The following is a 144,179-nucleotide window of genomic DNA, read 5'->3' on the forward strand; positions in this document are numbered from 1 at the left end:
AAACCTTCAGCATCCTTTTCAAAGGATGTACATAGTACAGTACATACAAAGATTACATTACCCCTCTTAGCCACTGCATTGCACTGGGAGCTTTCAGATTGTTATCCACTGTGACCCCCCACTAAGTTCTCTCCAGAGTCACCACTTGCCAGGAAAGAGGTGGCCACTAACAATGGATGGTTTCAGCCCCTTGATGTCTGGGTTATGGGCCCAGCACGCTCCTGTTGTGCCAATCTGCTGACAGAATCATAGCCCTTGCTAAGCTGACACAAAGGACCTTTAAATTATCCCTAAAAGTCTAATGGGGTTCCTCATTATGAAGGAATCATGAGGTGACATAAAGACAACTTTGCACCTTCCTCTCCTTGTCTTCCCTGATGCAGGGACTTGTCAGGGCTGGCTTAGGGAAGGAAGAGTGAAGCCAGAGTGTGAGTCATCCTACCAATCCTTGGAAGAAGCAATAGTCCCTAGGAGGTGTGAGATGTGTTCTACATGGTATGTTCCAACTTGTGCCAGGGCCCAGTTTGGCCCCTGACTGCTTCTGGAATTAGGGGAGCCATAAGGTTGCTTAGCAACACCTTTGCTTCCCCCTTCTTCAGCAACACCAAGCATAAGATCAGTGCAGTTTGAGGATTGCATCCTTAAGGGGTGTGGCTGGTGCAAGAGGCAGCCCCCACGGGCATAGTTCCTTTACACAGGAGGAATTATTTACTGGTCATCTGCATCTGCTTAAGTCCACTTTGTCCCATGTACGTGGACTTCACAGATTGGAGAATGCTGTGTAATATTTACACAATGAGTACAGTTGTCTTGGTGAGACACAGATGGAGAGGTTGCTTCCTTCCACTGTGAGCCTTAAGGCAGAACTTTAAATTGGACCTGGAAGTGAAGGGGGAATTAATGGACGTTGTAGACCTCTGCTGTAAAGTGCTCTGAAAGGCAAGCTCTGCTCCAGAGATAGGCTGCTGTGTGTTGTACGAGCTTGAATTTTTAGTTGTCCTTGACCAAAATGCCTAGGTATAGAGATATAGTACTCAAGTGCTGAGGTGATGAATTTGTGAATCACTGTTGAAAAGTTGTCATCTGAGAAGAACAAGAACAACCTTCTAGCAATCGGGAGACAATAGAAAATGTTTCTTGCTATTGTCGCTCATAAGAACAAATGAATGTGAATATTATAACTATTCAATGAGAGAGAGAGAGAGAGAGAGAGCATACTACAGCATACTTACATGTAAAGGAATCCAAAGTTTCCTATAGGGTCATAGTTAGTCTGAGATGTGGTTAATGTACTAAATTGCAATAAATAAATAAATAAATAAAGTAAGACCTGTGAAAAGAACTCATTACTGACTTTGTCTCTTGTATTCTCTTATCAGTCCTATGAGCAAAGTTAATTTAACAGTTGGTAGCCTACAGATAGTAAGTCAAAGTGAACTCCTGCATAATAGGCCATCTGTTTTTAAAAAAGATAAAAATAGGAAATGTGGTTTTTCTGATATATCTTATGGGGACATGTGCTGTGAGTTCAGTGCACTAGATACACAAATACAAGCTACAGTATTATTCTACCATTAAACAATACATCTTAGTGTACCCAATCTATCTAATTAGATCAAGTTCTTCACTGTGGTATATGAGGGCTAGAGAGGACATAGATTCAGCATTTTAACACCTAACTTCTGGGTGCTCTGCTGCCTAGTGGACTCCAAAGTATTCTGGGGTGGGGCTCTCTCAGGGTATATTTTTGATATTAAAATACTCTCTGGGAGCCCTTTTCATAAGCCCCCATCAGAATTAATATATTTTCAAAAATGAAAACACACTAAGCAGCAGCCCACAGCAGCAAGCCTCAGGCTACGTCTACACTGCACGATTATTTCGAAGTAGTTTAAACCGATATTACGAAACCGATGTTATAAAATCGGTTTTGCGCGTCCACAATGCGATCACAAATCGATTGCTTGTTCCATGTCCAAGGTACCATCGATTCAGGACCGTGTGCACTGTGGTAGCTGTTCCTCAGCTATCCATTAGTTCCCACTTCGTGTTGAAGCACAGTGCCTGATGGGCCAGAAAACATTGCCCCGGGTGGTGCTGGTACAGCTCACCCCTCCTTTGTGAGGCAGCAGACAACCCTTCTGGCGCGTTTTTCGCGGAGTGCATGAGCAAACGCCATAGCACAGCATCATGGACCCTGAGATCACAACGTATCCTGACCGTTGTCAAACCCTCGCGTACTCTCCGTGCTGACTATACTGAAACAATTGACGCAAAGGCAGGAGAGGAGGAGGCAGCTATTGACTGAGCGGCTCGAGGACAGCGATGACGAGAATGGAGGCAGAATCTCCGTAACCGCTGGCCCCAGCGCTTTTGGAGCTACTGCCTATTAACGGGCATCTACTACCCAATTGACGCCCGAATTTGGGCACGGGAACAAGCACAGACTGGTGGGCACCGGCATGTTTTGACGGTGTGGGACGATTCGCAGTGGTGCAAAACTTTCGCATGCGTAAGAGCACTTTCTAGAACTTTGTGACATGCTTTCCCCTTGCCCTGAAACGCCGTAATCAAACATGAGAGCAGGCCCTCACATTGGAGAAGCGAGTGGCAATAGCCCTCTGGAAGCTTGCAACGCCAGACAGCTACCGGTCAGTCGGAATCAATTTGGAGTGGGCAAAATCTACTGTGGGGGCTGCAGTGATGCAAGTAGCCAAAGCAATCGTTAGCTGCTGTACGAAAGGTGTGCTACTGGGAAACGTGCAGGTGATAGTGGATGGCTTTGCTGACATGGGTTTTCCGAACTGTGGTGGGGCATAGATGGAACCCATATCCCACTATCTTGGCCCAGAACACCAGGGGCACCCAGTACGTGAACTGCAAGGGGACTTTCAATGGTGCTGCAAGCACTGGTGACACAAGGGACGTTCACTCACTCCACGTGGATGCCAGAAGGGTTCATGACGCTCGCGTCTCAGGAGCACTAGTCTGTTTAAACGCTGCAGCAAGGGAATTACTTCCCAGACCAGAAAATAACGTTTGGAATGTTCAAATGCCTATATTATCTGGGGGACCCAGCCTACCCTTAGATGCCATGGCTCATGAAGCCATACACTGGCAGCCTGGACAGTGTCTACGACTGTTCAACTTACAGGCTGAGCAAGTGCCGGATGGTGGAGAATGTGCATTTTGGCCGTTTAAAGGGTCGCGTGCGATCATTACTTACTCGCTCAGACCTCAGCCAAACCAAATGTCCGCCTTGCTATTGCTGCTTTGCTGTGTGCTCCACAATCTCTGTGAGACTAAGGGGGAGACATTTATGCGATGGGTGGAGCTGAGGCAAATCACCTGGCCACTAGAACTACGAGCAAGCCAGAGACCAGGGCGATTAGAAGAGCACACCTGCGAGGCGCTGCCATCAGAGAAGCCTTGAAAACAAGTTTCAGCACGGCCCAGGTACGGTGTGACTGTTTGCTTCCCCTGATGAACCTCCCACTTGATGGACTTATTCAGTGTAAGCAACCACCCTCCCCCTTTTCATTACAGGTTGGCGAAGGAATAATTCGTATCGTTAAAAATCATTTATTATTCATTAAAGTAATTATGCATCTGTTAAAATCATGAGTTTTTTCCTTATCTAGATTCTCCTGTAAGCAACCCACCCTCCCCCTTTCGTGTATTCTGTATTACAAAGGAACTATAAAAAAGGCAGGAATTGGAAGGTGTCCTGACTGCTGTGCTTTTGGAAGAGGGGAAGGGAAAGGCTACTAAGCACATTGTAGCGTAATACAGCCTTTTCCTTAACTCTGCAGGGTGTGTGAGGAGAAGGCGGTGCAGAAAGCCTTCCACCACGTTCTTACACGTCTGGGTGAGGAGATATGGGAGTGGGCTTGAGGGAGGTTTATACAGGGGCTGCAGTGGCACTCTGCTACTGTGCTGCTCTTCTGAAGCTCCACCAGCGTTGGAGATTTCAGTTGAGACGCAGCAGATCAGCGTTTCTTCTCTCCAACGCTGTCTTCCTCTAGCCCTCTCAGATACGTTCACTGGCATCTTTCCTGTACTTTGCTACCAACATCCTTCCAATCATTCTGTTATCCCTCTCATTGCGTGTTACTTCAATATTTCTGTGAACATTTCATCTCGCGGTCTTCTTTTCCTCCGCCGTATCACAGCACACCCTCGTAGATGGCACTCAGGGACTTCTTGAGAAATGTGCAGTGACATGGCGGATAGGCAACAGGGGTTGATTAAGTATGTGGAAGATACCTTTTTACAGAGCAATGATAGTACTCTTTCACATAGAACACTTCCACCTTACAGGCAATGTGATCCATATACAAGTCGTCATTTCTGTGCGTAAAACTATTCAAGTGTCTGTGTGACTGGTGGGCACAACACACAGACCAGGTACGGCCAAACGTACGTTCCACGCGGCGATGCGTAAGTGAGGCTTTAAAATTTACTTTCTCCGCCGTTTCATATAACGGTGATCTATATGATGCCTTGCTCCTGTTAAGAGGCAGCCTGCAAAGCCCAAACCCCTCTTTCCATCCACGAACAGGCATGGCTCGCTATTAGTATACGATTCACTGCTAGTGATCACCTACACATCACCCCACGCATCGCGTATTGCTGGAATTAGGGAAGAATCCTGCTTGGCCAGACGGCTGAAAATCTTGTCGCTATCCCATCCTCCCATCCCCCGCTCTGGCCAGTTAGCAAAATCGCCATGTCTGCCCCCTCAGTTTACACATCTCTGATGTCTACAGGTTAAAATGGATGATAATCTCTCGTGGGACAACTAGCACCGCAGGAGGAGATCTGATAAGTTTGTTTATGCAATGCTTCAGTGCAATGCCTTCCAATGCCTGCAGTACAACATGTTTGCAAAAGTCAGCGTGGAAAAACGTTACCTACTATGGGGAACGGAGAAGGCCTGTTCTTTGGCCAGAGCAATGTTCTCATTATAGCATAGAGGTTTTTGAGTTCCTCCACGATCGATTCATGGACATTAATTTCGGCAGGATTTTCATCTCCATCCCCAACATTGTTAACACGAATATTTCCTGTAACATAAATGGCTGTAGATCTGCAGCAAAAGCCCTGTGTCAAATAGCATCTACAAAAAACCGTCTTGTTTTAATCTGTGTTTTGTACAGCAATGAAGGACACTTACCGGCGGTCGCTTCCATGGGTTCACTGTCTGGCTTTCTCGCTGTGGAGCGCAGGGACTGTCGATTCTTGGTCTCAAAAAGATCCTTGGTGTGAGGTTCTCGATCTGCTGTGATCGCTATCACCTACGGTCATCTTCATCCTTCAAATCGTCTCATCTTCCCCCTCGGCTACACCTCATAACAAACACTCTGATATTTCAATCCCAAAGGTCTGAATCCACGGCAGGGTGGTGGCACTTGGTAGACTGAACCCCAATAATTGCATGTAGTTCAGCATAAAGCTGACATGTTTCGGCTCAGAGTCCTGACCTCGTTTGCTTCTCTGGCTTTCTGGTATTACCCTGTCTAAGTTCCTCAGTTTCACTCGGCCCTGACGGGAGTCTCTGCTGTGACTTTATACAGCATAGACATTTGAAATTCTTCAAAAACTTTTTCATTTCGGTCTTTTTGGAACGCAGTGTTGTTAGCACTGAGTCCTCACCCCAGATGCGATCAGGATCCGACACCTCCTGTGGGGTCCAAGCTTGAGCGCTCTTTTCGAATATCAGTGGACTGCATTGTGACGAGTGCAAATAGCTCTGTGTGGTATCCACCTGGTGTGTGTGCATGACCCTCTACAGTGGAAATCAGGGAATTGGAATTCAAAAGAGTTCGCGGGGATTCAGGCTTTTTCCTGGGTTTACCATGCCAGTTTCATACACTAGTGGTAGTGTCCGATGTCTATCATGACGTGCCCCTTGTGACAATGGTTCTGAACCCAAATTGGGAGTGGCTCACTTGGGCAGAGTCAATCGCTCCCTTCTGGTTTCTGAAATATTGCAGTAATGTCCTGTCACTGGACTGGTCATAGCCACGACTGCCTGCCTCCAAGTGACCCCCCCCGTTTATGTCACAAATAGTCTATGTTTCTTATTCTGTATTCCTCACGACGCATGACAAGAAATGGTGGGCCCTGCACGGTAGCTGCAGAGGGTTGGGAGAGAAGTGAAGCAATGAGTGCCGGTTCTTGCATGAGAACCCCCTGTTATACAGCCATGGAGAGCTGCCGCTCTTTCTAATACACTTGACTCTTCCATTCAGAGGAGTAGCGTGTTAGGCTGATCTGTAAAAGCAGCAGAGAATCCTGTGGCACCTTATAGGACAAAAAAAAATAACAGACGTCTGTTAGTCTGTAAGGTTTGCCACAGGATTCTCTGTGCTTTGACTCTTCTTGTAGTCAGGACTGACTCTATTTTTAGACAGCATTAAGGGAGGATGACTCAGTGCCAGTGAGTCAATCCAAGTTTGCTTTTGCGTTGCGCCCCCTGCTGATTTTAGCCAGGGCACTTCAGATGCAGTGGACAGTTTAGAGAAGGGAATAACCGTTCTGTCATTGCCAGTTTTCTCTGGCAGTAGACGGTACAGAACGACTGGTAACACTCTGCTATCATTGCAAAAGCAATTGAATGCTGGTGTGTATGCGTCGGTGTCGCCTCTGTCTCCACGGCATCTAGTACACAAATGGTGACGGAAAAACAAAAAAGCGCGGTCCTCTCAGTGCTGCCGTGCTATTGTTTCTGCAAGGCAATCCAGGAAGAAAAATGTGCGAAAGGACCTGTCTGCTGATGTTTTCCCGGAGCAACGGAATGACTGACAACGTTTACCCAGAACCCCCGTGACCATTAACATTTGCATCCAGCCGGTGGATCATGGAGACAGAACGGGGGTGCTGAGGACTCCTCTATCCACAGTCCCAGCAGCTCTTAAACATTTGCATCTCTGGCTTAGCGCCCAGTGTCGTAGCTTACAACACGGTGTCTTATGGTTTCACGGACAGCTATTCAGTTTCCTTCCCCTTACCCCAGCACGAGAAATGGAAGTTAAATAAGCAATCCTTGAAGTACTTACAATGTCACCCTCTTTTTTACTGAATGCTACTGACAGAGGCGAATCTGCACGCATGAGGAAGGCATATCTTTGCACAGTGGGCAGTATCAAACCAATGAAGTGAATCTGAGGTGTGATTATTGCTACGTTGAAAATCTGCTACCTTTCCGGTGGTAGATGTACAGTACTACTGAAACAGTAGAAACTGTACTATCTCCCCTCTTGTTACACTCACCAGTAATGGGACAGAACGGATAATATAACCCTGTGTAATTTTTGAAAGGAAAATGGGGATAACTCACTTTTGGGACGGTTCCCCTGCCTTTACGGTTAAATAAAAATAGAGTCAGTCCAGACAGAATAGATACAGTGTATTAAATCAGTGTAGCACAGCGCAGCTCTCGCATCAGTATTCACAAGAGTGGAGCCGCTCAAGTAACGCAATCTGTTGCTTCCCACCTACTCTGGGCTACCACAGCAGTGCCCCCCCACCATTGTTGGCATGATGTTATTTGAAGAATGCATGAATAAAATACAGGTAGTTACTGAGATCAGATGAGGGGGAGGAGCCACCATGGGCTATGACAGCCATGCAGTTCAGAATCTTTTCTTTACGCAGAGAGAAGGGGTCTTGATGAAGCTCAGCCCCCAGGTGATAAGATGAAGCAAACCAGGCGTTCTGTACCATTCACTGTCAGAAAAAGGGAAGTCATTCCCATTTTCACCCCGAGCAACCGGCCCCACCAGACAATCACGGGCAGCCACCTGGGAGGGTAGAGGAGCATCGCCTTCACCGCAGCAGCAACGCGTCTGCCAGCAGCATTCCATACAAGGTGGTACATTTACAGTACTTCAAGGAATTATTTTATTTCACTTTTTTTTACCGATGCTGGAGGGGGGGAAACAAAACTGACAGCTGTTCGTGAACCACGCAAACACACCGTGTATTACGCTGCAGACATTGGCGCGCAGCCAAAAATGCAATATTTGTTTCAGAGGACCGCTGTGGAGACTGGTAGCTGTAAGTCCTCATTACCCCCTCCCTCCCTCTGACCATCCGTGAGTGTCTGGCTTCCCGTTACTGTTGTTCACGCAACCACTGTGTATCCTGTAAGTTTATTTTTCAAAGGCTTTGGCATTCCTGTTCTTTAAACGGAGCTCTGATACTGAATAGAAGATATTGTTTTTCATCACCAGCATACAGCGATAACATCTGCTATCCTCCCGTAAGGTTCAACTGCAGGAGATACTTTTTGCATTTGAACTGCATCGCCACCCGTGGTGATCAGAGCTGGACACGTGAAAGCAGAAATGTACTGTAAAGCTCCATCGGTGTATTTCCCTGTTTACGGCACTTTACGCATCCGAGTTCGGATTGCGGACCACAGAGCGGTCAGTGGTGCACTGTCCATGCCTGAATAGGGCAAGTGTAACAGAGATCCACGTTGTATCAGAGACAAATGCTGCCGTGTCAGTATTCACAGGGTTGCCCCTGCACAGAAGCGCACTCCGTTGCTTTGCCTCCTCCTCCCTCAACCTTCCTGGGCTACCGTGTCATTTCCCCTCCCCCGTTTGTGAACAGTATTAAGAAATACCAGAATAAGAAACAGAGACTTGTTAGTGAAGAAAAATGATGTCGGGGGAGGCACTTGGAGCAGCCTCCGGGTTTTTTTTCTATGACAGTGCCAGGCAGAATGGACTCCTATTTGTTAAGCATACCATAAGGGAGGAAATTGATCTCATTGCCCAAGCGATCGTCAATCCAAATGTGAATTTGCAAAAATTTTGAAGCCCCAAGTTTCATGATTAAGCTGTTATTAGCCGTTCTGGTCCTATCTACTGCTAGCCGTAGCAATGTGGGCCTCGATGTTAAGCAGTTAGGCGGTTCTCCTGGATGTGGGCAGGTCTGCAGAACTGTCTACCACCAGAGGGAGGGCAGATACCTTAGCTCTTCAGTGCTGTAGCGGAGTCCGTCTACCAGCAGCATTCAGTACACATAGGGTTGACAATAAAAGTAGTCAAAGGAATGATTCTTTACCCTTTTTTTCACGTTGTGGAGGGGGGAAATAAACTGAGGAGCTGTTCCCTGAACACGCCAGACACTGTGTTTGACCCCTACAGACATTGGGAGCTCTGCAAAATGCAAATATGTTTTCATAGACGGCTGTGGACTGTGGATACGCTGGAGTCCTTTCAGTACCCCACTCCCTCCTTCATGAGCGTCCGAGTCTCTGGCTTCCCATTACGCTTGTCACGCAGCGCTGTGTATCCCTGCAGTTTTTTTATTCAACACGCTTTGCGTTTCGTGTTCTGTAGACGGAGCTGGATACAACAGATTTGTTCTCCCCATACAGCGATCAGACACTAGATCTCCCGTACGGGTACCATGCTGAAGCTCTTTTTGATTTTGAGACTGCATCGCCAGCCGTGCTGATAGCTCAGAGCTCCACGCTGGGCAAGCAGGAAAATGCAATTCAAAAAGTTCGCGGGCTTTTTCCTGTTTACCTGCCCCGCTGCCATCCGAGTTCAGACTGCTGTCCACGAGCGGTCCCTGCAGCACTCTGGGCATGCCGCCCGGAGCCAATAACGGCGATTTCCTAACACACGAATCCCGAATCCAAGTGATCACTATCGATTTTAGCGCTACTACCTCTCGTTTGGAGGACTTCCGAAATCGATTTAAGGAGGCGCTAAAATCGATATTAATGACGACGTCATGTGCACGCGATACACGTTTAAATCGGTATATCTGGCCATTAAACCGATTAAAGTTCGCAGTGTAGACCTGGCCTCAGACCCATAGGTCAACAGAACTCCAAATCACAAGGCTTGTGCTCATGGCAACTTGAAAATAGTTTGTTTAGATTGTTCGTAGGGGGAGGTGACCCAGAACACAAATGTGAAAAATTGGATGGAGGGGGGGTACATTAGGAACCTATATAAGAAACAGACCAAAAATATTCGGGGACAGATCCCTATGTCCCTATAAAATCAGGACATCTGGTCACCCTAGGTGCTCGAGCACTGAAGTATAGGGAGGTAGGTGGGCTTCAGCCCCTATGCTCCAGCCTCAACTGCAATGTCTACACAGCTGTTTTTATTGCCATAGCATGAACCACGTGAGCCCAAGTCTGTCAGATTGGGCTCTGAGTCCCACAGCAGCAAGCTGTGTAGACATACTTCAGTCTTTCCTGTTGAAGCTGTTTATTTTTGTATAAAATACTGAAATACTCACTGTGCTACAGTAAGTGTCCAAATAACCTCAGAGCCCTAGGGTTAGTGCATTCATCTTGGAGGGGAAGATGTGGCTTCAAGGTTCTGCTCCACATCAGCTAGAGAGAGAGGATTTGAACCTGGGTCTCCAACACCTGGAGGGAGTGCTATACCCCCTGAGCTTTTACATATGTGGGGAATGGGACTCTACCACCTCCTGCTGTGTTTTGTGGTGGGTGGGCCTGATCTGTTAAGCATACTATAAGCATGAATCAGATAAGTGGTGAAATGCCTAGTTTGAGGATCTTGACAGGAGCAAGGTGGCAGGACTGACACAGTTTTGCACATGCCTAGTGGCAGAAATGTAGGTGCATAGGGAACTCTGCCACTGGAAACCTAGGTGCTTGCAGGGTCATACAACAGCTAAGTGAAGGTTCTGAGGATCTAAATTTTGGATTTAGGTGATTTAAAATGGCAGTTAGGTGCCTAAATCCCCTGGTGGATCTAGCCCTGAATCTCTAGGCAGAGTTTAGGCACCTGAAAGATAAATATCGGATCTAGGACAAGGAAAACACCAACAAATGAAGACATGTTCATGGCCTATGCTTCTATTGGTGTTATATCTACTTATTTATTCTGTAGGCAGAAGCTGCCTTAGGGTGTGATCCTGTACCCACTTAACTTTACATACATACATGAATAGGTGCATTGAATTTATGAACAGAAAGTTAAGCACAGTTTTGAATAATGAAAATAATACTTTGCACTTGCCTAATGAACTCAAAGCATTTTACAGATGAATTAATTAAGCCTCACAACATCCTTGTAAAGTAAAGAAGTACTTTTAGACACATTGTACAAAGTGGGAAACTGAGGCATAAACGTTAAGGGACTTGTCCCACTGTAGTGGCAAAGCTAGAAATAGAACTCTTAGTTCACACTCCTGTGCTCTAACCAACAGCTACACTAACCCCTGCAACACCCTATGTAAAGGAAAATTCATAAGCCTCAGACAGATTACACTAACTCATGCAATGTATAAGGGTTGGAAAGTAGGATCTGGCAAATGGCAGGAGATCAGCTGGCTTGTCCTCAGGCAACAGAGCTGTGGACAGCTGGTAGGGGAGTGTACTTTTCATTGTTTGGCCATAAAGAGCTGAGAATCCAAATTTAATGGGGGAACCATATTTATATCTGGGAAGGGATGCACAGTAGGTACCCGCAAAACAGGCCACACACCTGACATATGCCTACATCAGCCCTGTTAGGGATCATTTGGCCTTCAGTACTTATACCCAATTCATATTAATGAATGATACATATGCATGATGGGCCAAATTCTAGTCTCAGTGAAGTTAATGGCACAACTCCCATTGACTTAACTGAGGATAGGATTTGAACTCAATACAGAATGTGTTTGTGAAGAATTACCAACTTGCTGTGCCATATTTCCCATATGATGTCCTTACTGATACTACTCCTTAAAGCAGTGGATCTCAACTGTTTGGGGCTCAGGATTCATTTGAAAACCTTGAAGGCCTGTTGCAATCCAGTAAATAGTTCTAGTGCAAAAAACATTTGGCTTATTAAATATTTTTCACCCATGATGTATACACATTAACATAAAAAGTATTAAATAAATATACAGTGTGTACCATAAGCACTGGCTCCTGTGGCTCCTGTCCTGAGGGGCTAGCTGGGCTCAGCTCTCCACTCTGGGCATTGCAGATTCCAGGGTGTTGTGCTGCTTGGCTTTGACCTGGCTTCCCTGACCTGGGGGCCAGCTGGAACAAATTTGTGTGAGTGGTGTTGTGACCCAGTGCATGGGGCTGCAGTGCCACTCACTCCAGTTGAGCCTGGCTGGTCCCCATCCTCAAGATGGAGGGACAGCTGAGCCAAACTGGAGAGGTGCCAGGTTGCAATGCCCGGAGCAGGGAGCTGAGCAGAGCTGCCGCTGCAGGATGAATACAGGATTTGCTCAAGCCACATGTCAGCTGTCATATTAATGTGTCTGTTGAGATGCAGTCACTTCTATAAAATGTTGATTCGTTCAGTATTGGATAGTTCTAAATTATACTTTACCTATATTGAAATATCTTCTTAATATTTGTATTAATGAATAAATGTTCTTTATTTTTATGATCTTGGACAACCTCTTTCTGTGTAACTTCACCTTTGCACTGAACTGGCCATTTTGACCTTAAGACACACAGGAATGCTAAAAAGCTGCACGGGGGAGAGACATGGGAGAGACATAGTTTGTAAACAGGAATTTGTGGAATGTACTCATATTTTGGTTGTAGTTGTAGTGTCCAGAATTCCACAAAAAAACCCAAATAAATATTGCTATATGGTATATTTGCTAAAATAAATAATAATAATGTTGCATCATCACTAAGCATTGTCTAATGTAGAGCAGTTACTCTAGTTTACTTTGGCAAAAAAGCAAATATTTTGAAAATTATAATGTAAAATAGATCCAAAGCTTGATATATTGCATAAGTCCCTTAATTATTGGAATATGATTAATTTTGCCTTTTGTAGTAGAGGGAAAGTCCCCTAACTACAAAATAATTTGGTGATCAATTTGTCAAGTTGTTTGATGAAACAGGATTTATAGTACATGCATACTTGTTCCACTTGCGAAGACTAGCTTATGTTCCTGTGTCAACACTGTTATGGATGAGGTATTGAAAATAAGGAATTTATAAGATAACAGAAAAGTTAATGTTTATATTTACTGTTCACCAAACACTTCCTTCGCATTATTTCAGTGGCCAAAGATATGGGGGTATCACACCTCCAAGTATTCAAAACAGATTCATAGTCAGAAGTTGGCAGATTCATGACGGGTACTCAAGGAAGAGAACAGCTGTCTAGCAGCAAAACAATTTTAGCTGATATTTTCAGCCACTTGCTGTACCATTGCTCTGTGTGTGTGTGTGTACACACACACACCATGGCAGGTGTTTTTCTGTGTGTGTAAAGGGATAGAGTGGGCAAGAATAAAAAAAAGTTATAAGGGGCTATGGAAGCATTTATTACCTGGTTTAGTAAAAAAACATCATTTTTATAATAGAACAAATAAACTTTTTTGTTACAGACAAATGGCCTGATTAAGACTCCTGGAAAGTTTTGTAATCTTTCTTTGCTCAGCAATAAAGGGGAAATATCTCCTTTTATAACATCTGTGGAATGGCATATAAGGCATTCTGCCGCCATTTTGTTCTCTAGCAGAAATCCTGGCCCTAGTGACATCTGTGGGAGTTTTGCCATTGACTCCAATGGGGCCAGGATGTCATCCTATGATTTTTGTCAGCCAGACTTACATATATGACAATGTGCAATAGAAAATGACATTGCAGGAGTCACTGAGAAAGAATTAATAGGAAACAAAAAAATCATCAAAAGAAGAATATGTCTGTAAAACTGACAAAGCAGAACTAGTCATATAATTTATGCCAAGAATTACTATGTTAAGGGGTACTTATTGAACGGATTCTGAAAAAACACATTCACACAACAAGTCCCTACTCAAGTGAGTAATAGTCTTGGCTGCAATAGGTCTACTCACATTTATAAAATATACCCATGTACATACAGGTTTGCAAGAATAGGCTCATTGTCCTGAACTCATAACACTGGGTAAAGAAGAAAGCGACATGAGATGTTAGGGTTTATATTTGAAATTTTTATGGACCTTTTTCATCTAAGAGCCATTAGAGTCTATTATGAAAATCAAGTTGTTCTGCACTTTTTATATGCTAAAGATCTGCATAAGTTTTCAATGGGGGGAAATACATGCAGAAACAGTACACTTGTAAAGTATACATTTAATAGTTACATTTACTTGTTTTAAATAAAAATACCTACAGATATTATTTACACTGTAGGCTGAAAGGACCAAGTTCTGTTGTCTTTGCTCAACATCTGCTCCTGCTTCCACTGAAGTCAATGTGAATCTTGCCTGGGTAAAAACAGGTATTTGACTGCCAAAAAATATTTTACATTTTTTTCCTGTTAAGATTTGGCAGGAAAATTTCACTGCAAAGAATAAATCTTTGAGTTAAAAATGCAGAAGGAATTAACCCAGACCCAAAACACTTTTCTTTTATCCTTTTTTCTTGAGACATAGGTGTGTTTTTCAAATTTGCTTTTGGGTGTATGGTAGAAAAATTATTTATATCAAGATGTAAAGACCTTGAACACAGTGATCACAGTGGTTTACAATGCAGTGACAAAATCCTATATCTGCAGTGGCATGAATGGCAATGCTAATGATAAAAATGCACTTACTGCTTAAACAATATTAGGGCCTGATCCATCTCCCAATGACTTAAATATGTGCAGGTTTGCTTTCAAATATGTCCATATAAAGTCCCATTAAACCATTTACAAAGATAAAAAACAAAAGAAACTCTGAAACATGTTCTATTTATTATATATGTGCAAATAACTTTTGTGTTTTGACAACATTTTTTAAGGTTTGTTTTTGCAAAGCTGACCATATTTGTTTGAAAATTATGATTTAGAAAGTAAGAAGTTGGCAAGTTCTAGGAATCAGCATAGGCATACAAAACTTTTCTGCTGAGTCACCTTGGCATCAAGAGCCCAGAATTCTAGAGATAAAATTTTTTTGTCAGATCAGCTGAAGCATGCCAGTATACTATGGCCCTTATCCTGTGAAGAGATCAATGGGTATGGACTCCCATGGGCTGCAGGAAGACCCATTGAAATCAGCTGGGCTCCATGCAACTGTAGGGCACACAGCTCTCTTTCCAGGATCAGAGCATATGTTGGCAGTTCTGCACTGCTCTTATCTCTTTACATATGATTTAACAAATGATTGGTGTGATCACTACCCAACATTTTAATACTACCATTGACTCCAAGGGGAGGTTTGACTAAGTAAGGATCGGGATGTAAGTTTATTTAATAATTAACCAGGAAATACTAGTTAGTATATATAACAAATATCATAACATATATGTTTCCTATTTGATCTCAGTTTGCTCTTTTCCAAAGCAATTACTTTTAGAACGTAGTCTTATGATGCATCAGAATTACAGTACTATGATACATTACAGGTTAACTCTAAGTGGATGCCCAAAAAGTATCTAGTTTTTTTATACTTGCATACTATCAAAAAGATGTTTTAGAAACCCAAGACTTTTTCCATCTATCCATTGCAAACATAAAAATGCAATTCCTTTCTTAATAGTTAACCTCTTCTAGCATGCTTTTCTCAGAGCTTGCCCTTTAAACTTGGGAGAGACAAACAGCAGCAGCCCTGGAGTTGTCATTTTGTGTCTGACTGTTGTAGCCATACCTTCTTTTCTGCTAGTGGGTAAGTATTTTTTGTTCTTATTAGGTTTTCAATTTTTCTTATTTCTTAGGACATGGGATATCCTTACAATTAATGCTTTAATATTAGAAATCTGTATAAAATGTATTATTTTCAAATGGTAAAATGAACCCCATAAATTCAAGTTAAAATGCACCATATGGGTTTAATTGTGAGGCAATAGTTCTTTTTATGATATTAAAATACCAAAGTATTTGAACTAACTATTCTTATCGGGGAGGGGAAGAAAGTACTTTCCCTATAAAAAAGACTTTTGAAAATAATGATTGTAGTAATTACATATGTTGTAACAGCCAAGGGCCTAATATCTGATAGTTCAATAATTTGGCCATCCAAATCATCTTGGTGTTTTGGTTAGGATTTGCCAACAATACTACAGTCAAATGAGGATTTCAAGTATCTATGCTTAGTTAGATCATCTGCATGCATTGCAGCCTTACAGTGTTTGTAATCATCTTGAATGGGGTCTAAATATTTTCTACCACCTCTCCTAAGGCATATTTAGCATCTTTTTATTTTATACAGAGAAATCCTCAATTATAGCTTTAAAACATTAGGCAAATAAAATCCACCCATTTCCTAGACTGTTGTGTCCCTGAGGCATCAGAAGCTGCAATATACTGGTACTATCCAATTATCTAACAGAAAGAGCTAAAGGAACCATCTTATCCCCAACCCTCCTTCCTCCCCAAAAAGAGCAATGTGCCACTAAACAGAAATGCTTGAGTTGTCTGAAAGCAAAGAGGGAGGAATGGTAACAGCAAACCACCTTCATACTCCTGTCCCCAGGAGTCTTCTTTGGTATCTGCCTCTCACAGCCCTCTTCTTGTTCACCTGTGATAAGTGTAATCTCTCACCAGCAGCTGCCAAAGCTTCACTCATTGATTTCTTCACTAAGCATGCAGGCAACAGAAAAAGCGTGTTTGTTCACAAAGATCCTTCCTCCATCTCCTGCACCAGACTGGTACCTGTATTGAAATAATTCATAATTATTAAGAAGTCTATGGGAATGGGTATCCAAATCAGTACAGGCTACAACAATTGGGTGTGTTGGCTGAGAAGGATGCTAAGGCAGTGACTACCCTGAGCCTCCGACAGGGGGTGCAGCGTGTGTGTGGTAGGGTAGGAGAGTACCACTGATGCATTGCATTCCATTGTACTGTACTCAAGAGTTCTCTGATGCTGGATTACAGGAGTCAGGGCCTTGGAGTTGAAGCTAAAATTGTTTATTATATAGTAAACTAATTGGCTAGCCTACTCTTTCCTTACTTACACACACAATTGAAAATTTACCTCTTGTAGAGGGCTTAAAACACGATGAATGTTTAGCTTCCATTGGCATATTGCAAAGTGCTAAACTTTCCCTGTAAAATCTCTAAATCAAAAACATGCAAGATCTCTCACTAAACCTTTGGTTAATTTTGCCAAATAAAATGAAGAACAGATATTATGTGAAGTGAACCTCTGGTGATGTTTTAAGTGTCTGGTATGGTGCAATTTTTAAAAAAATCTATTTCTAAAGCAAGAGCAGATGACCTTTGAGGGAGTCTAGCTTTTCAGACAATATTTGTAATTGTTTTGCATTGTAGTTTTTCAAATTTTCTTCTATTTTTTTTATTTTGAACTCCTAGGTATGTATTTAATCTCTCAGACTTATTAGTCTTTTCTTTAGAAGAATTTGGTTTCTGCATTTTATTTTGTTCTTTGGATTCTCCCTATGTTGTCTTGTCTTTTCACACAAAAGGAAGTATGCAACCTTCTTTAGGAATGATGAAATTCATCTATGGTAGCAGAGGCTATGAAAAGCTCTCCGAGTAGTGAAACCAGAACAGTTCTGGGTCTCACTGGCCAGCAATAATAAGAAATACATAATATTTACATACCATTTTAAATCTTCAAAGTGCTCTACAAATTTAAATAATTAATCCTCTCAACAACCCAGTTAGGTAGGCAGATAAGTATAATATCATTTTATAGAGGGGAAACTGAGACAGAGAGTGTAAGTGACCTACCTAAGTAGGACTAGAATAAAGGTCTGTGAACCTCCAGTCTTGTGTTCTAACCATTAGGCTATTTTGACACCACATTTTCTGTGTGCAGTGGAGCTGGGCTCCATATTGCCCATTAATGGTGGGGATTTAGGGTGGGGGGAATAAGGGAAAGGATGATGGCAGGACAACTGCATTCAGGGTTACATGGATCCAGCAGCCAGTTCATAGGATGCATACAGGGGTTGTAGCCACTATTTCAGCCCAGGAGAATACCGAAAGGAACTTTCCTCCCATTGCATGCTCATGAAAAGCAAGGTTATATGGAGTTCCTATCCTAAGGACCTCCCAAGAACTGCTTCTTCTGTACACCCCTGGGGAGAATACATTTCCCTAATGGTGCATGCAAAGATGGGTCTATGGTTTCTTCTCATTGGCCCACAGAGTTATCTGGGAGTATAAGGGACAACATGCTTCACTATTTTGAAATGTGGGAACACACAGTTAGGGAAGGGAGGGATTTATACTCACCTAACAGAGGCACAACAATCCCTGTCAGTAGTCTCCCCCCAGGCAATGCTGTGCCAAAAGTTTCTCCTAAAGCAAGGGCTTTAGCTGAATAAACATAGAGCATTTCCTGAATACTGATAGGGAAAGAGTGATGATTCTGTCACTCACTGTTGGCAAAACCAGAGTGAAGCAATGGGATGATAAAGTAAATCACTTAGTGATTACACTTAAAACAAGGATCTTGTCATGGAAATCATTAATGAAAATGAAGAGATTTGTAAATATTGTAGTATATGAACAATCCATATAAAAATAGTTTGACCTACTCAAAATTTTTACTGACACTCCAGCTTTTTACAAACTATCAACCCTACTCCACAAAAAGCCAGTAAAGGATATACAAATTATCATATATTCAAGAAGCCTACAATCTCCAAGCAATTTTTAATTAATCCAATGACTGTTTATGGACACACACATCAATGTTTACATAACAGAGCATTTCTTGTGTTATTTTACTGGTCCTCTTTGCTTAATAATTCTTATCACATGGGACAGTTCATTTCTGATATAATAATAAGATTGAGAAAACACCACAGTTATTTTACAAGTATTTTCACACACACAAATAAGGCATTTAAAACCACAAGCAAAGGGTTCTCTTCCAATTCAGTGAACTTGTACATTTGATCAGCATCAAGGATGACAACAGACACTAACCAGTTACTCTACACTAGGTCAATAGTAAGCAGACTGTATAAAGGGACAAAAACCAGATAAATACTAACACTTGGAAAGTGAGAATACTGCTTTTCAGTTAATTTGTTGCTTGCTCTTTAGCTACTAATTTCTCTCCAAAACAATTTATTCCTGCAAATCTAAACATTGAAGTATGGTAACCTAATGGTTTATTAAATGGCACTTTTTGTTTACATACAACATGTCAAGAATTCTTAGGAAAGACGCATCATAGTAAAAGTGTGCTTGATTTTGCATAACCTGGCTTCTGAGCAATGATTTACACTAGTTATGAAATTCCTTTGGGAATGGCAAATCATGCAAATACCTCAAACATGCAGGTGAATGTAATAGCATATTTAAGAAATGATAATTCAAGCCATATGCAAGCAAAATGGGGATATGGGGAATACCTGCCCTGGGACTGGAAAGGTATTTTATGTTTTATAAGTAGGAAACCAATAGGTTTTTGAGGGTGGGGAATTCCTCTGTCTTTCCACTACAGTTAAATCCTTGGTTGTGAGTCTATGTGCTGTGGTGAGCCTATTAAGTAATTAAAAATATCTAACTGATTCCCATCAGTAATTTAAATAACATTTCTGTAATATATAAATGCAAATGTATAAATACTTTGTGCTTCCAGGTTAACTTGTTTTCCCTTACAAAAATACTACATAGTATGCTACAATAGTTAATCAAACCAATCAGTAACAATGTTGTAAGCATTTTGTGTTATATAATACAGTATTTTATAACCAAGAAACAAAATGCTTACATTATTGAAAGAAAGCACTGATAGAAAAGTAAAGGTAATTAAGAAAATATTATGCCAGTGGAAGGAGTGTTTATGTTGCTTGTCTGGTCTATGATTTGTGAGTCACCAAGCAAGACTGCATTTCTAACCTTCCAGAAGTGTTGGGGGAGAGGGGATGGGTAAAGACATGAATTGCCTTCTCTTCTCCTCCTGCTGCCCGTGAAGGAACAGTGTGTGCATGAGAGAGAGAGAGGTGGCAATGAGTTGTTGCTTCCCCTTCAGGTCATGTTGCCTTAGCAAGAGATAGAACTAGCCTATGAGTTACAGAGCTTTCATGGAATGCTAGGCACCCAAGAGTGAGGTACTTGAGGTATTGTGGTGTTTCCAAGGGGGATTTGTGTCGCAAAGAAGGCACAAAGGATAATTAGCAATAAACAACATATTTAGCATCACTGTAATAGACTGTGACCTCTAAGTTTACAGATTCATTAAAAGTCCTTGCTATTGGGCTTGTAATGTCATCTGCCAGTTCCTTTAATATTCTTGGATGGAGATTATCCAGGCCCCTTGATTTGGCCCCATTAAACTGTTTGAGTTTGACTTCCACTTCAGATGAGGTAATTTCTACTTCCATGTTCTCATTTCCCATTAGCCTCCCTTCTACTACTCCTTAGCTCATTACCTTTATTTAAAAACTGAGGCAAAATATTCATTTAGGAGTTGGGCCATGCCAAGATTATCTTTAATCTCTTCCCCAGAGTTAGTGTTTAGTGGTCCCACTTCTTTCATTTTTTTCTTTTTATTTCTATGGCTATAGAACTTTTTACTATTGGTTTTAATTCCTTTTACAAGGTCTAGCTCTACTTGGCTTTTGGCAGTTCTCACTTTTCCCGTACACCTTTTGATTCCAAGAGGTAGCTTTCTTTGCAGATCGTTCACATCTTCCATTCCTTGTAGGTTTTCTGCTTTCTCTTAATAACCTATTTGAGATAGCATGAAGTCAGAAGAGGAAGAATGAGCATTCCCCCCGACTCTACCCACTCCTGCAAAGAGACGTTACAATCTCTGCCCCTTTCTCTAGTGGAGCATTGTTGGTGGGACTGAAAGAGAGGGAACAAGGAAATGGTGCTGCAGAGGCAGTTAACTCACTCTGCTTTCATCCACGAGTGAGGAGATTCCCCAAAGACCTGAAGCGGAAGGGACAATCCTACTCAAGTTCTGAAAGAGTGCAGCTTCTAATGATGATTTTGTATGCTCCTAATTCAGGCAGCCTGCCTCATCTTCATACTCTTAAGCTTTGGGCTTGCTGGACAAGTTATCCTGATATTTCCTGGTCCCATTTAGTACAATTGTTTATATAAAAATATAAGCCTACTCAGAGTGTGTTAATTTTACTCCTTGAATGACTTTAACATTCAGATTGCAGGCAAAATGGGCGGTTCATATGTGAGTTGTCTTATACACAAGTATATGAGATAAAACATTTTTTTAATTCATTACTTTAAAATGTTCAGGTAATCAATATTTCAATGCTTTTAGAAAGTGATACAAATTACAATTTTCTTAAGATATGAGGCAAAAACTTTCAGATAGAATTTAAACTGTAACTTGATATGCAGTAATGTAAAATATAATTACTATGCTCTAAGTTGTATACTTTAAACAAAACAGACAAAAAAATGCCCCAAGTACTTGAAGGTCAGGCAATTTAGGGTTAAGATTAAAAATTCAAAAGTTGGAAAAGTAGGATGTTGTAGTGCTGAGTTTAAAAAACCCTAAATTAGTTCAGGCTTCTTGTGTGGACACTTTATTTCAGTTTTAAAGTGGATCATATTGATTTAACTTAAACCAGCGAGGAATTGATTTAAACTAAATTGATATGGGTATTCTTATACTGAAAGTGTTCACACAAGTAGTTTTTACCAGTTTACAAAATTGGTTTCTAAACCAATGATGTTAAATTGGTGTAACTTTCTCATGTAGACAAGATCTCAGAGGTGGTCTTTAGAAGGGATTAGAAGATTGTTGAACTAGCCATCTAATTTCCTGTTTTCTTTCTAGATTTTTATAATATGTATATATAATTATGCACAAAAGAACATTATTAAGTCTGCCAAGTTAAGGACTCAAAAGTTAAGAAATGCTAGAATTAGGGAATGCCTGATTTTGCAGGCTTAATTTTTGGTGGTTTTTATTTTTGTTAATTCCTATGATTTTTAAAAAGCAAATTGAAAAAACCCAAACAAATTTAATTTTTGACATTGTATGGACACCCATGTGGATCATCAACAGGGCTGGAACCTTTACACCCCACATATACACTTCTGCTGCTTGAGCTAATAGAGTGATTGACAGAAGTAGAAGGGTGGTTCTTTATGCAGACCCGCATTAAAAGGGGATGATACATTTTGTTACTGGGTTTCAAAGAAGTTTGCTGGCAGCAGAAGTATGGTGAGACTCAGGAATTCTCGATTCCATTGCAGGATCTAAAGGGACTGGCTCTTCTTCTGTTCCCTCCCAAGCTTAACCCCTTCTGCTTCACCCCCTCCCACCTCTCTGAGTAATATGTGGCAGGTGGGCACCCTCCAATCTGCTCTCTGTGCCATCTGGTGGGGTACAGATCTGCTACTCTATCTGGGCATCTACCTTTCTGCCACTGATTCCTTTTCCCTGGAGAATTGGGTCAATAACAAGGCCAGGTTGGTCACCAGTTGCAGAGATGGACAGGGCTGCTCCAGTGCCTTTCTCTTTTGGAGTAGGGCCTGGTGCTCAACCAGATGCTGTCCATGCTCTGGAACTGGTTTACTACATTGAACCTGCCCCTGGGAGCCCTAGAAGAAAATTCTGGAGTTTTTCTGGCCAAGGCTTCACTGGGTCTTTGCGGGTGTGCTGAGCCTCCCCCTAGGGTAGAGAGGATGTGCTTGGTCTGCAACTGCAGCCAGGTCCCTGCCTTCCATCTCCAGGTCCTGCAGAGTCTGCTTTACAGTGCAGGTAGTATAGCATGGAGCACACTGGTGCATACTTTCCTCCACCGCCTCTTGAGGGCTCCAGTATGACTGGCAGCTCTTTTGGCTCCACCCGAGAGATGTCCCCTAAGACCTCTCTGAGCTGCCAGTCTCATTCGCCTGGACCTGGAAGCTAGTCTCTGCAACCAGGAAAGTGGCAGCAACCTAGCGGCAGGTCTCCTCTCAGAACCCCTGCTACACAACCCCCATCTATGTGTGCAGGTGGTGGAATCTCCCTTGGTGCACTGCAGGTTGGTCCTGGCTGGTACCATCAGATTGAGACCTCCAGGACTATAATTGGAGGGTCTGAGAGGACCCCATTGTGTTTAACCAGTGCATGAGGCTGTCTACCCTCTCTGTCCAGAACCCATCAATGGGCCCCTGTCCTGTGAGCCTCCCTGGCTGACCCCAACATGCAACCTGAGCTGAATGCACAATATTCAGCTGGTTTGCCTCTGAACTGCACCCAGGAAACATCTGTATTACTTGTGCTTCACACCATCCACTTCCTTGCCTTTGTGTCTTGCCCCGACACCGAGAGGTGGGACTTGTTGCCAATGAAGGAGGGAGAGGAGCCCTGGTGGGGCAGTCTGCACTCCATTCTGGTCCCACAGCCCGCCAGGGATATTAGTTGATGGCATAGACAATTTATGCCTCCTGATGCTAGGGGGGCACAATCTAAAGGGGACATGTAATCACCCCATATCTCCTCTGCCCAGTGACCCCCCTACTGTGCTCCCAGTCCAGGCCTGCCATGCTTTCGCTGCCCCACCAGAATTACCTGCAGGGGAAAGGGGGGCTCTGTCCTTATCCCACTGCTCCCTGGCACATTTGACCATTCTCCCTGGCAGCCGGGCCCAGGAGGGAGCCGCTTCTCATGCCATCTGAAGCTGGCTGCTATGGGTCACTGCTCTGTGCAGCACAATGGTTGCCTACAACCAAACGGCAGTGGCAGTGGGTTGCCCACTGCCCAGACCTGGCTGCCAGGGACAGAGGTTGAGGGATCTGGAAATGTGTCTTCCTATGCTAGCTCTTGCAGGCAGCCACTGGGCTGCACAGACTAGCAACCAGGAGCAGTGGATGTGAGAAGTGACTGGTCCTCAACCAAGCCCGGTTGCCAGTGACGGGGCTGAGTGTGACAGAGGGCAGGTGCAGTGAGACAAGGATAGACCCCTTCTCCCTCCTTCTGGCAGGCCAAGCAGAAATCGGGGGGGCGGGGGCGCAAGGTGTACTTGAGCCTGCATGCCCCCCCCGAATCCCCATGCATTGCTTATGGTTGACAGTTCCTTCATATAACCCTGAGCACAGCTGTGTACCTGGTGTTGGAGGAGTTTGTGTTTATGAACCACAACTGTCCCTTTTGTGTACCTGGTGCACATCTACACAGAATGCGTCAGGTTGCATCCCTTCTTCCAGCTCCTCCAGAACCTCCTACTGAATGTTGGGAGGACTGAGACTGCTGCCCGCCTGGAATGGCAGAACCGGGGAGCCGGCTGCCCCAGCACCACATCTCCTAATTCATTTACACCCCATCTGTGGCTTCAGAAAGTTGCAAGACTTCCTTGTCAACCTGCTTCTGGTGCTGGCTAAGACAGCCATCCATCACAGCAGGAGAAGGAAAGCGGAGAACAGGGCAGGGAGGAGAATGTTTTACAACTGTTCTACATTGGTGGGTCCTTTTCTGTCCTTGTCCGATCATGCCTCTGGGCACAGTTCCTCTTGGCAGTGTGTCCACTGACTCCTTAGGTGACTTTGAGGAGCAGTGGGTGTTAGCTGGAATTCTCAGCCCAAACAGTTATAGTTTGGCAAAGTTATAAGTACTCGAAAACAGTCTCAGAATGGGAAGTGTTAAGCAAATTTCATAGGCTGTAATATTGATTGTTGTGCCCTCACACTTTTAATTCTTGCTTTTTTTCCTTTGGGAATTAAATTTCCCAAACTATGTTATTAGGTAGGCAAGCATCACTGCCCCACTTTATAGAGTGGAGTAGGAGTGTGCAAAGGTTACATTCCCCCTGTTTTCAAAGGCCATCTTCATCTGCCCAATGTTTTGGACAGCTGCTTTCAAAACGCTTGGCTTAAGTGTCTCTTGTCCAGGGCCGCACACGTAGCCCTTAATCACTGCCTGAGGTGGGATTAGAACCGGAGTCTCACCCTCTGCCAGTTCCTTGGACTAGCCATTTAGCCAAGAGGGAATAAATCAGCCTCGTTAGCTCGCGCCTGTACGGATACGCGCACTGGGAGTGTGGGAAGCCGCGCGTCCGCCCAGCTTCCCAGCGAAGTCGCGGGAGCAGCAGAGGTTCTTCCCGCGCACGCGCAGCCGGCCAGGCCTCGGGAGCGCGGAGTCGCGCGGCGGCGGGAGGGAAGCTGCTGAGGTAAAGTTAGGGGGAGAGACAGACTCCGTCAGCTAAGCGAGAGCCGGGGAGGCTCAGCGGCCGCCATTACTGAGCTGAGAGCGCCGGGGAGGCGGGACGGGGCTGCGGCGGCCAAGAGCGCGGAGGGCCGGCGAGTCTGGGAAGCCCGGCGGAGAGGAGAAGCCGCTGGCGAGGAGAGACCGTCCCGGGAATGCTGCTACCCCCGCGCCGCGGAGGAGCCGGATCCCGACCCCGACCGCGCGAGGTAGGGGAAAGAATCCTTTCCCCTGGGATCTCACCCGGCTCCCCACCCTGGGCGGCCGGGGCCGGGGCCGGCCGGCGGAGAAGGGGGAGCTGCTGCCGCTGTCGCTGGGTGTAACCAGTTGGGAGGGCTGGGACTGCTGCCCGCCCGGAGCGGCGGAACCGGGGAGCCGGCTGCCCCAGCACCGCCCGGCACCTACGCGCGGGGGGGTGGGGGCGAGAGAGGAGTGTGCTGCCTGGTCCCAGACAGGTGAAGGGCAAGGCCTGAGCAATGGGAGGGTCTGAGCTTGGCGTACGAGGCTGCCAGCTGGTCACGGTTGTGGGGGGAGCTTTCCTAGTCCTCTCGCCTTTCTCCTAATTCTTCCTTTCTCTCCTCTTCCCTTCTCTAATGGATTTCAACTGTTCTCAGTTCTCCCACCCTAGCCCCCTTCCCCTACGCCTCAAAAATTTCTTGAAATTAAATCTCAGCAAACTTTGCTCCCTTAATGATCTGTGTGCGTTTCTATTTTTCCACCAGGTGGGTTTTGAAATAGGGGATCCAGGATGAGATGTTGCAATTTACAGCATTTTATATCCTTTCAACCGGTGTAACCTTTAGACTTTCTCCACCCAAGGAATGCTCTAGGAATACATATAGAAATAACAATATGGTGTTGCAGATGCATGATATAGGGAGGGTGAAACAGTGGATCTGTTTTAAAAATTTAAGATCAATAGCAGAGAAAATGGGAAGCCATCCCCCTTTTTTGCCCCCTCTGTATATGAGGCTTTTGGTAGCTTCAGTGCTGAGGATTTGCCTAGTAAGTGGGAGTCAAACATTTTAAATCTAAAACAAAATAGTGTAGAGGTGTGTGTGTATTCTTAAATTGAGATTCACACAGATGATTAATTTTTTTTTGCTTAGGTAGTAGAGATTGACAGAATTTTTTTTAAAAGTGTGTACTGCAGAATAAAACTGAAATGGATCACTGCATTTGCTGATCAATCGCACGTCCATTTTAACTGTGTGTCTTTGGAAGGCTTTCACTACTATTGAAATGAATTACAGCACTGATACTGGTATACCCATTTCATATATGAATGAGGAGTTAATAGGTGGTATTTTTCTATTGTGTTGATGTCACTGTGTCCTACCTTATAAGGTTCTGTGGTATGAAAACTGTTTTCAGCTGTGACAACAGTTACTGTACTCCCAGAATTATGCTTTAAAAAAAAAAAAAGAATTAACAGTGCATATTTAAAACTGGCAGGTTTATAAATGGGGATCCACGTACATTTTTGACATGGGGGGCTTATTTTTTTTTCCTTGTGACTATTGTTTTTTGTTTATGGTAATATGCTACAACTTAAATATACTAATTTTACTATACTGTAGTAAATGTGCAGTTAATATAGTGGTGATATTTTTAGAGACCATACAGTGTGAGAACATTACTTTACTTTAAGAGTTTGTTACATTATCACTAGCTTGTTGCCTTTAATCTGGGAAAATAACATTTTAAATGCTGAATATACAAATTACTAAAACATATCTTTTATAAGCTTGATTGGAATGTAAATAGGTTTAATGGTGCAATTGTGAACAACTCAATAAAATGAAAGACTTACAGCCAAATTTCTTATTTTGGTGGTAGGAGGTTTTATTTTTGCTAAGGTGCATCATGGGTAACATAGTCCAATTAAATATTTTATGCTCAGAACAAATTGTCTTTAAAATCCTATTGTTAACACAGATATAAACAGAGTTAGTTCTTTGAGGTTAAAGATAAAAAGTTTTCTTTGTCCCTTAGTTCTTATTTTCACGGAAAATTTCTCTGATGTTTACATAACCATATTAATCAAGTTTTCTGAGCATCTTTATTAAAGAATAATGCTACTAAAAATAATTCCATTCCATTTAATAAAGGTATTAAAGGATGCTGGCAATCTTATCAAACCCCCAAAGGTACTTTCTTAACTAAGGGTAAATTGAGGTAAAACTAAAAGTAAATATAGTGTCACTCCTGGAGGATGCCTTACATATAGTTTTAAAACATTTATTATTTTTTAATAGACTAATATATGGAATATTTTTAAAATTTTCTATAAAGCAGCCTCCAGAGTTGATTCTATATGTGAATTTACGTTTATTGAAGGAATAAAAGTTGTGTCTAAGTGAATGTCTGGAGTGAATGAGTAATTTGTGACTTCAAAATTTAGTCACTGTGCACAGAGATGTTCTACTGTAAATGAGCAGTTACTAGAAAAAACATTGTGTTATATCCCAGATAATTTGATACCACTACTGCGGTGAGCAATTATTTTAGCGCTGGAAGATGATATTTGTTACTGATAATACACTTTTAGAAATCCCAGGCACTGCAAAATGTTTTCAAAGGTACAACTTGGCCTAAAGTATCAGAGTATCTCTTTATAATAGTTAATAATATTTGCTACTTGGAGAGTGCTTTTTATGCATAGATCTCTAAGCACTTTGTAAAATGAAAATAATGCTTACTCACATTTGTAGAGAGGGAAACAGAGACAAAGATGTGTGATTTGCCCAAGGCCATACAAGTCAGTGGCAGAACTAGAAATAGAACTAGATCTTGACTTTTAGTACTGTGGCCTAAGCCATATATCACAATTCCTCCTTAAAAAAGACACTTGATTTACATGGCACAACACATATGGGTTGCTGAGTTCTGCTCCACTGTTTTCTCTATCCTTTTAGTGACTGGTTTTATCATCTTTTCTTCCACATGCCAAACAGGTTTTAGTTCAGTTTCACAGTTTCTTCCTCTAATTTATGACTTTTCTTTTTTTAAGTCTTCATCACTTCCTTTATCCCATTATCTTGCAGGTTCTGTCTTGAATTCCCCATAATTCCCCATGGTAATCTTCCTTCCAGCAACACTGTTGTGGTCTTTGAGTAACTATAATGTTATCTGTAAATGGAGGGCCTGATCCTGCAGTCTTTGTACTGAGAAAGTTTTGTTGAACAGCATGAATATCTTTAGTGGGAGTTGCTCCTGCATAATGACTACAAGATCAGGCCTAGTATGATTTTGTTACAGTTTTACTTTTTGCTTCTGTTTAAATAATGGTATTATATCTAAATTTAACAGTTGTCTTTCAGATATTTGAAAATCTTCTGTAGAAGACTAATAGCCTAATCTAGAGAAAAAAGTTCAGACTTGAATAATGATGGTAATTTGAATCATTCCTATTTGCCAACATGTGTGTCTTCATAAAACAGTTGTTTGAGATTTCAAGACAACACATGTTGTGGGTGCTTCCTGATTTTAATACCCACTTGTAGTTAACTTTTTATCTGAATACAGTAATGTAATAGTCATAAAAATGCTTCCTAGGATTTTAGAGAGAAATTTCAAAATAGCAAATGGTAAAAGTAGTTGGTGAGTATCATGTGAAATTACTAATAGTCAAAATATAGTTACTTTTGGAACAATTAGAATACAAGATCCCATCCTGAGAGCTCTGTGGGGTGTTTTGTTTTTAAAAGTGGAAATAATTTTTAGATTATGTTAAATCTTAAGAGAATTAGGAGGATTTTCAAGCTGAATGTAATATTAGTCAGTCAGAGATAAAATGGAAAATCTAGTGGATTGAATCATAGAATATCAGGGTTGGAAGTGACCTCAGGAGATCTAGTCCAACCCCCTGCTTAAGGCAGGATCAATCCCCAGACAGATTTTTGCCCCAGATCCCTAAATGGCTCTCTTAAGGATTGAGCTCTCAACTCTAGGTTTAGCAGGCCAATGCTCAAACCACTGAGCTCTCTCTCCTTCCTAAAGGGACTGAGAACTTGGAACATCTGCTTTTAACCCAAGTTTTGCCATTGTGTATACATATATATATTTTGGTTCCACTTTGGGCAAAGCATGTAATTTTTCTGTCCGTCCAGTTTGTAAAATGAGAATAGCAGTTTCTTTATAGCTTTGGAGTAAGGATTAAAGATAGAGGATTGCTCTTTAAAAATGTAGTGTGATATATTTAGAATTCATATAATAAAGAAAAACAAATGAAAATTTGGATCACCCAGTCTCATCCTCCATCTGTTTCGCATTATTACTTGCTGTTCCATTCAAACTAATTTCTTCTCTGATCTTGAAATACCTGCAATGTTAGTGCTCAAGCCACCTCTCTTGGTAGTTTGTTCCCATATTTATTTTTGTTAGTTATTCCTGTATTGAACTTATTTCCCGACATGTAGCCTCAGTGTTTTCTTCCTTGGTTTAGTGTTTGTGGGTTTTTAACCCGTTAAAATAATTTATGAAAGTTATTTACACATTTTTCAATCCCTTTTTATAAATTCAGTTTGGTTATAGTCACTCTTACTAAAATTAATGCTAATGAAAGGTGTTCAGTTGACATTCTTCGATACTTAAGAGTAAAATATGGTCAGAGGCAGTGCAAGCATTCCTAAACAGCTTTGTTTAATGTGCATGGATGTTGATTTGAAGTGAGGTGCGTCCACTCTTGTCCACTAGGCGATGGACTGAGACTACCAACTCACTTTACAAAGGCTCTCACAAGTAACATCTAAGGGTAACTCTTGGTAACTAACATCCCGGAACATCTTGAGATGTCTAAAAGTATTGAAATGAATACTGGTGGTTCAATGGCTCTGGTGTACACATCATCAGTATAGTTCATACCCAGCCTTGAACACTAAAACCTAGTGAATGTTTCCCAGGGCTCAAAGTTTCATTGTACATCTTCCTCTGCCCCCAAAATAAAGTAAAACCAATCTAATATTTAATTAGGAACTGAACCACTACTAGAGATAGGAAAAAATGAACCTTTGTTGATGTCCTTTTTCAAAGGACAGCACCGTAAAAGTGTAACTCCCTTTCCTCTCTTATTACTTTATTGCAGCATTCCTTGGTATAAACTCAATTTTTGGGGAGGGCTAAAATAAAAAAACTTGTATCCAAAAGCTGAGGATTTATCATCTTGCGCCATAGTGATGCTTTTATTTTTCTGCTCCAATTGTTGTAACCCACTGTAACTTCCTAATTACAAACCTATCCAGTAGCTTGTAATGTAATATATAACTGTATTTTAAAAAAATATTTCTTGTAAGTATTTTTAAGATATGTATATGCGGAAACAAATGTAATTCACCTGTGTTATATTTTAATATTAAGGAGTCAGACATACAACCAAAATCACTAAGATGAATTTATATTTGTATCAGTTTTTGGATGTCCAAAATGAGGTGCCATTAAGGGACCTGATCTTCAGAAAAGATTGGGCACATCCACCATCTAAAAATCAAGACTCAGTGTCAAGTTGGGTTCTCAAAATCACAAGTGATTTAGAAAATCTTGGCCTAAATTTCTATCTTAGATGTATATGGTGGTGGTGAGGATTTTTGCACAACAGCATAAGTTAAGGATGGAGTTCTGACTTGGATTTTGCCTCTGAAATTACATGTATTTGTAGATTTAAACTAAAGTAAATCTTTCTGATGAACAAAGTAAAATGTTTTGTTCCTTATCCCAATGTTGGTTTTCTTATGCCTGTATAACTTTGAAAGTATTAATGGATTATGTGTTCATTTTCAGATCCCTCAAGGAAGGACCCCTTGAAGGAGATAGTTTAAATGTGTGACATCACTGCAGGGAAATCCCTGCAAGTTAACCATCTTCTTGCTTGGTACCTTGCTTCTATCAGGGTAAGTTTAAGCTTTTGATCTTCATAATGTTCTAAAAAATTAATAGAAGTGAATAGATACTGATCGCTACATATTGGTTTTTTGTTTTTTTTATAACAACTACATTCTGAAATTTAAAAACCCGTCCAGACAAAGTCATATGGCAAGACATAGGCAGTTCAAAGCAACTTTTTGCAGTGATGTCTTACATTTTTTCAATATACATTAATTCACAAAGCCCTTCTTTTAGGGACCCAAAGATAGAAACTGTGTGATCCTTTAGTAACCCCAAAATCTTGGCAGGTAGGAGATTTTAGAAATGAAACAAAACAAAGCTCTGAACTCGCAACAATCAAAAACACTAGGGAGAGTTTGTAGAAATTCATCTTTTAATCAGATCTTTAATGATACTTCTGTGTAATTATTTTACGTTGAATAGAACAAGACTTTAAAGCTCATGTCTTATCATGAATTTCTAGAAGATACACATTTGTAAGTTTACAAGACTCTGTAAACATGGAGCATTTAGAGGTAGGGTTATACAGGTATATTTAAAAGAAAATATTGCTTCTCTTTAGGGAACAATATAGTAGTAATGGTCTGTTTAAATGCCTACTCATAATGTATAGTCAGCTTATTTCTTTAACAGGTTTATTACTTTCTCATGTATTTATTTAAAAGGCATTTCATTGTCTATTCGTGTATTATTTTCTAGTTTGATATCTGTGTATCTATGTATAGCTATATATACATATGAATGAGATGGAAGAAGAACTGCTGGGTCATGTAGTTCATGTTCCTGCTAATGCCAACCTTCCTTACAATTTTTTTCCTTTGTCCGTCTTGTTAATGCTCCAACTGATGAAGATCTTTCATGGAAAGGTGTAGATGTTGCATCAGTCTAATACCCCTGTCAGGAACTTTTCACTGCAACTCAGCAAAACTGTTTTTCTTTCCTTAATTTCATTCTGTTATTCCTAGCTGAAATTGCTCTTAATTCCTCTTGTTCTTAAGTGTTTATTCTTTTAGAATAACTTCCTTACTGTCTTCTCAGTTGTACAGCTTGAAAGTTGATATTGATTTCTGAACCCAGATTCCTTAAAAGCAGAGGAGATGATTAGGAAAGAATTGGTGTACAGTTTATATATTAAAGTGGATACATCAAATGAAAAATCATTTATGTCTGAAAACATTTATGTGCTAGAGTTATGAGTAATTCTAAGTTTGTTATAACCAAAAACATAGAAGATTGTTTTTTCTATTGTGTTTGTTTCTCTCATTTGACAGTATTCTGTCTGCAGCTGATATCAGTCTTTGGTGTTATTCATTTTGTCTTGTTTATGCCATCTTACAGCCACAAGGGAAATATTTTTAAAAATCAAAAAGGAGAATGTGAAAGTAAAACCTTAAATTTGTAGTTATAGTACCCAAAATTACTGTTTACTATTTTTTTTTCAACTAACTGGATTTCAAATTGATGGTGTATTTTGAAACAAATCAGTGAATCAGACCTTCTTGGCCAAGACTTTACATTCCAACTTTCAGTTCACAGCAAATTTTTACTGGACTGTGATGAACAGAAAATAGTTTATAATGAAAATGTTGACTCACCGTCTAATTTTCATCTTGTGAATGATGCCACTATAATGTGTTTTACTTTAAAAAACAAACAAATAAACTTTGTTTATATTACTATAGATAATACTATGTTCCCAAAGGATTTATTTTTGCTAAAATGTCTTTGCTGAGAGAGCCATTTTGTTTTAGCCCTGCATTCTCTGGGTTGTAAGAGCAGGGAAAAACCTAGGAAGAAGGAACTTACAATATCTTACATTGTTTTACTCTCTTTGAACATGTTTCTGACTGAGACTGTTGGCAAATAATATCTAGCATAATAAAATACATAATAGTAGTTTTGCCTCTTGTGACCAAAAAAACTCACTGTGATGTAGAAATCAAGCTGAGTTTAAATTCTTTGTTTTTAATGAAATGTATTTGGTTTTAAAATTACCCATTTTAGTAATAGCAGCATAGCTGAGAAAACATTGTAGGTGAAAGCTGTTAAATTTTAAGTGAGTATCATGACAATGGATGGTACATGTAAGTATTTTGCTTCTCATCAATTTGAAGCTCAGTTTTAGTTCTTTCTACTGTGGATGTCAAATGAAAAGCTGTGTTTGTGTTACGTTTGTTTTACAAAATAAAGCCATGAAAAATAATTTCTTGAACATATGACATCAGTTTAATCTGTTTACAATAAATTCTTATTTGCCTTATCTTAATTTAGGATTTCAAATGTAGATAAATTTTAATATTTGCCTATCAGTTTTAAAAGTCTTGACCTAAACTTTGACAGGTTTTGGAAATGTATTATGCCAACTTTTTTTTTTTAAACTAAGAGCTTGTCTGTATGAGACATTACTGTGTGGCAAGCCATGGTGCAAATCTACAGCACATTAGTTTGCAGTGTATTAACATCCTGTGTACACAAGCCCTAAAGAAGCTTTCTGGGAATCACATCATTCATATCCACTATTGTTGATGGATTTCTTCGGATAATATAAAGAAAGACCAAATTATAATTAAGTCTGATTGCAAAATTCAGATAAAAATTTAGGTGGGTTAAAATTCCAATTTTGTTTCTTTGCATTTGGTTGCTTATAGATGCACAATTGGATGTTTATTTAATGAGTCATTACATCTGTACAAATGTATGGGTGGTACTCTAATCGAGCAGTAGTCCTACCAAGTCTTCAATGTCATCTGATACCTCTTGTTTTCCCAGAAGTCTGTCAAAACAGATCATAACTAGAATAGACTACCTATTCTAATGTACTCCCCTCTTTCCTCTTTCCCCATAACGTCATAGTTTCTAAATTAAATAGATGATCTGTTAAGAAAGCTAAAAGTTAGTGGTAGTCTTTGTGCCATATTATTGTTTCAGGGACACCATTGTGAACCTGGAGTAACTCTTATTATATTTGATGTTCGTTTAAAAAAAATTTTTTTTTGTTTACAACAAATTCTAAACCTTTATTTTTCTTGGAAGCAATGTGAGTGGTACCAAGTAAAAAATTTGAGATTGTGTGTATTTCAGTATTAAGGTTATTTTGTAATTGCCCATTCTGGATGTTAACATTTTGTTTTCTTCTATGCTTTGTTAGTGACTTGTTCTGCTTAAGGGGGTTGCTGTCAACTATGAAATCTAGTCCATTTAAAAAAAAATAGCAAACATTAGTTTTTGGTATGTGTATGTACTCCTGAGTTACTCTACCAAGTTTTTGTTTTTATATTCTATTTTTAAGCATTTCTTTACTGAAATAAGTATTCAAGGAATATCATGCAGATTCCTGCTACTTTTAGTAGGACTTGAATTTTACAAACATAAGACCCAAACCCATCCATGTAACTTTATTCATATGAATAGTCCTATTAACTTCAGTTGAACTACTCACATGATTAGAGAGATTCATAAGTGTGTACAGCATCAGTTCTATAGAAATATATTTTGTATTGTTTTTATCTAGGTGAGAATTCAGTGTTTGTTTTTTGCCTTTCACATACCACAAGGCAACTAAACAAAAAAAAATGAACAAGGGAAAAAATGGAACTGATTATGTGTAAAGTGCTGCCAAATGTACAGAGCCAACAACCTGAAAAAACCCTACAGAATTTATTTTTCTCTCATCTTTTAGAGTAGTTTAAAGTGTTAATTTAACAACAGTAGTTGAAATTTTTTCAGACACAAGTTTACGTTTTGGTGCTTTAAATAATATAAAAGGGTGAAGTCTGAACTACAAATGTTTTTTAATTTAAAGTATTATTTATAAAATTTCCTCCTAACTCGAAAAGGGCATTTGTAATATGATATTTGTTAGTTAAAATTAAAATTGATTTACTTTTGCTTATTTATTTTGTATCTTAAATATTCAATGAAACCATAGTCAACTTTTTTAAAAATGACTTTTTTCTCTTTAGGATGATGATTCACCTAATCCTGAATATGTAAGCTCTCCTGGTGATGGAGGAAACAAGAAAAACTGAAAGTTAATCCTGGAGACGAGGATATACAATTTTAATTTGAAGAGTTTTTTTCAGAATGAAAACCACATTGAGTTATCTTGATGAGTGCAGAAGGACGAGAAGAAAGTTATGATGGCTAAAAACAAAGAGCCTCGTCCTCCATCCTATGCTATTAGTGTGGTTGGACTATCTGGAACTGAAAAAGACAAAGGTAATTGTGGAGTTGGAAAGTCATGTTTGTGCAATAGGTTTGTGCGTTCGAAAGCAGATGAATATTATCCTGAGCATACCTCTGTGCTTAGCACAATTGACTTTGGAGGACGAGTTGTTAATAATGATCACTTTTTGTACTGGGGTGACGTAACACAAAGCAGTGAGGACGGAATAGAATGCAAAATTCATGTAATTGAACAGACTGAGTTCATTGATGATCAGACTTTCTTGCCTCATCGGAGTACGAATTTACAACCATATATAAAACGGGCAGCTGCCTCCAAATTGCAGTCAGCAGAAAAATTAATGTACATTTGCACAGATCAGCTAGGCTTGGAGCAAGACTTTGAGCAAAAACAAATGCCTGAAGGGAAATTGAACATAGATGGCTTTTTATTATGCATTGATGTTAGCCAAGGATGCAATAGGAAATTCGATGATCAACTTAAATTTGTGAATAATCTCTATATCCAGCTCTCAAAATCTAAAAAACCTATAATAATAGCAGCAACTAAATGTGATGAATGTGTGGATCATTATCTACGAGAGGTTCAGGCATTTGCTTCAAATAAAAAGAACCTTGTGGTAGTGGAAACATCAGCAAGATTCAATATCAATGTTGAGACATGTTTTACTGCACTGGTACAAATGATGGATAAAACTCGTGGCAAACCTAAAATAATTCCATATCTGGATGCCTATAAGACACAGAGACAACTTGTTGTTACTGCAACAGATAAATTTGAAAAACTTGTGCAAACTGTGAGAGACTATCATGCAACTTGGAAAATTGTTAGTAATAAACTGAAAAATCATCCTGATTATGAGGAGTACATACATTTGGAAGGAACAAAAAAGGCCAAAAATACGTTTTCAAAACACATAGAGCTGCTTAAACAGGAACATATAAGAAAAAGAAGAGAAGAATATATTAATACACTACCAAGAGCTTTTAACACATTGCTGTCAAACCTTGATGAGATTGAACACCTGAACTGGTCAGAAGCCCTGAAGTTAATGGAGAAAAGACCAGACTTCCAACTTTGTTTTATTGTGTTAGAAAAAACACCGTGGGATGAAACTGACCATATAGACAAAGTGAACGATAGGAGGATACCATTTGACCTTCTCAGTACATTAGAAGCTGAAAAAGTTTATCAAAACCATGTACAGCATCTTATATCTGAGAAGAGGAGGGTTGAAATGAAGGAGAAGTTCAAAAAAACTCTTGAGAAAATACAGTTCATTTCACCTGGGCAGCCATGGGAAGAAGTTATGTGCTTTGTAATGGAGGATGAAGCATTCAAATATATCACTGAAGCGGACAGTAAAGAAGTATATAGCAGGCATCAGAGGGAAATAGTTGAAAAAGCCAAAGAGGAGTTTCAGGAAATGCTTTTTGAACATTCGGAACTGTTCTATGACCTAGATCTTAATGCAACACCCAGTTCAGATAAAATGAGTGAAATTCATGCAGTTCTGAGTGAAGAGCCTAGATACAAAGCTTTACAGAAACTTGCACCTGATAGAGAATCTCTTCTTCTTAAACACATAGGATTTGTTTATCATCCCACTAAAGAAACTTGTCTCAGTGGCCAAAATTGCATGGACATTAAAGTAGAGCAATTACTTGCCAATAGTCTTTTGCAGCTTGACCATGGTCGCTTAAATTTGTACCATGATAGAGCCAATATTGATAAAGTTAATCTTTTCATTTTGGGTAAAGATGGTCTTGCGCAAGAGTTGGCAAATGAGATTCGGACACAATCCACTGATGATGAATATGCCTTAGATGGAAAAATATATGAACTAGATCTTAGGCCAGTTGATGCAAAGTCACCTTACCTTTTAAGTCAGTTATGGACCTCTACCTTTAAACCACATGGATTTTTCTGTGTGTTTAACACTATTGAATCCCTCAATTTTATTGGAGAATGCATTGGAAAAATAAGGGCTGAAGCATCTCAGATAAGGAGAGACAAGTATATGGCTAGTCTTCCATTTACGTTAATATTGGCTAATCAGAGAGATAGCATTAGCAAAAACCTACCTATTCTGAGACACCAAGGTCAGCAATTAGCCAATAAGTTGCAGTGTCCTTTTGTAGATGTGCCTGCTGGTACGTATCCACGTAAATTTAATGAAGCTCAAATAAAGCAAGCTCTAAGGGGAGTGTTGGAAGCAATTAAACACAATTTGGATGTTGTAAGCCCAGTTCCCACCATTAAAGATCTATCGGAAGCTGACTTGAGAATTGTGATGTGTGCCATGTGTGGAGATCCATTTAGTGTGGATCTTATTCTTTCACCCTTCCTTGACTCTCACTACTGTAGTGCTGCTCAGGCTGGCCAGAATAACTCTTTAATGCTTGATAAAATTATAGGTGAAAAAAGGAGGCGAATACAGATAACAATCTTATCATACCATTCTTCAATTGGTGTAAGGAAAGATGAACTAGTTCATGGGTATATACTAGTTTATTCTGCTAAAAGGAAGGCATCCATGGGAATGCTTCGGGCATTTCTTTCAGAAGTACAGGACACTATTCCTGTCCAGTTGGTGGCTGTAACTGATAGCCAGGCAGATTTTTTTGAGAATGAAGCTATCAAAGAATTAATGACTGAAGGAGAACATATAGCAACAGAGATTACTGCTAAATTTACAGCTTTATATTCTTTATCTCAGTATCATCGTCAGACTGAGGTTTTCACATTGTTCTTCAGTGATGTATTAGAGAAGAAAAACATGATTGAAAATTCCTATATGTCTGATAGCACCAGAGAATCAACACATACAAGTGAAGATGTTTTCCTGCAGTCTCCCAGAGGAAATTCTCTTGTGTATAATTACTACCCGGATTCAGAAGATGATACGGAAGCACCACCCCCCTACAGCCCAATTGGAGATGATGTGCAGTTGCTCCCGACACCTAGCGATCGTTCAAAAAATCGATTAGACATGGAAGGAAATGAGTATCCTGTTCATAGCACACCACTCAACTGTCATGACCATGAGCGCAACCACAAAGTACCTCCTCCTATAAAACCCAAGCCACTTGTACCTAAGGCAAATGTGAAAAAACTGGATCCAAACCTTCTGAAAACAATTGAGGCTGGCATTGGTAAAAACCCAAGGAAACAATCCTCTCGAGTGCCTTTGGCACCACCAGAAGATTCAGACCAATCCGATAATTATGCAGAACCTATTGACACTATTTTTAAACACAGAGGTTTCACTGATGATATCTATGCAGTTCCAGATGATAGTCAGAATCGTATTATTAAAATTCGAAACTCGTTTGTTGTAAATGCCCAAGGAGATGAAGAAAATGGATTTTCTGATAGAATATCAAAGAGTCATGGGGAAAGAAGGCCATCAAAATACAAATATAAATCCAAGACACTATTTAGCAAAGCAAAATCTTACTACAGGAGAACACATTCAGATGCAAGTGATGATGAGCCTTTTACCACATCGAAAACAAAAAGAAAAGGAAGACATCGTGGAAGTGAAGAAGATCCACTTCTGTCTCCAGTTGAAACCTGGAAAGGTGGCATTGATAACCCTGCTATCACTTCAGATCAAGAGTTAGATGACAAAAAAATGAAGAAGAAAACTCACAAAGTAAAAGAAGATAAGAAGGTAAGTTAGTTCAGTCCATTTTGTTAAATGGTGTATAGATGAGTTTCGTTAAGCTAAGTTTCCCCCTCCCCCTTCCCTTTTTTAAACTGTTCTTTAAACTAACTTATAAAGTATTAACATTCATTTCTGTGGTTAAAAAGTGGCACTTTATTTATGAATAGATCTGTTCTTTATGTATATTCAGAGTTGTATTTGTTTTCTTTTGTGCTAGTTTTTACATATTTTAATCTTGTTAGCACTGCACAGCCAGTTTAATATGAGGGAATGAGCGTTTTGTTTTGTTTTGTTTTCTCCTTTATGCATCAGTTGTTTACAAAGTTCTAGACAGGTTCACCTTCACAAACACATGGGAGGCAGCTGGGACACATCATTTGGTCTCAGATCCTTTATTTTTAGTGATGATAGAAGAAAAGGGGGGGAAAGCCATCTAGAATTTTGAATCCCAGGTAGAGTTATCAGAGTTAGCATTTAGGAAAAAAATTATTTTTACTTGTAAATTATATACATTTTGCATGGAAACTGGGACTCTAAATACACAATTTTACAATATTATTTTTAGATATATTCTACATAGAACTGCACTTAAATTTTAATATTTATTTGGTATGTTCAGAAACATACACAGTTACTCTGCCCACAAGGCTAAGTAGATTTATGTACAGATATTGCAACTTTTTATTTGTTTTTTTTAAATTGCTCTTACTAGTATACTTCAATGGCGTGATTGTTTCACATATGCAACCACATGAAGGGTTTCTGTTTTCCGGATCCCTTTTTTAATTTTTGTTCTCTGGTAGGGTTTCCTCTTTGTTTAAAATATCTAATTATATAGAAAGAATTAAATTTTGTGGTACGTTTATGCCTTCTATAATTTTAACTTACGGTGTCTAAGGTAGTTGTGCTACACGTTAGTCCCACAAGAATGCTTTGGTCAGTGTACTCCTGGTTTTCACTTAATATGATATCAGAAACATATTTGGTCAATTAGTTGTTGTTTTGGTCACTATATAATGTGTAGAGCTTTTGGATGTTGTATCTCGGAACTTCCCATTAATTTAAGGTTATATTTGCTGTTCTTGAATGGCATTTAAAAAATTTTTTAATGAAAAATTAAAATCCGCATTTTATAAATGGACTACCGTATATACTCGTTCATAAGCTGAAGTTTTTTAGTAAAAAGGGAAGCACCAGAGAAGGGGTTCGGCTTATGAATGGGTAAAGAGAGGGAGAGATGGGACACAGCCCCTCCTCCCCCCCCCAACAGAGTGGGCAAGGAGAGGCAGTATAGCCAGAAGGGAAGAGACGGGGCCAGAGTCTCTCCACTTCTGGTCACGCTGCTTTCCCACAGTCTCCAAAGCAGCTTCAGCTCCAGGGCTGGCAGGCTGTAGCCCTGCTGCTTGGCCCCAACCCCCCGAGCAGGCTGTGGCCACACCACTGGAGCATACTGCGGGTCTGCCACCTGACCCAGCCCGCTGGAACATGCTGTGGTCACATCACTCGGTCTGGTCCGCTGGAGCAGGCTGTGGCCGCACTGCCCAGCTCGCCAGAGCAGCTCCAGCCAGGTCAGAGACATTTTCCCCTGACCCTCCCCAGATAAGGTGGGAAGGGATGAGGAGAGTGTGAGGGTCCCGGGCTAGAGGTGGGGTCATGTGAGGGGTGGTCACAGGTTACTCCCCTGACACCCAGCTTCCTCCCCTTCCCCCCCCCCCCAAAAAAAATTCCCAGCTAGTTGCTGTCCCGACGCGTCAGGGTAAGCAGCTGGTGCGCTGGGACACTTTGTTTACTTAAGTTTACTTCCATGCCTGCGGAAGCTTGAGGTAAACAACCATCTTGGTCCACCAGCGGCTTATCCTGATGGTCCGGGAGCCAGAGTTTGCTGACCCCTGAATTGTAGACTTGGCTTATCGATGGGTTATAAAAAATTTCCTTTTTTACTTATTGATCTTCGGAGGTTGACTTATAAATGAACCAGCTTATGATTGAGTATATACAGTACTTTCTGAAATACAGTATTCAATATGAAGTCACTGCCAATTTCTTGAGACTCCCAAACTAACATGAACAAAGCCTTCATATTCATGAAATATCTTCGACAAAGTGGTGTAGTTACAAAAATACTCACTTTGAAGTTATGCTTTTTAACAAAGTTCAGTAATAAACCTAATTGAGGGGTGCCTATTACTTTGGGTGCAAACAATCTTGCTGTGTCGAGTTGAAAATGTCCTTTGCTGTACTGCATTACTGGCACAAAGTTGCTCTGAAACTGACATATATACCTCCAGCAGGATCATCGAGTCAGGGGTTCTCAAACCGAGGGTAGGGGTCATGAGGTTATTATGTGGATGGTCGTGAGCTGTCAGTCTCGACCCCAAACCCCACTTCACCTCTAGCTTTTATAATAGGGCTAAATATAAAAAAGTTTTGAATTTATTAGGGGGGTTGCTGTGTGAAAGGGGTTACCAATACAAAAGTTTGAGAGCCACTGATCTAAGTGTAAGAGGATTCTCTGGCAGAGTGGAAGTTCAGTTTGGAAGAGCATAGTGCTTTCTTCTTTTCCTACATCTCTTAGATGTTGTTAATCCTGGAGGGATTCTGCATCACTGCACATGTGCAGAATTTGTCCCCTGCAGATTTCTTTGCTTCCCTGCAGAAAAGGGAAGCAAAGGGAAGCCACAAGAGCAGTCATGCAGCCCTCCCCAGCTGTATGTTTTGGGTGACCAGGACAGCCAGCAGAGAGGTAAAATCACTGTGAGGTGGGGGGTGGGTCTGGGGAACACTCGCCTGCTAGTTCTTGCTAGGCTAGGGAGGAATCTTTGCAAACTCTCTGCCCACCCTCCCCCCACTTCTTGCACCCGTGGCTCCTCAGCTGCAGGAGGAGGGATCCTTGTACAGGGAGTTGGTCCTCCATCTCCCTAATCCTGTGTATCCAGATCCCCTCATACCCATTCCCTCCCACTGAGCCTCACCCCCCTGCACTCAGAGCCCCCCCTGATGAGCCCGATTCCCCCTGGACCTGGACCACCACAATGAGCCGCCCATACCTGGATCCCCACCCCAGTGAGCCCCAACCAGCTACGCCTGGATCCCCACTCCAGTGAGCCCCACTCCACCAGTATCTGGATCCACTACTGAGTTCCCACACTCAGGGCCCTGAGCTGAGCTCCAGCCCCCTCACACTGACCCCCCTGCTGATCCCTAATCACCTTCACCTGGACCACCCCTTTGCAGAGTCCCATTACTGTTGCACCCATAACCCCCCCAACAAGCACCTGTGCAGCCAGATGTCCGCTGCACCTGGGTCCCCCACTGAACTGCCCGCACCTAGACTGGATCACACAAACCCTCTCAGTCCACACCTGGATCCCCCCACAGTAAGCCCCTACACACTTGGATCCTACCTTGCTGAGTCTGCCTGCCCACAGCTGGTGCACCTGGAATGGAGGGACAGGGTCCTGGGGTGTTTCTCGGGCAGACCTGGTCCTTGTGCTGTGAGGGTTGGGTGCAGTCTCACCCCTGAGTCTGTGTCCGGGGAGGTGGATGGGGGACTGAACAGTCATCTCCCACCTCTGTGCAGCCAGTGTCCTGTGCTCCCCAATGCCATGCTGGAACTTCCACATTTATTTGACAAATAACATTTTTAGAATTTTTTAAAATATTGTGCACAGTATTTTTAAATATAATAAATATAAAACTGTTGTTGCGTTTTTGTTTAGAGGCTTTTAAACTTTCTTCCCCTTCAACCACGAAAGGACTGCTGTTATATATTTACGGTTAGAAGGGTGTATATACAGGCTTCTTAAATTTGTTAATCAGTCTCAATTGTTCAGCTGTAGGAGGTGTACAGGACAGTTGGCTACCTTTCTCAGCAAGTGACTATTTCATCTATGACCTATGGTACAATGTTATTTTTGTAATAGAAATTACTAGACATACTTTGTGGAATGTTCTGTTATGTTTCAGATAAATTTGTGGCCAGTGTGTTCATAAAACTTTTTGGAAACTTCCTGCTTGCTTGCTGTAAGTATGTAAAGAAAATGAATGTTAAACTAACTAACAAACACAAAAAAACTATGCATGGACTGATGTCCTCTCTTTCTCTGTTGGTGTCACAAACACCTACCATTCTATAGTTAGTTAGAAATTCCAGGTAAGATGCCTTTAGAATCTTCTGACTACTCAGTTTAAATAGTACCTATTGAAACAACACTCTCCTTTTCTGGCTAAGGGAGTGAAAGACTTGGTATTTAATCTGGGTCTCTTGTATACCACTGCAGAGGACTCTTTGCATAGAAGGTTGTGGAAAGGGGTTGTTTTTAGGTTTTTTTAATCTTCTGTCTGCTATGAATCAAAGTAATTATGTATCTGAAGGCAGAATTTTCCACTACAGAAGCCTCCCGACTTACACAGTCGTTCCGTTTCAGAAAGCGTTGCATAACTCGAATTTTGCATAAGTTGGAAACGTATACCCGTATGTTACGCAAATATTTCCTCAACTCGAAAATCATATTTCTGGCTTATTCATAGATTCTAGGACTGGAAGGGACCTCAAGAGGGCATCGAGTCCAGTCCCTTGCTCTCATGGCAGGACCCATATACTGTCTAGACCATCCCTGATAGACATTTATCTAACCTGTTCTTAAATATCTCCAGAGATGGAGATTCCACAACCTCCCTAGGCAATTTATTCCAGTGTTTAACCACCCTGACAGTTAGGAACTTTTTCCTAATGTCCAACCTAAACCTCCCTTTGCTGCAGTTTCAAGTCATTGTTTCTTGTTCTATTCTTAGAGGCTAAGGTGAACAAGTTTTCTCCCTCCTCCTGATGACACCCTGCTATCATGTCCCCTCTGTCTTCTTTTTTCCAAACTAAACACACCCAATTCTTTCAGCCTGCCTTCATAGGTCATGTTCTCAAGACCTTTAATCATTCTTGTTGCTCTTCTCTGGACCCTCTCCAGTTTCTCCACATCTTTCTTGAAATGTGGTGCCAGAACTGGACACAGTACTCCAGTTTGAGGCCTAACAGTGCAGAGTAGAGCGGAAGAATGACTTGTCGTGTCTTACTCACAGCACACGTGTTAATGCATCCCAGAATCATTTTTGCTTTTTTTTGCAACAGCATCACACTGTTGACTCATATTTAGCTTGTGGTCCACTATAACCCCTAGATCCCTTTCTGCCGTACGTCCTTCCTTGACAGTCTCTTCCATTCTGTATGTGTGAAACTGATTTTCCTTCCTAAGTGGAGCACTTTGCATTTGTCTTTGTTAAACTTCATCCTGTTTACCTCAGAACATTTCTTCATTTGTCCAGATCATTTTGAATTATGACCCTGTCCTCCAAAGCAGTTGCAATCCCTCCCCGTTTGGTATCCTCTGCAAACTTAAGTGTTACTTTCTATGTCAATGTATCTAAAGTCATTGATGAAGATATTGAACAGAGCCGTCCCAAAACAGACCCTGCGGAACCCCAGTTCTGTTATACCTTTCCAGCAGGATTAGGAACCATTATAACTACTTCTCTGAGTACGCTTATCCAGCCAGTTATACACCCACTTATTGTAGCCCATCTAAATTGTATTTGCCTAGTTATCGATAAGGATATCATGCAAGACTGTATCAAATGCCTTACTAAAGTCTAGGTATACACATCCACCGCTTTCCCTTATCCATAAGACTTTTTATCCTATCAGAGAAAGCTTATCAGATTTGTTTGACATGATTTGTCCTTTACAAATCCATGCTGGCTATTCCCTATCACCTTACCACTGTGACAAAGTTCCTCCTCTACCTTGGTGGGTCCTGCGCTTTTTGTGGCAGATTTGCTCACCTCAGTGATCTTCCCCACAGTCTGGGTCAACTTCTCCTGTGTCTGATCAGGAGTTGGGAGGTTTGGGGGGAACTCGGGCACACCCTCTACTCCCTGCGGTTCCAGCCCAGGGCCCTGTGGATTGCAGCTGTCTATAGAGCCTCCTGTAACAGTTGCATGACAGCTACACCTCCCTGGGTTACTTCCCCATGACCTCCTCCAACACCTTCTTTATCCTCACCACAGGACCTTCCTCCTGGTGCTCTGATAATGCTTGTATTCCTTAGTCCTCCAGCAGACACCCTCTCACTCTCAGCTCCTTGCGCCTTCTTGCTCCCAGCTCCTCACACGCGCTTTCCTCTCCTCTGGCTCCCCCTCACCTGATTGGAGTGAGCTCTGTTTTAAACCAGATGCCCTGATCAGCCTGCCTTGATTGGCTACAGGTGTTTCTGATCAGCGTGTCTGCCTTAATTGGTTCTAGCAGGTTCCTGATTACTTTAGTTCAGCCCCCGCTCTGGTCACTCAGGGAACAGAAAACTACTCATCCAGTGACCAGTATATTTTGCCCTCTACCAGACTTCTGTACCCTACTGGTTTGGGATCTGTCACACACCTTCGAAGTGTTTGCAGATGATTTCCTTAATTACTTGCTCCATTATCTTCCCTGGCACAGAAGTTTCAAACTAACTGGTCTGTAGTTTCTTGGGTTGTTTATATTCCCTTTTTATAGATGGGCACTATATTTGCCCTTTTCCAGTCTTTTTCTGTAAGTGCGAATTTGCATAGTCAGGTCTTGCCTAACCGGGACAGATGGCATTTCATCCAAGAGTTTTGAAAAACTCAAATGTGAAATGCGCAACTACTAAACTATGGTTTGTAACCTGTCCTTTAAATCAAGCTTCTGTACCCATTGACTGGAAGATAGCTAATATAACACCAATATTTTAAAAGGGTTCTAGAGGTGATCCTGGCAATTACAGACTGGTAAGTCTAACATCAGTACCCGGCAAATTAGTTGAACAATCGTAAAGAATAAAATGTTCAGGTCATGTACATAGAAAGAACATAAATTGTTGGGCAAAAGTCAACACGGTTTCTGTAAAGGGAAATCATGTCTTACTAATCTATTAGAGTTTCAACAAACATGTGGACAAGGGGGATCCAAGGACCATAGTTGTACTTAGATTTCCAGAAAGCTCACCAAGGTCCCTCACCAAAGCTCTTAACATAAATAAGTTGTTATGGGATAAGAGGAAGATCCTTTCATAGATGAGCAACTGGTTAAAAGACAGGGACAAAGGGTAGGAGATAAATGGTAATGTTCAGAATGGAGAGGGGTAACTAGTGGTATTCCCCAAGGATCAGTCCTAGGACCAATCCTATTCAACTTATTTCATAAATGATCTGGAAGAAAGGGGTAAACAGTGCGGTGGGCAAAGTTCTCACAGATGATACTAAACTGCTCAAGATAGTTAAGACCAAAGCAGACTGTGAAGAACTTAAAAAGATCTCAGAAAACGAAGTGATTGGGCAACAAATGGCAAGTGAATTTTCATGTGGATAAATGTAAACTAATGCACATTGGGAAAAAATAACCCCAACTATACATACCAATATGATGGGGCAATTTAGCCACAACTACTCAGGAAAGAGATCTTGGAGTCATCGTGGATAGTTCTCTGAAGACGTTCCACGCAGTGGTGCAGTGGCCAGTCAAAAAAGCAAACAGGATGTTAGGAATCATTAAAAAGGGGATAGAGAATCAAGACGGAGAATATCTTATTGCCCTTATTAAAATCCCCTAATATCCAACTTAGACCTTCCCCACTGCTACTTGAAATCATTGCTCCTTGTTCTGTCATCTGCCACCACTGAAAACAGCCTAGCTCCATCCTCTTTGCAACCCCCCTTCAGGTAGTTGAAGGCTGCTATCAAATCCCCACCTCACTCTTCTTTTCTGCAAACTAAATAAGCGCAGTTCCCTCATCCTCTCTTCATAAGTCATGTGCCTCAGTCCCTTAATCATTTTCATTGCCCTCCACTAAGTTATTTACTTGTTCCCATAATATAAGAACTAGAGGCCACCAAATGAAATTAATAGGCAGCAGGTTTAAAACAAAAAGAACTTCTTCACACAGCGGACAGTCAGCTTGTGGAACTCCTTGCCTGAGGAGATTGTGAAGGCTAGGACTATAAGAGGGTTTAAAAGAGAACTGGATAAATTTATGGAGGTTAAGTCCATTAATGGCTATTAGCCAGGATGGGGAAGTAATGGTGTCCCTACCCTCTGTTTGTCCGAGGGTGGTGGTGAACGACAGGAGAGAGGTCACTTGATCGTTACCTGTTAGGTTCACTCCCTCTGGGGCACCTGGCATTGGCCGCTATCGGTAGACAGGATACTGGGCTGGATGGACCTTTGATTTGACCCAGTTCGGCCATTCTTATGTTCTCAAGCATATATAAGAATTGTCCAAAGGCTAAAAGATTGAAAGAGAGGTTTTTTGTTCGGCTGCCAATGAGTTGCGGATGACCATATTTTTAAACCAGGCTGCTACAGGAGGATATTCATGCATGTCTGACTCCTACCACTCAACAAAATCTATGTAAAACTGCTGTAAGTGATGTTGAAGTTAAAATTATAGTAAGCAGATGGGCAGATCTCTCTTTTGGGCATATGTTTCAGGAAAACATTTACATTCTAATACTTGTTTAAAATGTATGGTTTGTAATTCACTTAAATTTCCCTTTCTTCAATCATGATTAAAACATAATAGCATTATCATTAAATGTTTCTATAAATGTGGCTGAAGATTTTGCCCTTTTTTGAAAATAAATATTAAATGGACCCTGTTGGGATTTAACATGGGGAAACTGAGTCCAGCCAATTTAGGCTTAATGAATTTCTGCTTTTATTTATACAATTTCAGACAGAATTGTCACTTGTACTGTCTGAACATATATGGGTATGAGTCCCAATTTACCACGTTTCAGGGCACCTGGAAGTTTTCCTATACTCTGATGGTGGTCACCTCTTCTGATCTCTCTCTTCGTTCAGTTTCTGGTCTGCTGTTTCTCCAATTTGGGCCTTGTTTACTTCAGTGTTTTTATACATTTCCTCATTACATATTTGTTAACCTTCCTCCAATCAATTTCAAGCACATTAAGCAAGCGTTTTAGGTCATACATGCACAAGCTTCAATTTACACAACTTTTGCTGTTTAATTTCCATGTCATCATGTTTCAGTGTCATCCTTCCCCTGGATTTTCCAATGAAAAGGAGGCTTCTTGTCATTATAGGTTTGTGTATTTTTGCCTCAGAACTTCCAGCACAACATGATACTTTTGTCCTGTCAATAATAACATAATGTTAAGCAAATCTGTATGAGAGGAGGAGAGTTGGCAAAACCACACTCATGCTAGTAAGGCCTTGACTTACGTGTTTACCTTATCTAAATTCATTCACTATTCATAATTATAAATTATTAAAATATAACTCTTAATCTTACCATTTATCTATTCCATATCATAAGTCACAAACAGTATGTGTGTGTCATTGTACTCCTACCCATGAATCTACTTGGTGCGGGGGACCTTTTAATATTGCCACCAGTTTTTTGTCTTCTGCAAACGTATTTGGGGGACTTTTGTCTCCCCAAGTCCAAAACCTTACATTTGTGAATATGTGAAAAATGGATTTGCTTTTCTCTACTACTTCAACTTCCCCTCCCCCTTTCGTGTGTGTGTGTGTGAGAGAGAGAGAGAGAGGAAAAATTAATGGAGCTGGACCCCCCAAGGGTGAAGAACCTCAGGAGGAGCAAAGGTACATTGATGAGCAAGAGGAAGATGCAAGCCTGGGAGGTGCATACATTGATAGGCTGGAGGACAGATAGATATGATGCTGGGGACAGCACAGAAATCATTAAAAATTTGAGATTTGGAAAGAAGTAGGAAGATCCACATCATCAGGCAGCCAGCAAGAGCTCCTGCAACAGGGGCCAAAATCACCTTTCTCTACAAATTGAGAGAGCTGGCCACACTGGTTTGCCACACACGTATTGAGGGTGGCCAGGGGGAGTTCAGAAATGAAAAAATTATCTTGTACTTTTTGGTGTATTAAAAATTTGGTTTTGGGGCCAGTCGTGATTATTTTGCGGTTTGACTCATGATTTTAGAACTTTTGGGGGTTGGCAAAACTGAGGATTTTTCTTGCAATAGCTCCTCCTGGCTACCAAGGGCTGGCTGTGTACCGCTGAACACAAAAACGGGGAGCAGGAAAACTTTCCTGTGTACTGAATGCCCCTCTCTTCCACCTCCTGCCTGGGGAAAAATTTTTTTTACCCAGGCACCATGCGGTAGAGGAGGAAATAGTTTAACTTGCTTGATGAATGCAGCGGGAGGGCAGGGACAAGCTGGAATAGACAGGGACAGGCTAAAAACAGGTGGTAAGAGGGCAGGAGATATGTGCATGTGGATAGGAGCGGGGAAGGGACAGGAGTAGTGTTATGTGGATAAGAGCTTGGAAGGTGGAGGGGGTGGGGCAGGAGTCTGTCAGGGGAAATAGGGCAGATGAAGGCAGGGAGTGTTCATAAAGGGGAAGTGCAGAAGTGTGTCTAACTTCTAGAAAACGTTCTCCTCCAGAACTTTGAATTTAATCCAGGGTCTTGGAGTCTCAGTAGTCCTCTATCTTCCAGATAGCTGTGAAATGCACTGGCAAAATGTCTTTTCCCTTTATGGTTTCTATTCTGCGTAGAGGGTAACGGCTATCAGTTACTCAGTTAACTCAGGTAGTTTGCGTGATCTGTGCTCTGGCTCTTACGGTTCCAACTCGTCTAATGAGCTGTCTGGTAGTCATAATGGTTCCACATATTATTCCTGTGAGGTGTGTTTTTTTTTTTTTTTTTTTTTCCCCCAATAGACTTTTTTTTAAAAATTAGGAAATTGCCTTAAAAATACCTTAAGAGAATATTACAGTTACAAAGTCAAGTACTCAAAAACAAGGACATTTCAGTGTTGGGGTACACACTGCTGTGCCTGCAGCTTTTAATCTTATTGGCAGTGGGTCAGCTTTCATGTGAATGCAGCATGGTCTTTCTCCTGCAGGAGCTTCAGGATCAGGATCACACTGCTAAATCCTCTCAAAGCCAAACATCCCAAGTCCCTTATGCCTGAACTGTAGGTGAAGCATGTACTTACAGGGATCTCTGGGGAAAGGAGTTGATGAGGGTGAGAACTGCCCCTGAGAAAAACTTTTTTTTTTTTTATCCTTCTTAGCTTTTTCTCTTGCCCTATCCCACTGCCAACAGGCCTCTGGAGTGGCTGTGCACAGAATATGGCACTCGTGTGCTGGCACGGCTTTGCGTCAATTTCCTCACCTGTCCTGCTCAAATTGCTGTAATGGTAAGATGCACCAGCACCGCTTCATTTCTTCTCCTTGCCTCCTCAGGAAAACACCAAGAGAAGAACTTAACACATTTATCCATCCTCACTGTAGTGTGTGAGTGCTTCTCCACCGTTAAAGAATCTTATCCCTCACAACACTTGTGAGGTAGGGAGGGTATTATTCTTGTGTACATTGGTCTAATCCAGTCTTGTCAGAAGGAGAAGCCCTGCAGTAGGCAAAGGGGTAATAACTTACAAATACTCAGCTTTGGGGGGAAGCAGTTACTTTTAATAATCTGTTATTTGCAACCCAGTTTAGAAGGTAGACGTTTCTATTAGTCTGTTTTTTTCCATTATTGGGGAGGATGCTGCCGTGTTTTATCCTGTGCAACAGATACGTTTTTAATTACTTTCACACCAAGGAAAATATCCTCCTGTAAACATGAGATTGAAGAAACTGTGAAATTTCAGAAGAAATAACTTCTAAAGAAATTCTGTCTTTAAATATCCTAATAGGTCCTTGTGTCTTGCAAGATGATGATTTAGTAAAGAGTTTTTTCCTAATATAAAATCTTGGATTATATGCTGTACTCTAAATTTCAGGTGGTAATCTTTTGGACATATCAGCAGAACTGTAATTATGGTCAGTAGTTTGAACAACATTTTATTGAAAAGTTGCTTAACATTTAAAAGCTTGCTTTTGTAGTTTTTAGATGGCCTCCAACTCACTACTCTTGTACTATTTTCTAAGTGTTGACTGATGATTGCATCTTTTTGTTGACACATACTTGACTCTGATCTTCGTTCAGGTTGACATTTTTGTATGTATATGCCTTGTAAATGAAATATAATTTATTTCTGGTTGCTAGTTTAATTTCCACATTTAGGTGCTGATTATACAAGTGAAATGTGAAAAATAAGTGGATCTGTAGCTGCAAACAGTCCAGTAGTACTACATTTTTGACAGATAAAGTGTTTGATAGGATTATTTTCCTCAGTTGTTTAGTAGCTGAAACGTGAATTTCATTATAGAAAGCTCCTGCACATGCTAATAGTTGAATTTCATGTCCAAGTCTTTTACTATTTTCTCTTTAGTTTTCACCTAGTGCAAACGTTTTTTAAGACAAAATCTAATGGCAAAACTTTTAATAATAAGCCTCAATGAATGCGTCCTAGATGCCAAGCTGATACTACACTGTACTTTTATTTTATGTTTGTTGTGGGATATTCTCTGTGTGTGGTGTTTTGTGTGTGTGTGTAAGTAAAATAACTAGTGTGCAGAATGTAGTATCCTTAATATAAAACATACTGAAGCAACTTGGTTCTCAGAAGATGCAGAAATATCCTTACCTCTTTTGTTGTCAATGTGAATCTTTTACATCTGTTTTTGTGTATACAGAATCATAACTCGCTTCTGTAGATTTGTTGTGAAAGTACCATCATTATAATTTCACTTTGAATGGTGTTATGTTAATTAGTTTAAATACAGAAGAAAAAGCGTCATTGCAACTCTAGATAAATAGTCTATTATATTCCTGAGGCTGCATATTTGTTGCTCGTGTGTATGTGTTTTTGTTTTTATCATCCTGTATGCTTTCTGGTGCAGATATGAACAATCATTTCCATTATGTCAGACTGCTTTTTACTTAAAGCATACTATTTTAAATAGATTTTTACTTACGTTTTGCCATTAAGGAAAACTCACGTACTGTAGATGTGATCTTAACTGAGGGTTTGTGTTGTGAATGTTCATTTTATTACACTGCTTAATAACGATATTTTTGGAATAACTGTGGTATGTTTTGTTGTAGCAGAAAAAGAAAACTAAGGCATTCAATCCTCCAACCCGTAGAAACTGGGAAAGTAATTACTTTGGGATGCCCCTACAGGATCTGGTTACACCTGAGAAGCCCATACCACTGTTTGTTGAAAAATGTGTGGAATTTATTGAAGATACAGGTAGGATAGACATATTGGTGGAAGAAAGATTTTTACCCTTTTCTTCAGTGAGGGATGTGTGTCTTTTCTTTAGTTGCGAAATTGATTTTATAATTTTACTTTGACATACAAGTACATATTTGTGCAATTTTAAGATTTTGTTTACTGTAAGGTAAAAATACACTTCGGGAAGATTGAATATGTTTAGACCATATGCTTAAAATATTGGTTTTATGGGTATTTATACACACAATTTTTAAATGTAGCCACTACAGCTCTTTAAATAAGCGGCTAGCTTAATTTTTAATGTCAGTAGAATTATTTAGAACTTTAACACAATGACACCATGATTGTCACTAATATATTTTCCATAATCATATATAAAAAAAAACTCAATCCACATTTTTCAAGTGGTGAAAAAAATTTATTGATTTAATGTGAGTGCAATTTGTTCAATAAAATCCTTTCTGCCAACTTAAATTTTCTTTTTAAATTGACATAATAATGCTTTTTAGAGGTTCTCTTATGATAATTAATATTTTTAATGTAGAAACTACTGTTCGTGCAGTACATTGAAAGAAAAATAATTTGATTGTGTAGTCCAGTTTAACTCTTCTGAGGATTCTCTAATAGTGAAAAATATTTGAAAACAGTATATACATGCACACTCTCTAATACAGCATAACACACATTCTTAATCTGTTTTGTATTTTTGTTACATCAGTGAAAGTATCATACTAAGATGTTACTGATTCATGTTGGCCAGCATTCTTACCCCCTGTAGCATCCCAATGATCTCAATGGTCGTAGGGGGACAAAGTATATCTATTGCTAGTAAAATATAACTGGATATTTTTATCAGTAATACAAATGCTGTTTAGTATGTGCTATTGTAACGTTTCCAAGAGAGCTCCTACAGGTGATAATACTAATAGTCATTGCCATGGAGAAGTTCCAGTTGTCGTATGTGGCATTGATATGATGTCCATACATTAGATGAACTGATCAGGCATTGACCTTTTGTACGATCAGAGAATTAAGAAAATGAATTGTCTGTCTCTAACACTTTTTTTTTTTCTTTTATGACTTCCCTGCCTGAAGGCAAGAGCTGGTGTTTGACCTTCCCCTACTCCCCCCAAAAAGAGAGAGAGAGAAGGCACTGTATACAGTAGTCTATTTGATAATGGCTTGCAAATGTTACCAGAGTATGGCAGATGAATATGTTCATTGGTGGTGAATCCATTGCCCAAATCAAAAATATTCTCTTAAAAATGGGAATAAAATGTTCTAAGTTAAAATAACTTTTATCAACACACATTTTGGAAGAATAAATTGACTTTTAGAAAGTCTACAGATAGATAATATGCAATATTATCTAAATAAACTCTTGCATATTCATAGGTCTTTTAGCTGTCAAATGATAAATTGGACATCTAATTTTGTGAGAGCACTTACAATTATCTGAGAAGTTAATTTTGAATCCTATATTAACCGGGGAGTTTTGCAGGTGACTGCTTGTTGAATGCTACAGGGTGTCCATGGAGGCACAGAGCATCCACCAATCACTTGGTATTTCTTGCAGCTGACCTTATATCCTGTCTTGTGCTGTCTTTCTGCATTTTTTCAGAGATACTACTGTCGTATCTTTCAAAGACTTGATTACAGAATTAGCTTTGTCAAATCCTTTTAGGACCCGCATCAAATGCTCAGCAGTCAATTCATCGGAAATGTGGAGTTTGTCTCCAACCATTATTGGTATGATGGCCATGGCATCGCTGATGTACATTGTGGATTTTTTTCTTGTAGGTTTTTAGCTCATGGATTCTTTCAGCTTGAGCTCCTAGTTGATGCCCTAATTCAGTTTTGTTTGACATAATCACACAACAGGACTATGTGCATAAGAACAGTTCCCATTGAAACATCTTTGTCTTGCTAAGGACCGGGCTCTGCGTCACAATTTCTGGACTGATAGCTACTGTGATTCTTCTTCCCTTGCCAGACTTCAAATGTGGTCTTCTTGGCCATGTCAGCAAATGTTTTGATGCTAGTTTTCTTGACTGAGCTGAAGAAGCTAGATGTCTCATCAGAATCAAATGTAGTGCTCACCAATCTCTCCATTTGTTCTTCACCAACATCTGCTATTGTCAGTCAAGTCTCTTGTATATCTGATGTCATATGCAGTCTGGTAGATATGCTGATATTCACCTCTAGATGTGATTGAGGATCAGTGGGTTTGTCAGATTATTAATGACATGGTTTGTAGGAGCTGTGACATGCTTTACATCCCTCTTCAGTTCAGAGGTGAGGTCTTGTTTGTGAACTTTGTCTTCACTACTTTTTGTTGGGCCACTTCTTTCTCTATTACGAATAGCTTTTGCATATTCATACTATGAAGCTGTATATTGTCATGCATAACACTAATACTGACCTGTGTATCAGTGACACAGAATTAAAAGGCTAGTCTCTAGAGTACTTCAAAAGCTAGTAGTGCATGCACAGACTATTACAAATTAAAACCTTCTGCTAAGGCTACGTCTGCACTACTACGGTAAGTCGACCTATACTGTGCAACTCCAGCTACGTGAATAACATAACTGGAATCAGTGTACCTTAGGTCGAGTTATTGCAGAGTCTACACCACAGGGGGTTGACTGGAGAAAATCTCTTGTCGACTTCCCTTACTCTTCTCGTCGGGGGTAGAGTACAGGGGTCAACTGGAGACTGACCTTCAGTCAACTTGGTGGGTCCTTACTAGACCTGCTAAATCAATGGCCAGTGGATCGATCTCAGAGTGTTGATCCCTGCCATAGTGTAGACCTGCCCTAAGAAGCCTAGAGGCTGCGTTTATGAACAAAAGCTTGCAAACAGAAAAGCATTATGTTAGGATTTCACATACATTATATCTACCCGCTGTGCAAGCCATGAGAACACATACTCTTGGTGCATAACCTTTAGCTTGAGACTGATATGGGCAGCAGTGTTCAGCTGAAAATATAGAAAACTGTTATCACTTGTGAAATACTTCAACAATTAATAATATGCAATGTGAAAATATTTCATGTTAGTATGTTGCAAAAGGTTATTTGCTATTTTTGACACATGCTAAAGAGTTTAATCATTTCGGGGGGGCAGGGAGGGAAACCCTTGACCATTCAAAATCACTAAAATCTCTTAATACATTGTCATTTGGTAGCTTTGACCTATAAATACCACATTAAGGTGTTGAGATTAATGTAATCTCTAATAACTATAGTCGGTAGTCATGTTGCAGTTTTTCTGGAACTGTGCAAAAAAAAAAAGACATTTTTTAATTTTGGGTACCATTGTTTTACCTCATCTACAGACTTATGGCACTACTTGGCAGCTCAACATCAGTTCTCATCTAAACATACTAAAATAAACTTTCAAATCCTATATGATGTGGGTGTGTGTAGGGTGGGTATATTAAACTCCAAAAATATGACCCTTTTTGGAGAATTGCCACACTTCTACTGAGGTAAGGAAGGGACTTGGCATGTTAGGGTCCTGCATTTTTCTCTACATACGCTAAAAATTCAAGGACATCCCACTCTCTCGAAGTTCTGGAAAGTGGGCATGTTAGCTTAACTGAAGCTGCATTTAGCAGAAAAGTATAGTCTAGTGTACTATTCTGTAAGGTGGAAACAGATGTAAATTGTATGTATAGTTTTCAACATTTTTATCTCTCACACTGACTATGCAGTGTGCTAAAATTATTCTTTACTTATTAACCTTCCTTTGTCTTTCCCTTATCTGTATTTATCTGAGAATCTCATCAGATCTAATTTATCCTGGGCTAAAACGTTGTATTATAAGAAATGGTAGCTGTCAAAGTGGAGGAGAAGATTCTTAACATCTTCATTGGAGAACTGCAATTTCATAGTTTCTCTACTAGAGTTCGCTGTTACAAATGTTCACGTTGACTTCTAGTTATAATTACAGTTTTCTTAGATGTGAAAGTTTTCAAACTAGTGGCCTCTCCAGGAAAAGGACCTCTTCTTTACTGCCAGTGGTTGACAGGTCTGGTTCTCTCCTCAAATCGGCATGTAGACTGAAGATTAACTGGAAGGATTAGTAGACCTTCCTACTTAAAGGAAGCTTTTACATAAAAATGGATTCCTTTTCGTAACATTTACTGTTGCCAAAAGTTGAGGGTACTATTGCAGGAAAGCTTGGATTAAGTGAGTTTTGCATTTAGCTCTGAATTCTGCTAATGCTGGTCATTCTTATTTCATCTGGCAGTGAGTTCCATTGTCTTTGTTTGGCTCCCATGAAAGTTCTGTTTCTTGCAGTCATAAATTTGCCATATTGATCAACAGTTTCATTGTTCCAGTGTAGCTGTCATGGGAGGTTGTCGTGGACAGAGAAGCATTCTGTCTCAGAGGACTCTGAAAATCTTGACAATAGCCTTGAACTAGTCTGTGTCACTGGGGAGTCAGTGCAAAAAATAGCAAGTTGAAGTAATGTATTCCTGGCAATCTGTTGTTTCTGAGCAGGCAGGGTGCTGTGTTCTGAATCAGTGGGAGCTTTCTCAGGCGTGGGACTTCATTCCTAATACAGAATTACAAGAATTGGTTAGATTTTTCCCCCATATAAATTCTGCAATGCAATTTTATATTGTCACAAAAGTAGGTGGAATATTGAACAATTTAGGAAAAGCATATTAAACTTGATATAACACAATAAAAACAAGTACTATTTGGATTATACTCCTTTGTGTATTCAGTTAAAAATCTTTATTTTAAATTTTATTTGAGACTGATCCAGAATTTTCAATGTACCGCTCCAAATGTGTCACAAAGTAGGTGATTTTTCTTCATGGTACCTTGCGCATTGCTTAAGAGTCCTGCGTGCCACCCCCCGACTGAAAGACTTCCTGCCCCAGATGTTTCAGGATGCACCACTCTTCCTGTGTGGATCATGACAATATTGTATATTCTTTCTATGACAGCAGTGCCTAGCAGCCCTAACTAGCATTGTCACACTAGATGTAATCTCTGGACCAAGAAACTTATTGTTTATATAGACAAGACAAAGAGTGGGAGAAAAGTATGATTACCCCATTTTACAGATTGGGAACTGAGGTGCAGAGAGATTGACGTGTTGAAGGTCACAGGAAATCTGCAGTGGACGTGGAAAATTAACCCAGAATTTTCTGAGTAATAGTCCAGTGCCTTTAATCACAAGGCTGTATCATTTGTCTCATAGTTGAGGAAGGAAAAGATTTGTCTGATTCAGCTGGTGTTATACAATTGTTGGGTTTGATGGCTGTAACAGGTTTTGGAGTTATGGGCATAGCTACCTATGAGGCAGTCTCAGTGGTCCCATGCTGCACGGCTTTCATGTTGCAGTTATGTAATTGAACTAGAATAATATAAATACATTCAACTGAAGGCTAAGATACTAAAAGGCATTTGGCCATATGTGAATTTAATTGGCATTAGTAGGAAAACTGCCTTTCTTTCATTTTCAGAGGTGTGGGAGCATACCTATGATCTCTTCCTTCCCCAACCCCCACTGTTCAGCATACCACTAACAGATATTTGTCAGCTATTATATGTTGTTCTTGTTTAATTCTGTTTTCCTCCTTTGTCTCTTTAGGTTCAGACTTCCAAGTACAGAACATATTTAATATCAGTGTTGAGGAGTCCTAGTTTTTCACTGAGCTTTTGAAATGGCTGAAGGGAGATTGAAAATAGCCAGGGTGGATTTGATTTAAATCACTAGTCAGGAAGACTCGATTTAATCATAGATTTTGACATAAAAGTGCCTTCTTGTTGATTGTTATAACCTTAATACATATTCTTCACAACTCAGAGATAGATGTAGGTTTCATTTTTAGAAGGTACACACTATAAATTTTTAAAGTGATTTATTTTGAAAACTTTTCAGATTAATTTTACAGCAATCATTCATTTTCTGATATAGGTTATTTCATTTACCAAAGGTAATTGAAGCAGGTATTTATGAAGTCATTGGGAGGTGAACTATCTCCAATTCAACAGATTAATAATTAATATTTGGAGGATTTTCTTGTCATGCTGTATTAGGAGGAGAATATCACCAGACAGACATTTAAATTGTTTTATTTAACTAAAACAATATTAAGTATTCTGGATTTTTTTTTCTTCAACAGCAAACATATAATATTTTAACAAAACAAGCATATGAATTTTTGAATTTAGTTAAACGTTCAAGTCTTTTAAAATCAGGTTTGTTTTTGTTAATTGTTTTTAACTAAAATAATTAAATGAAATATTTAAAAAAACAAATTAAATCGACTGTCAGCCAGGTCAACATGAGATACTTAAAATATTGGCTTCTGCAGCTAACTCAGTCATCTTCACCTTCATTTTCCTGTTTGTTCATAATCTGGAAGAGAAAAACAAGCTTTCCTGCTTTTTCAGGTCCTAAACTTTTTTCTCCATTTGGAATGAATTAGTCCAAAGGAAGAAAATATTTTTTCTACGCCAGCGGAAGAAGCTACTGCTGTTAAAAATGAGATTATCACTTCAACAGTCTCTGAATCCAAATACTTAAGTGACTTCCACCAGTTCACTGGAGTGACTTTCTTTAAAACGTCATCAGCAAACATGTATTTCTTGAATGGTTCACCCTTAGCTCTAGAGTTTATTATAGTTGGCATTATGGAGGGATGATTGCTGGATATCCATGTCATAGCCAACTTCACTTCTTCAGCAGCTAAGGTTTCACTGTGGTACCGAGTATTGAGAATATTTGCAAGAAAATGAGCTGGAGATAGTGCTTGTCCCATTTGTTTTTTAATGCTTGTAATTTAACTCGTCATTGCATATATCTCTTTGTATGATCTTACTCAGTTCCTTCCAAATTTCAACAGTCAGCAATAAACAGCTTTCCCTGCATTTTGTTCAAGGCCACAGAAATGGGTTTCTCAGGGTACTCAGCAAGTGTTCAACATTTCTCTTAAGCCCAATGTTGAGAACTTTGGCTATGACAGTGCAATCTATTTTTTCACCATTTTGTTCACAAACTCTCTCAGATTAGGCCAGTTCTTGATGTAGTGCTCAAAACAGTCCACTACTGAGTTCCACTGCAAATCTTGTGGGAACGTTAGCTTGGTTTTTTCAGAGCAGCTGCTGCAAAGTGGTTGTCAAGGAAGTATTTTGCAATTTCAACAACATTAGCTTTTATTTCTGGAACACTGAAGTCTTTTGGCTAGGAGGTGCATCAAATGAGCACTGCAACTGTATGTTACTAGCTTGGGACTCTTCTAAAGAATTTATTTTCATCTTGGATACATTTGCAGCATTGTCTGTGACCAAGCTGCGTACTAGACATCTGAATTTTTTTCACAGTTACAGCTTTAACAGCTGCTACTTGTAAGTATTGTGCTGTATGTTGTGCATTTCCTGATGTATCAATTGTTTCTGTGATGAAAACATTCCCTTCTTCTGTTGTCACACAACCAAATACGACAGGATCATTGCGGACATTGCTCCCCCCATCAAGATTCAGATTAGCAATTTTACCCTCTAGACCTTTTGCACGCTGCCCAGTTTCTCTTTCATACACTTTATCCAGCAATTTGCCTGCAACATCTGCTCTGTTGCGTGGACTGTATCCTGGTCTTAATGACTGAACCATGTTAATGAAGCGTGGGTTCTCAATCATGTGGAAAGGAGAGTTTGTTGCATAAACAAACCGGGCAATTTTTTAATCAATTACCTCTTTTGTAATTTGCTAGTTCTTATCACAAATTTATCTATGGTTGTTTCTGGATGATGGAGGGTTTTTTTTACTTTTGCTACAGGTGATATACTGTGGCTATGTGACACACGTGATGTGACTGAAACACTATCATTGGCAGATAATTCTGAAACTATAGAAGATGATGGTGATCTTGAAGGTGGATTAGTCTTCAGAATCCTGTATGTTGAGGATGGATTCTCCTAAAGAAAATAAGTCAATGCAGTTACTTAATTATTATTACCATACTACTCATTTAGTATTACTCACTGGATTCACTGAGACACAAGTACTACGTTAAAGGTGAAATTATAAAAGGAAGATCAGCTATTTATTTTTTATCACAACTGCATCTAAAATGATAGTATCATAGAGAAACAACTATATTTTTTTGCTCAAACATGAGAATTCAAGAGTAATCCAGAAGGAAGACAGGCAATCCTTAAGAAAGAAGTATGAAATAAAAAAGTTTACCAACCTGAAGATCCTGCATGTTCAGACATGTTCCTTTCATCATCTCCAACACCGCTTCCTCCTGAGACAGAATACTTCTCGTGATGTTGTTTCATTCAGGCCTTCCATTTCTTTGTTGCACTGTTTGCATTTTCCACGCATGCCTGTCTTACCCACAGATAGAGGAACTTCATTAAAATATTCCCAAACTGGGTCTCTTTTATTGCCTGCTGCCATTATAGGTTATACTTGCTATTGAGAGAATGGTATGGTAGATCTCAAATCAATGAAGGCTAAACTCAGAAAAACCTCAAGACTTCTGGAATATGCTGCTCAAACAGTTTCACTTTTGTTTCTACTGCCTATCCCTTCCTTCTCACATTTATCTCCAGATTTATTCTGCCCCTAACAACCTTTTATTCATTGAACTTTTTGAAACTTTGCACTTTCGAAGAGCGGTAAGGAATTGACTCAGTGTACACAAATTTGAAGAGGGACAGTAGGGTTGAGGTCTGTTATTTCTTACCTCTATATATTTATTTATTTATTTAAAACATTTTTGCTGTTAACAAGCATGTTATCTCTGGAGACACACATCGACAGTTTGAGAACTGCAAAACTAAGTATCTGATGGTATCTTCCAGACTGAGCACTAAGTCCCATTGGGTAGATAGAAAGATAAATCTAAATCTATACTGAAGCCCCTGGAACCTCTAAGACTGGGTCTCTAATCCATGAACTATTGGAACTCATTTAGGAAACTTTTCTTAAACATTACATAAATATGTTGTCTCATACTATAGAATTAGAATTTATAATCCCTATTCCATGATGAGATATCTTTGAGCTATAATGTATCTTAATTAAAACTATCTTTAGATAGGTTCCCCCCCCCCAAAAAGCATTTTATCAAAAAAATCAGATTAAAATAAAATCAGATTTAAAAAAAAAAAGATTGATTTTTTACCCACCCTGAAAATAGCCTCACCATCCCCCTTTCCATTTATACTGCCTCCATAAGGTTGTATATTCAGTGAATAATTAATGTAAGAAGAAAGAACCGGAGCTTCTGCAAATATACTGATATTTAAAACATGCTGTAAAACAAGCATTTACTCTATTTACTAAAGCTTCTGTTTTATGACAGATGAAGCAAAATTAAATCTGTTTTCAGAGCAGTGTAGTACCTTAAGTTTTTAAAGAGTAGACCTATTGGATTTTGCCAGTTTCTATTTTAACATAGCCTTCCCTCATCCCTCAAGCAAGATTTTACTCTTGATGATTGGCACCAGCATTACATGAAGCTTTCGGTAGAGTTCCAAACTGCTATTGATTTTTCCAGTGACTTAGTATAGTGGTTCTTAGCATTTCTTCCAGGTCCTTTCCTAATATGTAAGGAACACTTGCTTTCCTGGTATGTCAAGGTCTGGCAATTTTATTTTCTCTTCTGTGGCAGACATTGCCACATTGTACAGAAATCATGTGGAGTGCTCTGAAGTGGTAATTTTGATGGCAGAAATAGAAGGAGAAAATTTCAAAATAGTTCAAGATTATGTAATTATATACATTCAGACTTACTTTGCTTTCAGCGCCAGTTTTCTTACCAGTTGTTTCAAAGAACAAGACAAGTAAGCCTCAGATTTGAGACTTAATCTTTCACCTTTCTCATTCCTCCGTTGTAAGACTCCTATTTTGTTTTATTCAGGGCTGTGCTTTGTGTCTAATCTCCTCCCAGTGTTGATTGAGGGCTAAATACCCCTTGTGCAGTATTTAGTTTTCTCTATTTCTCTGTGAGATGCTCAGATGGGAAAACACTTAGTCCACACACTGATTTATTCTGCTTAATTATCTGACATTATTATTCAGGAATATATGTCTGCACGTGGAGTTAATCAAGAAAAGTTAATCAGGAGCAACTCAACACGTAGCAAGTCCTCCCTTAGTCCGAAGTGATCTTGAAGATTCTTGTTTCAGTATAAGCCTTTTGACGATGAGGCCATTTGGAAAGTGCAATAAAATCATCCTTCCAAGAATGCTGTTTGAAGTTCTGCTTATAGAAAACAACAGCCAAACCACCATTGTTCTCCTCAGTAGGAAAGGAGGCACTAGAAACAAACAAATCCAGAAACTCAGAAATCCTGTCAATGTCTGTAACATCTGGACCTCCATTTTGGACCACTTGCATCTAGAGGAAGCAGCCCATGTGAGGCTGAGAGATCTCTTCACAGAAGTAAAGGAAAATGAGCTAAGATATTCTTGTGCTTCTAGCCCCAAATAGTTCATTCTAAAAGATAACCTTCTTTACAAATTACCTATACAGAAGTTTCATTGTGGAGTCTTGGAAGATGGACACTCTCCTTTTTTTTTTTTTCCCTTCTAGTTGAGGAGTGCTTGACTTGTTGCCTTCTGTTTGTTGGTAAAAGTAGCTTGGAAGTTATAGGGATTATGGCTTTTGCTTCTAACTTTCCATTTTTGGCCTCGCAGACCATGGTTCTCTTATCTACATCAGGCTAATAGCTACTTTTGCTCATGAGATACTTAATTCATCAAGGTCCTTTTCATTATTCAGACCTGCTGAGAGTCCAGTTGTTGTGTCTTATATAGGACAAATACTTTAGACAGCTATTGGATTTCCTCCTTAAATTAATAATGAGAAAAAATAAAAGAACATGCAAGTGGATGGGTTTTTCTAGTGTGCCCAAAGGCAATATATCTCTTGCAGGCCACTATTAAAAAAATTTACTGGGTTCCTTTTGTTACCTGTTTTTCCAAAGGCCTGAGCCTCCATTACATTGAAGGCCAGGTATTTGCTGTACAATCAACCAATTCTTTTCACTTAATCTCAAAACCAGTTCTTCTTCCTTGTTTTTTTGATTTTTTTTGTCTTGGAGACCTTGATTAATCTGCCTGCTCCTATTGAAAGGAAACTCCACAACAACAAGGAGGAAACCAAACTTAACAGTGCAAAGTTCCTGAGCTACTTCCTGGGCAAAGGCAAGAAACAAAATATCATCTCCAGAGGACTCACCTTTTACAACCTTCTGACCACCACATATGTCGTATAAAACTCCACATATGCTGAACAGCTCTGCGGACGTGCTTTGGAAAAACTGAGGAACCCCTCCAGAAGGGACCAGGTCAATCAATTACATAATCCCACACACTGGAAGAAAAAATAATAATGAAACTTACTGGAAATCATACAGGAACCCCAAAACAACTGTCAAAAAAACATGGTGACATCCTGATACCCTGGAATTCAACATTCCTGCACACCAGAACTTGACAGTACCACTGTCAGTTATTTTGTATATTCAGCCATTGCCAGCTGAAAACCAAATGCGGCATCCCAGGAAAGGGGGGGGGAAAAATCATAGGAGTAAAATAAAGCAAAAATTAAAAAAAGCCCAGTGGTCTGTAATGGGATCTTAGGGTGGGATCTGAGTTACTACAGGGAATTCTTTCCTGGGTGCTGGCCACAACCCCAGCAGCACAACACCTCCAGAGCAGTGGTGCTCAAACTTTTTCAGTCATGCCTCCCTTTTCCCAGTAACGGAATCTGTCTGCACTTCCCCTTCATTACTGCATAGCTAAGGCTTCCTCAGCAGTGGAACCTGGGCAGAAGGCAGAGCTGAGGGCAGAACTGGGGATTAGGGGAGGAGCTGGGTATAGAGGCAGAGTTAATCTTGGAATGGAGAGAGAATGAGGGCAGAGCTGAGCTGGGGGTGGAGTAGAGCTACAGCTGGGGTAGCAGCTGGTCTGGGATGGAGAGGAAGTGATAGTGGAGCTGGGCCTGGAGGTGGAACAGGACTGGGGGCCGACTGGGGGGGCTGGCCCCATCCCTCCCAAACATTCCCCCACTCCCTTCTGGTGGGGGATGCGCACCCTACAGTTTGAGAACTACTGCTCTAGAGTAACCATGACAAGGGACTGAACTTCTGCACCACTGCAAAAACTGGTATCATACTAATGTGGTGAACAAAAGTAATTCTTTCACTGACTCTGCCTCAGAGAATTCTTTCACAACAAAGATGATACCACTCAGAACTACCACATCCTGGACAATCATAAGCAAAAGGAATCATCTGACTGGACATCCCCCAGTGGACAAGACCACACGATGAATCACTACATCAATTGCATTAGAAAAAATATTGACTGTGAAATCCTTAACAAACATTACATCCACCTGAGCATTGTGGCTGAGAAGGTAGTTATTCAGTCCCTGACATTCAGCTATGGTAGCAATCAGACCAGCAGACAGAGGGGGTGCCATTGTATTCCTCAACTGTGATGAGTACATCGATGAGACCGAGCGACAATTCAGTGACACAGTGTACTTTATAGAACTCAGAAGACCCCACACACACACTTAACACAGGAATTTAAATATATCTTCACATACGTCTTCCAAACAACTGCAAGAGAAACTCTATAACCTCATCCCCCATGAACCTGCCCAAGGGACTTCTACATGCTTCCCAAGATTAAAAAAAAGAACACAGGCAGATGCATCATATCTGGCTACATCACTCTTACTAAAGGAATATCAGATTTTGTAGAAATTATCCTCAAGTCACTCACTACACATAGGGCCAGTTCCTCCATGACACAGCCAACTTTCTCCAGAAACTCCACAACATTAACATACCTTTCAGAACAACCATCCTTGCCATCGTGGATGTCACTTCCCTATACATCAGCATGCCTCACAATGACAGCATAGCTACCTGCTTCAAATATTTTGAAGAGAATGGACAACGCTTAGAAATCCACCTCAACATCACCGAACTCATCCATTTCATCCTCACACATAACAGCTTCACATTTAACAACAAACACTTTATCCAAACCATGGGAACAATCATGGTTACTAGGATGCCCCCCACAATATGCCAGTTTCTTCATGGGCACCTTCCGGAAAAATTTCTGGACAAATGTACCACAAAATCAGTAATATAATTGAAATACATCAATGATATTTTCATTCTCTGGACAGATGACCTAAACTCCCTCATAGATTTCCACCACAGCCTCAGCAGCCACAACCCATCCATCAAACTCTAAAACAGTCGCACACCAGCATCAACTTCCTGGACACCACAATCTGTTTCAACAATGGAATCCTACGGACAATTATAGACAGAAATCCATGGATCACCACACTTACTTCCACAGATATAGTAGCCAGCCCAAACACACCTAGAAATCTGAGTAGGCACTCAGATACCATGGAATATGCTCTGAGAGGAAAGTCCAGATATACACCTTCACACTTAAAGCCACCTTTACCAAACAAGAACACTCCACAAGAGAAGTAGATCACATCATGGAATAGGCCACCCAAATACCTCAGGAGAACCCGCCTCCCACCCAAAAAAAAACAAACCAGACTGCACATCCTGGTTGTCACCTCCCACTCCACATTGGAATCTATATGGGGTATCATCAAAAATTACAACCCATACTTGATGGAGACTACATCCTGAAGGAAGAAATCTTTCCTACCCTCCCTGACTTTTGGACTTCAGATAACCCTTAACCTTGGTAAGCTCCCCGCAGACCAGGACACACTAACTCAGAACGGCACCAGACCCTGCCAGAATAACAGATGTAAAACCTGAAGACGTATCTCTACTGCTACAATGATCAATGTGCCACACAACACACTTTTCAAAATGTATGGATCCCACACATACTTATCACAACATGTGGTGTACCTCATCTAGCGCATCAAATGCCCCAACACCAACTAAAGTTCTTTGAAGCTTGAAAGCCTGTCTTCTCCACCAGCATAAGTTGGTCTAATAAACAGAGGACCTCACCCACCTTGTTGCTCTCTACTCCTATTGACTCATTTAGTAATGGAAAATTATCGTGTTTGTGACATCACAGTCTATACCATGAAAATGAACTGTAATGTCCCAAACTAAAAATACCGACTTCACTGATGGGACATTACTTGAAACTTGTGTTCAATGCATGTACATTATAGTTTTTTTCCCCACCTGCTGTTTTCTAAAAATCAGAGTAAGGAGTTGCAGAGGGATGCACACTTAAACAGTGTATGCAATATTAGAGACACAAGGTGGGTAAGATATCTTTTATTGGACAAATTGAAGTTGGTGAGAGAGATAAGTGTTTGAGCTACACAGAGGTCTTCTCTTAGCAACAGAAGTTGGTCCAGTAAAAGAGATCACCTTGCCCACCTCATTTCTCTAATATCCTGATATCAACACTTTGAGAGCACAGAAAGATATGCCTGGTCAACACTAAGAAATTAGGTCGGTATGACTATGTTGCTCCGGATGTGAAAAATCTACAGCCCTGAATGATGCAGTTAAACCGACCTAACTCCTGGTGTAGACTGTGCTAGGTTGACCAGAGAATTCTCCCATCAACCTAGCTACTGCCGCTTAGGGAACTGGATTACCAGTGCTGATGGGAGAAGCCCACTTTTTGGTGTATATATAGTGTCATCAGTGGATCATTATAGAGGCACAGCTGCAGTAGTGCAGCTGTGCACTGTAGCATTTTCAGTGTCGACAAGCCCACAGGTTCTCTGCTTTCTGGAGCCTAGACCTGACAGAGCCTATAGCAGCCCAGAGCAGCAATTGCAGGAAGGCCCTGCTGAGCTGTGAGCTGGAGCATACCCAGTGTGGACAGAATCTTGAGAGATTTTAGCTGTTAATACTAATAAGTATCTACTGAGCACATGCAAACTGCATTTCTCCTCCCCCCCGCTTATAACTTAGCTCAATTTAAGTGGCTTTTCACAAGGCTGGCAAAAAACATATCTGTGATACAAAGGACGCTTTCCTGCCAAATTTGAAGTCCCTGCTCCAAAGCATGGGGATGCTAGAATTGTTCAAAGTAAAGGTTACCAAGAGTTAACATAGGCAAAATATGTTTTTTCCCTAGCCTCTCTCTTGGAAGCAGCTGAACTGCTTTGACTGAAATTTTCCAAAAAACTCAGCCTAGGGCAGACACCTGGCATAGAAAATTTCAGCCCAAATGTTTAAAGTTTGGTAAAGTTATAAGCAGCTGAATATAGGGGTGTATAATGAGAAGTATCAGGTAAGGTTTAATACTATGCAGTGCTACCAACCCCACCTACAATGTGCAGTATAGCTAACAGCTAGGGTTCAAAGTGATGAAACTCTCACTTGAGCATAATTTTTCATATCTTCATTTTCTCACTTGCTATACCTACCTTGTTCTATTTCTCATAGAAATAGGGTGACTCTAAATCAGTGGTTCTCAACCCGCCCAATCAGTGCACAGCTGAGCCCATGTGATATCCTCAGGGCTTTACAGGTAGTGTGTATATATAGTGTGTGGATGTGGCCAAGGGTGAAAGTGAGCTGGTACGGGACGGTACTCTGTACCAGTAAGAACCCACACTGGTCACACCCAGCCCTCATTAAAATGCTGCTGCAGCAGTGCTTTAATATCCCTGTCCCTTTTGCCTCCCCTGTCGGCAGCCCTGACGGTAGGGTCCGTACCGGTAGGGCCGCGGATGGGGGAGGGGGAATGGGCAGCGATCTTAAAGCGCCGTGGCAATGCTTTTAAGGACGGTCCTTTGCTGTGGCAGCACTTTAACGTTCCTGCACCACGCTCTTCCCCCCCCCGGTCAGCGGGGGGGTACAGCAACATTAAAGAGCTGCTGCGGCAAAGGACGCTGCAGCGCTTTAATGTTCCTGTCCCATTGTGCGCCGCGAGGGGTGGAGGGGGAAGGGAGCAGTTGCCCTGGGGCCAATGTTTTAAAAGGGCCCAGGGCTCCAGATGCTGCTGCTGCTAGCAATGGTGTCCGGAGCCCTGCACCCTTAAATCAACACCGGAGCCCCGGGTGGCGCGGGCGAGGTGGCCTGAAACGGCAGGTTGGGGGATGCTTCCATCCCTCCCACTCACAGCTACCCCTTCCGCCCAGAGCCCTGCCCCTTCTAGGGGCCAGAGTCGTCCTCCCCCCTCCACTAAGTGGTCTAACTTACTTTCACCCCTGGATGCGACCTACGTAACGTAAGGTGAGCTGCATATGTGGCCCACAATGGTAAATAGGTTGAGAACCACTGCTTTAGATAATATAGCTTGTCAAAAACTGTTAGTATAATTGTCCATCTTGACAGCTACAATTGCAGAAATCTCCTATGCTGCTGTAGAAACAGGGAGATCATCTTTTTTCCCCTCACTGTGCTTAATTTCTCAAAGAAAAAGTAATTGACAGGCTCTCCCACAGGCTGAGGGTTGTTTAGACCCGCCTCGGTCTTGAAGATGGAAAAAACAGGAAAGGAGGGGATTCCAAGTAGGAAGTACAAGCAATTCCCTCTTTTGTTGTTCAAAATTTCATCCGTTTAATGCATTCCCTACTGTTACAGATCTCTCGGGCCTTTGCAGGGTGCCACTTGTGTGACATGGAGCAGGATCAAATTTGGGTTCTCCTGTAATATTTCCTGCCTTCTCCTCCTCACACTTGACTGGAAGAAAGGGACAACTATTTTCAGGGAAGAGGACCTACCCTCAGAGATCCTTTTCCCTATTCCTACCCAGTGGAGTTCCCTACCCATTGTTTCACCCCTCTCCCCCTGATGTTGCATCCCGGGACCATTGCCTAGGTAAACCAACCATACTCTGCTTCTTTCCTTTCCAGTCTGTGGGGGTTAGGTCTTCCTCCTCAGGTAACAAGCTTCTTAAATGACTCCCTCTCATCTTCCTTTCTGACTTTCCTCCTCAGGCCTATCCTTGGACTTGTCTGCCCTGAGGGGTGGAATGGTCCTGTGTATGGCTCTCCAGTTCTCTGGGGATGAAGCATAAGGTTGAACTGAAAGTAGGCTCTTACTCCAAAGATCCAGTTTTGTCTACCTCTCTCAAAACCAGTCTTTTCACTGGGGAATTCCCAGATAATTTTACCAGAGATGTGGGCCTCTCTAATGTCTCATTTGGCATTGACTTTCTGTCTTTGTAGTTGAGCAAAAGATCACCAAGAATGAGATTGAGCTTTTCAGTATTCCTTCAAGGGCTAACTAACGAAAAGTCTTCACTGTGTAACCCTCTATCAGAATGTTAGAGATGGGTTACTCCACTCTGGACAAGGCCTTTTCTTTTCCTATGAATCAGCACAAGGTTTACAAACTCAGTTTCAATGTTTCAGGATCTCTGGCTGCCTCACTCCAATTTGGAGTCAACAGTGGCCCCTTACTTCAGGATTTCTAGTCTTTGACTGGAGGCAATGATTGCCTGAATGAAGGTCTGATCAGACAGATATTCATCCTAGGGCGCAAGCCTATTGCCATAGCTGGGCATGTCCCTTGTACATCTGTAACTGCCATCTGAAGGCTAATGGAGGTCCATTTAGACAGAGTACTCTGTTCCTGGCTTCACAAACTAGATTGCAGAAATCTAACTAGGTGTTTGCTAGCTCTGAAGAGTCTCAACATCAAGGCTCAGATCTATAATTATCTTGAGGTTATTGTTTTTTGAGGAGTCTTTCATCTTAGCAAGCAGAGCCCCAGAAGTTTGGCATGGGGGAAGTTTCTATTTTCAAAGCTCAGATATTCTAATTTCTCAAAATTATTTTGTGAAGTCCAGTACTTAAACCTCCCTGCTTTATACTGTTTTCTCCATCTTGGAATCTAAGGTCATGGAGACATGTTTTCCCCTTTATTCTAGGAGGGGCTGACCCAGATCTCTCTATCTGCAAGTCTCCTGTTAAGTACTGACCATACCAGCCCAAGATCCAGCCTTACTGGGCTCATTCCTCAGAAATCTGACACAAAAATGCAGCTTTTTCCAAAATGGGAAAAACCCAATAGAAGGCCGCCTTTATTATTCCTTTGCTCCCTTGGTATCTAAGGCTTTGTGCAGGGGAAAAGGGAGCTGTGGAGGAGGAGGATTGGCGCTATTCCTAGACACGTAGGCCAAGGTTATAAAGAGAGCCCAGGCTTATGATGTCAAGGAGAGCATACCAAACCATTGAGGAGACTGGGGAAGCCAGGAGTAGAGATCTATTGAGAGTCCTCTCTCTTCTGTTAATGGGCAGAGAAGCACTTGGAGTCTCTTTAAAAGTGCTCCATATTCTCTGCCCTCTTGAACACCCAGTCTGACTGGTTTGACAGAATATAGATCCATCCAAGGAAGGTAATAGTTGCTGTGCAAGGAAGTGTTGTTAATAGCTAATGTTGAAAGGTCATTGAGTTAATCTTCAACTGGATACCTCAGTGCTATAGCCAGTATGCAGAACCCAAGATGTGGGCCAAGTGTATTTTCTGTGTTTGTGTACACATGCACGTGTGGGAATTTTTTTACTTTACTCCTACGTCTAATTTGGAAGTTTCTCAAAAAGGCAAGTAACAGCATAGGCTTACTGATCTAGGGGCTCTGCATTAGCCAAGAATGTGATTTGCAGGTGTGTTCTAGTTGTCTCAAGGTCTCAATCTTCCATTTCCCAGAAGACCCAACCTTGCTTGATAAAGCTGTTCTGTGTCACAGTCCTGCAACTTAAAGGCTAATGGCCCACCTCATAAACAAAGCCTTCTAAATAAATCAAGTATGGCAAAGTCCTTATCATTCTTTTCCAATCCCACTGGAAGAACAGCCCTTGTTTGCCTACTACAGGATTTGAGCCAGGCACTTAATGCAAATTTCTCAAATTCTCCAACAGAAAACCATACTGCTATTAATTTTAGGTTTCATTTAATCCAGTGTTAGTAACAGTCTGGCAGTTAGCTTCTTCCAGGTCCAGGTCTCTGCCCTTTATTTCTTCCAGGGTCAGGTAGATAGGATTTATAATGGATCTCATCTGGCCATGTGTAGATTTCTCAGTGACTTATTTTACCTAAGATATCCCCGTCCCATTTAAGTTTTCAGACCCTCTAAAATCTCAAATTAGTGTGAAAATTCCTATTTTAAGATACCTCTGAATACTTGGAGTGCCTCTCTCTTCTGTCTTGGATAGGTTACATTTAGGTGGCTAGCTCTTTGTCTGCAGATGGGTGAACTTGCTGTCCTTGATTGCGATTTAGCCTACCAAGTTTTTGATGGAGAAAAATGGTTACTCCTGTCTGTCTCATTTTCCCCCAAAATAGTGTCAATTTTTTCTTTAAGCAGACTTCTTTCTCTGCTCATTTTCCAAAGCGCGCACATAAATTTGGTGACATTCCTTAGATGTGTGGTGGGGTCTGTAAGATTTATCTTGATTTCATCAAGGAATTTAGGCAATTCAATTCCTTTCTTATATGAAGATTTTAAGAAGGAGAAACAGAGCCTCTAAATTAGTACTTGGTGGATTAGAGCCCTAACTCCAGGCTCACTCTGCTGGGATAGTTCCCACCTCCTGGGAGGAAGAGGGAGAAACCTCAGTAGACGAATTGTATCAGACCGCTGTTTGGTACTCCATGCACCTTCTCCAGTACTTTTGCCTCCATTTGATCCTTTTCAGCTATGGCAAAGACAGTAAGTGCTTTGAGCTGTAGTCTCTTGTTGGACCTAAGCTACCATTCACAGGGGAGAGAACCAATTTTTCACTCCTTTGTCCCCTTTTGACTTTGTCACCTTACCTCAGCCTGTCCTTTAGCTTTCCCTCTATAGCTTAGGGGTATTGCTAGTAACTTCATGTGATAGAGATTTCTTACCTGTTAATTGTTTGTCATGGAGTGACCATATATTTATAAATGCCCACCTCATCGTACTTGGGTCCTGGGCTGAGTGACAAGGTTAGGAAAGACATCACAGATTAACTTGTGTGAGTTTGGAAATAATAAAGTGAGAAGTCTGCCTGCACAAATACAGAAGGGGGCAGAGGTTAGCAAGAAAAATCATGTATCCTGATTGGACATCACATGCGTTACAGAGGACAGAAACATATCACTAGTTTGTACTGTTGTGGGGCATCACAGAATACAAGTAAGAAATTAGTTTTTATGTATCATACAAGATCTTGAAAGTCACGTTTTGAAATATACAATAATGTTGTACATTTCAACTATCTACGAATTAAGATATCTCTTGAAAGCTAACACAATGGAAATTATGTAAAGAAGATATAAACCATGTGAGCATAAATCTAAATATGGGTATCAATGTCTGTTTTCACTGTAGATACTGATATAGTATCCCCCCTCCCGCCCCCCCCGAATCAGCCAAACACCTGGGTACAGTCAGATTAAATAATCTTCACATCTGAGTTACTCGTTCTTTAATAAAATAAATGCATAGGCACCTCCTCTAGGACATCTGCAGGGAAAGTGAGTTGCTGATTGTCATGTCATATTGGTAGAAATCTTATTCTGTTGTCGGCAGGGTGAACACACTGTAGGACACACGACTATGAATAGCCATGCTTGTTGTAGGGCCAGAGGGCTTGTTAGAGATTGGTTAATGTAAAAAGTTTTAGTATTTGCAGATATAGAACTGTTAATTCAACATCAGATGAAGCGCTCCCTGTTTTTTACTTTTGAAAAGTTTCAACTTTAAATGATCACACTACTGCCTACTGAAAGTTCTTAATGTTCAGTATACATTTGTTTCATTAGTGCATTTAGATCACTTTAATGTTGAAGTTGTCTGGTTCTGTTTTTTTGAGCTGATGAATGGTACCTCATTTTAGTAGTTCGTAAATCCCACCCTTTCTTCAAATTCCAAAGCTTAGATTAAGAATATCAGACGGGTAGCCATGTTAGTCTGGATCTGTAAAAGCAGCAAAGAATCCTGTGGCACCTTATAGACTAACAGACGTTTTGGAGCATGAGCTTTTGTGGGTGAACACCCACTTCGTCAGATGCATGTAGTGGAAATTTCCAGGGGCAGGTATATATATGCAGGCAAGCTAGAGATAATGAGGTTAGTTCAATCAGGGAGGATGAGGCCCTGTTCTAGCAGTTGAGGTGTGAAAACCAAGGGAGGAGAAACTGGTTTTGTAGTTGGCAAGCCATTCACAGTCTTTGTTTAATCCTGAGCTGATGGTGTCAAATTTGCAGATGAACTGAAGCTCAGCAGTTTCTCTTTGAAGTCTGGTCCTGAAGTTTTTTTGCTGCCGGATGGCCACCTTAAGGTCTGCTACAGTGTGGCCAGGGAGGTTGAAGTGCTCTCCTACAGGTTTTTGTATATTGCCATTCCTGATATCTGATTTGTGTCCATTTATCCTTTTCCGTAGTGACTGTCCAGTTTGGCCGATGTACATAGCAGAGGGGCATTGCTGGCATATGATGGCGTATATTACATTGGTGGACGTGCAGGTGAATGAACCAGTGATGGTATGGCTGATCTGGTTAGGTCCTGTGATGGTGTCGCTGGTGTAGATATGTGGGCAGAGTTGGCATCGAGGTTTGTTGCATGGATTGGTTCCTGAGCTAGAGTTACTATGGTACGGTGTGCAGTTGCTGGAGAGAATACGTTTCAGGTTGGCAGGTTGTCTGTGGGCAAGGATTGGCCTGCCACCCAAGACCTGTGAAAGTGTGGGATCATTGTCCAGGATGGGTTGTAGATCCCTGATGATGCGTTGGAGGGGTTTTAGCTGGGGGCTGTATGTGATGGCCAGTGGAGTCCTGTTGGTTTCTTTCTTGGGTTTGTCTTGCAGTAGGAGGCTTCTGGGTACACGTCTGGCTCTGTTGATCTGTTTCCTTATTTCCTCATGCGGGTATTGTAGTTTTGGGCCAGCCACTAGAAGGGCAGAAAACATACACTTTGCCAGTGTTTTTTGCAAATATTTGCTGACAGTAGACAAAGAGGGTGACTCAAGAATGCTGGGTCCCATTCCATTTCCTGGAACAGTGCACTCTACTGGGCATAGGCTTCTTTGTTCATGTCTCTTGCAATCTGCTGTGCCAGTTCTCTCTATCCCACCCCTGCTTTGTATCCCAGTCCATCTCCTTGTATAATCAATCCCATTCTCCATCCTCAGTCCTTGGCCAGCCTCTTCATTATGGATCCTGTCTCTGCCGCCCCACTTTCTCACCTTGTCCAAGTGTCTTCCTCCAGTTTTCTCATCCAAGTCTCAGTCCCCAGACTTCTCATCCTAGTCACTCCCTTTTTCACTTCAAGATGCCTAACAATTTTCATCAGGTCCTGTTTTTATTTGCTTTGCCAAACTTTAATTGTTTGTTCTGAAATTTTCCATCCCAGGTGGCTGCTTTGAGCCAAATTTTGTTTTTAAAGTTTCAACGAAAACTGTACAGCCATTTCTTGGAAGATGTTTAGGGAAAAATAGGTTGTTTTGCCAATGTTAAATTCTTAATGAAAAGCTTCAATGTCTTTGTGTGAGATTTTCAAAACCAAAAGTCAAATGTAGCTGTGCTTCTGACTCACTTAGGTGCTTTTAAAAATCACGTCCTCCATGTTTTGAAGTAGGAACTTGAAATTTGGTGGGACTAGCCCTGACATAGGCGTTAACTCTGTGGGTGCTCCAGGGCTCTGTGGGTGCACCTACGGGGAAAAAATGGTGTAAAAAAATACAGTACTTTTTTGTTCATTTAAAGTTAAGATTTTTCTGTACATTTTTTAAATTTACATTTTTTTATACATTTTGTAAACTTTTGTCAGCTCTCCCCATAACCCCCCAATGTTTCCCACTTGCGCTGCGGATCAGCGCCTCCGTCCCTGTACCTTCTGCCCACTTCAGGCGGCTGTTTGATGGTGTGCAGGAGGCTGGGAGGAAGCGGGGAGGAGTGAGGACACTGGGCTCAGGGGAAGGCGTGGGGCTTGGGGGGNGAGTAGGGGCGGGGCCTGGGGCAGAGCCAGGGTTCGAGCCCCTCCCCCCCCGGCACTTTAGAAAGTCAGAACTTATGAACCTTGACATCAGATGTGCTTCGTGCTGTCTCTGTGAAAAATCTACTCAGATTTGTCCAAATTATAAATCTGTGAAAATCACTGTAACACGTGTTCCTTAGAGATTTATAAACAGCTAAAATCTCAAAACATTGGCTCGCTGGGCTGAGATGAACTTCTTTCAGTTGTTTCTCTTGACAGCTGGGGATTGATGTGGTGCCAGTGACAAGAACTGAGAACAGGGAGAGACTCTCCTGTGTTCTCAGCACTCCCCTTGCTGGTGTTCAGGCAGTGTGGAGGAGGAGGAACAAGATGACTCAGATGCAGAGGCCTGAGGATCGGAAATGGGGGACAATAAATTGGTATAGGTGCAGACTGAGAAGGATGGAATCAGATGGGGTGCATGCTTGGAGGGGGAGTGGAATAGAAGCAGGGGAGAACAGATTAGAGGGGAAGGGCAGGCTAGGAGTTGCAGAGTTGAGGGAGCCAGAAACAGATGTAGACTGAGTGATAGGAGTGGAATGAAAGAGGGAGGAACTAGGGGACAGGCTGGAGTAGGGAAGGGAAATAAGGGATGTGTGGGAGGAAGAAGAGGGAAGGCTGCCTTCAGCTCCCCTGCCTCTTCCACTCCTCACACCCCACTCCCTGCCCCAAGCCTTCAGGCTCTTTACTGCATAGGCTGCTCCTCACTACCTCTGATTCCCACTAGGTTATAATAAAGGCCAAGTTACACTGTTCAGTGTAAGATTTCAGTCTACAGATAATATCTAATTTTGGTATGGAAGAGAGAATAGATTTAGAGATGTCAGTAGTAACTAACTAGAACTATGTTAATCATATTAAGAAGATTCAGTTTTACATTACTGATCTATAAATATCTTACTGACTTTATTTTTTTACGGAGGATCTCACATACAGCAACTCTTCTAACTGTATAACCATCACTAGTCCTGGTATATGCTTATGCAGCTCAGGCTTGTGAAAAAGTTTTGCTCCCTGAATGCTGTATTGAGATGGATTTAGTGCAGTGGTCCCCAACCTTTTCAGTGTGGCGGACGCTTGACAACTAGCCGCCAAGGAGTGTGGCCCCTGGACAAGCTGCTGCTGAAATGCTGCCGAGCAGCAGCAATGCCAACAAGTGCCGCCGCCGAGAAGTACATCATCAAGAGGCGTCACCGCCAAAATGCTGCCGAAAATCAGTGGCATTTTGGTGGCAGTGCTTGTTGACATTGCCGCTTCTCAGCAGCATTTCGGTGGTTGCTTTTCCAGCAGCCAGTAGGCGCACATAAATGCCACAGCAGGCGCCACATGTTGGGGACTCCTGATTTTTAGTGTATACACAGCTAGGTTGTCAGAAGAATTCTTCTGTCAGTCTAGCTAACACTTTCAGAGAGGTGGATTAACTACACAGATGGAAAAACTCCTTTCCTCAATGTATGAAGTGTCTATAGTGCTTCAGCAGCAGTGTTGTAGCTGTACCACTCTTGCATCTGTACTGTAGACATCCCCCTAGACTTCTTGAGTTAGGTATTGTACTAAGTTTTTTTAATGCCAGCTTTAGGACACTAATCATCAATAATCAAGTGGGTGGGAGGAGCTGAGGCCTTTGGTCTTTGTTTGGGGTAGCTTTATCTATGTAGCTAGGCTGAGAGAGGCCTGTCTCCAATAAGGAGACGCCTCAGACTCAGAAGGTGGAAAGAACACAGGAGAGTTTGGTATGTTGGAGGAATGTTTAAACTTATAAATGGGGAAAGCTGACAGCAGCTGAGCAGCACACAAGTCAGAGTCATCCGATAAAGCTGGTAATACAGTGGTATCTGTGTATCCAGTAAAGGATAGGGTGCAAATCACTACTGAACTAGAGCAGAGACAGAATAAGAACACATAGGTAAATTCTGCAAACTCAGCAAGGTGTTAGATTAAGGTGTTAAATAAAAACAGGTACTTAATCCAGAATAAGAACTGTAAATGTCTGTATACAAATTCAAGAAGATTAAATGCTAAAATAAGCAAATCGGAATGCCTTACAGTGGATGAGGACCTAGATATAACATGCATTACAGAACTGTGGTGGAATGATATAAGCCAAAGGGATATGATAATACCTGCACAGGAAAGACAGACTAGACTGAAGGGTTGGGAGAGTAAGGTTGTATACAAGGGATTTCAGAGACTCTGGCAAGATAAAAATTCTGAGTGGCCATACAGTTGAATCTTGTATGACTACAAATCTCAACCTGAAAAATTTATAAATATATTAGTTGGGCAGTACTAGCCGTCTCCAGATGAAGAAAAGGAAATTGAATGCATAATGTTGAAAGATCAATGAGGCAGCGAAATCTAACGATAACATACAAATTGGTCAAATGGCACAATGGAACAGTCTTCAGCGAAACAATTTCTCAATGCTTAAGTGATTGATTGCTTCTTGAGACAAGTTGTAGATCACACAGGAGCAGAGGTTATTCGTGTCTTAGTCTTAAGCAATATAGAGGCTAATTCAAGAGGTGACCATAACTGACCCGCTAAATAACAGTGACCATAATCTAATTAGGTCCAGTATCTGAAGACCAGGTAACATACGAAAAAGTGACAGTGACACTACACTATAGAAAAAGATTTCAATAAAATGAGATGGGCAGCCCAAAGGCCCTAAACTGAAAAGTAAAGGAAGTTAAAACCTTGGATGTGGCTTGGGTGCTACTAAGAAAAACAGTAATAGTCAAGAAGATGTGCATACTGTAAAACAAAAAGAGAACCAGGAAAGCAAGGAGGAAACCATTCTGGCTAACTGGCAAAGTTCGAGAGGCTATTTTAGCCAAACAGAAATTATTCAAAATGTATTTATCTGACCATAGCGAAGCCAATAAACAGTAGCATAAATTACAGCAGGCATTAAGAGTGAAGAAAATGAGAGAGGCTGAAGTGGAGTTTGAAGAGAAAATAGCTAAAGGTGCAAAAACAAGCAGGAGTTTCTTTTAAATGTATCAAAAGTAGGAAACCTGTGCATCTGCTGGATCATCACTGATTTAAAGGGAGTAATTAAGGAAGATGAGGATGTTGCTGAGAAGCCAAGTGACTTTTTTTTTATCAGTATTCACTACCCACAATGTTGGGAAGATTCCTAGCCCGAACATGCTTTTTCATGATAAAGATTATATACTCTTAGAAAGAGGTGCTTGAACAAAATGGTAATTTAAAATATAATCAGGCTCCAAGCCCAGTTGGTACATTCAGGAATTCTAAAAGCACTCAAGTAGGAAGTAGCTGAGAGTGGGCGGCGTGGCCGCAGCATGTTCCAGTGGGCTGGGCTGGGCGGCATGGCCACAGCCTGCTCTTGGGGATAGGGCTGAAGGGCACGGCTGCAGTCTGCCAGCCCTGGAGCTGCAACTGCTTTGGAGGCTGGGGGAAGAGCAGCGTGTCCAGAAGCGGAGAGACTCTGGCCCCGCCTCTTCCCTTCTGTTTCTGCTGGCTGTGCTATCTCTCCTTGCTCCCTCTGTTGGGAGGAGGGGTTGTGTCCCACCTCTCCCTCTCTATACCTGTTCATAAGCTGACCGCCTTCTCTGGTGCTTCCCTTTTTTACTAAAAGAAAATTTGGCTTATGAACGAATATATACAGTAATTTTTTCACTCAGCCTGTGATTAAACTGTGGAACTAATTGCCACAGGAAGTTGTTGATCCAAAGAATTTAGTAGGATTCAGAAAAGGATTATATATTTACATAGATATCAATATCCAAAGTTGTTGTTAATGACAGTGCGTTTAAAAATTATATTAAACTTTGGACTTCATGATTTAAGTAAATATCTGATGATTAGGTCTAATCCTTATCTCTTTGGTGGTAGAGAGATTCGTCCACATGTGGCTAATGCAGGCACGTATTATGGCTAAGGCTGTGAGTCTGTCACAGAGATCACAGATTCTGTGACCTCTGTGACATCTGCTGGTGCAGTTGGTGCAGGGGCTGCCAAAGCTGCTCAGGCAGCCCTTGGGCCAGCGGCACTGGCTGCTGCTGGAGCAGTCTCTGGCCACCACACTCCCTCCCCCCAACAGCAGCAGGAGTTTGGGTGTGGGAGGGGGCCTGCCAGTCCCTTCAATCTCCCCCGAACCCCAGCACCAGCAGAGGTCCTGGGTCAGACCCCTCCCCCGAGCACCCACAGTGCCCCCCTCCAGAGCACCCAGGTTTTAGTTATGGGTGCATAGTAAAAGTCATGGACAGGTCACGGGCTGTGAATTTTTGTTTACTGCCCATGACCTGTCCATGACTTTTACTAACAATACTTGTGACTAAAACGTAGCCTTAATTGTGGCCTTTGTCAGAGACAAGATACTGGACTAGACTGAAACAATATGGTAATTCCTATGTAAACGTAATACCCAGAAAATTAATATGAACGAATATATGTGCAGAACACATTAATTTCTACTTTTATGTACGAATGAATAATTATGTATAGTATGTCCATTTCATTGTTACTCTGTAAAATATAATTTTGTGTTTAAAGATTTTTCTTTCCCCAATCAGGGCTATGCACTGAAGGCCTCTACCGTGTTAGTGGGAATAAAACTGATCAAGACAACATTCAGAAGCAGTTTGATCAAGGTAATTGTAACTGATTTTCCTGATACTGCAATAAGTCTCTTCTCCAGAATTATTCTTAGTAGTATTTTTGGAAGGGAATTGGAGTTCAGTATTGGTCACTCTTCAGCATTCTGTTGTTATAAATTAATTATTATTCGTAAGAGCTCAGGTATTTTGTTTTCTAATTCCTTTTAGATTGTTCCAATGAATGTCGTTAGTTCTTGAGTTCTTCTTTGAACAGTGTATTTTAACATATCCCTTTTATTGCTCCTAAAGCGGAACGCTGACTTGAAGTGAATTAAAATAAAGTGAATTAAACCCACTTCAATTCTGAATGTTTGTCCACACGGGTTTAATGCAGTTTAACTAATCCACTTTAAATTGATATCTTTAATTAATTTGGATTAATTATCCTATGTTCCCATGTAGACAAGCCCTTAGGGTTAGCAAAGAATCCAAGAGCACTCCTATCTGTTACTGGTCACTCTGAGACAGGATGTTGGTTAGATGAACCACTCATCTGATCTGGTATGGCAGTTCTTATGTTCTGACCTGACATTTCTCAACTGTAATTTCCCAAAATACCTCTACTTTCTTTCTAGCTTAAGTGTTGCATTTTTTAATAAATATTAATATTTATATTAGTATTCGGCATTCAGGTTCTAATTAAAAAGTAAGCTGTATGACTAGTGAGGATTCTGTTATTGATGAAGTGTATTTTGAATAATCTTGTTAAAACGTTAAATTTAGGTAGTCCACTTCCAGTACAATGTAGAGTCTTTATTCATCTTGTTAGAATGTACATGAATGCAAATAGTATATTGTGGTTATAATCTGGATCTCCAAGGGAAGATGTCCTGTATTGTTGTTGTTGTTGTTCCTCTCTGAACATCACCCTGTAATATACTGCCTCAGTCTTTTAGTCATTTGTAGAGAAACTTCCACTCTGACCTGGATTTCCACAGTTGGATTGATGCAATATAGTAAAATTCATCATAGACAGTGGCAAGAGTAAATTAGATTTTTTTTTCTCTGCCACATTGAAGCCAACATCTTCTATACAGAATATCTATATCTATCTATTAAATATCTATCTAAAATATCTATTCGTTCTTCAGCTGCATAGGTACATTAGTGGATTTACTCACATTGGGATCAGAGCATGATTGCAGGCATATATTTACCTGGTGGTGGACCTTTTCATTCAGTTACTTTTTGAATAGAATGTTTGGTTGTATATCCCTTTTTGTATTACAGATACTTTTTTAAAATAAGGTATGTGCAGTGATAGCTGTTGGTTTTGCTTACACTAATAAATTTCTGTTTCATTGTGTCTCACAGATCATAATATCAACCTAGAATCTATGGAAGTGACAGTAAATGCTGTGGCAGGGGCTCTTAAAGCTTTCTTTGCAGATCTGCCAGATCCTTTAATACCTTATTCTCTACATCCAGAATTGGTAGAAGCATCAAGTAAGTAGTAAATCTAGTCTCTTGTCGATTATGTTCTGTGTGTTAGCTTATTATAGGTTTTAAATTCATTATATTTTGAAATGACTAGCTCTTGTGAAACTGAAATTTTTAGAATAAATTGCTGCCCTCTGCTGTGTCTATGCAGTTTTAAAATGACACACTTTAAAATGAATGAACACTGTTACATAAAGAAGTAAATCTTTAATGAACATCTCAGACCAAATTGTGATTTTATTATTTGTCTTATCCGGATAACTCATTTAATTGAAAGAATTAGCTTTGTGCCAGTCTATAGTAAAGTTGAAGATGAAATGTAAATAATAGTAGTACGGAAGCATGCATGAAATAAATATTTTGTTCAAAAAGGTTTATAAGTTAAAAAATTTAATATTCTTTTTACTTAGGAATTTTCCCAAATGCCTTTATTTAAAAAAACCCAAAAACTATACAGTGTTAAATCTGTTTACCTTTCATGTATTTTTCATACACTTACAGCTGCAAAGGATAACTTTTATGGATCTACCCCATTTAAAGGCCTTCTTTCTTTGAATCAGATTAGGTCAAGGAATTGTATTGCAGCAAACTATTCCATAAACATAAACCAGTGTTACATTCTTGTGCAGGGTGGAACTATGACACAAATAGTACTGTTTTCTTATCCAAAACATGACAATATATTCATCACACTAAATCTGGAAATTGGGTATAGAAGACCAGCTAGATTAACACCTACCTTTTAACATGTGTATCTTTGTATGTTTTGGTTTTATGTAGTTGATATCCTATAAATACTTTATTTATAGGAAAAGGTGTTAGTGGTCTTAATTCTCAATCAGTATTTTTAGTTAGATTACTTGATTGATAAACTACAGGCAAATTTTACTGATTTTTTTTTTAATTAGATGTGACAAAACCCATGAAAACTTTTAATTTCTATAGAAGCAACTGTTTAAAAAGGAATGTAAATTAAATGTTGTTGTTGCAGAATGATGATCCCAATTTGGGAACAGATTTAATGCCGTGTTGTATGGCCCTGCACTTCAGATATGTGTTTAGTAATAAAATCATGCAGATAACATTTTAATGAACGAGATGCCAAATGGCGCTAATGCCACAGAAAGTGTTTTGCATGTGCAGGGCAGAGTGGAAACTCCCTGATGCCTACATATTGTTTAATAGTAGCATTATTTTGAGGCTGGTTAAGAGAGATTTGTTCCTTTTTTTTAATTAAGCATTACGAGTCAGAAGGATAAGGTAAAAATATTATGTACGCTAACAGTAAAATTGATGGATCAAAAGAACTGTTTTTTAAAAAAAAAAAAAAAAAAAAAGTAATAATCTTAACACCATCTAAATAGGAAAACACACTAGAAGTCTCCTCCTCAGTGTGAAAAACATGGAGTTCCTGGCCCTAAACGTAATTCCATTTCAGTCCTTTTTAAGCTGTAAAACAGCATTGCTCCCTTAGCAATATCATTTGGCCAGTTGACCCCACCTCTCTCTGTTTTTAAAACTCAAGAAATTTTCACATATGCATCTTGGTGGGCTACCCAGAGAAATGCATGATGGCATCCTTTATGTTTCAATTCTTTAGACTTTCATTCAATCAGCCTTTGAAGAAATTATGAATAATTATTTTTGTCTAATCAACTATCTTCTAGAGAATCGAGAGAGCTTCAGTCCTTTTGCTGTAATTTCAGCTTTCAGCAGCTTTCAGCAGTACTGAACTGCCAGTCTGTTGCTCCACTGGGAGCCACAAAATATTTCCTGAATATCAGGCAAAGAGGGTACCTTGGTCATATCCCTTCCGAGAAAGACCAAGCCCATTCCAATGGCTCTCTCTGTTACTGCTACCTTAAACGTCTTTTCTTTTATATTGAATGATCTTTCCTTATATGCCAGCTCTTTTATCTAAATATTAAGAACTCACCCTGAGATTGCAAGCAGCAGCTGCAGAGATTATTTGAAATAAATTTGTAAGGGTTTGGATAAACTTGTGATTGCTATCCATACAGAAAAATTAGCCTACGTACATTGTACTTTTAATAGTCTGTGGAAGGCTTCTCTGTTAATTTACTCTCTAGACTGTTGTTTATACTTACTCTTTAAAGTTTGAATGTTTGCCTGCTTCTGCTAGTTTCTACCTTTTCCTCTTTTAAACAGAGTGGTTTTTAAATCATTTCTCCCAGGCTCAATCATGTTATTTCATCAGTTGGACTAGTTGACAGGCTTAACATATTTTCAATTCATGGGCATAAATCATTAGAACCACCCCTCCCCCAAATTTTGGGAATCTTCTGTCTCTGAATAGAAGTCTTATAAAATATTTTTAGTAGTAATAGTGTGAAAGAGGGAAATCTGACTCATAAGTGAGTTAATGATGATCATCTCACAAGCCAACAATGAGCTATTAAAATTATTTTTCAACGTTAAACATAGATAAATAATTTTGTCAGGTACAGACTGTGTGTTCTGCCTATGATAGAGAAGTAAAACTATATATAATAGTTTGTCTAGATACAATTCTTCATGTAACTTCAAATACGGTTTCTCACATTGGCATTCCTTCCCAGTATGGATGCTTTATCTGTCCCTCCATACTAATGAGATGAATTAGCAGCACCATTTGTAAAGGTTTCCTTTTAAGTATATAAGGAAAATTGGTGTTTTGCTGTTATCTCTACAGAGATCTTGGATAAAACAGAACGACTACATGAGTTAAAAGAAATTGTGAAGAAATTCCATCCTGTGAACTACGATGTCTTCAAATTTATAATAACTCATCTAAACAGGTTTAGTATTCTTTTCACTACTAAAAATCTGTTTTATAATTACTGAAAAAACTATATGCTCATATCACTCATCTGTCAATAAAAATATTGAATGCGTGAACAAACTAATATTAAAAAAAAAAAGGAATGCAAGAAAGGGGATTTGAAATGTAAGTTAATTTATAATGAAAAGAATTCATGGTTTGTGTAAGGGTTTGCCTTACTATAGCTTATTAATACTGTGATTTACTGAAGTAGGATAATCTGACGCTATCACTGTTCTGTGGGATAGAGCAAAATTTCTTATCTTGAGTAAATGTCTCTGTTGAAGAGACAGTTGCATGCAACAGTTGTAGATTTGGGAGTTCTTAAATTTAAAATTCAACGCAAAACCATACAATGAACTAAACATTAGAATGCAATACATATTTAATCTACTGTCATGTTCTGCAGGCTAGATCCGTAAGAGGTTGTGTCACTGCCTTCCCTGTAACCCTGGTGCCTTAAATGCTCTGTTGCTGTGGCTCACAGTCTGCAGACAAGCATGCAGTATTGTGTATGTGTGCTGTGGTTCTTCTTTTAGTAGATGCAGCTGTGTAATCTACTTAGATGTGTGCGTACCCAGCTCGCAGGAGCTGGAGAACTTTGCCTAGCATTACCCGTAGGAGCACACTCATATTCTATGGCCCTAGCCCCTCCCCTGGTCATATAAGGGCAATGCTGTCCTGACCTCCTCAGTTCCTTCTGACCACTTGTGGCTAGTGTTGGAGTTCCATGTGGTGTGTTTTACCTTTTGGTCTCACTGTCTAAGAAATTTTTCTTGAATATACACCTCTACCCCAATATAACGCTGTCCTCAAGAGCCAGAAAATCTTACTGCGTTATAGGCAAAACTGCATTATATCGAACTTGCTTTGATCCGCTGGAGTGCGCAGCCCCGCCCCCTTGGAGCTCTGCTTTACTGTGTTATATCCGAATTAATGTTATATTGGGGTAGAGGTGTAGTAGCACTTAGGTTAAGTTTAGTGTTAGTTTAGTATTAGTTAGAATACAGTAGTGCCTCACTTAACGTTGTAGTTATGTTCCTGAAAAATGCAAATTTAAGTGAAATGATGTGAAACGAATCCAATTTTCCCATAAGATTTAATGTAAATGTGGGGGGTTAGGTTCCAAGGAAATTTTTTGGTGGCAGACAAAAGGCATTATATACTGTACAGTACTGTACTGTGGTTGGTAAGTGCCCCAGCTTACCCTGCTGCAGGCAAGTACACTAGGAAGTGCCTTTCACAGCAGCAGCGGCAGCAGCTTTCCCAGAGAAGAACAGGCCCGCCTCCTCCTGTCCCTGCTCCACTCCAGGCCCACCTCTTTCCACCCATACTCATCTCCTCTCCGCACTTTCCTCCTGCCAAACAGCTGTTTGGAAGTGCTTAGGACTTTCTGGGAGGGAGGGGGAGGAGTGGAGATGCAGTGCTCCTCCCCACCTCCCCCTCCCTCCCAGAAAGTCCTAAGTGACACCAAACAGCTGTTTGGCAGTGGGGGAAGCACTGGGAGGGAGGAAGAGGAGGTGGAGAAGAGGAACTTGTGCAGTGCTCCCTTGTGAAGTCGCTGCTCTTCCACAGAATCTTACAAGCAGTGAACAGAGCAGGCAGCCAAAAAACATTGTAAGGGAGCATTGCACAACTTTAAACGAGCGTGTTCCCTAATTGAGCAGTGATGTAACTTTTTGAAGCAACGTTAAGCGGGAGAATGTTAAGTGAGAAGTTACGGTAGTTGGCTGCTCTGTGTGTTTAAGCATTGTCTGTTGGGGGATGGGGGATCCCCACCAGTAATCCCCACACAAGGTGCCTGTGTCTTGGTGAAGGACACATGAAAGAGTGGTGCACCATCTGGAAGTCATTCACAGTGAGGACTCAGGTCGTGAGAGACAAGCACCTGAAGGAGGCCCACTTAGATGAGGGCTTCAGTGCCAGATCAGCAGTCACCTTCAGATCTGGCAAGTGATCCTGCTCCATGCTTGGGTTCTGTCATTTCCCCAAGAGGAAAAAGGGGTGGTTGTTTTCCTTCCTCTGGTATGGTGAGGAAGAGATCCCATAAAATGAATCTGGACCATTCCAGGGCTTGGGAAGGCTTCTCCTGATCTTCTAAGAGGAGCAATGTATTTCCTCCAGCACACAGGATGGAGCAGTGTCATCTAACTGCTCCCTGATACCACTCAGAGAGCCTGTACTGTTGACTTTGGTTCTGGCCATGGGGCGTTCATTGAGTCTGATACCAATGACGTCTGCACCACGCAACTGTCTCCATGCTGGGAACATAACAAGCAGCATTGACCTGCTTTGCCCCTCAGTCCGAGCCTCTCCACTGGTTCAAGAGTTGGTTGGTGATATGGTTTCTACAGCCTTGTACTTTGTTGTGCCCTTGGCATCTTGTGGCCATGTTGCAGAGCTCCTGGGCTCATCATCACCAGAGCACCATCTGGGCCTCAGACTGTGGAATTGAGGCCAACATTGGGCCCGACACTGAACGGCCCCTGGTGATGATGCATCCTTCAGCACTGTCATCTTGGCAGCAGATTTCTTTGTTAGCTTCAGTGCTGCCTTTAGTCTTGATACTGGTGCCTCTCCTAGTACTGGATGGAACTCTCTCTCTCTCTCATTTGGTACTGCCATTGCTGATCTCCCATTCCTCTTCAGCGCCAGTGCTGAGTCTGTTTGTTTACCCTGTTGTCAGCAGAGAAGCTCCAGGATTCCTGAAGCTCCAGGTCTGGGTCATCCTACCCTTTGTCATCAGATAGGCATCACAGATCCCCTTTGGATGGCCATCAGTACGGAGACTGGCATCTGCCTTACAGTTGGGACAGGGGCTCTTGGTCCAGTGCATACTGGCCAACAATGCCTCATCTGTAAGCCCAGTGGCCTCCTTGGAAGCCTTTGGATGCTTCTTTGCTCCTGAGGTCCCACTCCTTGACCGACAACAGAGTGAGATACCCAATCCCAGTGGTGACTCCCACTCCCAGACCATCTCAGCTGCAAGGAACTGCGGAGCTTGTTTCCCCCTGGACCTCCAGGGTTATTCCTATCAGATCCTAGGTGCAAAAACAGGACCTGTTGCTAATGCAGCAAACTCCCTGGATGACTGTCCTGTACCAGAATCTTTCTCTCCCTCAGTGACTGACGATTTTAAGTCTTATCATGACGTCCAAAGGCATATGGCCGCTACCTTGGGTATCAAGGTGGAATGGCCACAGGAGAATACACGTAAGTTGTTGGATATTCTCTGATCATTAGCTTTAGTGAGAGTGTCCCTCCTGATGAATGAGGCTCTTTTGGAGCCTGTAGAAGCCCTCTGGAATGCTGTAGCTTCATTGCTTCTCATGGCAAAGCATTCAGAAAAGGGGTACTTCATTCCAATGCCAGGTTTTGAGGGTTTCTACACCCATCTGGCCCCTAACTCTCTCTCTGGTGGAAACTGCAGCAAATGACAGGGTATGGCAGGGAAAGTATAAGTCCATCCCTATGGAGAAAGGATCCAAAAAGATGGACTTAATGGAGAGGAAGATTTATACCTTCTCTTCCATGCAAATGTCCATTGGGAACAATCGGGTGTTGGTCTCTTAATATGACTCTGTCAGTTGGACAGCCATGTATATTATATAGTTTATGGATATGTTGCCAGAACTCTCCCAGGAAATAGTTTACAGCATTCATTGCAGAAGGTCGTATTGTGGCTAAGACTGTTGCAGTTCGCTCTGGACATGGTAGATGCCGGAACCAGAGTTACAGCATTGGCTGTGACCATGAGGGCCTCATGGCTGCAGAATTTGTGCATTGCATGTGAGGTGTAGCAGACCATTAAGGACTGACTGTTTGATGGCTGGGATTTATTTTCGGGAAAAAATGAAACCCTGCACTCTTTTAAAGACTCCATAGCTAAGTCCCATTCCTTGGGAGTATATACGCCGGCCATAAAGAGATGCCACTATTGCGGTTAACACAGCAACATTTTTTTCAGACAATTCTTCCTTCTTGTAAGGAAGAGGAACTACTGGAAGAGGCCACAGATCCCCGAGGAAAGAGTTCTCTGGTTCTGGGTTTAACCTGCCAACTTTCCCGTTCGTCCTTTTCCCTCTCTCCCCAGCATCCAGCAAGCACCTATTTTGACTCAAGTGTCCAGGACAGTAATCCAGTGATAACCTCTCTTTCTCCTTTCCATCTGTTTGGGGGACAGACTAGCTTGTTTTTATCACGTCTGGGACTCAATTACCATGGAAAGCTGGGTCCTAAGCATCATCAGATTGAATTATGCCATATTGTTTCTTTCCATCTCTCCTCCCCACCCACTGCCTTTTCAGGGACCCCTCTCATGAGAATCTGCTCCTCAAGCAGTCTCGGTTGGTTCTGGGGACTATAAAGGAGGTTTCCCGGCAGCATCGGGGACAGGAGCTCTCCTCCCTATATTTCCTGGTTCCCAAAAACCAAGCGACGGAAGAAACCTCTGCACTCTCAACAAATATTTCATATATGTGAGATTCTGTATGGTCACCCTAGCAACTATCCTCTCTGCCTTAAATCACAATCTCTGGTTTACTGCTGTGGACCTGCAGGATGCTTATTTCCACATAGCAATCGTTCCGAGCCATGGGAGGTTCCTCAGTTTTCTGGTAGCTGGCCAGCACTACCAGTACACTGTGCTGCCTTTCAGCCTACCTTCTGCTCCGTGGGATTTTCCAGATACATGATTGTGGTAACAGCATGCTTCAGGAAGAGAGGTATTCATATCCCTCCATATCTGGATGATTGGTTACTAGGGGTCAAGTCCAGAGAGGAGGTCTTCTGTCATGTTCACTTTACACTACGCCTACTTGGTCCTCTAGGTCTCCTCCTAAACAGCGGAAAGTCAGCGTTGGTTCCAACTCAAAGACAGAGCTGGCCTTACCGTGAGGCGAACTTAGGTGGCCGCCTCAGGTACCAGACTGGGGGGTGGGGGTGAGGGTAACAGAAAGCAGCAGGAGCTACAGGGAGAGAGAGGAGGAGGAGCCTCTTATGTACCTCTCTAGCACCCCCAGGAGTGCTAGAGAGGTACATAAACACCAGCTTCTCAGGGAGCTTCCTGTTTCCTGCTGCTTCCCTGAACCCAGTTGAGGAGAACAGGCAGTCAACTGAAGTAGTAGGAGCCAGTTAAGCCCTTAAGACCCTGATATCTTCCCTCACTCAGGCCCTGATACCAGCCTGCTTATTTGTCCCCTTCAACTGAGTGTTGAGAGCCACTATAGCTGGCACAGAACATCAGTCAGGAGTGAAAGAAGAGAATGCTCCTCTAGGGCAGCATTCAGAAAAAGAAAGAAAGCAAAGGAAGCTTTTCTGTGTAAGCAGGAAGGAGCTCTCCTGAGATACATAGACACAAATGTTCATGGTGAGCCTTCTGGCCCCAGTGAGATTGTGAGTGGTGAGGAGATGCCTGATCTTCCAGTTAGTCAGAGTGCAGGTGACCTGGCAGCTACCGTAACATCCATCTCAAATGGAATGTAACCATGCACATTCCTGAAGAAAAGTGTAGATCAGAGAAGAGTATGGTGGAGTCACAAGAAACAGCTGCTGCTGAGTTTAGTTCCTTAAGTCTAGATGATCCAGGACTGTGGACCCACTTGAGCAGTAGCCTGAGGGACTTCTTTGTACTGCATAGGCCTCAGCAAGTGAAAAACTTCTTGTTCCCCAAAGACAATGAAAACAGAAGTTTGTATGTACCACATTACTGGCATGAAATCCCCAATGGTGACAAAGTGGAGAGGCCGTGGCTTATGTTCTCAAAACCCCAGAATGCTGCATACTGTTTTTGTTGCAAACTCTTCCAGTCTAATGTTCTAGCCACATTGTGTTCTACAGGAACAAAAGACTGGAAAAATCTGGCTAGAAATCTGGCATGCCATGAGAAGGCAGCAGATCACCAGAGAGCATTCCATATGTGGAAAGAGCTTGAGATGAGTTTAAGATTAAAGGCCACCATAGATGATCAGCATCAAGAGAAGATTCCATCAGTGTCTCTTTACTGGCAAAATGTTCTGAAAAGGCTCACTGGGCATTGAGACTGCTTGCTACCCAAAACCTAGCACTGCCTGGCACTTCAGATCAGCTGTATGTGCCAAACAATGGAAACTTCCTTAAAATTGTGGAGCTGATGGCTGAGTTTGATGCTGTACTCTAGGAGCATCTAAGAGAGTCACCACCCAAGAAACGTACACACACCACTACATTGGAAAAACAATTCAAAATGAGATATATAGTTACTGGCAACAAAAGTCAAACAGAAGATTATGGCAGATCTGAAGTCAGCAAGATGTTACTCTGTTATTCTGGACCGCACACCTGACCTCAGCCATATGGAACAAATGACTTTAATGGTGCGTTTTGTAACAACAACAGAACCTAGTGAAAATGTCCCTGCAATGGTGACTGTCAGAGAGCATTTTCTAGAATGTATTGATATCGATGATACGACAGGAGCTGGTATGACAAATGTGCTTCTTTAAAAGCTAGAAGATAGGGAATTGCGATAGCTGACATGAGAGGTCAGGGCTACGACAATGGTGCAAACAGGGGAGGAAAGAATAGAGGAGTGCAGACGTGGATCTAAGAGTTAAACCCTCTAGCTTTTTTTGTCCCATACAGATGCAGCATTAGCTTCTGCTGGATTTTTTTAATGTAATTCAAAGCATCTATGTATGTATTCTCTGCGTCGAGTCATCGGTGGCAAATTTTGAAGCAACATGTGAGAACTTTGTCTCTGACACTGAAACCACAGAGTGCCGCACGATAGGAAAGTTGAGTGAAAGCGATAAAGCCTATCATACACCAAATTGGGAAGATAGATGATGCCATAGTTGGCATTATGGAGGATAATGCTATGACAGGAACTGTTCGTGGGAGAACAGTGGCAGGGGGAAATGGAATCACCAGAAACGTACATAACTTCAAATTTCTGTGTGGCTTAGTGTTGTGGCATAACATACTGTTTGAAATAAATGTTGTAAGTAAGATACTCCAAGGTATTGCCTTGATATATCTAGAGCAATGAAACAACTGGACAAAGCAAAGTCATCCTTACAGTCTTACTGGTCAGATGAGAGATTTCAAAACGTTCTGAAGAGTGCACAATAGTTGGCAGAGAAACTTCACACTGAAGCTATTTTCCCACCCATTTAAGAATACAAAAGTCACCGAAGAAGACGACATTTTGATTACGAGGCATGAGATAATCCCATAAGAGACCCCCAAAACAATTCAAAGTTGAATTCTTTAATCAGGTGTTAGATTGTGCAGTACAGTCAGTTGAAGAACGTTTCATGCAGCTCAAGGAATACTGCAGTATATTTGGGATGTTGTAGGATATTCCAGAACTCCTCACTAGACCTGAAGAACACCTACACCAGCAATGCAGGGCACTAGAAACAGTGTTGACCCATGATGACATGCATGATATTGATGCAAGTGATTTAGGTGATGAACTGAAAGCCCTTTCAAGATACATTTCAGCAGAATCAACTCCAAATGCTGTTCTGGAATATATATGCACAAATAAGATGACCATCCTCTTTCCAAATGCTTTTGTTGCTCTGTGCATACTTCTAACGCTTCCTGTAACAGTTGCCAGTGGAGAACGCAGCTTCTCCAAGCTGAAGTTAATAAAAACACGTCTATGCGCCACAATGACACAGGAGAGGCTGGTCGGCCTTGCAGCCATCTCAACAGAGCATGAGCTAGCCCAGACTGTGGACCTTCAGGAAGCAGTTCAAATCTTTGCAACCAAGAAGGCATGGAAAGCACCACTTGGATTATTCAAACAGATAAAAATGCTAGTGTTTACTATGCAAACAAGAAAGGTTACATTTGCTGTTTAGGCTTTTGAAAATTAAGCGTTACTTAAAATTTTTGAACAAGGCATTTAAGTTGTTAGTTCTCCTTTATTGGGAGCAGAGCAATACCATGAGAGGAGTAGAACAGAAAGAAGGCAGAATTGAGACCTTTCAAAGTTTTGGCCTAAGCAATGAGGCATGGGGGCATCATTTAAGCTCCCCGCCTCAGGTGTCAAAATGTTGTGGGCCGGCTCTGCTCAAAGAATCAAGTTTGTTGGGACACTGGTAGACTCTACAAGTTCAAGAGCATTTCTGCGAGCGGAGTGATTCTGGGCAATTCCCCTTGTGTCTGGAGCTGCAGTCTCAACACTCAACTACAGCCCGAATATGTCTGCAGTTGCTAGGCTGTATGGTTGCATGCACACACGTAGTCCAATATGGAAGTATGCACCAATGTCCTCTTCAGAAATGGCTGAAATTGGTTACCTACCTGTAACTGTTTTTCCTTGAAATGTGATGCAGATGTGTATTTCATGACTCCCGCTCCATGCCCTCTGCATCGGAGTCTGTACTTCTGGCATTCTGTGTGAAAGAACTGAGGAGATTGGGGCGGCACCACGTTTATATGGCCAGGGGAGGGACTAGGGCACAGGGCATGAGTGCTGCCCCTATGAATGCTGCTAGGCAGTTTTCTAGCTCCAATGTGCTGGGTGCATGCACACATACCTAAGTAGAATACATGTCTGCATCACATTTAGAAGAACAAGTTACAGGTAAGTAACCATTTGTTCAGCTCTGACCCTGGCAGCCTGCCTACAACACAATAGCCTCATCCCTGGTTTCTACCAGTTTTGGTTACATCTGGCAAGATGACTCCAAAACACCTTCAGTTCCAAATCTACCCAGAACTGTCTGCCCTGGAGTCTGCAGTGTTCCCCTGGTGTACTCAGAGAAATAAGAAGATATGTTTGCTCCTTTAAAGAGACAATACCCAGCAGCCTGCCAGTTTAACTGGAGTTAACAGTTCAGTTCAAACACAGCACTGGTTTGGGTTAGATGAAAAATAAAACAGGTTTATTAATAACAGAACATAGATGAAGTGATGCCAAGTGAAAGAAATAAAGGTAAAGGTGGTTAGTAGTAGAAGTGAAGATGTGCACCTAAAAGTCGACAACTTAATCTAGCAAGGTACGGTCTTTAGGATGGTTTCTCTCACTAGTTATTCTTTGTCTAGCGTGACTGACTGTCTCTCTGTTAGGACCTTCTACAGAAATTTCCCTTGTCTTCACAGGTAAAAGATAAACATGGAGTTTCTCTGCCCTTTATATTCCCCAAAAATTGGCTTTGTTCTCAAAGTTAGGAAGGCCACCTGGGGATTTGGTCTCTTGTCTCTCTCACTGCAGGAGCTATGTTAATTCTCTCTCGAGTTCAGGCTCAAGACAACCTCTTCAGGTTTAGCTTGATAGCTTTGTTTATGGCTCCTATGTAAATTGATTTAAAATCACGTTCCTTTGTCTAGGACAGACCAGTTTATCACTTTTACCTAGGGTAGGCTGTCTTTTTGTCTTAAATATATTATAGTAATATTAGAGGGAATTCATTACAAGGCATATTTTGTACAAACATTGCAGTAGTGTGTAAGGTGTAAATACAGGGGTACTTAGGGTCATGTCTATTTTGCACCTGACTTTTCATAACATCTTTAAGTGTTGTTTAATAAAACTGCTTGAAAACAAATATTTCTTATGGAGTGAAAGTCTTGTATTTGTCTCCTCAAATCTGGTCTTCTACATGAGCATTTGATGCTTTCAAGGTTTTTCCTTGATTTTAATATATAAGGAATTGTTTTTAATCTTAAGACTAGCAGATGGGTACCACCCATAGCATGATTTGGTGTACATATACAAGTACATAATGTTCAGAATTATGGAAAGAAGAGTGAAAAGACCAGTTTGGTCATCTGATTTCTCACCCCAGCAATGCAAGAGTATGCCCTGAAAAGCCGTGAGTCTGATTGTGATAACAGTTACACTGGTATAAATTAGAATTAACTCCACCGAAGCCAAACTGGTGTGACTAGAGTAGAGTGCATTCTAGTGACTTTTTGTCCAATTTTTAAAAATCTGTGCAATGGATGAGGCTGTTTCAAGTGATTATTAATAAAGTCCCTGATTCTTAGATTATTGTATATATTCTTAACTTCATCTAGAGCAGAAAAATATCTCATAATGACTAATATATCTTAAATAGCACCATATAGTATAAAATTTTTATAATACGTAGGCTCAAGGTGACATACGTACAGTTGAATAGTCAACCATAACTGCATTTCTGGACTAACTATCAAATTTTAATGTATTCTCATGGACTTTTAATGTAGTTTATATAACGTTTGATTTGATTGGGAATATGTATTATAGTAAAATACATTACAGGGTAGTGTTATGTTCACTGTAACAGTAACATGTTGAAAAATAAAATGCTAAATAAGAGGTCACGTTGCAGCTCCCAGCTGAATCCTTTTAAGATATTCATTCAAAAAACTATTTGGCTGCCCAACTAATTAAACCACAAAAATAGCTTTCTGTGTCTCCCCAGAGAAACCTTTCTGAGCAGTAGGAAAGAAAGTCCTGCTAAGTTGGTTATTAAAGTTAACAGCTCTGAAAGCGTGGAACCAGATCAAAATGGGGACGTCGTGTAGTATACAGAACAAAACTCATGCAAGAGTTTGCCTTGTATTTGACCACAGTAATAGATGGTAAAAGGATTTGAAAATTATAGACATGTAGGACTGGAAGGTACCTCAATGGGTCATCTGAAACCAGTGGAATAGACTGGCAGCATAAGATCTTTAAAGAGAAACACGTTCTATTTAAAAACTTTGAAGAAGTTTTGAAATTTGCAAAGGCTTCTGAGTAGAAAACATAAAGACTTCTAGACTACCTTGTGTTTAAACTAATGTGAGCATGTAATTAAAATGGCAGTTACTGTTTGTTAAAAAATATATTTTAAAATTTTTACTTTTGAGTTCCATGGTATGTGCTCAGCTTCAATAATTGTGTTAAATGGACTATCTCCTATGGTTTATCACAATCTAACCTGTCGTGATCTTAATGTGGAGCAGTCTACACTTTCCATATCAGTTACAGAGAGTACTATTTAATGGGGTCTATATGAAATATCACTTATCTTTTTCATGGAGATAGACTCCATGCTCCTGAAAATTTTTTCCTTATTGTCCTTATTTCTAGCTATTGATATCTTATACCTAGACTAGGCCAGGTAATTAAAGGTACACTCAAGTTCTTAGGGAAGAGTGAAAGTTTTGTCATAATGACTGAGAAAGGAGGAGATGATGAGGATTTAGAAGCAATGATTAAAAGCTCATGTTGAGTTTAAGATGGCCAGCAGATATCAAAAAGGCTGAGATTTTAGCTGGGACCAGGAGCAGAACAAGTTCGGAGTGGAGAAGTAGATCTGGGTGTTGTCAGCTCAGAGAAGGTAGATGATAGAACAGACCTATCTCTGTATAATCACTTTTGCATACAGAGAGATGAGTTGAGGGCTAAGGAAGAAGCCCAGTAGAATTCCCATTGTTTGGAATGAGAAGAATCTTCCAAACCAAAAACTGAAGTAGCAACTGAAGAGGTAGAAGAGCCAAGAGAGAATAGTCATGGAAACTGAGGGAGACAAGATTTCAGGAAGAGCATGGTCAACAGGGTAAAAGGCAGCCTGACAGGAGGTAGGGATAGAATACTGTTTCTGACACTTTGCTAATAACTTCTTCAGTACTATGTAAGTGAGAGCAATTTCAGAGAAGTATAGAGAGCTGGAGTCTCACTGGAGAGGGTCAAGGATGGAGTTTAAGACAGAGCTCCAGAGAGCAGCTCTAGGCAGCATGTTGAATTACTTCAGGGAGAAAAAGAAGAAGGTTCTGTGATAAATTTAAAGACTGAACATTTGTTCTATCTTTAAACATGATCTTTTAATAACTAGCCTACTCCCTTTGCTGTCAGTAGGGTATTGCGTACCATTTTAGCCTATTTACATTTAACAGTGTTCTTAAAATTTAATTAAATTATTCAGCTGGCAACAGACTGACTCATTAATTTTCCTCTGAGGGGTACCCTAGGAAACAATTATATGTAGAAGAGCCAATTTTAAAAAAAAAAATCTTGGATACAACCATTAAACAAAATGCAACTTCTTCCCTATTGTCTTTTGAATTCTTTAAAATTCTGTACATGAAATATTGACAGCATTAACTACTCATTGAAATGTAAGAAGTTCTCAAGAAAGAACATGTGAATATTGCCCTAATTCAGGATGAGTATGTAAATATCTCTGGACATAATACATTCAAAACAGGCAATATACCTCTACCCCAATATAATGCTGTCTTCAGGAGCCAAAAAATCTTACCTCATTATAGGTGAAACCGCATTCTGTCAAACTTGCTTTGATCTGCTGGAGCATGCAGCCCCTGCCCCCTCCCAGGGCGTTGCTTTACCACATTGTATCCGAATTCGTGTTATATTGGGTCGTGTTATATCGGGGTAGAGGTGTATTTGATTCATCCTATGCTACTTGACAAAGGCACTACATTTATTAACACAAAATATTACCTGTTGCAGTTACTTCTGCCACTGCAAATGAGGAAAATATTTTCTTATACAATTATCTTAATGTTTGATGTATACATTCAGACTGGATTAATGTCCCAGTTGTCTGTCAGATTTATTAACCAATTATTTTCACTCTACAAATAAGGAACTTGGTGAACCTTAATCATATATTAAAAACCAAAATAGATAAAATTCCACCCAATTTCCAGATAAACAACAAATCTAAAACCTTAAAATCTGTAATTTTAGAACAAGATGTAGTCTTATGTATGGTTATTTTTTTCCATTTTAAAGGTAAAGATTCCTTATCTAAAACTTATCTAAAGTTTGTTTTTCAGTAAATCTGAAACAGTAGTGAAATATTTAGCCTAGTAAATAGGTGTTATACCTATCTCAGATAACACACCTGGTAGGAGTGCAGGATATCAAAGATCAGGCACCAAGATGGAAATTCGCTTTTTATATGTTGAAAACAATTGTTGTTCTTGTTAATAAATATACGCAGCGATATTTCAAAGTAGCACAGAATCCCACATTTTGTCAGGAACATTTAAACTGAAAAAACAAAGGCACAACAGAAATTCAGTTGCAACTTGAGAACTTCAAAGAAGCAGGAGCTGTCTCGTGGTGAAATCTAAATCACAAGGAACTCTCATTTCAAACCTTTTTTTTTTTTTTTGTATTGGCCACAAAGCCAGCTGTGACTTCAAAAATGTCATTTAATTAAAGCAGGGGTCCCCAATGCGGAACCCGCTGGTGCCATGGCGTCCGCCAGGGCATCTAAGTGTGCCCGCGTACTGGCGAGCAGACGAGCATCCGCCGAAATGCACCGACAAGCAACGTCATCCAGAGGTGTCATCGCCAAAATTTCTGAGGCGTCGCCTCTGGATGACACTGCTTGTCTGCAGTATTTCAGCGGCGATGCCTATTGACATTGCTGCTTGTCAGCAGCATTTCAGCACATGCTCATCTGCCGCCACAGTCTTCCATGGCTCATCGTCTGGTGCCCGCCAGACGAAAAAGGTTGGGGGCCACTGCATTAAAGTCTCCACTCAGGAGCTGATGAGAACGCATTAAAATTATTTAAAATTTTATATAACACTTCATTCTCAGGAACTCCTGCTATAAAACAAATATACCATTTTCTGAAGAACCTAAAAATCCAACATACTGCTGCTGGGTAAAGTACAGGATTTAAAGACAAGCTTGCCAGTGAGCTTCATAGACGGTAAGGCCAGAAAGGACCATTATGATCACCTAATCTGACCTCCTGCATAACAGAGGCCATAGAATTTCATCAATAGTTCTTGCATCAAGCACATAACTTCTGGTTGAGCTAGAGCATATCTTGTAGAAAGAGAGCAAAACAGAACTGAAAAAATTCTAGTGACAGAGAATCCAGCATCTTCCTAGGTAAACTGTTTCAATGGTTTATTACTCTCACTGTTAAAATTTTGCGCCACATTTCTAGTCTGAATCTTTAGTTTCAGTTTCTAGTAACTGGAAATTCTGTCTTTGACTGTTTGAATTAAAGAACCCTCTACTGCAAGACATATTCTTCCCATGTAGATACATGCAGACCATGAAGAAGTCATTGCTTAAAGTTCTCACAGGAAGACAGGTTTCCCAGACCTCAAATAATTCTTGTAACTTTTTTCTGAATTCCTTCCAATGTGTCAACCTTCTTTTAAAATTGTGGACACCAGAATTGGATACCAGTATTTGTCTTATCAATGCTTTATACAGAGATGATACCTTCTCCCTAGTCCTATTTGATATTCCCCTGTTTATACATCCAATAGTGGCATTAGCTTTCGTATGCATAACATTGCACTCCTTTCCAAAATTCAGGGCTCCCCTCCCCGTTCTGTAAGTATGACCTATGTTCATTGTTCATAGATGTATGACCTAGTATTTCTCAGTATATTAAAATGGTTCAGATGAATCCAACTTACTAAGCAATTCTGATTACTCAGTAGAACTGACTTCTTAAAATTTATTACTCCATCTATGTTGTCATGTGAAAACTTGACTAGCAATGTTATATTTTCTTCCAGATCATTGATAGTTATTGAATATCATTGGGCCAAGAACAGATCCATGCAAGACCCTAGAAAATAAGTTGTGGGATGTACCAGTGTTGAGTCCACTTAATGTGTACTGTGTTGATTTTTGTACAGTGCTGATTGTTTAATCTGAATATCATGTGATATTAAGTCAGATGCCTTACAGAAGTCTATTATGTCAACACCGTTGCCTTTGTCAACCAAATGTATAACCCCTTTTAAAAACAAACAGAAAAAGCACTGCACATTTATTTAACTAGATAGATTTTTAATAAAACCATATTGATTGGCATTAGTTATGGTACTGTTCTTTGATACTTTACTGTTTGAATACCTGTATATCTTTTTAGGAGTTTTATATACCTTGAATACTTTAAAATTCTGTCACTTCCTCAAAGGGGCAAAATCCCATATTCCTGTTTGGAAGCGTGTATAACCATATGTTTTGGGGAAAAAATGTATGAAGATCTAAAAGACAGTAGGACAAAGGTTCTCAAATTGGGGGTCAGGACTCCTCAGGGGTCACAAGGTTCTTACATGGGGGGTCGTGAGCTGTCAGCCTCCACCCCAAACCCCGCTTTGTCTCCAGCATTTATAATGGTGTTAAATATATAAAAAGTGTTTTTAATTTTTAAGGAGAGGTCACACTCAGAGGTTTTCTATGTGAAAGGGGTCACCAGTACAAAAGTTTGAGACCCACTGCAGTAGGACACACAGAGCAATATCAATAGTTATCGATTAGGTTAAAGTACTGACAAAGATTGTTAAAAACTGCTTATATCTTGCCCTATCACTACAAATTCATGTTGGTTATGTATGCACAGAGGTTCCAATCAGGGATCTGGCCTGTATTGTGCCAGATGCTATATGCATATAATCTAATTACTGTCCCAAAGAGCTTAAATATGGCGAAAGACAACAGGTGAATGAAGCAAACAATAAGGAAGGGAAGGACAAGTTAACAGTGAAATAATCATGCTTATTAAAATAAGCAACAGATATAGGAGAGGGGCTGAGCTGTAGCTTGTGCTTGATTAGGCAAATCTGGCAATGGGAGAGGGTCAAAGGAGTCAAGGGAAGTGTAGTGTTATCTACTGCGATAACAGAGGAGAGGATGAGGACTTAAAGTAGAGAAGTCACTGATGTGGGTAGACTGGAAATCTCAGAAGGGTTGTATATGGCAAGGACTAGGAGGAGACAGCAGACCTATGTTGAAGGGAAAAAGGTGATGGTCAGGGAAATCAGCAACGGAAAATGAGTGAGAGCTGTTCCAAAGTTGCAGATTAAACAAAGCCCTTCATAGCACAGAAAGTCTTCATTTTTGCCCCCGTGTAAAAGGTTTGTGTCAACAGGGACAAACAGTCTGTTAATATAGACCTACTTTGTGGAGATAGTCTTGATTCTTGTTTTCAGGATAATGATTCTACAGTGTACAACAGTGGTGACCAACTCGTCAATCGCAATGGACCGGGTCTCGGAGCCCTGCTCCTGCCTGCAAGCACCGCTCCCACAGCTCCCATTGGCTGGGAACAGGGAACTGTTGCCCGTGGGAACATTGGGGGCGGTACCTGCAGAGAGGGGCAGCACACAGAGCCATGTGTCGTCCCCCCCACCCCTGCAGGGGCACATTTGCCCCTTCCAGGAGTGGCATGGGGCTGTGGCAGGCAGGGAGCCTGCCTTAGCCTCACTGTGCTGCTGAGTGGGAGCTGCCCAAGGTAAGTGCCACCCAGTGGGAGGCCACACTTCAGCCTTGAGTCTACTCCCAGAGCCAGCACCCATACCCCCTCCTGCACCCCAAAACCCTGCCCCAGCCCTGACCCCATATCCCCTCCTTCATGCTAACCCCCTGCTCTAGCCCTGAGCCTCCTCTCAGACCTGGGCCCTGCACCCCAATACTCTGCCACAGCCCAGAGCCCCCTTTTGCACCCCAACACCCTCCCAGAGCTTGCAACCCTCACCCCTTCCTGCACCCTAACCCTCAGCCCAGAGCCCCCTCCACACTGCAAACCCCTCAGTCCCAGCCCAGAGCCCGCACCCCCTCCTGAGCCTCAACTCCCTGCCCTAGTCTGGTGAAAGTGAGTAAAGGTGGGGGAGAGCGAGTGACAGAGAGTGGGGTGGAGTGGGCGGGGCTTTGGGGAAGGAACGGAGTTAGGATGACCAGACAGCAAATGTAGAAATCGGGACAGGGCAGGAGGGTAATAGGAGCCTATATAAGAAAAAGACTCCAAAATCGGGACTATCCCTATAAAATCGGGACATCTGGTCATCCTAGATCCTGAGTTGCCCTTAAATTCAAAAAGTGATCTCGGGTGTAAAAAGGTTGGAGGCCACTGATGTACAATAACTATCAATCTATACAAATATCTGAAATGTACAATACAGTTAATTTTTTCCCTCAGTTTGGAGAATTTCTCTGAGTCTCAGGATAATCACTGAAGCAGCATATTGGTACCTTTTTTATTCTTTCCAGCTCACTTTATGACACTTCATTCAACAGCTTCCATCTTGCAGAACAAAAAGCAAAATGCATGTCCTGGCCTCAACTGTTTGTATTATAGATTCCCCCATGCCTCAGCCAAGCTAAAAACATCTTTTTAGCATCTTGAACTTGAGTTTCAGAATTAAAAAATGAAATCAGCTGGAAGTCAAGCTACTGTGGTGCTTTTGCGCAAGCTGTCAAAGATATAAAACTGAAACATCAAGTTGGGAGTAGATTTCTCAAGAAAAAGTTTTAAAAAATGAGACTTTTGAAATTTTGTGAAAAATAAAATTGGGAGAGCTCAAACCATTCAAAATGAATGAGTGAAAACTTTGCCATTGAATTTCGCAAAAAATTTTTGCCAGCTTTGCCCAGCTAAATTAAATTTAAACATTTTAAAAAATAAAAGTTAATTTTATTCCTATTTATACTCTTATTTTCACCTTAGCTACTGATGACATGGCAAAATCATCTAGCTTTCAACAGTGTATATTCCTCAAAGTAACTGTGAGGGGAGACATGTTGCACTTCAACCTGTGCATCTTGATGTAAGCAAAACACCTACTGATAACAGTGGGGAATTTGCTTAATAGCATGGCTTAATTTCAGACACTACTTTATCACTGGCTAATATGAAAAGCCTATAATGAAGTGAAATATTTCAATCTTGTTTTTTTCTTTTGATATATAGATATCACTAAATGTAGATTCCTCTTTGTATAGGCACGTTGTTGTCTTTTTCTTCTAGAATAGGGGTCCTCAAACTGGGGGTTGCAAGGTTCTTATGTGGGGCTCGTGAGCTGTAAGTCCCCATGCATGGCAGAGCTCCACCTGTAAGCCCTAGCCTCGCATATGCTGGGGCTGATAGCCTGAGCCGATCCAACCCCACCCTGTCTCCAAAGAAGTGTGCCAAAATAGAAGTTTGCACGGGGGTGCCATTTTCCCTAAGGCTGCCCCTGGGGCTGAGACAGTATTAGAGGGCTTGATTGTTCAGCAGCTATAGAGCTGCATTAAACCGAAGACCAATCAGAACACTAAGATAGGCAAAAAAATAATTTATAATTTAAAAGACACACAGGCAGGGGTGGTGCTAGGGGAGGTCTTATTTGGGCTATAGCCACTCCAAAGTTTGCCATAGCCCCCCCATAGCTACCCCTCTCAGCACAAAAGTCAAACGTTATGCAGAGCTAATGGATTTTATCTTGCAGGGCAGGAAATCCCCTGAGAGTTGCTGGACTCTAACATATACATTCATTGTCACTTCTTTAAAATGAGGGATAACTTCTTGCATTTTAATTCCACCATGATTCAAATTCAAAACACCGAGTCAAAGTCTTATCTGTTAGCTGTTAAATCTGAAATATTCATTTCTGGATTTGCATCAGTGTAATATCTAAGAATGCTATTAATAGATATTTGTAAAAATATTCTTTTGCATTAAAGTTCATGTTTATGAAAATATTTGAAATCAGACCTGTTTGTATATCATTTTTAATTGTTCTTTGTGAACATGTTTGAAAATTTATTCTCATTTCAGGGTTAGCCAGCAAAATAGAACCAATCTTATGACTGCTGATAACTTATCAATTTGTTTCTGGCCAACTTTGATGAGACCTGATTTCGAAAACCGGGAGTTCCTGTCTACCACCAAGATTCACCAGTCGGTTATAGAGACCTTCATTCAACAGTGCCAGTTTTTCTTTTACAATGGAGAGATTGTAGAAACCTCCAACTCTGTGGCATGTCAGCCACCACCATCCAACACAGTGCAGATGGTGGAACCAATGGTACCACTTCAGTTACCACCACCATTGCAACCTCAGCTGATACAACCACAATTACAAGCAGATCCTCTTGGTATTATATAAATAGAAGAAGATGCAGGCACCCTGGCATTGGACAGAAAATAAAGCTAGACATGCATGTTTCAGGATTCAGTAATGTACTTCATATTTATGAAAAATAATTCACATCCAAACTGATGGGACATTTTTGTTACAACCCATACTGTATTTCTTCATTCATATACACTGCGGATCAAAACCATGGGATAAGCATGACTGGAGAGGTTTAATTTTTAAAAACAAAAACAGCTATAAAGTACAAAGCTGCTGCTGCATGAAACCTTATCGCAATCACTATATCATTCCTGTGGCAGTTTGTCACAATATATTGTGAATAAAATTTTTCTATAGAAATGTAATGATTTAAAAGATCACATTTATGATACATTCAGTGCTTACAGCCTGCTTTATGGCTGTTTTTGTTATTTAATGTGCTGTTTTTGTCAGCGTTATTCACATTCAGGCATTCTGTGTAGACAACTGAAGCCCAGCTGTAGTTTATTTTGTAACCTCCTGGCTACTTATGCTATAGTATGCTTGGGATGGTTTTTGAAAAAATGCAAAATGCACTGTTGAAAATATTACAATCCTGCACCTTCCATCTTTACTTCTAAGTAAACCTGTGGACAGTTTGTTGAACTTACTTATCATTTCTTACAGCACAATACCAAGGACATGCTTGTTGTAAAAGTGAGTTTCAAATATTGTACAAAAATTTTGATGTCTCCTAGTTATTTCCTTACGTTCCATTACTGAATTAAACATTTTGTAAAACTGTTAATTCTGTAAACAGCTGCATGTTTAAAAGATCATTGATGGTCTTGTAAACTTAATCTAATATATTTTAGATATTTTAATTTTTCCCACTTGGGAACACATTTAGTGTGTAGAAGATAGTTCATGACATTTTCATACAAGGTTATATAACTTTTCATACATAAACATGAACTTTGTTGTAGTAAAATTCTGTAAACCAAACAATGTTTTAATCTAGGACTTCAATTTAATCTAGTCTTTAAATCTATTTTTATGCGACCCTTTAAAGATATACAAAAATGCATTGCTAATATATAGCAATAAATACTTTGGGTACTGACAATTAACCTCTTTGGAGTGTATATATAAAATCTCAAATTTGTATTCATATTTTTTCTGTGGTATGTTGTACTAAAAATTCAAAATTACTGACTTTTTGCACCATTTTTAATTATTACTTTTTTCTTTGACATTGGTACCAATTTTGCTTTAAAAGAGTGCTGCTTTTTTAAATTTTTTTTAAACATTTAATTGGTGGTAACTGTTTTAGAAGACTACACATTGTAGCAGAATTGAGGGGAGGCCATAAGTAAAAAATATTTGAGACTTTTAGCAGTTTTTTTTTTTTATTTCATGCTCAAATTATAGCTTTTTGGTTTTGGGTCTGGAAAGGAAAAAAATAAATTCGGTTCACTCAGCTGCTAGGATATCTTATGTGTAGTTTAAAAAAGCTTTATGATGGTCACCGTTGTAATCTTCATTCATAATGAGATTTTAAGATCGTCTTCTATGTATTATAGTAAATAGATGATTTTGAGAATTAAGGCTCTTAAGAGTTTTTTTGATTTACTCCATTTTCCTAAAATAAAAATTGCCTTTCCCAATTATGTCCTAGGTATTGTACTTCTAATTATGACTTGGATTATCATTCTAGATTAAGATGATACCATAAACAAGGCTGCTGTTGAAGTACATGTATATGATAAATTATCTTGATATTTGTGTTATATTCTTGCAAGTAATTATCTTTTCTAAGAAAACAAAAACAAAAAGCCCTAGTCCTGTCGCAAAGCATACAGGAATTGATAAAGTACAATAATAAAGTCTGTCTCGTAAATTGTAGTATTCTTAACTTGTTTTACATTACATCTGTTGTCTACATAGCTTTTATTTATAGGTGTCAGTCTAACATTGGCATGTTTAGCAAAGAAAAATTAAACTTCAAGAGTTTTATAAACTGTTTCTAGGTTGCTAAAGAATTTATTTTTCTACTATATATGGTATAGACAAAGCATCAAACTGTACAGGAAACAAACCAAACTATTTCTATTGGAAGTAGGCTAAAAAGAAAACTATATTCAGTCTTTGTGTTGTGAACTCCATTCTTAACTTTCTGCTTCCTGCGTGGAAGTATACATTTAGTTGGCCATGATGTTAAATTCATCTTTGATTACAAAATTATCTATTTTTATGTTACAAATACATTCCCACAATTCCATTTCAAGTTAAGCTTATTATAGATCAAAGATATTTGCAATATCATCTGTTTTTATGTATTCTATTACAACTGCATCCCTTATTCCATAATGAGTTGTTAAAATGCTGCCCTTGTATTTGGCCTGGTTAGAAATTGTCATTAACTCTTACTGAAAGGTTCATTTAAAGGAGAAAAAAAAAAAAAAAAAAAAAAGCTTGGTATGACACACCTACTTGGTGACATTGTCAGTATTTCTTGTGTAGTCTTTACATCAGGGGTAGGAAACCTATGGCACGCGTGCCGAAGGCAGCACACAAGCTGATTTTCAGTGGCATTCACACTGCCCGGGTCCTGTCCACCTGTCCAGGGTCTCTGTATTTTAATTTAATTTTAAATGAAGTTTCTTGAACATTTTAAAAACCTTATTTACTTTACATACAACAATAGTTTAGTTATATATTATAGACTTATAGAAAGAGACCTTCTAAAAACGTTAAATATATTACTAGCACACAAAACCTTAAATTAGAGTGAATAAATGAAGACTCGGCACACCACTTCTAAAAGGTTGCTGACCCCTGCTTTAGATTAATATTAAAATACTATATGTCTAATATATATATAGTAACAGAAAATAAAGATACTAGAAAATTATGCCATTGCTATTTTAAAATGAAGTTTATAGGTAATCTTTAGTACTGCTACAAAGCAAGGAAGAATGTAATTCCATACAGATTCTCTGTAGTTTGGCTAATGGAATTGTCTCTTACAATTGTTATAATTAAAGTTCAAACCACGAAAAGCATTGCTTTAAATTTTTTAAATGACCATTTTTACAATAATCATAAGAGCAGTATCTTGATAAACGTGACGTTGTCTTGAGCATCTCACACTGACGCTTTAACTCAGATTAGTATTTTGTTTTTTGTTATAGGCAAATTTTGCCACTAAAATGTATTGTTTTTAAATGTGTTCTTTCAGTAGATTCTTCTTTGAATATTTTAAAAATCCCACACTGAGTTTGAAAAGTGGCATTTTGTTAAGTAATGTTTTACAGATTATTTTAAAATTCATTATATACACAACCCTTTGTGGATTTTGAACATACATAGTGTGAATAGGTGTCAGATTTCTGACTTCAATGAAGAGAAACATTTTTATCTTGTATGTTTTCTTCATTTCTTGAATAGTAGTTGCTGGAAATTACCATAGGCTTGTTTATTTTCAAGGTACTGGAATTTTGTTCCTAATATCTCTGGTAAACATATACAGAGGGAAACATAATTGGAGATTTAAAAAAATGTAGGCCTTAGCTTCCATGATGATTTCAGTTTTTATACAGTAATTGTGATGCTATTTGTCAACTGAAAAAAATATATATATACATATATATATAAAATTTTAAAAAGTCAGAACTTTGTTCTTTGTTTATAATTAATGTAATCCTGTGTTGCACCACCGACAATACTGCAGTGAATTAAATATCAGTGAAACGTACTCTGTATAAAGAATTCAATGAATAAAACATTAAGATGCTTACTGTGTACAATGTTCAGTTTAGTTGCCTATTAAAATTTTAAAGGCAAAATCACCCAATATCAATTAAATGCCAAGGTGAAATTTAGCAGTAAGTCTTTACAAACTGACTACACCAAATGTTTTATAATTCAGTAGTTTTCTTTAATATCTTTTCCATTTCTTATAAAACTTGAAAAGCTGTTTGGTTTATTGAATATTTAAGTATAAAAGCATGCCAGTAAGGGATAACTTCTCCTCTTGTATTGTTGCATGCAATAATTGAGCCATTTTTAGGAATATATTGGTCCATGAAGATGTATACACACATACACTGAAGAAGCATAGACACCTGAAAATGACAAAACCTCTAAAATATTTTTATCCTTTACGAACTGAGGACTTTGTTCAACAGAAGTTAAATTCTGTGTCTTCATAGTGTCTCGACTTTTTTTAACCTGATTTGAGCTATTCAACACAAAATTGGTTATGATTATGGAAACATTTTTCTTGATATTGGTGTGCCGAGAAACAGTTTTTAAGAGTGAAGAATAATATTTTTTTATCCTTGCTTGGAACACTAATCCTGAACTAAAAATTATCTATGCATATTTTGAGGCTATTTTTAGATTCTCTAATTTATATAATATTGGTCAATTTTTCATGGATTCCTGTTCTGCTATTTCTAAATAGGAATATATCCTCTAATTTTCAGACTTGATACTTGCACTGTTTTAATTCTTGCACATGTGGCCATTCGGGAGGTATTTGCTATTTCAATGTCTGTCAGAGTTCAATGAGTAATATAGCTTATGACAGTGGTTTTCAACCTATTATCTGCAGACTCCTAAAAAAAAAATTGGAATGGAGGTGCATACCTCTTTGGAAATTCAACCTGTGGTCTTTGAATACCTACCATAAAAGTCTTAGACTGAAAACGGACTGAACAGAATTGAACTATAAATGTTGCATGTGCTTGGCACGGCATTTGATACAGCGTGAGAGAGGGTGCTGAACTGTGGGCTTCTATGGTAACAACAATGTTTCCAGGTTTTGATCTGTAGCTGCAGATAGTCACATACTTTTGATTGATCAGAAAAATGGTATGCCTTTTCTGGGGTCTAAAACTTTAATTTCATAGTCACCCTTCACAGACCCCTTAGATATAGTCTGCAGACCCCAGCTGAAAACCACTGGCTTATGATGTAGTAATCACTACTAAAACTTTCTGGCTGCCTTCAATCCAGATTAACCCTATATGTTTTCTTAGATCAACAAATGTTGTTATCTGAACATTATTCTGTCAAAGATGAATGTCCTTTGCCTGCATCATGTTTTAATCTTTCATTATATTTTGCCATAAGCAAGAGTTTCAAGATTTTCAGTAGGTTATCTAAGTGATTCACTAGATTCTGTACACTTCCCTTTAGCTTCATTGTTTCCTGTGCTAAAACTTAACTATAATAAAATGTTCAGACATTAGGGGTAACATTTGTGTTCACTTGGAGGGTCAATTTATCCCTGCTGGTAACTCCATTGGGCTTCAGTGGAGTATAGCAAGGATGAATTTGATCCACTACCTTGTTTGTCAAAGTGAATTCTACCTTTCCTTTACTTATCCACAAGCTCTTTTCAGAAATGTATAAGAGCTTTACTACAGTTAATCCGTGTTACCTGTCTTCATTCCTAGATGTACTGCATATATACTTTGATCTTTTTTGTGTTGAATTGAGGTTCATTGACATTTTCCCACCTTTATAGTTCCTTTAGACTGTACACACAGGGTTTTAAATACTGCCTGATTATATTGCATAATAGATCCATTACTGTTTTTTTCAATAACTGTGATTAGAAAATATGATGAATTTAAATTCTTGCTGAATGCCTACAATGATAATGTGTTAGCTTTCAAGTTAGGATAGATATAGATTAGGGCCAGTGTTAATTTTCTACTTGCAGCCTGACCCTAAATCCATTCCTGTCAAGAAGAGTTGTCAAAGGAATCTGTCTTAGGGTTATGTCTACAGAGCAGCTAGGAGGATGCTTCCTAGTGCTGGTAGACAGGCATGCACTGCCTCTCCTTGAGCTAGTGTGTTAAAATTAGCAGTGTGGGCACAGTGGCTCAGGCTAAGTGCATGAACAGGTACTCAAGTTGGATGGGGTTATACTCAAAACAGCTAGCTTGTGCTGCTTCTGCCGCATGGCTATTTTTAGCGTGCTAGCTCAAGGGGAGCTAGCATGTGTCTATGTACCCTTGCTGGGAAGCACCCTCCTGTCTGCTGTGTAGCGATACCCTTAGGTACTTACGGTTCCCATCACCATAGCATCTGAGAACCTCACAATCTGTAGTGTGTTAATCCTCATAACACTTCTCTGATGGTGGAAAGCACCATTGTCCCCAGTTTACAGATGAGGAACTGAAGGGAAGACCTTTATCAACCATCACTGCCATCATCCCTCAGGATTGTGAGGCATTAGTGAAATTTATCTGCAGAGGGTTTTGCTTTTTAAATTTGTGATGCGATATCTTGTGTTTTGAAGGTGTGATTGGACCGGTTTCGTGGAGGGAGACAAATGGGTGAAAAAGCAGGGAACTGTGAGGAAGAGTGCTCCATGGGGGAAAGCAGGTCTGTACATGGAGTTTATCTGAGTACCCAACAGTAACAGCTGGGCCCTTCCAAAGACCAACATCAGCATGAGACTTCTGCCCCAGACTTGCTAGTTATTTTTCTTCTTACTACTTCTGTCTCAGGTAATGTATAATCAAGGTGACCTGTGAGGACAAAGCTGATGGCAAGGAGCCTTCATATCAATAGTGAAGGACAAGAGATTGTTGTAAATTCCTACCAAATTATCCATAGAGAAAACTCAGAACAATTTTATCCCTTGTAGCTGCTCAGAAACTCAAATGGTTCATCAACTTCTGAAGGCAAACTGTCAAAACATCAGTCATCCCATTGGGACTGGTGTGCCCTAACTTTAGAGATAATAGTCAGTCCTTGACAGAAAGATATTAATATCAATCTCTCTGCCTTCCACCCCAAGTCCAAACACCTGATCCAAAGCATGTCCAGCCTTATTGAATGGAGCCTACAACTACCTGAGACAGTAGAATGATTATCATGGCAGTCATGGAATTTTGGGTTGAATCATCTACATGGATATTAAAATAATTGTGTTACCAGTCTTGGTGATTCCCACACCAGTGTAGTGAGGAACCTAATCAACCCAGAAGGCGCTTTTTTTATTAGTGTGTGGCAACCTACGTGCTTACACTAGCCGTATCTTTATCTTTAATTTGATTGCAATATACAAAATATTTAAAAATTGTCATGGCTGTGGAGAAAGTGAAGAAACTGCCTTTCTTCACTTCTCCAACATCTCACACAGCAGAACTGTGCTGAGTGATTGAATCCTCACTGTGTCCACTTGGTTGCAGATTGATTTTTTTCCTTGTGGAGAGCTTTCATGTTACTTTGCAGACGAGGTTCAAATTTGAACTGAGCTGTCCATTGCTATGGAAACTCAACCATATGTGGAGAGGACATGAGCTTATGTCCTCTTTGCTTGAGTTACAGCCAGTATTACAGAGGCTACGGAGGTGCTGTAGCTGCTTCCTGACACAATGTGTGAGTTGCAGTCTTGTCCTTTCTGGCTAGTGAAGGCCAGTGGAGAAGTAATGGGTCCATTGTTTGTCAAGATTGTGAATGTTTTTCTGTAGGCGGATGAGAACAGGATCCCAGCACTGCTTAATTAAGCTATTGAGAGATTCATGCCCATGAAACCAACTCTTGATGTTCACATTCTGGCTATCAGCATATGTCCCATCTCCTATTTTTAAGGAAGGTCACTGAGACTTCCTTGGAGTCAGTCAATCTGGTCATAGGCCCAAATATGGGATAGAAACTGCCCTGGTTGCATTAGTTTATTATATCCAAGCAAATGAACAAAGATTAAGGGTGTATGATTCTTATAAATTTGTCAGCAGCTTTTGATACAGTTGGCCATGAGTTTTTTGTTGACTCATTTGCAGACAGTAACAGGGATGGATGACATTGCTTTTGAGTGGCTATTATCTTTCTGAGAGGACCCCAAAGGGGAGTTGTGGTCAATGGTTTCTCTGTTCCAAGAGTGCTCTTTTGCAGCTGCTGAAGGGGTCTGTAATATCATCTTTCTTGTTCATAGGGTATATGAGATTGTTAGCGAGGAGACATGGGTTACAGTGTATTTAGTACACTGGTTATACCGAACTTAATCAGAGAGTACAACAACAATTTTGAAAACAGGAGCACAACACAGGGTGCTGTTAGATTCTCGCTACTCTTGGATGCCCAGGTAGCGGCTGTGGCCAAGAATACTTCTTCTACCAACTCTTCACCAGAGTAGTGTAACCTTTTCATTCCAATTAATTCTTTGTCACCTCAGTATTAGGTTGCTGTAATGTACTGTGACAGACCCAGGCCAATGGGGTACAGAAGTCTGGTAGAGGGCAAATATACTGGTCACTGGATGAGTAGTTTTCTGTTTCCTGAGTGACCAGAGCAGGGGCTGCACTAGAGTAATCAGGAACCTGCTAGAACCAATTAAGGCAGACAAGCTGATTAGAACACCTACAGACAATCAAGGCAGGCTAATCAGGACACCTGAGTTTAAAAAGGAACTCACTCCAGTCAGGAAAAGAAGAGCCAGAGGAGAGGAAGTGCGTGTGAGGAGCTGGGAGCAAGAGGCGCAAAGAGGTGAGAGTGATAGGGTGTGCTGCTGGAGGACTAAGGAGTACAAGCGTTATCAGACACCAGGTCTTGTGGTGAGGATAAAGAAGGGTTTGGAGGAGGCCATGGGGAAGTAGCCCAGGGAATTGTAGCTGTCATGCAGCTGTTACAGGAGGCACTATAGACAGCTGCAATCCAGAGGGCCCTGTGCTGGAACCCGGAGTAGAGGGCGGGCCCGGGTTCCCCCCAAACCTCCCAACTCCTGATCAGTCACAGGAGAAGTTGACCCAGACTGTGGGGAAGATCACTGAGGTGAGCAAATCTGCCAAAGAAGTGCAGGACCCACTAAGGTAGAGGAGGAACTTGGTCACAGTACTCAGGATGCTAAGCCTAATGCAGAATGCTGCATGTGGGAAGCACAATAGACCAGTGTTCTGCACTGACTTCCAGAAAAATTCTGGTTGAAATGAAAGGTGATATTTAACCTATAGAGCAGGGACGGGCAAACTTTTTGGCCTGAGGGCTGCAGTGGGTTTCGGAAATTGTATGGAGGACTGGTTAGGGGAGGAGAACACGGCCCGGCTCCCCTCCGCCCGCTGTTTCTCACCCCCTGATGTCCCATCCCTGAGGAGGAAGGTCTTCTATGAGATGTGTTGAATATATAATCACATGAGCATCAAAGGGTAGGTATACACCGCAAGTCAGACTCAAGCCTAAACCACACTTCTGCCTACACACAAATTGCACTAACCCAGTGTCACAAGATTCTATGGGAAGGAAGGGTCCAAGCCTGAGTCAAGCCAGGACCCAGGGTTCAAGCCTTATTGCTTTTCAGTGTAAATACAACAGCACTGGATTCATGCTCTGGGACTCCACCAAAAGTATTCCACAAGCTCACAGGCGAACTTTGTCTGGACAGTCAAGTTTTCTCACACTGCACCACCAACAAAGGTCTAGGGTGGTCAAATTTTGAGAGGGCACTAGAAGCCTTGGATAGGCTGGATGCAAGCCCATATAATGTAGTGTAGACACTGAAGCCCCAGGTTTGGACCCAGGGGCCAACAATTCCTTGCAAATGAGAGTACATGCTCAAGCCCTAGGTTAACAAACCCAGAGTATGCTAACTTGAGTTCTGCTAAGTCTGGGCTTACATTGCAATAAAATCATAGAATATAAGGATTGGAAGAGACCTCAGGAGGTCATCTAGTCCAACCCCCTGCTCAAAGCAGGACCAATCCTCAACTAAATCATCCCAGCCAGGGCTTTGTCAAGGATGGAGATTCCACCACCTCCCTAGGTAACCCATTCCAGTGCTTCACCATCCTCCTAGAGAAAAAGATTTTCCTAATATCCAATCTAAACCTCCCCCACTGCAACTTGAGACCATTACTCCTTGTTCTATCATCTGCTACCACTGAGAACAGTCTAGATCCATCTTTGACCCCGGCTTCAGTTAGTTGAAAGCAGCTATCAAATCCTCCCTCATTCTTCTCTTCTTCAGCACTAAATACCCAGTTCCCTCAGCCTCTCCTCATAAATCATATGCTCCAGCCCCTAATCATTTTTATGCCTACGCTGGATTCTTTCAATTTTCTCCATCCTCCTTAGTCTGGGCCAAACGGACACAGTACTCAGATGAGGCCTCAACAATGCCGAATAGAGAGATGATCACCTCCCATATCTGCTGTCAATGCTCCTACTATATAGCCCAAATTGCATTAGCCTTCTTGGCAAGAAGAGCACGCTGTGACTCATATCAGCTTCTCATCCACTGTACCCCTAGCCTTTTCTGCAGAACTCTGCCTAGCCATTCTGGCCCTAGTCTGTAGCATTGCATGTGGATTCTTGCCGTCCTAATGCAGATCTCTGCACTGTCCTTGTTGACCTCATCAGATTTCTTTTGGCCTAATCTCTCATTTTTTAGTCCCTTTGTATCCTATCCTATTCCAGAATATCTACCACTCCTCCCAGTTTAGTGTCATCTGCAAACTTGCTAAGGCAGTCCACACCTCCTCCACCTCGTACTGAAGAATGACAACCAAGCCACGGGTCCGACCTTGGGGCACTCCGCTTGATAGCAGCTGCCAACTAGACATGGAGCCATTGATCACTACCCGTTGAGTCCGACGATCTAGCCAGCTTTCTATCCACCTTATAGTCTATTCATCCAGCCCATACTTCTTTAACTTTCTGGCAAGAATACTGTGGGAGACCATATCAAAAGCTTTCCCCTTATCCATAGAGCCAGTTACCTCATCACAGAAGGCAATTAGGTTAGTCAGGCATGACTTGCCCTTGATGAATCCATGCTGACTGTTCCTGTTCACTTTCCTCCCCTCCAAGTGCTTCAAAATTGATTCCTTGAGGACCTGCTCCATGATTTTTCCAGGGACGCAGGTGAGGCTGACAGGCCTGTAGTTCCCTGGATCTCCTCCTTCCCTTTTTTAAAGATGGGCCCTACATTAGCCTTTTTCCAGTCATCCGGGACCTCCCCTGATTGCCATGAGTTTTCAAAGATAATGGCCAATGGCTCTGCAATTACATCATCCAACTCCTTTAGCACCCTCAGATGCAGCGCATCCAGCCCCATGGACTTGTGCTTGTCCAGCTTTTCTAAATAGTCCTGAACCACTTCTTTCTCCTCAGAGGGCTGGTCACCTCCTCTCCATACAACGCTGCCCAGTGCAGCATTCTAGGAGTTGACCTTGTTCGTGAAGACAGAGGCAAAAAAAGCATTGAGAACATTAGCTTTTTCCACATCCTCTATCACTAGGTTGCCTCCCCATTCAATAAAGGGTCCACACTTTCCTTGACCACCTTCTTGTTGCTAACATACCTGTAGAAACCCTTCTTGCTACTCTTAATGTCCCTTGCTAGTTGCAACTCCAGTTGTGATTTATGAACTTCCTGATTTCACTCCGGCATGCCTGACCAGTATTTTTATACTCCTCCCTGGTCATTTGTCCAAGTTTCCACATCTTGTAAGCTTCTTTTTTGTGTTTAAGATCAGCAAGGATTTCACTGTTAAGCGAAGCTGGTTGCCTGCCATATTTACTATTCTTTCTACCCATTGGGATGATTTGTTTCTGCAACTTCAATAGGATTCTTTAAAATACAGCCAGCTTTCCTGGACTCCTTTCCCCCTCATGTTGTTCTCCCAGGGAGTCTTGCCTAACACTTCCCTGAGGGAGTCAAAGTCTGCTTTTCTGAAGTCCAGGATCTGTATTATGTTGCTCTCTTTTCTTCCTTGTGTCAGGATCCTGAACTTGACCATCTCATGATCACTGCCTCCCAGGTGCGCACCCACTTTTGCTTCCCCTACTAATTCTTCCCGGTTTGTGAGCAGCAGGTCAAGAAGAGTTCTGTCCCTAGTTGGTTCCTCCAGTACTTGCGCCAGGAAATTGGCCCCTACATTTTCCAAAAACTTCCTGGATTGTCTGTGCATTGCTGTATTGCTCTCCAAGCAGATATTGGGGTGATTGAAGTCCCCCATGAGAACCTGGGCCTGTGATCTAGTAACTTCTGTTAGTTGCCGGAAGAAAGCCTCATCCACGTCATCCCCCTGGTCTGGTGGTATAGCAGACTCCCACCACGACATCACCCTTGCTGCTCACACTTCTAAACTTAATCCAGATTCTCAGGTTTTTCTGCAGTTTCATACTGGAACTCTGATCTGTCATACTGCTCTTACATACAATGGAACTCCCCCACCTTTTCTGCCCTGCCTGTCCTTCCTGAACAGTTTATATCCATCCATGACAGTACTCCAGTCATGTGAGTTATCCCACCAAGTCTCTGTTATTCCAATCACATCATAATTCCTTGACTGTGCCAGGACTTCCAGTTCTACCTGCTTGTTTCTTAGGCTTCTTGCATTTGTGTATAGGCACTTAAGATAAGTTGCTGATCATCCTGCTTCCTCAGTATGAGGCAGAAGTCCTCCCTTCTTGCGCTGTCCTGTTTGTGCTTCCTCCTGGTATCCCACTTCCTCCTTACTTCAGGGCTTTGGTCTCCTTCCCCCAGTGAACCTAGTTTAAAGCCCTCCTCTCTAGGTTAGCCAGCCTGCTTGCGAAGATGAGCTTCCCTCCCTTTGTTAGGTGGAGCCTGTCTTTGCCTAGCATCCGTCTTCTTGGAACACCATTCCATAGTCAAAGAATCCAAAGTCTTCTCTCCGACACCACCTGTGTACCCATTCATTGACTTCCACGATTCAACAGTCTCTACCTGGGCCTTTTCCTTCCACAGGGAGGATGGACGAGACCACCACTTGCACCTCAAACTACTTTATCCTTCTTCCCAGAGCCACGTAGTCTGCAGTGATCCTCTCAAGGTCATTCTTGGCAGTATCATTGGTGCCCGCATGGAGAAGCAGGAACGGGTAGCAAACTGAGAGCTTGATGAGTTTCGGCAATCTCTCCATCATATCGTGAATCCTAGCTCCTGGCAAGCAGCAGACTTCTCGGTTTTCCTGGGACAGCAGATAGATGATTCAGTCCCCCTTAAGAGGGAGTCCCCAACCACTACCATCTGCCTCCTCCTCTTGGGAGCGGTGGTCATGGAACCCCCATCCCTAGGACAGTGCATCTCATGCCTTCCAATCAGTGGAGTCTCCTTCTGCTCCCTTCCCTCAGATGTATCATCTAGTCCACTCTGCACATTAGTACCTGTGGAGAGAACATGAAAATGGTTGCTCACCTGTATTGCATTGCTGGTACATGGATGCTCTTATTTTTTCTTCTGGATGTCATATGCTGCCAATTTTCTTCACTGTCCTTCTGTCCCCTCTGCATAGCCTGCTCTGACTCTTCAGAACCTTTTGCTGATGTCTGTCCAGGAAATCTTCATTTTCTCTTCTGCAACACAGGGTTGATACTTGTTTCTCCATTCCTTGAACCTTCTCTTCCAACATGGAAACCAGCTTGCACTTTGTACAGACAAAGTTGCTTCTGTCCTGTGGAAGAAAGACAAACATGGCACATCCTGTGCAGGTCACAACAGCTGATAGCTAACTATCCATATTCCCTTCCTTCTAAGAGCTTACTCATCTGTTGCAATTACTACTCAGAGAAGCCTGTAAGATGAAAGCCCCAGTGGGCTTTCCCCAGGTGAACTCCCAGGTGAACACCTTCTGTTAGCCGCTCCATTGTTTGCCGCTCAACGAATAAGATAGGTTCCTAAGTTCAGGCTGCGGGGAGGTGCCTGTCTCTGCTCAGAACACCAGCCACCTGGAGTCAGGTTGATTAGCACCTAAGTCACTTCTTGAAGGAATGAGTTCAATGCTTGCCTCACACTACACAAATGGTTGGAGGAGGAGGTGGTGATGAGGGCCTTCCCCTTCATAACTTTTAGCCTAATAGTTAGGGTACTCACTTGGGATGTGGGAAACTGCGGTTCAGTTCCCTCCTCTCTCCCAGTGGTGGAGAAAGGGTTTGAACAAGGGTTTGCCATCTCTCAAGGGAATGCTCTAACCATTGCGCTATGGGATATTCTGATGTGGGCTTCCCTCAATCTCTCGTGTTGAAGCTGTTCCACTGTGGATAAATAATGAAAGAATAATTGAGGCAGGGGGACTGGACCTGCACCCTCCCACTTTCCCAGTGGACGCTCTTACCACTGGACTACAGAGCCATTCTATCTGATGTGCTCCCTCCCACTGACCAGTCTTTAGGACCCACTCCAGTAGATGTGCTCAGAAGCTGCCTAATGGATTGGGCCCTGCATGTGACTTAAGTAGCAGGACAGGACCTGATCCTGTATGCATGCTCAGGGGCCACCAAGCACCAAGTGGATCGGGGCCTGCATACAACCTAGGTGGATGAACATGTGTCTTCCCCTGGTTTGTGAATTGCTCTGGGGCACAAGGCATAGGCAGGAGATGTACAGCTAGAAGATGGTAGCAGCGTGCTTGCCCCAGGGTCTAAAATTTAGCTACCTAGGGAACTTCTACAGCAGAAAGGTAGGCACCAAGTGAGTTTAGGTGCTTACGGAGATAGGTGCAAGCCAAGCAGGAGTTTCATGGATGTCAGTGATGCATTTGGGGACTTAATCACCTAACTCTGGAGTTTAGGTTTTTAAGTTGCTTTGTGGATCACACCTTAAGTTTGTTGACTTATCAGAAAGGAAACAATCATGTAAGAGAGAATGCGAGTTGTGACTACTTACTCAAACCATTTTTTAACAACAGACGATCAACTGGAGGGAGATATGGTAGATGGGTCTTTAATCTTTCTAGTATGATATCTGCTTATCTAGTCTGCCTGGCCTACTGAAATGCTAGGGGCACTTACGATGTTGACTGTCAACATTATTTACTATTTATAGCTTTACCACTCTAAGTGCCACCAGAGAATGTTCTTGATGAGAAGAAATAGGAGACAGTCTGCTCCAGCATTCTCTCCACAATATGAGACTTGAGCTGCAGAGGAGATGGGGACTGTGGGTAAGCACACTTTATTGTAAAGTTTCAGTGTCTTTTTTTTTTTTTTTTTAAAGCTATGCTTGAGTTTACTGCCAAAAGACTTTGTTTCTGCTTCTGTGTTCTGTCCAGTTGTGGGTGCTAACAAAACTCTGGATCCATGACTTTCAGTGATTCCTAAGAAGCTTGTACACTGCCATCATTTTGTGGATTCTATTCTGCAGCTTGGCAGGAAGCAAGTACTCCTTATGTGAAATACAGAGACGTGAACATGTCTCCTTCATGGCATCTAGTGTGTGTTGTATTTTTCTCCACCTGAGTTAACTGATGTTTCCTTTCAGCTGCAACTGACATTTTTAGTTATCCTCCAAAGACAGGATTTGTTTGCAAGTCTATAATAATAAATCACAAAATACTACATTGTATATCAATTAAGACGGGTCTATACACAACATAGTCAACACAAAAGCAATAGCTAAGACATCTTACCCTCTATTCCACCTAGTGAGAGAGAAACCTCGGCACTGAAGCAATCATACACCACAGACAATGCACCACACCCTTAACTTTGCCCTAGTATGGATGCTAGCTTTCCAGCAAGCACTCCTCTAAGTTTTTACATCCACCACAAAGACAAGACTAAGGCCTGGACTACACCTAAAACTTTGGTCATCCTAGCCAGGGCTGGCTCTATAGTTTTCGCCACTCCAAGCAGTGCGCCGAATTGCCGCTGCAGGCGGCAGGGGCATTTCCGTGGAGGCAGCAATTCGGTGGCAACTTCTATATTTAGCTGAAGCCGCCGCGGAAACGCGTCTGCCGCCCTAAGGGCACACGGGCTGCCCCCACCGCCTGCAGCGGCAATTCGATGTGCTGCTTGGGGGCAAAACAACGGGGACTGCCGCCCCTTGCAGAATGCTGCCCCAAGCACCAGCTTGGAATGCTGGTGGCTGGAGCCGGCCCCGGTCCTAGCTACCTTGCTCAGAGTGTGAAAAATTCGCATCCCTGCAAGATATAGTTAAGCCAAACTAAGCCCCATTGTAGATACCACTAGGTAAATGGAAGAATTCTGTCTCTCAGGAGGGTGGGTGGATTACAAGTTACAAGAAAACCCCTTCTATCACTGTAGCAAGTATCTATACTACAGTGGTGGAGCTGCAGCTGTGCCACTGTAGTACTTGTAGTGTAGACATGATCTATGGCAGTGGTTTTCAACCTGTGGTCCACAGACCCCTGGGGATCCGCAGGCTATGTCTAAGGGATCTGCGAAAGGTGACTATGAAAATAAAGTTTCAGATCTCAGAAAAGACATTCCATTTTTCTGATCTATCAAAAGTATGTGAAAACCTGGAAGTGTTGTTACCATAGAAGGCCGCAGTTCAGCTCCCTTTCTCATGCTGCATCATATGCAGAATCTGAATAGGGATGGATTGTCAGCGATCTCTCCTAGGGCCTGTGGTTTGAAACCACCTGTCTAATAGTCTCCTAACTAAAGACTCATCACAAGGATCTGGATAACCTGATAATCTGCTGCACAATGTGATGTAGAATAAACAACTGGAGATCACTAACAATGTCAGACTGCAGCTTATCAGTGACACCACTAAATTAACTTTTAGTAAATCTTTAACAGGTGGAAACATTTTATGCATAAAAATATCATGTGAACCATATTTTTGCTTATTTAGATTATTTGTATAAAACATTTAGTAATGTATAAAATGTGCATGTATGTATATATACAGCTCAAAATATAAATATATTATGCATTACACAATATTGAATGGAGTGACATTAAGGGTTTTATTAATATGAGTTTGGAATAGCCACATTACTTCTGAGTGGTAAAGCCACTGTATGTATATACTGTGATATCTATATAAAAACTTTGTTAGGAGTTGCTACACGCTTCCCCTATAATAAACTAATACATTTATAATTCTAGTATCATGCCATCTCTGTCTATAATGAAATAGGCTTACACAATACAACACAGTATCTTTCTTATTAAAAACTCTCCTTATACAAATGATATACTGTACATTTTATGTCTTGGAAATATGAGCTAATACCAGATTTGTTTTCCCCATTCTTGTATACTTAGGTATATTGTTTTGTTCTTTTTTTTTAATAAGCCTATTAAAAAGAATATGTTTAACCAAAATGTATTATGAATATTAAGATGAACCCATAATTCATTGGTGCAGGGCTGGGTACTGATTGTTCAAAGCCACATTCTGATTGGCTGGTTGTGCCTTTCAGCTGACATCAGTAACTCTCACTGATTCTCAGTTTGAATTCTTTCCCTACATTCCACACTCAGAAGTCTCCAAGCCCATCATGTTGGATAGAGAAGCAATGCAGAGGGGAGGATACAGATAAGGCACAGTGTGCTGCTTTCACAAAACGATTTTGGTGCCTATCTGCCATTTTAGATGCCTCAATCCAAAATTTAGACCCTCAAACACCCACTGAGCTGCTGCCTAATCCTGTTGACACCTAAGGACTCTAGATCCCTAAATTTCTGCTGCTGGGCATGTACTCAGCTACCTAGCTCAAGCCTGAACACAAGTGAGATCCTCAAACTAGGTGTTACCCTGCTTAGCTCACCTGTGGGGCCTGATCTGCTAGGCATGCCTAACCTCACATACAGGGCTAGTGGTGGTGCTGTTGCCACCCCATCTAGTGGTTAGAGCACTAACTCAGGATATGAGAGTTCTAGGTTTAAATCCCCTTTCTAACTTGAACCTAGGTTTCCTACCTCATAGTTCTTTGCCCTGGCCACTGAGCTGTAGGATATTTAGGGGTGCGTCTTTCTCGATCTCTGCTGTTGATGCAATTCCACTTTCTAAAATAATTAAATAGTCACAGGCAGAATGAAATTGATTTCATAGCCCAGGGATTAAGGCACTTACGTTGGAAGTGAGATGCCCATGTTCCTGTTTCAGTGATTATTTATACAAGGTGTAGCAGCTTCAACAGGGAAGACAGGTACATACTTCCCTAGAGTACTTAAGGGCCAGGGCACAAACCTGAAGAGCTGAAAGTGCTAGGTTCAAGATATGCTTGCTCTTTATAAATGTATCAGAGGGATAAATATCAGGGAGGGAGAGGAATTATTTAAGCTTAGTACCAATGTGGACACAAGAACAAATGGATACAAACTGGACACTAGCAAGTTTAGACTTGAAATTAGACAAAAGTTTCTAACCATCAGAAGAGTGAAGTTCTGGAACAGCCTTCCAAGGGGAGCAGTAGGGGCAAAAGACATACCTGGCTTCAAGACTAAGCTTGATAAGTTTCATGGCATGGGATGGTTCTGCTTTTATGATGGGCATTAGCCTATAAATGTCTGCTATTAACTTCATCGTTTGATTAATTAGCAGGTTAAATATGCAAATGGCCTGTGATGATATTCTGGGATGTTGGATGTGTGGTCTAAGAGATCTTTCTCTGTTGTCTGTGCTTTGAGGAATCTTGCCCACATTGTCTAGGTTTAAGAATCTCACCATATTTGCGGTTGAGAAGGAATTTTCCTCCAGGGCAGATTGCAGAGCCGTTGAGGTTTTTCTCATCTCTCTGCAGCGTGAGATCACGAGTCACTTGCTGGAGCATCTCTGTACCGTGAGCTCTTTTAAACCAGATTTGAGGGATTCAGTGGCTCAGACAATAGTTAGAGGTGTACAGGAGTGGGGGTTGAAGATTCTGTGGCATGTGTTGTGCAGGAGTCAGACTAGGATATCATAATGGTCCTTCTGACCTTAAAGTCTGTAGTCTCTGTGCTCCACATCAGAGGGGGGATTATGAAAGTAGGTCTCCCATGTCCTGGGGAAATGCTCTAAACACTGACCTATAGTTACAATGAGAAGGGCTACCACCTACACCAGTGTTGTTGGAGGTTAACAGTAGTCTGACTCTGAGCACCAGGTGAGAGAAGGTATGAACATGACTAGTTTGAGAAACTTGTAGGGCTTGGATGGGCTTGAGACTTGAGCTAGTGAGCAGTGCGTTCTATTCACGTTTAGTGCAATTTCAATTCCTTTGGGTGATGATGTGCGCAGAATAGTCTTAAGTGTTCAGCCTGACCTTTTGTGGTGTAGAGGAGTGTCATATAACAGATAGTTAAGATTAATTCTCTTTTACCTGAGAGGGTTAACAAACAGTGACTGGACACTGAAGAGACATCAGAGACAAGAATACTTCAAATCTCGGTGGAGGAAGCCTTTTTTTGTGTGTTATTGGTTTGTCTGTGTTCTCTCTGGTTCATGAGAGGACCAGACATGTAAGCAGATTCTACCAATCTTTTCTGAAAAAAATCGTTTCTTGTTCTAATTTTATAAGTACTTAAAGGAGAATAGTGCGAGTTAGCTTTGATTGTTCTTTTTCAATGTCTATTTGGCGATGTCCTATTTGCTAAAATATTAATTTGTTAATTGTTAATACTTAGGCAGGGAGGGTTTATTATCCCAGATGAGTATAGCTTGAAAGAACTCTGTAATATCTCAATCTTGACATTTGACAGCAGAATTTCCTTATTATTTTTTCTTTTATTTATAAAGTATCTTTTTTTTTAAGACAAACTGATTATTTTTCCCTTTGTATGAGCTCATAAAGAAACAGAGACTGTCCCACCAAGGGACTTGGTGCGAGAAGGGAAAAAAGAAGGCGGGGAAATGTCATCATTCTTTGTTGTATAAGATTTCACAGGAGTTTGAATCAGTAACCCTTGGTAGGGAAAAGAATGAAGGAGGGGGGGAAGGGACATTATCTCATCTGTGATTTGTGATTAAGAAGTTTTGTAATCATGGTGAACTCCTAGTGTACCAGGGGGGAAAGATTCTTGGAGGGGTGGGAGGGGAAAAGGATGGGGAGGGAAATGGTTTATTCCCCTTTATTGTGAGACTCAAGGAATTTGGGTCTTGGGGTCCCCAGGGAAGGTTTTTGGGGGGACCAGAGTGCCCCAAAACACTATACTTTTGGGTGGTGGCAGCTATCAGATCTAAGCTGGTAATTAAGCTTAGAGGAATTCATGTTGGTACCCCATTTTTTTTGGACTCTAAGGTTCAAAGTGGGGAGTTATGCCATGACAGGGAGATTATCACTTTCCTGGTTTATGATGATGGCTTTTGTGTATGCAGCTCAAAACAACATTAGTTTTGTCTTGTTCTGTGCAAAAAAACAGCCATGAAGCCATTTGCACATATGGTGAGTTTATCATATTTGCAAACTTCTGGGCCTGGTCACAACAGGTTTGTGAAGTCACTCTTCTCCACTCAACAAATGTCGGAGGACCCTCACTTCATACATTTGATCTATTTGTATACCAGATCTGCCTTGTTTTCTCACTCCATCTAGGTGTGAGCGTCAGGTATATGTACATACTCTTACTTTTTTCTTCCTCCTGACTAACTCTTCTGGGGACTGGACTGCTATCATCAGTCCATAAAGGGCTTGCTGGTGGACAGGATGTGTCTGTGTCCTTTCTCCACTGCAACAAATGTGCAGTGAGTTAGCAAACGGTCACTTTAGTCAGCTGAGGGCCAGCCAGGTCACATAACCTCAAGTGTAAGTGTTGTATAGGCAGGATGATGAGATATTTCCCCCTAGGAAGTTCAAGTTCATCATTCAGATCTCTCAGTAACTATCTGGGAGTTGGCTTGCTGCCAATGCCTCTGAGCAAACCTGGAGAGTTCAGTGTAAGAACCTCTGAGAACCAAACCCTGCAGGGTTCACATGACAACTCTTTTTTTCATGTTCCCCAAAATCTCCCTTGGTTATAAGAATTTACTAAATATCTCACTCATACTAAAGCTTTCTGTTTTGGATTACTTTCCATCAGATGCATTAGCTTATGTTTCTCTAGGCTAAAAATCCCCTTTCTGCCAATATTTCTAACATCTCTGAATCCCCTTTCTCTGTTTTCAATGGTGCTCATGAGATTTAGCACCACCTGTGAATTTGACCATCATTCTGCTCTCTTCCTGCATCATCCTGTCAGTTTATTAATAAAGCTGTTAAATAAAACTGAGTTAACACACATCCCTATGATATCGCACCAGATCCCTTATTGCAGTTTGGTGCTGTGCCATTTATCATTATCCTTTGTTTACGGTTAGGCAGCCAGTTTTCAACCGATGTGACATGCATACTTAGGCCAGTTTGAACACATTTCTCAAGTATGGATTCTTGAAAGATTACTGAATGCTATATAGAGATAGATATGTAATATGTACTATTATATACCCTGCATTCTCTTCATCCACTTTGATACTTAGACCAAAAAAATTTTTTGTGTGGCATAATATATGTGATTTATTAATTACTGGTCAGATCCTCCTCCTATTGCATTCAGTGGGTATCTTTTCATTAACTTTAACTGGAGTTGGATCTGGCCCTAGAGAGCCACATAACATTTTTGATGTTTTTTCTCCCCCAAAAAGATTTTCTTCGACTTTTGGAGGAGTTATTTTTAAATACTGACACTTCATTCATTTTTTAGAGTAAATGTTTAGTATTTAATCAGATTATGTTCTTGTGAAGTCTCCTTTAGCTGTTTAAGATTAATAATCCCATCTAGGCTTTAAAATTAACTCATTCAAATTAATGAGATGATCAGTGGTAGGGTTCAGTCATCAGTACTCAGTCCTGCTCCCACTGTAATAAACTGTAGAAATAAATAGGACAAGATCAAGCCCTTAAATGACTAGGGTAAGTGCTTTTGATATGGTACATTCACTGATCTATTTGTAAACTGGCCAGGTAGGAAGGAGGGGGAAGGAGAGCACACATATCCCAAACTCCAAATTTATCACCTCCCTAGGTTTGCCTTATTGTTAATATTATTAGCAAACATAAATCTCAGCCTAAGATTCCTGGCAAGCATTAGTCTTTTAATCTGCTTTTTTTTTTGTTTATTTGTGGGGTTTTACATCTGATTGGGGCCTTTTCCCCACCAAAAAAGGGTACTCTTTTTTTTTTAAATGGTGGTACATTCATAGTCATGGAGAGAGCAAGTCTAGTAGGTAGAGCCTAGAAGCCAGAACTTCTAGCATCCAAATCTATTCCAATATTTGGTGTTAGCTCCCCCAGATAATTTACATAACCTTTTCATGCCAATTTCCTCTATATAAATGGGAATAAAGCTACTTTAGCCTCTACTATCAACTCACAGACATTTTGGGAGGCTTGATATTTGTAATTAAAGTTAATTGTTCCTGTGAAATAGAATGTTCAGTTGCAGTGTTTATAGCTGCTGTTTTATTTGGCTACTATTCAGGGAGCAAGGCACCAAGCTGACCAAAATATCTGTGTCTTTTTATATATGTTTACGGTAGTGACTAGATGAGTCTCTGGGAATGCTGTTAGATGATGCTCATGACAAAATAACAGTCCTCATAATTAAATGTTATTCTTCATGGTAAGGAGATTTTTCTCTCTAAGTTTTGTATAATGTTTTGATCTCTCAGTTAAAGATACAGTAAGCCACCCTAAAGCGTCTGAGTTTATCTCAAACTTTAGAGCATAGCGAATCGATAGTGAGCAGATAAATAGATTTCAATGCACCAAGTCTGTATGATGGACACAATATTTCAATACATTAAATCTTCTTTTAACCAGAGTTGTATTATGGCAAAAATAATAGCTGTATATGCTTGGGGCTAATCTCGTGAATTAGAAATCCATTTGTTTTATTTCTTTGGTAAAGTTTTTACGTTTCAGGAACCTGCGGTAATTCAAAAGTATGAGTAGACAAGCTGCTGATGAAAGTAAATATTACAGAAAATTCAAGAAAAGCGTTACTGATAGTTCTGAGTCACAGAATATCCCTTTAGAACAAGATTTTTGGTACTACCAAAGTACAATGGATGACAGATAATTGAATTCATAGTGATTCGTGTTTTTGATGATGTTCTCACAGTCTTTGACTTGGTGCTGATTTGTGTTTATATACTAACCTTTATTAAATGTTTACATGTTTAGAACATTTTGTCCTCCAACATGCTAAAATATTTAATGGTACAAACTACTGAGCTATGGCTAGCATATGATTTTCCCTTCCACCACCACCCCCAAGAGAGCATAGAGCAATCTAGGGTGGTTGTGGGTGAGAGGGTCCCACTCACTATGCTAGCTCATTGCAAGATCCCCTCCAACAGCTGTGCCAGCTCCTCTGCTGAACAACCAATGTGACTGATCACAAGGAGTATAGCCAAATAGTGAGAGCCAACCTGACTGAGCGAACTAAGCATAGACTGAGAACAAGAGACTCTTAAATTCTAAGCCTAGCTCTAAAACTGACTGTCCCTATAACCTTATTCAAGTCACCTTTCTGCTGAGGGATAATACTTACCTCAAGGGGATAGTGATTGATTGATGTAGCTAAAGACTTACCAGAAAGCAAATACAAAGCTTTGGTAGATGGGGGATAGTGACTCATTTCCCCCTTGCTTATTTGAAGAATTGTCCATTGAAAAACTGGTACAGCAACTGGGCTCCACTTCATCTGCTACTGGAGGCTAGGTACAGACCTCCTTTTTCTATAACAAGAAACTGATAAGTTTTGAATTGTCCTGGGGGAGTTCTGCACATCATTACACATGTGCAGAATTCATGTCCCTTCTCAGATTTCTTTGCTTCCCCACTGAAAAATTACTTCTGATTGGAAGCAAAGGAAAGCCACAAGAGCTGTCATGTACTCCTCCCTGGCAGCTCAGGCAGGTCAGTTCAGGTGCTTGGAAAAGCTGGTAGAGATGTAAACAGCAGGGGGCTGGGCTGTTGTGCATGTGTGAGAGAGAGAGATTCTGTCCCTTTTGCTCAGCATTGAGGGGCACAGCTTTGGGGTGTTTCCGAGGAGGTGGGTGTGGTGCAGTCTGTCTCCTCAGGCAGAGCAGAATGTAGCAGCCTGCCTGCGTAGTGAGTTGTTCCCGTTGTCTTTGTGAATTCCCCCAGAAGTATAAAACAGATGTAAAAGTTAAGGCTCCTTTACATTGCCAGAGTAGTGTAAAGGACAGTATGGCCTTATAAATACTTATGGTGCATTAGTGACTAGAACTGGTCTAAATTTTTGGACTGAAAAAATTTCTTATCAAAACGTGCTCCATGAACTGTTTGTTACCTTTCTGGAGATGGTCAATAGACAATATAAATTGTGAGTTTAATTTCCCCAGCCCTCACTTGTGCTCCAGTTGCCTGTGCTGTAACACTGAGCATATGGCTGCATATATTTATTGACTAATAAGTAGAAATAAAGGGTCAAACCTAGCTACTTACTTTAGACAAAGGGGATTTCCTCCAGTGCTCCCCGCTCCCATTCTCCATCCATTGTATTGTAGTTTAAATAAATTACCAAAATAATTGAAACCAGCATGATTATATTGCTTTATTTTGACAAATAAAATATGCAGAATTTTAAAATATTGTGCTCCAAATTTTTAATTTTTAGGTGAAGAATTCCTCCATGAGTAGTATTGGAGGTACTCCATACAATCCTCTTTTACTCTCTAGAAAATCTGAAACACAAACTCTGTGCATAGTGTTATGATTGTAATGGACAGGAGTGAGAAGGCTGGCTGGGACCTGAAATATGATTTTGTAGGCCCATCCAAAATGCTTAAGATAATCTCGAGAGAGACAAGGTGGGAGAGGTAATATCTTTTTTTGGCCCAACTTCTGTTTGTGAGAGAGAGGCAAGCTTTCAAGCCACATAGACCTAAAGAAGAGCTCTGTGCGGCTCAAAAGCTTGTCTCTCTTACCAACAGAAGTTGGTCCCATAACGGTTATTACCTCACTCATCCAGTCTCTCTAATATCCTGGTACCAACACCAACATCTATTACACTGCATAAACTAATTTCTGGCAATACTGTACTGCACAACTCCTTCCAATTTGATGCATTGTAATTGATCCACTTTTTTAAAGTTTCTTTGATACTTCTGGCAAGAAGAACAAAGATTCACAGTGTTTGCTTTCAGGTTTCAGTAAAACTGAAAAACAATAACATTTGCAAGTTTTGATCTTACTTGGAGCTGGTCAAGGTTGTCAGCTCTTTGGAGCAGGGTCTATATTTTTGTTCTGTGTTTTTATGGTGACAAGCACCTGATCCATGAATGGGGCTCCTAGGTTCTATAATAATATAGATGATGATGGCTATGAATAATATTAGGCCAGTTTTATAGAAAAATCTCCTTGAAAAATCATAAGACAATATGATCCATGAATGGGGCTCCTAGGTTCTATAATAATATAGATGATGATGGCTATTAATAATATTAGGCCAGTTTTATAGAAAAATCTCCTTGAAAAATCATAAGACAATATGCAACTTGCACATAGGCTTGTTTGATTTCAGTGGAACATTTCAGAATGGTTGTCAAACAAAAAGTGACTTATTATCTATTAATTATCTGAGAAACTCTGTTTTATCCCATGGCCATACAGGCCATTTCAATATAAAATAAACCTGATGAAGTTTAGATTGATACAGCTGAGCCAGGAATAGAATTTCAGGAAGAAAGTATAAATACGTAAGATATAACTTCCCACTTTAAAAACTGCCTGATTTACTTAAGAAAAAATAAACATCCCCAAAAAACCCAAACAAAATTTATATTTAAAAATATGGGTCAATCTAATGCCAAGAAAGAAAGAAAGCTCTGCATGTTTGTCTAGTTAACTTAAGTTTCTGAGCTGGGTGTATGTTTAAGAAATTTTAGTAAGATGGGTTTAGAGGATTTTTTATCAGATAATGCTCTTGTTAAGAGCTAGTTGAGGTGATGCAAACCAATTCTGAAGCAAGCTGTCAAGTTCTGTGCAATTATAATGTTAGGCGAGATGGATTGCACAAAAAACTCCTATTTACTGTATACTGAATTGTGAGATGGTAAAAAGTAGTATATTGTAATTTTGTTAACTCTGTAGTGTTTACCTTACAGTTTATCAAAAGTTAATTTAATTTTATTGCCCTGGTCTTGATTTTGTGACTTGGACCTGGCAGTAGAAAATAAAACAATGTGGTTGAGGTATGGCAAAATTTGTCCAATTGGCTTGCTGTCTGCATGCAGATCCAATGAGCTTCAATTATTATTTATATTAGATAACTTACTATATTGCATTTACGTCCATGTATATCTTAGTCTGCTGTTTGCACCTCTGTCCGGTTCTCTTTAGAAGGCAATTACTCTCTTTTATAGTTTTTTTTTGTGCATGATTCTATTGCATTTATATTTATAGTAGTGAGTTTAGGCAAGCATACTGGTAGACTTAATTTGTATTCTGTAGGGGTTCATTAAAGTTCTTATTCTTAACATTTATGTTAATGCTTTAATGTTTAATTACTTTCATGTACGGATAATGCAGGGTTTTCTGGACTGCAGTAGCTTTACTCATAATATTGTGAACACAACAATACATTCACTTTAATTTGTTTTCATGTACAATTCTTTATTATAAGATTTTTAAATAGAACAAATCCTTCAGTCATTGCTTGGTTGAATTTTCCATTAAAGTCAGTGGTAGTGTTGTTTGTGTAAGATCTAACTAGTGCAGGATTTGACCCATATTTCTTAGCTATTAATAGACACGCACATCTGCTCCTTGTACAGTCATATCACTGCTTTTACAAAAGATAAATGTTGTTGCCCTCATGAGTCATACAGTACTTTATTGCGGATTCCAAAAGATTGAGCATTGATAGATCAGAATGAGCAAAACTGAACAGATGTATTCATACAGCATATGTGGCACAAAAGGGTATACAACAATCAAGACCCAGACAAGATCTCATTCAACCAAAAGAGTGGGCAAAGGTGATTTCTCATTGTGTAAAGAGAATAGCGTAGATGTGTCACTATGAGAGAAACACAATTTCTACCCAAATAATTTTGGAAGATTAAATCACCAGCAGAGATTGATTCAAAGAGTTAGTTGAACTAGTTTAAACTTTATGAAACCTAGTTTTCCTGTTCCACAGATAGTGTGCCTAAGGACTACCAGTCAATTTATATACCAGGAGTTTATCCAGTTTAATGAATGACATTTATATCTAGCAATTTCCATAAAGTCCACATGAGAGAACAATATCATGGGCTACAGTGCTTTTCCACATGGAAAGAAAAAGCTTTTTGGCAGTTAAGATGGTGCTAAGATATCATACATTAGTTTCTTACCACCAAAGCATACTGGGTTGACTAAATAATGGATTATATATATTAAATAAACCACAAAAGCGTTTAGTTCTTCATTTCAACTTGTTAAAATGTTGTTATGAGCGTGGATTAGGAAGAACTTTATAATGGTCAGAACACAAAATCCCATAGGGAAAATTTATGAAGGAATAAGTTGGTATTTTTATTTTGGTTTGGGGGCTTTTGGGGGGGGGTTGGGATTTATTTTTTTGAGGTAACCTCACATAAGAGAATTTATCGTGTATCTCCGTAAAGGATTGTTAAACACAGTGGAGTTATGTTCTTATGTTATGTTCTTGAAAGCACAAGAATGGCCATACTGGGTCAGACCAAAGGTCCATTCAGCCCAATCTGATGACAGTGGCCAATGCCAGGTGCCCCTGAGGTAGTGAATGTAACTGGTAACAGATCTCTCCCCTGCCATCCATCTCCAACCTCTGACAAACGGAGGCTAGAAACACCATTCCTTACCCATTCTGGCTAATAGTCATCAATGGACTTAACCTCCATGAATTTATCCAGTTCTTTTTTAAACCCTCTTATAGTCCTAGACGTCACAACCTCCTCAGGCAAGGAGTTCCACAGGTTGATTGTGCGCTGTGTGAAGAAGAGCTTCCTTTTATTTGTTTTAAACCTGCTGCCCATCCATTTCATTTGGTGACCCCTAGTTCTTATATTATGGGAACAAGTAAATAACTTTTCCTGGTTATTCACTTTCTCCACATCACTCATGATTTTATGTACCTCTACAATACCCCTTCCTTAGTCTCCTCTTTTCCAAGCTGAAAAGTCCTGGCCTCTTCAATCTCTCCTCATATGGGACCTATTCCAAACCCCTAATCATTTTAGTTGCCCTTCTATGAACCATTTTTAATGCCAGTATATCTTTTTTGAGATGAAGAGACCACATCTGTACACAGTATTCAAGATGTGGGCGTACCATGGATTTATATAAGGGCAATAAGATATTCTCTGTCTTATTCTCTATCCCCTTTTTAATGATTCCTAACATCTTTTCAGTTTTTGACTGCTGCTCACGCTGCGTGACATCTTCAGAGACTATCATGATGATCAAGATCTCTTTCCTGATTAGTAGTAGCTACATTAGCCCCATCATATTGTAATGTATAGTATGAGGTTATTTTCCCATGTTGCACTTACTTATATTTATCCACATGAATTTCACTTTGCCATTTTTTTGTCCAATCACTTCGTTGTTGTGAGATCTTTTTAATTTCTTCCAGTCTGCTTTGGTCCTAACTATCTTTGAGCAGTTTACTTATCTGTGAACTTTTGCCACCGCCACTGTTTACCCTTCTCAGATCATTATGATAAGTTGAATAGGATTGTCTAGACTGACCTCGTGGACATCATTAGTTACCCTTCCATGCTGAAATTTCCATGTATTCCTACTCTTTGTTCCCTGTGTGTTAAACCAGTTCTCAATCCATGAAAGGACTTCCTCTTATCCCATGAAAAACTAATTTACGTTAAGCTTTGATGAGTAGCCTTGTCAAGGCTTCTGAAATCTAAGTACATATGTCCACTGGATCCCTTGTCCATGTTTGTTGACCCCTTCAAAGAAACTCTAAATAGATTAGTAAGACACGTTTTCCTTTTCAAGAACCATGTGACTTTTGCCCCAACAATTTATGTTCTTCTATGTGTCTGACATTTTATTCTTTACATGTTTCAATTAACTTCCCGTTACTGACGTTAGATTACAGTCTGTAAATTGCTGGGATCTCTAGAGCCCTTTTCAAATATTGGCATTAATTAGCTACTTCCAAGTCACTGGTATGGAAGCAGATTTAAAGGACAGTTACAACCTATAGTTAATAGTTCCACAATTTCACATTTGATTCTTCAGAACTCTTGGTGAATTGTCACTAATCAATTATAATAATTCCAAAACCAACTCTCTAATGAGACTCAGTCTGTGACATTCCTCAGATGTCATCTACAAAGATGGCTCAGGTTTGGAATCTCCCTAACATCTCAGCCATGAGACTGAAAGCAAAGAATTCATTTACTTTCTCAATGACGTTCCATTGTCTTTAGGTGCTCCTTTTTATACTCGATTGTCCAAGCCCGCTGGTTGTTTAGCAGCTTTCCTATTTCTGATTGTACTTAAAAACATTTTGTTGTTCTTGAGAGATGTCCTTGTGGTGCTCACTCTAGGTGTCGGTGTGCCCTGGCACCTTTGATCGAGATTCTCTGCAGCTGTACTCGTAGCGGCCATGCATGCTCAGAGCCCTGCCTATCACTGAGTAGACTCTAGTGAGCATGCGCGCGCGGTTCTCTGAGTATCTTCTCTACCGTCCCTGGCTTGAGACGGAGCTCAGCAGACTCCTTAAGAATTTCTTTCTCATCTTAAAATAACTGTAGTTAGACAGTTTCTGTTAGTTAGTTGTTAGTTAGTGTTACCTACCTTTTTTTCATACTGTTTTAAAAAAAATTTTTGTTTTTTTGTTCTCTCAGCGTTCAAATATGCCTGGCTCCACAGGCTTAAGCACTGCTCCCCTGTAAGGATGCTATCCTTCTCTCACATGACATTACACAGTGCATAAAATGCTTGGGAGACCATTATCCCCAAAAATTACTCTCTGCACTAAACTAAGCTCCAGAGCGAGAAGAACAGAGAGATAAAACTCATTATTTACTTCAGAAATCCCTAGGGTCCGCTCAGACCCTGGCGGTCGGACTCTGCTCCATCACCGACACAGCTCTCCACTTCTAAAAAAGCAGAGAAAGCATTAAAATGAGCCACTTCACTAGAAGTTAAAAGAAGCTTAGACACAACTTCTCCGTCAGATCACGTCTCCTACGTCTGCTCCCCTGCCTGAGCACTTTCATGAGCCAGGCTCTCCAGCACCGCACTAAACCTGCCTGTGCTTTCAGCGCAGCGCAAGCTCCAGTGCCGGAGTGACAGCTTTCAGTTGCCCTGCCTCGTATTATGGCACCTATCGCACCGCGCATAATGCCGGCACCGACAAATAGGCCCCGAGGCATCGCAGCCTGCTGATAAATATAGCAGCAGCCGACGACGGCACTGCATTAACAACGCTACGTTGTTGAGCCAAGCTAAGAACTCCAAGGTGCCAGCCCAGGCTTCCCTCACAGCAATTCTAGTAGCCTTCGCTTCAGCTGGCCTAGCCTGCCGTTTACTCAGTCTAGTGACCTCCCTGATGTCACTATGGTGCAATCGCCTTCTAAGACTGCCTCTCCTGAGGAAAGATTCAGCCGAACAGCCTTCCTCAGTGAGAGATCTAACTACAGGTTGATGTTTCAGTACAATCAGAATTCCATCCTCAGGTCCTGTCACCCGCGGCACAGAAATTGTCTCAGACTACCCTCGAGACCCTGCCTCCTGGTGTGTTACCCCTGGATGGCACCCACCTTGCCTTTCCACCACATGGCAGTATTGCGCCCCATAGTCATCTTTCCCTCGGCAGCACACCGCTATTCTAATCAGACGAGAGGATGCAAACGTCCAAATTCATATGACTCACTTGGCGGCACCCTCCCATTCTCAGGATCAATTAACATCCTGCTCCTGACCCAAGTACTAACTGAAAACAGTACCAACTGAAGCAATAGCCTGAAGAAGCCTTACTTCACTGCCTTCCCCCCCCTCAGACGATTTTTTGAAATTCCAGATCTCTTTAAAGGGCCAGTGAGTTAGATCAAATCTAGAGGAAGTACTGGACAACAACATGAGTTAACGGAATACCTGCAACCCTTTCTGTCATCCAGACTGGCATTACCAATTAATGCAGCCCTTCTGAACTGCTAAATCCATCTGCAGGCTCCAGCACACAGCCAGCCTACCTGCAAACAAGCGGACCGTAAATACTGTCATTGCTCTAAGGCTCTGAATTCTTTTCTCACATCCTGCCGCCACATCACTGGTAATGATACGCAGCAATCAAAGGACAAACAAACAGTATTCCGCCATAGTTCCAGCACAACAAGGCAAAACACTTAGTCCTGCTGGGCGTCGCAGTGTATGCCTCTTCAACCTACATTTGAATTGCCAAATTATACTGCATTCTGGCAAAGTAACGACCATAGAAACATATAACAAGTTCATGTGCTTTATTGAACACATTCAGACTACAAAAACAACAGTTTACAGCTTTAGTTTCGAGGGCAAAATCATATCAGCACGCTTTCAAGCAGCTCTGATTCAGCCATTACCGCAGCAAGATCCACCGCTACGGCGATCATGGCCGAGTTCATGGACTCTCCTCTTCCCTCTTTCCTCGGAGGTTCAGAGCCCATAGAGGATCTCCCTTTTGATGTGATAAAACTCTTTGCTCACCACTATCGAGGTGTTGCTCCACTCAATGAGGAACAGGGCCTCTTCGGTCCTTAGGCATCCAAACTCCTTACAAAGAGAGCACAGTAAGATACTAACCTGTACACCATCACGCTACCTCATTTATACCAGCATTTCCCCAAGATCTCAGATCAACAACAACCAACCAGCACCCAGAGATCGCAGATACGCATGCCGGCGTTGCCCCTTCTTCCAGGGTGCCCCAACTTCCTCCAACTATCAACTAATATAACAGATTTGCACCTTTTGGTCGAGGGTCTCGTACACATTGTCTCCAATTCAGCGTATGCCTGCTACAACCATCTTTCGGACACCGCTACAGCCATTTTTGCATCAATGGACAGAATATTCCGCGACAATGGGTTTCAGAGTCATCAAAACTGGGTATTTCTATCCCTTCCTCTCCTTACCTCCACCCACCACCTCCTCGTCCCTCTTCAGGGACACCTTTCACAAGCCACACTCCAGCAAGATAGTAAACATCTCTTCACTGGGTGTGATCGAATCGTGCCCAAATGCCACAAGGAAGGATTCCACTTCTCCTTTTTTCTTAACAGAAAAGAAAACTGGAGGATGGCGATCGATCCTCGACCTCAGGATGAAGGCTCAACAAATTTGTCAAAAAGCAAAAGTTCAGCTATGGTTACTCTCACCACCATAATTCAGAGCCCTGGACAGTTGGCGTATTGTTTTCAGCCCATCGACCTACAAGAACACCTACTTTCATCGTCACTATATCACCGGCCCACAGACGTTTTTCTTCATTTTACCGCTGGCTCAATGCATTTCCAATACAGAAGTTCTACCATTTGGCCTTTCTACTGCCCTCAAGTTTTTCTCAGAAGTACTTCTAGCGGTTTAGTCACGGCCTACCTCAGGAAAAATAGGGAGTCATAATATTCCCTTACCTAGACGACTTGCCTCTTGAAGGCCTCCACTTTTTTGACGAGGCCTCCGCTTCACACAAATCACCTCGAGTGCTTCCAATCCCTGCCTGAAATAAACGAAAAGAAATCCACATTAAGTCCTACCCAGCACCTTGAGTTTATAGGAGCAGCCTCAACTCCACAACCAGGAATGGGGGGCATTTCTCCCCACCTGACGATTCAAATACCATAAAAACTGTCTGGCTACAAGGCTTCACAACTGCCTCGGGTCACCGCCCGAGACTGCCTCAACTACTAGGCATCATGTGTCTCTCGTGCACTTTCATGTTGTCCAGGACGCACGTCTCCACATGAGGTGCTTCCAAGCTTGGTTGGCCACGGTTTACAAAAAACGTGCACTATTAAACAAACAGTTAGCCATACCTTACCGAGTCAAAGACTTTCTCATATGGTGGACAGTCCTACAACTCTGCTCTGGAGTCCTTCCTCCAGACCCCCCCAACTGTGATGATGGCGACCGATGTGAATCCTCACGGGCTGGGGGGCCACATCTCTCACCCAAACAGTCCATGGCTATGGTCTCATTCCGAGACCTCCTGCATAAACGTTCTATACTTCATGCTATACGAATGCCTGCCTGCTTCCTTCCACTAATCAAGAATCAAGCATGTAAGCATAATGACAGAAACATTGCTGCATGTTCTACGTAAACGACAAGGAGGGCTTGTTCCCACTCTCTTGCTCAGAGGCCATAAACTCTGGAATTGGTGCTTGCAAACCACATCGCATATCAGCTGCTTGTCTCCAGGGGTGATGAACACACTGCCGACGAGTTAAGCAGACTTTTCCCTTTGGAGCACAAATGGGAGATAGACGAGGAATCATCTACAACATATTTCGCACTTGGGTACCAACCATAGATCTCTTTGCAACCGAGGAAAACACGAAATGCCTCAATTTTTGCTCCAGGGCGGGACTGGCAAACACTCCCGGAGACGCATTCATGATCTCATTGCACCGGAATTAGCTTATGCATTTCCCCCAAACCATTGCTCAACAGGGTCCTCATAAAAGATACGAACAGATGTTGCCAGGCGTGATCTTGATCGCACCTTCATGGCCGAGACAACTGTGGTTTCCCTTTCTCACCAGAATGTCAGTTCGACCACCAATCTCCCTGCCTCTCATCCCGAACCTCTTACTCACAGCAAATAGCTGGCTTCTTCACCCCTATCTTCCATGCTTCATCTCAAAGCCTGCTTTTTAGGCATGGAGACTGGGAATTGGAGCTAGGGAGGTAAATGGGGTACTGAGACTGGAAGAGGGCACTGGAGAGACTGGAACTGTCCGGGCAAGGAGATTAGGACTGGGAACCAGCACAGTGTGGGAGAATAGGGAGATGATGGACAGATCTGATGAGGAGCTAGGGTATCCTGGACAAGCAGCTAAGGGATGTGTGTGTTGGGGCAGAGTACCGGGGTGGGCTGAAATTGGATCAGGAATCTGGGAGCTGGGCAGGGCAATAAGACTGGAAACAAGAGTGGAGAGACTGGGACTCAGATGCAGAGTATCCAGTGGGAGACTTGCTGGGCAAGACAACCAGGACTGGGATGAAAAGCCTGAGGAGGAGCCTGGAACAAGAAGCTGGGGGTGGAGAAGAGACAGGACTGGAACAAGTTGGAGATGATGGGACAGAAGGAGTTGAGCTTAGGTGAAATAGACCAAAGGGTCTGTAACCCCTAGAGAACATTTCCTCCTTCATTCCTCTGGGAATGAAATCTAAGATTCTACAGTCTTGCTATTCTTCTGCACTCAGCAAATATCTGTGAAACCCACTGGCAAAGTGTCTCATCCCCAGGTAGTGTTGGTCCACATAGAGGAGGACAACCTACTACCGTTAGTTACTTTTTGTTAACTCAAGTGGCAGATGTCTGTGTGGTAGATCTAAAGGTTCCAACCTGCTCATGAACCATTTGGATGTCAGTATGGTGACATTTCTATTTTTTCAGCTTGCTTTTATAAAAACTAGGAAATTACACACAATCCCTTCACCCCATATCAAAAGAACATAAAGGTTACTAAATCAAGCCGTCAAAAATTAGGAAATTCCAGAATTAAACTGCATGTAAAACCTTAATTTGCCCCCGCCTTGTGCATATAAAGTATGATACATTTTTCAATTACATGATCATATACTACTTTCCATCACAGGAATCCTGCCTCAGCCAGTGGACAGGATGGATGGTGCTGTTTGGATAATCAGATTTGTGTAGTAAAAACGACTGTTGTCTGTAATACCCCTGCCTCATATATAAGTTGAAAAGTGTGTAGTGAATGAGGCAGGGAACTGCAAGAAGATAAAGGATGGTCTCACACTTAAGGAAGTTGAATGCTGCCTTGAAGAGGAGGAGGTTACTCACCTTGTGCAGTAACTGACGTTCTTTGAGATGAGTGTCCCTGTGGGTGCTCCACTACGCACCCTCCTCCCCTCTACTTCAGAGTTGGGGTAGCCTCCGTTGTAGAGAAGGAACTGAGGGAACCGGCTGCACATGCTCACTAGAGGTATACTCAGAGCGGGGGCCAGGATCTGAGCATGCATGGCTGCTACGAGTACTGCTACAGAAATCTCCGATCAAAGGCGCAGGGGCGCACCGACACCTAGGGTGGAGCTCATCAGGGACACTCATCTCGAAGAACGTCAGTTACTGCACAAGATGAGTAACCTCCTCTTATTACCTTTTGAGTTTTTGGCTAGCTGTTCTTCAAACTCCTTTTTGGCTTTTCTTCTTACATTTTTACACTTAATTTGGCAGTGTTTATGCTCCATTCTATTTACCTCACTAGGATTTGACTTCCACTTTTTAAAAGATACCTTTTTATCTCTCACTATTTCTTTTACATGGTTGTTAAGCCACAGTTGCTCTTTTTTAGTTCTTTTACTGTGTTTTTTTTAATTTGGGGGTATACATTTAAGTTGGGCCTCTATTATGGTGTCTTTGAAAAGCGTCCATGCAGCTTGCAGGGATTTCACTCTACTCACTGTACCTTTCAATTTCTGTTTAACTAACATCCTGATTTTTGCATAGTTCCCCTTTCTGAAATAAAATGCCACAGTGTCGGGCTATTGAGGTGTTCTTCCCATCACAGAAAAGTTTTTATATTATGGTCACTATTTCCAAGAGGTCCTGTTACAGTTACCTCTTGGACCAGATCCTGCGCTCCACTGAGGACTAAATCGAGAATTGCCTCTTCCCTTGTTGGTTCCTGTACCAGCTGCTCCAAGAAACAGCCTTTTAAAGTATTGAGAAATTTTGTCTCTGCATTTCGTCCTGAGGTGACATGTACCCAGTCAGTATGGGGATAGTTTAAATCCCCCACTATTATTGAGATTTTTATTTTTATAGCCTCTCTAATCTCTCTGAGCATTTCACAGTCACTATCACCATCCTGATCAGGTGGTCAGTAATGTATCCCTGCTGCTATATTCTTATTATTAGAGCATGGAATTGCTATCCATAGAGATTCTATGGTACAGTGTGGTTCATTTAAGATTTTTATTTTTGGCATTTAGCCATCTTTGCACCATCTCAATCCTGGATTGTTCTGGTTTATTTAAATTATAGCAGTTTCCCCAGAACTGCTGATTGGGCTTCTGCAGTGCCTGGAATCTCTGTAGACCCACCAGTGACACATTGCCTCCTGGCTGCAACATGTCCTCTGCACCAGGTCTTGCAAGGGGGCATTCAGGAGGCAGCCTATAGTACCTATTCCAGGGGAAATCCTGCCCCAGCCACAGCCAGATCTCCTAGGACACCTTTACACCACTCTAGCCCTTTTATATGTGTGAAGGGGCCAGACTAGGGTGTGATGTACTCACCCTTAGTATCCAAAATATGGGGATTGCTTTGCAGCCCCTTACAAGGTGAAGCAGAGAGGCAGCCTTTATTATTAAGATGGTGTGTGGGCCTCCCTTTGTGCAAATGTAACATGGACAGACCCCCATCATTGGCAGGCAGGACTGAACTTGGGACCTTTTGAGCTAAATGCATGAGCCACTATTGCATGAACTAAAAGCCACATACCACTTAACTAAGGCTGTAGAATAGACTCATTAAACTCTATGTCGTCATGGTGCCACTAAAGGGGACAGAGTACCACACCCAGGAGGTCTGTGGGTTACCCAAATACCCTTTAATATTGATTAGACTGTCAGACTTTTAATTCTGGAAGACTTCGAATGTTTTTTTAAATTGATGTTACTCATACCTACAGCTCGCTCTGCTTGCTGAGAACCTCAACCTAATTCATACAAAACACTTCCTCTTCTGCTGGCATTCTCCACTATTGATCCTTTGTTCAAGGAAGAACAGCAACCTACTCTATAAGATTATAAGCATTGTAAAAAGAGCTGAGACTTATTGCAAGAATAGAGGAAGTTAGGCAACTTTGGTTTGGGTGTTTGTTACAATTTCACCATCTTAATCCACTGTGAAGTGTGTCCTTGTTCTAGCCAATGTCTCATTTACTGTGTATCATTACTGAACCCGCATTTCCTTACACATTAGATTGAACATTAGTTCTTCAGAATGGTTTTCTAGCACAGATGGTGACTAACTGAGCTTAATGAGGGAAATAAGTTGGATGCTGGTGGCAGTGTCAAAGGGGAGATTACTGGAGGTCTGTCTCCTACAGGCTGAGAAAGAAACAAATATCAATTATAGCCAAAACATATTGTTCCATTCATTTGTTTGTTTCACGTTGCCTCCTCCTTTACAGCTGTGTTTGGTATTTAATAGTAACTCAGAGCCTTGTGTTATTTATACTTAGTTATGTGACTCACAACAGTGAATGGCTGCTAAATCCTGCATTTCTATATCACTTTTTCTTAGTTCGGGCCAGACGTAGGTATTATCCTCCCACCTAATCTTCTCCCCTGGATCTGAAACCTTTGCTTTCTCCTAGGGAATAGAAATTGAATCAAATATTGTATCCAAATAGTCCTGCTAGTTCTGGTGTCTGGGAGAATTGTTTGAGAAGTGCTGCTGTGCCTGAGGATTGCTGTGGCTGACTAGAGACCAAGGATACTTAATTACATTCTGCTATCTGTAGCTGGTCTTAGAAGATTAAGATTGTACATGGGTCTCCAGGTCTGGCAATTGGCCTAATTTGGGTTTAGGACCCATTGTATCTGAAGGTATTTACATTTGGCCAGTTGTATTTTAATTGCAGCTTATCTCAAACTCTTTCCTAAGGGTTCAGTTCCTCTTCCTCTTCTCCCCAGTTGTGTGGTTGGAGGGACATAGAATAGCCACAGCAGGCTCTTCACAAATAGCCTAATATTGGAACGTGCACACTCCAACTATCCTTCACTTCTGGCTAGCCACCCAGGAAAGATCTCTTATCATCCAGTTGGCCAGTGCCCACATCACTCCATGGATTAAACGTCCCTGGGGATGGGACAGTATGAGGAAAATCCAAGTAAGGTACAGTTGTCAGCATCAGTCTTACAAGGATTTGAACGCAGGACATAAAGACTTTCTATGAGCTAAACTGGGAGAGTAAATTCATGTCCTGGTGGACAGATATCAGGCTTATAAAGATAAATGTTATTCAGTTTGTAGTGTTTTCTTCATGCTGCACCTCTTAATTAAACCACCTTTTCTTAGTGAGAAGGTGACAGTGGAAGCTGAGACCTCATTACCATATTTTATTTACTATAGGCAAAAATTGCAGCATGCAGTCCTAATATAGTCAGTACTTTCTAGTTATTTGTGACTTAAGAGACAGATGCCTAAAAGTAAAACAAAAGCCATTGTTCTTCTCTATATTTTCATATTAGTCTTCTGAATTTGCCTGCCCGTCTAAGTCCTCTCATTTCCTTTCCTTTTTGTCCCTTACTGCAAAATGAGACCATGTCGGGAGGGGAGAGTTTTCAGTAAGAGCTTTCTGTGGCCCTACAGATAGAATTTTTTGCTATTTGTCCCAATGCTTGTACATTGGTTAGTACGGAAACATTTACCTCACTTTGATAATTGGCTATACCTAGCCTTCATTTCAGATCTTAAATTTGCCCTCATTCCTTACACACCTGGCAGTGTTTCATGTATTCCCTTCTAGAGGACCTCTCCACTCCATTCTATTCAAATGCCAAGTCTTTAAACTAAAAGTGCTATAGAGAGAATGAACCATACCACAGAACCATAGAATCTCTATGGACAGAAATTTCATGCTTGAATAATAAGCGTATAGCAGTAAGTCTATAGCACTACTGACCACCTGACAAGGATAGTCACAGGAATTGTTAAATGCTCAGGGAGATGTGAAAGGCTACAAAGACAGAAAACATAACAATAGAGGATTTCAACGATTCTCATATTGAGTGGGTATATGTCACCTCAGGAAGGGATACAGAGATAAAATGACTGCTTCTTGGAGCTGCTTCTTCTGGAACCCACAAAGGGAGAAGCAATCATTGATTTAGTCCTAAGGATCTGGTCCAAGAGGTGAACACAGCTGAAACACTTGGTAATAATGACCATAATGTAATTAAATGTAACAGCTCTGTAGTGGGAAAAATACCAAAGAAACCCACCACAGTAGCATTTAACTTAAAAAAGGGGACCTACTCAAAAATGAGGTAGCTAGTTAAACAGAAATTAAAAGAAACAGTTACAAGGGTGAAATGCCTGCAAACTGCATGGAGGCTCAAACTAAATGTATACCCCAAATAAAAAGAAAACAGTAAGAGGATAAAAAAAAGTTACTATGGCTAAACATCAGAGTAAAAGAGGCAGATAAAGGCAAAAAAGCATCCCTTAAAATTTGGAAGTCAAAGCCAGGAAAATAGAAAGGAATATAAACTTTGGCAAGTCAAGTGTAAAAGTATAAGAAGGCGGGCTAAGAGAATCTGAAGAGCAACTAGCTAAGGCCACAAAAAGAATAGCAATATTTAAAAGTACCTCAGAAGCAGAGAGTCTGCCCAACAATCTGTGGGGCTACTGGATGACTAAGGAGCTAAAATTGGGATAAATAATCCTTACAAAATGATGATCAGTTTTTATAGTGGAGATAGGTCTAAATAAGGTGTTGCCACTCAAGAAAGAGACCCTGGAATAATCCTGGATAGTTCCCTGAAAGCATCTGCTCAATGTGCGGTGGGAGTTAAAAAAGATAACAAGAAGTTTGGAATTATTTGGAAAGCCCTAATAAAACAGAAAATATAATAATACCTCTGTGTGTGTGTGTGTGTGTGTAATATATAAATAGATCCATAGTATGCCCACATCTTGAACATTGTGTGCAGTTCCAGTTGCCTCATCTCAAAAAAGACATTAGAATTGGAAAAGGTACAGAGAAGAGCAACTAAAATTATTAGGGATATGGAACAGCTTTCATATGCGGAGAAGTTAAAATAACTGGGACTGTTCAGTTTAGAAAAGAGACAACTAAGGGAGTATGTGATAGAGGTCTATAAAATCATGAATTATATGAAGAAAGTGCATAGGGAAGTGTTATTTACCCCTTCACATAAACGTAAGAACTAGGGGTCACACAATGAAATTAATAGGCAGCAGGTTTAAAACAAATATAAGGAAGTACTTCTTCACACAACTTACAAGCAGCCTGTGGAATTCGTTGCCTTGAGATGTTGTGAAGGCCAAAAGTATAAGTGGGTTTAGAAAAGAATTAAATAAAGTCATGGCATATAGGCCCATCAATGGTTATTAGCCAAGATGGTCAGTAAGGCAATCCCTTGCTTTAGGTGTCCCTAAACCTCCACTTGACAGAAGCTGGAACTGGATGACAGGGTATGGATCACTCAAGTTTGGCCTGTTCTGTTTATTCTCTCAGAAGCATCCGGCACTGACCACTGTCTGAGACAGGACACTGGGCTAGATGGACCGTTGGTCTGACCCAGTATGGCCATTCTTATCTGATAAAGTGAGACAGTGTCAGTGAGCTCTAGGACGACTTTGGAATAGTCTCCCAAGGAAAGTGATGGAACCTCATTTGAGACACTAGATGGAAAACTAGTTAACATATTGCAGAGACCACTGGCAGGATCAGGGACTAGATGATCTAATATGTTTCTTCTTTCTAGTAATGTATATAATCTGAAAGCAATTAATCTTGCATCCTTCTGCTGTTTTATCTGCATGCCTTGGTCCCACATATGGACCATGGCTCGGTAAAGGTGTTTCCTGAAGAGCATATCGTAGAAGTCATTACATAAAGGGATTAGCTGCATTTTACCATTTCCCCTTTCTGCTCTCCAAATCAGACTTATTCTGCAGCATTAAGTGAATTGTCCCAGCTACTACTACTTTTCTTTAAGCACTGAGATGTAGTATATCTGGAAATGAAGTATTTGGAAATGCTCCTTTAAAATATTTTTAGTTGCTGGTACTGATAGTAGATAAAGTTTGTGGGTATTTTAACTGCTTATCCTGGAAAAGAAATTGCAATCAGACCTGCTGTGTGAGGAGCAGAGCCTTTTATCCTTGGAAATCAATGGGATTTCGTACAGAAGAAAATGCTATTCTATCTGAGTACAGGTGGGAGAGTCTAGTCTTGGGAGTCTGCTGTGGTGGTATCGGTCAGCTTGGGAGAATATTTTCTTCAGGCAAATTGCGTAATTGATTTCTATATGATCAATCTGAGCTGTCTGATTCAGTTTTTCAAATTGTATTTAACAGCCAAAGACAGATGGGTCTTTGATTTGAGATGTGTGTGAAGTGGATTTATGGTGCTCATGGCAGAAATTCAACTGGACCCCATGTTGCCAGTTTAAGTTTTAAATTTATTAAACAATAGAAAAACCAAACCAGCAAACAGTAAATTTAGATCCTCAGACTTGATTGGGGTAAGAACATGGTCAGAAGAAACCACCTTGAATTCTTTCTTCAGAAGAACCTTTCTGCTTGAGGGTTTTGGACATATTGTTTAACATACCAGACTTTTCCAGCTGATCCTTGGTTTCCAGGATATTACCTTTAAAGCAAAAGCACACTTTCTCTGTATTTTCATCATAAACAATCCAATTTTGGTGTGTATTCATTAAAGCAGAATATAGACAATATCTTGCATTTCTGTATGGAACTTTGCAGCCAAGGAACTCAAGATGCTTAAAAACACTAACAAATTAAGTCTTGCAGCATCACTCGGAGGTTTGGCACTATTGACATTCCCATTTTACAGATACTGAATCAGTGGCACAGAGAATTTGTATTACTTGCTGAAGGTAATAATTGTATAAGAAAGCTAGAAATAGAATCCAGATCTTCTGACCCTCATCCTGTACTTTAATCTTTCCACATATTAACATGGTTTTATATCCTTTTAACATCACTCTCTTTTTCT

The 144,179-nt window shown here is 40.9% G+C and overlaps 1 protein-coding gene and 1 pseudogene across 5 annotated transcripts; both read left to right on the plus strand.

Moving 5' to 3' along the window:
- Positions 1 to 7,126: 7,126 nt before the first annotated feature.
- LOC142046844 (U4 spliceosomal RNA) lies at positions 7,127 to 7,248 on the plus strand (annotated as a pseudogene).
- Positions 7,249 to 24,906: 17,658 nt separating this feature from the next.
- On the plus strand, positions 24,907 to 106,308 carry ARHGAP5 (Rho GTPase activating protein 5). 5 transcript variants are annotated; one of them, XM_032791686.2, is made up of 8 exons: positions 24,907 to 24,988; positions 30,802 to 30,911; positions 34,869 to 38,768; positions 51,767 to 51,914; positions 79,376 to 79,453; positions 80,774 to 80,905; positions 83,592 to 83,697; positions 102,233 to 106,308. In XM_032791686.2, the coding sequence occupies exons 3-8, from the start codon at positions 35,043 to 35,045 to the stop codon at positions 102,561 to 102,563; spliced, it is 4,521 nt and encodes a 1,506-aa protein (XP_032647577.1). In that variant the 5' UTR covers positions 24,907 to 24,988; positions 30,802 to 30,911; positions 34,869 to 35,042; the 3' UTR covers positions 102,564 to 106,308. The 5 variants fall into 5 exon arrangements, with proteins under 5 accessions (XP_032647577.1, XP_032647581.1, XP_032647576.1 ...); XM_032791690.2 differs by lacking the exon at positions 102,233 to 106,308 and adding an exon at positions 98,208 to 98,508 and having other exon boundaries at positions 24,937 to 25,232; XM_032791685.2 differs by having other exon boundaries at positions 24,938 to 25,232.
- The last annotated feature ends 37,871 nt before the right edge of the window (positions 106,309 to 144,179 follow it).

The sequence above is a fragment of the Chelonoidis abingdonii genome, chromosome 4, assembly GCF_003597395.2.
Source record: "Chelonoidis abingdonii isolate Lonesome George chromosome 4, CheloAbing_2.0, whole genome shotgun sequence".
Taxonomy (NCBI): Eukaryota; Metazoa; Chordata; order Testudines; family Testudinidae; genus Chelonoidis; species Chelonoidis abingdonii.

Excerpts from the sequence above, each read along its gene's own strand:
- ARHGAP5 (XM_032791686.2), top strand. The coding sequence starts at position 35,043 with ATGATGGCTAAAAACAAAGAGCCTCGTCCTCCATCCTATGCTATTAGT. Across the intron at positions 80,906-83,591 it reads AGAATTGGTAGAAGCATCAA|AGATCTTGGATAAAACAGAA; the intron begins GTAAGTAGTAAA and ends TTATCTCTACAG. Across the intron at positions 83,698-102,232 it reads ATAATAACTCATCTAAACAG|GGTTAGCCAGCAAAATAGAA; the intron begins GTTTAGTATTCT and ends TTCTCATTTCAG.